Source organism: Pinus tabuliformis, chromosome 7 (genome assembly GCF_031772625.1).
Source record: "Pinus tabuliformis cultivar Carrire ecotype Pingquan chromosome 7, CPIR1, whole genome shotgun sequence".
Classification (NCBI taxonomy): Eukaryota; Viridiplantae; Streptophyta; class Pinopsida; order Pinales; family Pinaceae; genus Pinus; species Pinus tabuliformis.
In genome coordinates, this window is record NC_142293.1 from 1,493,487,882 (window position 1) to 1,493,632,060 (window position 144,179).

The following is a 144,179-nucleotide window of genomic DNA, read 5'->3' on the forward strand; positions in this document are numbered from 1 at the left end:
GGATGATATCAGTTTCCTACAAGGAAAGCTTTATTTATATTGTTGACATTTAAGGTTACATGTTCTATTTGGAGTTAGGTGAATATAATTGATGCTTTAAAATATTAATGTTGAGGAAAGGATAAGATGTGGAAGATGGAAGTAACTTAGGGAGGAGGGGTGATTTAGGGTAGTTATGGATGTTATTGGAAATTGGAAATGGCAACTTAGTTCCATATTTGTTCCTTTTATGTCTTAAATGCTTGCTTAATTCGTTTATGATAATCTTGGTGTAATGTTCAATTCATATTGGATTATTTGATTTAGTTAGTAAGACTGCTAAATGTAGTGTTTAAATGATTATTATCTTGCATGTTTGTATGGAAACAGACAAGAACTATGCATTATAAGTGATGATGTTATCATTAGTATATGAACAAGCTAGGTAAGCGCCAACTATGTTTGCATTCTTTGCAACGTATATTAGTATCATTCTGAAATAAATTAGCTATTAAAATAATATAAATAATGGTTGATGCATGAAGGCTGTAGTAAAATGTAAAACTCTGTGCTTGTGATTGAACTTACATTTTGATTAATTTACCTTTATTTTAGAATCTTTTTGCTAACATGTTTGTGACTTGTGGCACTAGCCTATGGTCTAAGAAACAATGACTTGGGGCATCTAAATTGTTAAAATCACCTAGGGGTTGCACTCATCGCCTAAGCTTGTGGTGTCTTCTCCTGACTATAATGAGTTTTGAACTGGGTCGCCTTATAAAATGTACCCTTAAAATATAATCACGCTTGGAGGATTTGACTATTTTAGAATTTTGTTATATTTTATGAACAAAGGAAACTGCACTTCATTAATATTTAATTTCCTTCAATATAAAAAGCTAATTAAACATTTTTTACTATAAGTAAATGAGAAAAATAATATTAATAAATACAATGCATTTTTTATTTTAATTATTTCACATGCACTCATCTCATTTAATCAAAACTTAAGATTTGACTAAATACTCTTTTATTTTTATTTTTTTTATTTTCATATTTATATGAACAAACACTCTTTTTTTTTGTATGTATATAATCAAACACTCTTCCCTTAAATAGGGATAAGATATTCTTCAAGGCTTAAAGCAAGACAAATAACATAGTTATCACTCAAAATAAATCCAATTTACTAATTGATTAAACGGAAAAAATAATATTAATAATACAATGCATTTTGTATCTTAATTATTTCACATGATTTAATGTCATTTAACTTAAGATTTAGATACTCTTCTTTTTTCTATATAATTAAGCACTCCACCCTTAAATAAGGACAAAATATCGTTGACTACGCGATCAACATATGACAAAGAAACAAAAGAACAGCTAGAGACACAATCCACAACTTAGTAGGCCAAAAGCACCAAAAAACACATAAAATAAGTAAAACACATGTAACCATGGTCAATCATCGGAAGTAATAGAAGCATGATTCTCTGGAGCAGACCTTGGAGGAGGAGGAGGACAGAAGGAACAGTGTACATGCTCTTCGAAGTGATTCATCCATGACTCCAGCTTCTCCACCTTCTCGGATAAAAGATTCTAACCACGTCATACCGCCATGACCCACTCTCGAACATGACACTGAAAGTAATGCATCTTGTTTAGCGTAGTAATGAGCTTTGCATGTTCTTCCTACCACGTCCTCTTTTAAGTTTCTAGATGGTCCAGTACAGACTGGATCAAATCTTGACAATTGTCCAAACAACAATGGCGCTCCATTGTTTCGCCACTCCCAGGTCATCTTGCCTCCCCCCCTCTACGTGTGCCACCTCGATGCGTCTCTCCACCCCTCTTCAAAGTCCATGAGGCTCTCCCCCCACAACCATCCAGCGAGCCACCACAACCACCACGAGCCCCACAAGCCGCCCGAACCAGGCTACCGATGGTTCGACCACCTCAACCAGAAACTTGGAGGCTCCTCTGTCATCATTGCCACCTGTAGGGTGATCTCCAACTCCCTTGACTAGTCAAAATTTGCTTAGACGGGGGAAGGGAACGAGCATTGTGTGGATCAAGGCACATTATATCAATGTAATGTTACAAAAAGGAAGTAACAGTGCTAAACAAGCAAAATACACATACGACACAAAAAAAATAAAAATTAGACAACAATTAAACACCATAAAATTGCACCAAAATTGCGCCAAACTAAGCCATTTTATTATCAAAGGAGAGTACAATGCATGTAACATGTCCACTTGGCTTGCCAAAGCAAGTTAGACAATCCCAAGTGGGAAAAATGTTGCCTGGATGCAAAGGAAATACTTCTCCTCAATGTTCTACATTGGCCCAAGAAATTTTGCAAATGCTAGATAGAAGAAACCCCTATTTGAGCTTACAAAAGTGCTCAGAAAATTCTCCCAAATTAATCTTAAGCTCTCCACCAAAAACCCAGAAAGGGTTTGGCCTATCTCCAAGTCAAAGTCGAACCCACAAAATGGTGCAAATTCCCTAGCTAACTAGCATCCTTGTTATAAGAATTAGGATTTCAGGCCTGAATATCGCCCAGTTTTTTTTTGTAAAATTAGGCAAAGACTCCTCTCAATAAACCCACAAAAACCCATAAATGGTTTGGCCAGATTTTGACCTTACAAAATCGACCCTAAAAAAGCCCCACGCCCTCCAGAAGTGTCGAAACACACTAACTGTTAATACTCCAACAAAATCATCCCCAAACACTCTGGAAAGGGAGAAATCACCTCCACAAATGCTTCCCTTATTTCTCCCCACAAGGAACAACTCCGAAGGTTGAGTTCCCATTACCAACATGTGCCCAATCTCTCTCTATTGCGCTGACCAAGGAAGTGCGAAATTCCCAATGAATGAAAGCTCTCTCCTTCAACCCACAGACTCACCCAAAAGGCAGCAAAACACCAGAGCTTCTCTCTCATAATTTCTCCTGACAAAATCTCCCCGGAAGAATGCAAATATCTCAACTCGATTTCTCCTACTGTGTCCTGCAGAAATATGCACCACTTGGAGATGCTGAATACAATGTTGGAAACCACACTAAGAATCACCTCTGAGAGATTGTGGATGAACCGCTCTAGGGTGGCACTCGAAGTCCCCCGAATAAAGGGTGAGTTCTCTACTTCAAAAACTCTTTCTAAATAACAAGTGACCTGACTAAGTAGCTCAAGCAACTGAGAAGACATTTGATATCCCAAAGATGTCAAATGAAGAGTGCTACCTCCTTTTTATAGATTTCATGGAGCCCTTTTTCCCTCCTTTTTCCTAGGAAACAAACTCACAAAAAGATAGAAAAGATAGATCAATGATGAGCCCCAAATTTTGGTAACATTTTGGGCTCATTTGGCCTACTTACCTCGCTCAACCCTTCATTTTTTATCACTTATGCATCATTTCTTAGTATATTCGTGTTATTTGTAGGAAGAAGGGCAGTCATTATGCCTATGTGGCTAATACATGATGATTTCAGGTTTTTTGACATTAAATGGAGCAAAGACCACGCAAATGAAGACAAGGAGACAGCCAAGGTGGCATTGCGGGTTTATAGGGAGGTTGTCCACAGCCTTGAATGACCTTCCTCGTGATCTCCACCCCAACTCCGAGCTCCAACAGCTATCACCACCGAGCTAGAAGGCAGCCAACGGATTCTACAGGAACAACAGTTTACTTTTAGTTGGACAGCCAAGCCCCACTAATTGAGGAGGCCAGCTTGGCCCTCATCATGTATAAATATTGAGGCTGTAGCCTTCGATAAAGACTCTTGAACTTTTGTTGTAGATTTTGAATCACGAGCTGTAGCTCTGTTTTTTGCTCTTTGTAAGCCAATTTTGGCATGTTGTTAGACTCATGATTATGATCTTTTAATAAAAGGCAGGCAGATTTGGATTCAATTCTGAGTTCTTAGAGGAGCTATAGCTCTCAGGTTAGGGCCCAACCTGAGAGCAATAGACCTCCTTTTCTTTGTATTGTTACTTTTCTTTCTTTTATCATTGCATTTCTTTCCTTTACATGCACTTGAAAAATACAGTTTGTTGAGTTGACTGTTTCGGTTTGGTTATGTAGGTTAGTTTCCTGAATGCAGTTGTTTCAGTAGTTCAGAATTAGCGTAGGGAGATTGAAGTTACGTTGAAGTTCAAAAAAGGTTGAATGCATGCTCAATTTCACCTCTGTTGGGGGACCGGAAGTGTAGACCGTGCCAACTGCCAAAAACACTGTTTCCACATATGCATGCAAGTATTGATGTAATGTTTTCAGTTGAAGAATTGTCCATACGATTATATCTTGAGTAATGACTCTTTGGTTCAGCATCATGCACGGTTTTCCTTCAGCTTACATTGCTGTTCTTTGATTCCTAATAAAACAGTTAGAATAGGTTGGTGAACTTTCGTTTACATGCAAGATAAGGGTGATTTGTTTCATTTACACTGCGCAGCACCACTTCATCATGTTCTTATCCTTCTGAACCGTGCCTAAGCCACCTACTCATCCTCTGTTCAGCTCATTTGCCTTCCAACCCTTCTACTGTCCACGTTGCTCAATCTTTTTGACCTTCCACTACTCTACCCTTCTATCGACCAACCAGCTTTACACACACCTTCCCCATCTCATCTCTCTGTCCATAGGCCATCACAAGTTCCTCTGTCATCTTACCCATCCACCCATACAGCTCCTTCACTCCTCCATCACCCAAAACTTCGACTGCAGAACATCCTGTAGAAGTTAGCAGACTTCCTATAGAAATCCCGAGCTTCCTATAGGATCCCCTGCAGACATCCTGTAGAAGCCTGCAAACACGGTTGCCAAGCACCCGAACGTTGTGAGCTTCTGTGGAATGATGTTAGGGATCCCCCGGAACCTCTCAGAGTCCTCCTGACCTTTCCCAAGCCTTCCTCCCATTGAACTACCCCTGCACAGTTAAGACCCAGTAAGAAGCACAATGATAATAACTCCACCCATTTGAGCAAAAATACAAAAACGTGTTCTCTTCAATGGAAGTAGTTTAAATTCATGCATCTCATCTCACTAGAAGCAATGGCATCATTTCTAGAAGTTGCATTCCCACCATTGCATCATAAAGATTAAGCTAGTCAGATTAGGGTTTACTAGGGTTTCCATGTTTGGTTGGCTTTCAGTTCATTCTTGCAAAGTAGGTTAATTTCCTTTGAGATAGCCTTCGTTCATCATTTAGAAAGCTTCTTCTGAGAACATATAGAAGTTGGCTTGAGCCCTAGCGGACTTGTGCCAGCTGACCAAGTGACAGCTGCGACAAGAGCTAGTACTTGTGCATACAGCACCGTCGCTTCCAAGTTTGTTACGAACTACCGGGTTGATAAAATTAGAGAAGGAATCTCCAGGAGTTGTAGCATTATTGCTACAATACTGGAGCCCACCATCTTTTTGGCGCCGTTGCTGGGGGAGCGTCAGAGTATTAGTAATTGTTGCTTTTCTTCTATTTTCTTACTCTCGCCTTCTGCCAAGTAGTTTATTTCATTTCCATTCTGCAAAAGTAGCATAGACATTTCCTGCTTTCATAGATTAGCATTTCCATTCCGCAATTTCAATTTTGCAAGCATAGATTAGCATTTCAATTCTGCAAGCGTAGACTAGCATTTCCATTCCCGCAATTCCATTTGAGCAAAGTAGATTAGTCCTTTCCTGCTTTCATTTCAATTCTGCATTTTTATTTCAGCAAGATAGTTAGTTGTAGATCAATCTGTTTCAGTTTTGCAGGTACCAAAGAGAAAAAAAAAAAAAAAGCAAAAGCAATCAAAAAGTCTTTCCATTTCATGCCTCGTAGGAATCAAGATAAAACAGGCAAATTCCTACCCAACACCCCCACCACATCACTGAGTCACCCTTCTCTCTTCTTCGGTGACAGTGATCCAGAAGAACCTATAGGTGAACCTCCTGAGATATACGAAGATCCTATAGCAGAAGAAGAATTAGAGACCATCCCATCTGAAGCTATGGCTGACAATAGAGGAGAAGATGAGAGAATAGAAGGTGCCTTCCCCATCCGAGAAACCAATGGAGACATGAAAATGAAAAACATTAGTCCCTCCGCTCTACCTCACTTCCATGGACTGACTACTGAAGATCCTGATACCTTCCTGTTTGAGTTTGCTGTCCTTTGTAGAACCTATGACTATACTGAAGATGAGCAGAAGCTGAAACTCTTCCCTTCCACTCTTAAGGATGCAGCATTACGCTGTTTCATGGGCTTACCTGGGAATAGTATCACCACTTGGGCTCAGATGCAGCAAGCTTTCAATACCAAGTACCGGGACTACTGTAGGTCCAAGGAAACCAAGGGAGAAATCTTTCGGATGACCATGGGAAATGATGAGTCCTTAGAGGATTATGAGGAGAGGTTCCAACTTAGCTATAAGCGGGCCAGGTGCACACTTGACCCTGAATCCCTCAAGTTGGTCCTGCTTCGAGGAGTCCCTGAAGACCTTTTAGATACCCTTCACATGTTAACTGGGGGAGATATTTACCAATTGCCTTATGAGGACATCAAGACTGTGTTCAGAAACCACTCTAGGGCAGCCCGGAAACGAGGTAGAGGAAACCTTCTCTCAGCTGGTATTCCTTTCTCCAAGCATGAGTTTGCAAATCAATTAGAAGATCTTAAGAGTGAGGTGAGACAGACCATCGCCATGCAACTGGACACATTCAAGATCCAGCAGAAGAAGGAAGAAGCTGAGAGGGCCTTGGCTATCTTCTGCCCTAGATGTACAAGGAGACACCCTAAGAACGAATGCCCATTGCATTCGGTCGAAGTGTGCTTCGTTTGTGAGGAGGACCATCCCACAAATCAATGCCCAAACTTACCTGGACTTAAAGCTATGTACCAAGGGACAGAAGCTCCCACTGAACCTCTCTATTTCCTCAACCAAAGGAGGCCACAAGGACCTAGACCTTACCAGCAGGGGATGCAAGGGGCACCTCAAGCTTATTACAGCCCCAACCAATCGACTCCTATGCCTTCCTGGGGTCCCCCTGCTCATCCTTCCTGGTCTATGCCTCCTCCATGGTCTTATCCACCTCAGTACCCTACTCAACCCACTACTCATTCATATCATTCACATGCCCAGCCACAGCCTCAGTGGAATGCACCTCAGTCGGGGTGGAGGCCCCAGTACAACACTCCACCCGCCATTTTGCCTCCACCACCAGTTCAACCTCAACCATTACCTCCTACTCCTCCAAGGCAACCTCAAATGCCTGCTCAACCGAACCCGAACCCCAACAATAGACAGGCCCAGCAGGTATACACTGGGGAAACATCATGTCCTACCTATGCTGTGGAGATCCAGGAGATCAATCTTCGATCTGGAAAGACTCTTCCGGATCGCCAACCTCCTCCCCCAGAGGACGAGGAGGACAAACAGGAAAGTGAACCAAAGGCTATTCCACCCTTTCCTGAGAGACTAACGGCCACCACACAACCCAACCAAGAGGAGGATGAGCTTCTGGGAGAGCTCAAGCAGTTGTGTGTGAAAATACCACTTCTCCAAGCCATCAAGGATGTGCCAATATACAACAAACTGGTTAAGGAAAAGTGTTTTAAACACCCAGGCAGGCGAAAGGGAGATGCTTCAACCATCAATGTCTTAGGACAACTGTCTGACCTTATGTTAGGACAAGTCATCTGCCCAAAGTACCTAGATCCTTGGAGTCCTGTAGTAGATGTCCACATCAATGGCACCATCATACCTCACACCTTGATTGATTTGGGGGCTGCCATTAATGTGATGACCAGGGATACCATGCTCAACCTCAATCTTCAGGGTTCCTTGAGGAAGACCTCGACAGTACTGCAACTAGCAGATCGCTCCACTGTGACTCCCGAAGGGATTGTGGAGGATGTCTTGGTCTCTATCGACTCTTGGGAATACCCTGCAGATTTCTTGGTTCTGCAACCCAAGGCAAAGCTTACTGGATATCCTCTCATTTTGGGAAGGCCTTGGTTAGCCACTGCAGATGCTTACATAAGTTGTCGTGCAGGAAACATGACCATCAAAAATGGTCCTATGTCCAAGCAGTTAGTCCTATATCCTCCTGCCCAACCCTCCTTAGAGCATGACTTACCACTGTGGTTGGAGGAAGGAGAAGAGGATGAGGTGTACTCAGCACCTTTGTGCACCCTAGATACCACTAGAAGAGACCCCCCAACCGAGGATGACTTGATTGAGACTTTGATCCAGAATCCACCTTCCAGTGCACTATCCTTAGAGAAATTGCTGGAGGACGCCCAAGCCAGCACCTTAGTGGACCTTTGTGCCACCAACCCTGTCACTCCCAGAGTCAAGAATGTGGAGTTCGGCCCTGAGAGAACGTTAAAGATCAGCTCCTCCCTATCTCCTTCCCAGGAAAAGGAGCTGTGTAGCCTATTGGCCAGTCACCCAGATGCTTTTGCTTGGAGTTATAAGGAGATGAAAGGAGTCCATCCCTCGGTCTGTACCCATCACATATACATCAAAGAGGGTTGTAAACCGGTTAGGCAACCTCAGAGGAGAATGAATCCAGCCCTTAAGGACATTGTCAAGGAAGAATAGCAAAAATTGTTGGATGCCGGATTCATTTACCCCATCTCAGATAGTGAATGGGTGTCCCCTCTAGTGTTGGTTCCAAAGAAAAATGGGAAGTGGAGAATCTGTGTGGACTACCGAGAACTGAACAAAGCTACCAAGAAAGACCATTTCCCTCTACCTTTCATAGATCAAGTGTTGGATGGACTGGCAGGAAAGAAGTTCTTCTCTTTCCTGGATGGGTTTAGCGGGTACAACCAAATCCAAATCAGCCCGGAAGACCAAGATAAGACCACCTTCACTTGTCCTTGGGGTACCTTTTCCTACCGAGTTCTTCCCTTTGGGCTATGCAATGCTCCTGCTACCTTCCAGAGAGCTGTCTTGAGCATCTTCTCGGAGCTGGTCCATGATGCGGTGGAAATCTATATGGATGACTTCACTCCTTATGGGTCCAACTTCCAGGAAGCATTGTCCAATCTGAGAAAGGTCCTAACCAAGTGCATTGAGATGAACCTATCCCTTAGTCCTGAAAAATGTGAATTCCTGATGACTGAAGGGACCGTGCTAGGCCATACCATTTCTTGCCAAGGGTTACAAGTGGATCCTAACAAAATTGCTCTCATCAAGAAGGTTCCACCTCCCCAAAAGGTAAGGGATGTCCGGAGTTTCTTAGGATTAGCAGGGTATTACCGGAGATTCATTAAAGACTTCAGCAAGCTGGCCTCGCCATTGTTTGGCCTGTTGGCAAAAGATGTGGAGTTTAAATGGACTGACGATTGTCAGAGGGCTTTGAATGAATTAAAGGACAAGTTGGTGTCAGCCCCAATCTTGAGAGGTCCCAACTGGGCCCTACCTTTCCACATCCACACTGATGCCTCGAACAACGCCATAGGGGCAGCTTTAGGACAAGTTGAACAAAAACTTCCATATGCCATTTACTTTGTTAGCAAAAACTTGTCCAAAGTTGCGCTGAATTACACTGTAATGGAGAAAGAATTCTTGGCTATGGTCCATGCATTGAACAAGTTCTGACATTATATTACTGGCTATCAAACCTTTGTACATACGGATCATGCTGCAATCAGATATTTAATGAATAAACCAGATGTGAATGCTCGTATTATTAGATGGTTACTTTTGTTGCAGCAGTTTGATTTGACCATTGTTGACAAACCAGGTAAAGAAAATGTTGTTGCTGACTTTTTATCTAGATTGGATTTGTCTGCAGATGAGGATGGAACAATGGATGACCAGATGCCCGATGAACATCTGTTTGCTATCTCAGTACTCTCTCCATGGTTTGCTGATATAGCAAACTACCTTGTTTCAGCACAGTTCCCTCCGCACCTATCTTCAAGAGAGAAGAGCATAATCATCAGAAAAAGTGCCTCATTTACTTGGATCGGGGGCAATCTGTTCAAGCTTGGCCCTGATCAGATCTTAAGGCGTTGTGTAAGGGAGGAGGAAGTCTTTGATATCCTCCTCACCTATCATGATGGGCCTTGTGGAGGACATTTTGCAGCAAAGAGGACTGCCTTCAAAATCCTGTAGGCAGGCTACTATTGGCCCACACTTCATCAAGATGTCAGAAGATATATCAGCCAATGTGACCGATGCCAAAGAATGGGGAAACCGACTCCAAGGGATGAGATGCCTCTCCAACCTCAAGTGACTCTTGAGCCATTTGAGAAGTGGGGTATGGATTTTGTGGGTCCAATCAACCCTCCTTCGAGGCAAAGGTCTTACATCATTGTGTGCACTGACTACCTGACAAAGTGGGCAGAGACTAAAGCAATCAAGGCAGCAACAAAAGAGAAGGTGGCCGAGTTCTTAAGAGAAACATCTTCTACAAATTTGGCTACCCAAGAGAGCTGGTCACCGATCAAGGGAGCCAGTTCACATCCAACTTGATTGAAGACCTGCTAGCTCACCACAAAATCAAGCATAGGACTTCCACCCCCTATCATCCACAATCAAATGGGCAAGTGGAAGTCACCAACAGAGCATTGGAAGGGATTTTGACTAAGGTGGTGAGCAGCAATAGGAAAGATTGGGCAGATCGCCTAGTTGAGGCCACATGGGCTTACAACACCACCTGGAAGACCACCACCGGCTTCACACCTTATGAGCTGGTCTATGGGAAGAAAGCTTTGTTGTCCATTGAGTTTGAATACAACACTTTGAGGATGGCAGCTCAGCTAGATCTAGATCTTAGCCATGCACAACAAGAAAGGTTATTGCAGCTGAACGGACTGGACGAGCACCAGATGCAGGCCCTCCTTCACTCAGAAGTGGTTCAACTTCAGAGAAAGGTGTGGCATGACCAACACCTCCATGACAAGCAATTCCAGCCAGGAGATTGGGCCTTGTTGTATGACTCCAGGTACAAAGATTTCAAGGGGAAGCTGAGAACCAGATGGCTAGGACCATATGCAGTGGAAAAATGCCATGACAATGGATCTGTTCTTATTTGAACCATTGATGAAGAAGCCATCCCCATGCTTGTCAATGGGCATCGATTGAAGATCTACAAGAAACCTCTCTCAAGACAAGAGTTCATCAAAACTATGGAGAAATCAGTGTTGGTCATAGAGAAGGGTTATGCCTCTGCTTTGGGCATACCCTGAAAGATCTAAAAAAATAATAATAATAATAATAAAGATCCTTGGGTGAAAACCTTTCTGAGGCTCCCAAGGCAGGTGGTAGGGGTGAAAACCTCATTGAGGCGCCCCTATTGTCTTTCAAAAAAAAAAAAAAGAGAGATTTGAAAAAGATCCTTGAGTGAAAACTTCTCTGAGGCGCTTAAGGCAGATGGCAAGGGTGAAAACCTCATTGAGGCACCCCTGCTATTTTTCTAAAAAAAAAAAAAAAGAGAGAAAAGAGAAAAGAAGACAATAAGCAAAAAGATAGGGACAGCAAGTTTATAATGTGAAAATGCATGCAGGTTGCAGGTGTTCTATGAAGGTGAGGAGGACTCTTAATGCAAAGCCAAAGATCCTTATCATGCTGCCAGGAGACCTCACCAGCACCTCGTCCAAGAATACTCATTTTCTCCAAGGTATGTGCACAATTTCATCATGGCTTGAGTCTTCTACAGGAAAATGCAGACTTTCTACAGGAAGGTGCAGACTTTCCACAGGAAACGCAAACTTTCTACAGGAAGTTCTGTATTTCTACAGGAAACTTCCTGTAGAAGTTCGGGACGGCCCAGAATTCATTTTATGAGGAGATCTAACGACCAAGAGTCGGTTTGGATGCATGCAAGCTACTGTTGGCACCCTTATACACTGTTGTCACCTCTTTCTACCATCCCTGTCGACATGCAATGAAGTTACCTGCACCATCAAAGCAGATTATTGAGTTATCAAGAGAAAAGCAATTTCTGAGATGGAAAAACGCTGAGATGTCATACCATATCCATCCCAGCCATCCATGAGCCTGTGAGCGTGATCGTGGGGCCATTGCCTTTGTCGTGCAGCATGCACCCGAGGAGGAAAAAAACTGTTACAGGACATCCTACAGAAGTCCCGTAACAGTTAAGCCCGCTAGAATGCACACCATTCACAGCGCTTGCCATATACAATGAAAACGCGGGCGCATGCAGCCGAAGCATCAAATCCATCGTCAGCGGCCTGTGAATATGAACCTCCGGGCCTGTGCAAATCCACCAGCAGCAAATAAATTCACTCATCATCGTCCAAGGACCGAAAAATCGCGTTGCGGCCGCACAGGTAAGTGTCTCGACCCTTTCTTCCGACGAATTGCATGAATTTTACTTTGAAAATGTTTGCAAGTGTGAAGTGAATGGGTTGAGCGGTTGTATGGCCATTCGACTGGCCACGTCGATCAGTTAATGGTCTAGTCGTATGTTTGGGTGGCGGTCGTGGCAAAAGAAACGGGCAGTACACACGTGAGAGCAATCCCGTCGAAAAAAACGAGTTTAACAGAAGAGACGGCGGCGGATCTGCGGGGAATGATGCGGCAGTAAGGGAACTCGCAGGCAAATGATGGGATGACGTCGTCCAACGGTCCGGCAGGGACAGCTCACCCCCGCGCCACGGATTCCGCCGATTCAAATCTAATCGGCTAGATTGCCACCCCATGCATTTATCATTCACCGTTTGAGACTCGAGTGATCATCCGGATCCCTCTGCAGCCCGATACTCCGAGTCTTTGGCCATCAGAACGCCTGTGAAGCAACACCAAGAGCGCAGACCCACTGCAGTATCCCCCGGAAATCGCGCGCTGCTCCTACAGGAAAGCTGTTTCTACAGGAAGTCGGGTTCCTCACGTCAAAAGGTGGCGGATTAAAAAGGTAAGCCTGAACTCTCCATGCAATTGGTTTTTGAAGGTGGCAGAATCATCGTCTACAGTCTGGTCGTCGAAAATTGTTGCAAATATTGTCTGCCGTGCATGAACTGTCGTCCTACAGGATGTCAGTGTAATTAGCTGTGTTAAAGGTTCTCAGGGGATAAGCTTTGTGAATTATGTGCATGACAGAGGCGTAATCCTACGCTCTGTCCCAGTAGACCAAATTTCTTCCGCATTTGCCACCTCCAGCTAACGCAGCAGTTTTTCACCATGCCGGGTGGGTTCATCAGAAGGGAACCCACTGATTCAGCGAAGTTAAGAGAAAATCCTGAGGTGGTGGAGCTCTTCACACAAGCACAATGGATATCCTTCTGTGACAAATTGCAGGGCTATGACGATGAAGTGGCAGAAGAGTTTTTGCAAGCTCTGAGGCCGAAATCTAAAACGTTGGCCACCGTTAACTTCAGGGGTTTAAGCCTCAAACTCACCCCACAATTCATCAGCCGAGTTACGGAGCTCCCAATGGGATTACCATGGGATAAAGAAGAAAGGAAATTGGGCCAACAAGCTAAGAAAGAATTCTTTCCACCAGAGGAGGAATTCTCAGAAGACAAAAATGGGGTTCGTAGAACCAGTTTACTGCCACCGTGGAATGAAGTTAGCCTGCAAATTATGAAGTACATCACCTGCGAAGGCCGTTTTAGCATTGTATACGGGTATCATTTTCGGTTACTCACTGAATTACGGCACCAGATGGATCTACCTGTAGAAAACAAACTCAGTCTCCCTTACTTTCTACTACAGTCTCTGATTGAGTGTGCAACCAAGTTAAAAGAAGGCATACCAGACCAGGTAGCCCACCATGGACTCATCAAACCCCTTGTGGAGGATGCGCTCCACACATACAAGGTTCCGCTCTCATGGGAAGCCTTCAGGAATTTGACAAAGGATGGGGATATAAAGATGCTAACTGAAGAACTCGGTTCTTCTAGCAGTGAGGAGAAAGAGTCAGTGCCCGCAGTAAAGAAGGAAAAAGGCCAAAAGACCCCGACCACAGAGCAGAAGAAAAAGCAAGAGAAGAAACAAGAGAAAAAGGGTGCCAAGGAGAAAGAGGACACACCCATCTTGACAGCAAGAGAGAAAAGGTTGCAAGGCAGAGTGGACAAGGCTGAGAAGGTCCACATCAGCAAAAGTGCCTCGACAGCGACCGCAACCAAGTCAAAAAGAAAAACTCATGCAGCAAAGCAAACCAAGGCGGTGACACCTGTTTCTACAGGAAAGCCGAAACCGGCTTCTACAGGAAGCCCGAAATTAACTGAAAAAGGGTCTTCTACAGGAAGCCCGAAATTGACTAAAACAGGGTCTTCTACAGGAAGCCCCGAAAAACTGAAACCCAAGGAGAAGAAAGCTGACATTCGTGAAAGGGAGGCAGCAGCTATGCTGGCCGCCCTCAGCACACCTCCTAAGCCAAAGGAGAAGAGAAAGAGGGAGACCCCTCTATACTTTAAAGCTCGAAGAAGTGTGAGAATAAAGACAGGCAAGCCACAGCCTCTGTCCAGCAGTCCGATCATCATTGAAGATGCACCTACTTCGCCCAAGGAAAGGTCCCCCTCGGGGACATCAGTCGCCTATGAGAGGGGGGAGCCCGAAGAAAACTACGTGGCAAGAAAAGTTAGACCAATTGACTGAAAAAGCTCGGCTACAGGATGTTGAAAATGCTCTACAGGAAACCTTAGCCAGGCTTCAAGAAACTGAGAGAATGGAAGGAGAGGCGCCCTTATCACCACCAAGGGAGGGTGAAGTAGAGCCACCAAAGGAAGTGGAGAAAGAGCATATACCAGAGCTCAGCCCTCAGCCAAGTCTGAGTTCATATTACAACTTTTTAGAGGCTGGCAAGATTATACCTCAGAAATTTACTGTGCCACTGTTTTTTGCCTTAGAGGAAGAAAGAGTCCGTACACACACGTGGATGAAAATAGCCAAGTCAAAGGGTGTGGTAGACATAGGTCCCTTACAGGAGCAGCTCAAGGAGGCCAGAAGTGAATTGTCCATGGCCAAACACGTGGAAAATTGCCAACACGTGTTCCTACAGGAAGAAAACCAGAAGCTGAGATTGCAGCTACAGGAGCTAAGGGCAGGGACAGGTACATCCTCCAAGGACACCACAGAGGAACAGCAAGGCAAAAAGGAACTGAACACCAGTCTTGGGGAGCCAACCACACTTCTACAGGACGCAGAACAGCAAGCACAAATTGAGGTGCAAGCTCTCAGAGAACAGCTGCAGCAGAAAGATGCACAATTGGCCTTCATGGCCAGCTGGGCCATGGATGCTATCCAATGCAGACAGCCAGCCAAATCCTATGGCTTGTACTTGAAAGACCAATGGCTGCAATTCCAAATCAATACCTTGGCGCAAAGAGGTATCTCTCAGCTCCAAGACCCGCAGCAATTCACTGAAGTTTGCAGTACTAGCTCATCAGAGGATAGGGCCAAATTAGCGGAGTTCTACCTCCATAATCTGGCCCTGCCTAATGTAGTTTCATGGGATCCCAATACGGCCTTGGGAGATATGCAATTATTGGCATTTGCCTCATGGCTGAACCATGAGGACAAAAGAGCAGCAGAAGCCAAAGCAATCATGAACCGAGAGCTGAACGAGCCATTGCTCATCAGACCAAAACCAGGTGATCCAGTTGCACTAATCTCGGCACACCAACATTTGTCCACTGACCCTCAAGCTTCATTAAGATATATGGATCAACAGGCCCAAGCCATAGCTCATTTTGAGGACAGGGAGAGACTGTTAAGAGACAACGCTGTCCAAGCATGCACACGCAGATGGAATACATTGGCACACAGTCTGAAAATCCGGGAGTACCATACCCCAACTCGGATGAGGGAAGCTCTGGTACGAGTAGCCCTCTTTAAGAAATCCATGCAAAACCTCCAGGCCAGCTGGATTGGCCTTAAACTCAGCCCACCACTGCTGCTAGGATTGATGGAAGGCAGCACAGAGACAGATGATAATGAACAGTGGAAAGAGGTAAACAGAAGGGCTGGGTTTCATATCAGCAAGGAGGACACTACTACAGAGGCTTGGGATGTAAGGGTAGCAGTAAAGGCAATGAAGGATGAAGAGTTGGACTAGTTGCTCAAGGATGAGCAAATATTTTAGCTGGGGGGTGATGATGAGCCCCAAATTTTGGTAACATTTTGGGCTCATTTGGCCTACTTACCTCACTCAACCCTTCATTTTTTATCACTTATGCATCATTTCTTAGTATATTCGTGTTATTTGTAGGAAGAAGGGCAGTCATTACGCCTGTGTGGCTAATACATGATGATTTCAGGTTTTTTGACATTAAATGGAGCAAAGACCACACAAATGAAGACAAGGAGACAGCCAAGGTGGCATTGCGGGTTTATAGGGAGGTTGTCCACAGCCTTGAATGACCTTCCTCGTGATCTCCACCCCAACTCCGAGCTCCAACAGTTATCACCACCGAGCTAGAAGGCAGCCAACGGATTCTACAGGAACAACAGTTTACTTTTAGTTGGACAGCCAAGCCCCACTAATTGAGGAGGCCAGCTTGGCCCTCATCATGTATAAATATTGAGGCTGTAGCCTTCGATAAAGACTCTTGAACTTTTGTTGTAGATTTTGAATCACGAGCTGTAGCTCTGTTTTTTGCTCTTTGTAAGCCAATTTTGGCATGTTGTTAGACTCATGATTATGATCTTTTAATAAAAGGCAGGCAGATTTGGATTCAATTCTGAGTTCTTAGAGGAGCTATAGCTCTCAGGTTAGGGCCCAACCTGAGAGCAATAGACCTCCTTTTCTTTGTATTGTTACTTGTCTTTCTTTTATCATTGCATTTCTTTCCTTTACATGCACTTGAAAAATACAGTTTGCTGAGTTGACTGTTTCGGTTTGGTTATGTAGGTTAGTTTCCTGAATGCAGTTGTTTCAGTAGTTCAGAATTAGCGTAGGGAGATTGAAGTTACGGTGAAGTTCAAAAAAGGTTGAATGCATGCTCACTTTCACCTCTGTTTGGGGACCGGAAGTGTAGAGCGTGCCAACTGCCAAAAACATTGTTTCCACATATGCATGCAAGTATTGATGTAATGTTTTCAGTTGAAGAATTGTCCATACGATTATATCTTGAGTAATGACTCTTTGGTTCAGCATCATGCACGGTTTTCCTTCAGCTTACATTGCTGTTCTTTGATTCCTAATAAAACAGTTAGAATAGGTTGGTGAACTTTCGTTTACATGCAAGATAAGGGTGATTTGTTTCATTTACACTGCGCAGCACCACTTCATCGTGTTCTTATCCTTCTGAACCGTGCCTTAGCCACCTACTCATCCTCTGATCAGCTCATTTGCCTTCCAACCCTTCTATTGTCCACGTTGCTCAATCTTTTTGACCTTCCACTACTCTACCCTTCTATCGACCAACCAGCTTTACACACACCTTCCCCATCTCATCCCTCTGTCCATAGGCCATCACAAGTTCCTCTGTCATCTTACCCATCCACCCATACAGCTCCTTCACTCCTCCATCAACCAAAACTCCGACTGCAGAACATCCTGTAGAAGTTAGCAGACTTCCTGTAGAAATCCCGAGCTTCCTGTAGGATCCCCTGCAGACATTTGGTAGAAGCCTGCAAACACGGTTGCCAAGCACCCGAACGTTGTGAGATTCTGTGGAATGATGTTAGGGATCCCCTGGAACCTCTCAGAGTCCTCCTGACCTTTCCCAAGCCTTCCTCCCATTGAACTACCCCTGCACAGTCAAGACCCAGTAAGCAGCACAATCATAATAACTCCACCCATTTGAGCAAAAATACAAAAATGTGTTGTCTTCAATGGAAGTAGTTTAAATTCATGCATCTCATCTCACTAGAAGCAATGGCATCATTTCTAGAAGTTGCATTCCCACCATTGCATCATAAAGATTAAGCTAGTCAGATTAGGGTTTACTAGGGTTTCCATGTTTGGTTGGCTTTCAGTTCATTCTTGCAAAGTAGGTTAATTTCCTTTGAGATAGCCTTCGTTCATCATTTAGAAAGCTTCTTCTGAGAACATATAGAAGTTGGCTTGAGCCCTAGCGGACTTGTGCCAACTGACCAAGTGACAGCTGCGACAAGAGCTAGTACTTGTGCATACAGCACCGTCACTTCCAAGTTTGTTACGAACTACCGGGTTGATAAAATTAGAAAATGAAGCTCCAGGAGTTGTAGCATTATTGCTACAATACTGGAGCCCACCCATCAACGCCTTAAAATTCAGCCTCTTCGAGAGGGAAACCTCCTTTACATTACACAAATGAACAATTCTTGGATGATTCAAATGACAAAACCTCATTTCTATATATAGGAGTCTAAGGGGTCACAATATAACCAAGCCGACCTAACAATAATAATATAAAGGCACAAAAATAACAATAGAGGGATTCTATGGGGCACAGTAATAACAATATGGGGACAATAGGGGCACAACAATATTAATAAGGGATACAACTACAATAGTAATGGGGAATCACTAGTATTATAGGGACCTAATATGCCTCTCTCCTTCAAAAAAGTGTTGTCCTCAACACTTGAGTAGTTTTGGATGCTTCTATATAAAATTCTCATCCTCCCATGTGGAATCTTCAGCGGATAAGTTCTTCCGCTTGATGAGATACTCCGAAATTGATTGATTTCATAGCTGTTGAGTTCTTGTTTCTGTGACTACTTCTGGTTTCAATATAATTTTTCCTTCATCGTCAAGTTCTAGCAATATTGTTTGAATTGGGAGCTTGTCGCCTATAACCTTCTTTAAACATGAAACATGGAAAACTAGGTGCACTCAAGAAGCTACAGGAAGCTCCAATTTGTATGCCATAGTACCAATCTTTTGCAACACCTTATACGAACCATAATACTTTGGTGATAATTTATTATCCTTCTTAGCTTGCTTGAGGGACATTTGTTTATATGGTTGTAGCCGTAGGAATACCTAGTCACCTACATCAAAACTTCTTTCGCTGCAATGTTGATCTGTCTGTTGTTTCATATTATTCTGCGCCAACACGAGGTTATCCTTTAAGAGTTGGAGAGCTTGTTGTTGATGCTCGATGTGATGTTCCACTGCTTGAACCTTAGAATTTTCTCTTAAATATGATGTGATGGATGGTGGCTGATATCCATAAAGTGCCATAAATGGGGTCATTTTTGTGACAGTATGGAACGAAGTGTTATACCACCATTCAGCCAGAGGCAACCATTTGACCCATTATGTCTGTTTATCAGATACAAAGCAACAAAGATATCCTTTGATTTTACCTCTCATGCATTTCGAACCATTGGCTTAGGGAGGGTGTATTTCCTTGTATGGGTGGCGCCACATGCTACTAACAAAATCCCAAGATGTAGAAATTAATCATGTTCCAAAATAATTTAGAAGGGGATATTACAATAAAAAAAAAGTGACACTAAGTAAAGGCGGAACGAGCCAACAATTATTAACACACACCAGAACTATGACTGCAGAGAGACTCCCCAACCACACCAGAACTACGACTGCAGAGAGACTCCCCAACCACACCAGAACTATGACTGCAGAGAGACTCCCCAACCACACCAGAAAGTCGCTTACCAGCTTGACCAGGAGAAATACAGGAAGTCGAGAGACCAATCTAGTGGCAAGACATTAAACCATCGACTCACAAACCCCAACCCCTCACAGAAAGAGCACTGACTGAAAGACTTGAGGACAGGCACACCTCTACCATGGAAGTCGCTTAAGAATGCATAACCCTGAAGGAAATCCACTTGGAAGGGTAGACCGGCTGCCCCATAGACACAAAAGAAAACCAAGAGTGAAGATACCTAACCAACCACAATAGGGCTTACGAGTTGACCCAATAACTAGATGTTGAACCCTTATCTCGCTCAAAAAATCCAGAGACCACACACGAGAAAAGAAATCGTCTAATTCATTGACCCTAATGCTTGGGACGGGGCACCAATTGTGGAAACACCACCATTCCCATACAGGGTGCCAACTGCGGAGTTTAACACTGCTACTAGAGCTCAACCAATGCTCTTCAGACCACCATAAAACCCAAACTACATGACAAAATAGAAGAGCACCACCCTTCATATACCAGCAATGTTCGCCCACTCCCGCTCCCAATGAGGATGATGAGAAGTTCACATGCATTTCATTAACACCTCTCGTACTTGGAATGGCGTGAGAAGACAGGGAGGCCAACCCCCGCACCAATGGCCAAATGTTTAACATCATCAACCACATGTAGGGTTGCTTTCCGTGTTTATCACCCCCATCAAGGAAGGACAAAATATCCTTTAAGGGTTAAAGTAAAGCAATATAACAATAATAATAATAATCCAATTTTAAGGTCATGGCTAAGTAGACACCAAATTAGTGTATAAGAACCCATTGTTTGTGGGACTAAGGGCCTCATTTGATTAGATACTCTCTATTTTTCTATATAATCAAGCATTCCACTCTTAAATAAGGGTGAGATATTATTCATGTCTTAAAGAAAGACAACGACAACGACAACAACAACATAATAATAATAATAATCCAATTTCAAGGCCAGTAAGTTAGACACTAAATTGGTGTATAACACCTCTTTTTTTGTGGGACAAGGGACCCTCCTCCGTGCAGTGATAAGGTTTAATTAGATACTTCTTTTTTACCTATATAATCAAGCACTTCACCCTTAAATAAGGATAAGGTATTCATCATGGCTTAAAGTAAGATAACAACAACATAATAGTAATCACCCAATTTTAAGTTCATATCCAATCTAGATACCAAATTGGTGTGAGACAAGCACTACACCCTTGAACAAGGATAATATATTCTCTTTTTTGGGGCAACAGACCTACATTTGTGAAAGGTTTGATTATATAATCTTTTTTGTTTTCTATATGGGACATGGAGATTGTTGTTGCTGAAGGACCAAATCTCTGTCGGTTCATCCTTCGTCTCCCGTAGTGGCACACCCACGAACATAAACTTTGAGATTATATTCTCAACACCGATTTGGTGTAGGGCTTTCAGGAGAAATAATCTTTGGATAAAAGGTCTTTAAGCAGGTTATTTCACGATTTCAACCAACGACTTTCAATTTTCATTTCCACGACATAGTTGTAGAAATGGATTATATGATGGATTCTCTACAGATGACACCAATAAAGGCGACATTGGAAACAACAAAGAACATCTACAATTTTTGAGTTCAGGTTTTTTTCTTGAGACTCAACAAGACAATTTCCTACTACAAAAGAATGACTTGCCTGAAACCCAATATAGTAAGTCTGTTATTACAGAGAGTCGGAAGCAGAAAAATCTACGGGAAGGAGAGGGTGCATATAGCATTGTCTGCCTGCCTAAAATCGAGGGTCTTCTCTCGCATCCAATGTTCTCGAACATAATTAAATCATCTTGGATTATTTTTGCACGACCGAGAAGCAGGGAAAGGCCAATGTATGCGGGATTCTACATCGCCCAACAGGGGAGCAGTGGGGGTCGAGTTCTAGGCATTGACTGCAGACAACAACAACAGAGGTGCAAACCAAGAAAGGAAGAGAGGATGCATGCTAAGTGTTTGATGAATCAACTGTATAACAACTAAAGTAACAATCCTTGTTTGTGTAGTATTTTTATAGGAACTCTGATGAACTTAGACATGGACATCAACCAATTCCTTGAAATATTGTCAGAGCCTCCAGCTTCGCCTGAACCCGCAATAATAGTGGCTGAGGGTCAAGGGGTACAACTTGAAATTGGGGTCCATTTAAAAACCATGGAGTCGAATTTCTCATTTTGGACAACCCAAGTAAAACAAATGCTACAGAAAATGGAATTTATCTGGAAATTGAAAACAACAAGCTCCGTTCAGAAATGCACACCCTCTCTACTAGAGTTTTGGAGGTGGAAGGGGATAATTTATCCCTTAAGAAGATATTACATGAAAGCAAAGAGTAGGAAAATCTCCACCCTCCAAATGATACATTACATGCATAAATTCTCAACCTTAAAAGCAAGAAGGAATAAATTTGATCCCAATAGGCCACCTTCAAATAAGAAACTGAGACACAAATCAATTCTTAGGCACAAGTGGTTTGGGCAAAGGATAAAATTCCTACCCCTCTTGCAGTAGTTGAGGAGATGGTGCAAGAAAAACTTGAGTAAGAACACACCAGACGAGTGAGAGAATTTAATCTCAAGGTGAGAGGTCTCCCCTTACCTCACTCCTCTTTGAATCCTAAGGAAGTGGGGGCTAAGTTCCTTCACGGTACCCTTAGCCTCCCTGATATAGCTCTGGACAGAGCCTGCTTGGGCTATGACTCCACTCTCTTCCTTAGGTTTTAGACTGAATCCAATCGACTCCGCACCCTCAAGGCTAAGTAGAAGTTGTTTTCTCCCCCCAACAGGATTTTCTTGGATGGGGACCTCACTTGAGCACAGGTTGTGGAACTTAAACAATCTAGAGAACAAGTTATGGCAACATGGCACGCAAGGAAATGGGCAGTTATTCAGGACTCCGTCCCACCTAGGTGGGAACCCTAAACTAGAGGTTCCAAATGACGGACCCACTTGGGGAGACGACAGGGTACATGAATCTCTATCCGTTATTGGAATGGCAATGGATCTTTCTCGTCATCATTGAGACTTTTGTATGACACTCTTGAATCAGCGAACATCCTTTTCATGACCAAGACTCATGCAAGCCATGTTCAACCTCTCCTAGATATCGCATGTTACCATTGATTCTCAGTTTGTAGGCAGGAAACAAGGAGCTCAAGATGGGTCAAAGGATCAAGTGGGGTTGCTTGTTTGGCTAGTGACTCACTACGGAACAAGGTATCTTTGGTAGCTGAAGATGATTTTTCCAGGTTTATGTGGATTCAGATTAGTGTCAGAGTCTCTCCTCTGAGGGACGTCTACGTTGCAGTCTATTACTTTCCCCCAACCTCTTCACCATTTTCCATACATAATGGCTCAAATGGGGACCCCTTTATAAACTTGTACACCAGCATCACCCAATACTCTGTTGTTGGGGAAGTCATCCTCCTAGGTGACTTCAATGCTTGTATTAGAGATCTCCATATCCCTCTTCACGATCGAGGAGAGGATGTGTTTTGTACCCAGGGGATAGATCCATATTTAGTTGGGCTTCACGGGATGTCAGATGATGCTTTGGGGCACACTATAGTGAATGGTAAGCATCTATTGCAGTTGGGGGAATCACAAGAGTTGATAATTTTAAATGGTCTCCCCTATTTCCCAGACTCCCACTTTTTCACGTGTCGGCCATATGGAGGGGGTGTGATTGTATTTGATTATGTCCTTGCTAGCCATAACTTGCTCCCTTTTATTTGCCATCTATCAGTCTCCCCCATCCCCCTTGTTGATCATGAACTTATTTCCTTCTCTCTTCAGTTTGACCCTCCCCTTCCACCCCATCCTTCCCCTCGGGGCCCACCTCGAACACCTTTCGATTTGACGAAGGTGACCCTGACATCTGCTCCTCTACCCTATGCAAGACTCTCCCATCAAAGACCCGGTTCTCCTTGCTTGATTCCACTTCCACTAAATACACCTGTCTGTCATCTGCCATTTGGGAAGTAATACTCGAATCCTTCCCTCACTCCACTCGTTCCACTTCCATTTCCATAAAAGTTGGACCTTGCCCCATGAACAAATGGTACGATGACGAATGCAATACTTTACATTGAGAACTTCAATATGCTTTCACCCACTCTCAACCCTTCTACCCTAACCTCAAATCCTATTACCATCGTCTCCTTCGTTGCAAGAAACGACTCTTTGTCTCTCATACAAGGCGAGAACGTTCTGCAACAATTATGGCATACCATCCTTCCCTGACGCTCCCCTCTTTCATCTGACCTCGAACCTACATCATGTTCTCTCACACTTCCAACCTTTATGATATTCCGAGGTAGGGCCAAATTCATGTTACTTCCCCACCCCCTTCATGTTACCTATTCTCAGACAAAGATATTAGAGAGGTCATTTGGGTGATGACAAGCAGCAAAGAAGCTAGTGAGGAAGGATACCAAGTAGAGTTCTTTAAACATAATTTCTATGCTTTGGTTAGCTACTTGGTTGATCTCTTCAACCATGTAGTACGTGAAGGTTTTCCACTGCCATGGTCACACCACATCATCCATCTGATCCACAAATTAGGCTCCAACTCAAATCCCAATAACTACAGAATGATCATGGTGGTCCACACATTATCGAATTTGTACGCTACTGTTCTACATAGTAAGCTCGCTAGTGACCTTGAGCAGAGACAACTCAAAGCTAGGGGACAAGCAAGTTTTTGACTAGCTCATTAGACCACTGACCACATCTTCACCCTTTGCGTTGTGACTGAGGAGGCATGACATCGCTCTTCAAAAGTCTACTATTGTTTCGTGGATTTTCGGAAAGCTTTTGACTTTGTTCCAAGGGAAGCCTTACTCCAGAGACTCGGAGATATTAGCATCTTGACGACCCTATTGACAACTATTACGCGCCTATATGAGTCTATCCATGGCCATCTTCGCTTGGCTCATGGGATGTCTGATTTCATTTGAAGAAATATTGGGGTTAAATAGGGTTGTCCATTATCCCCTACCCTATTTGGGATATATATTGATGAGTTGGAGGATTTTCTACATGATGATATCCAAGACATTGATGGTTGCCTTCTTCACTAGCTTTTGATATCTATTCTACTCTTTGCTGACAATGTGGTCCTCCTCTCCCCATCTCCAAAAGTATTATAAAGGCAGATGGACGCCTTAGCTTTGTTTTGCGATCTTCGACAGTTGATGATCAACCTGGGTAAAACGAAGGTTATGATCTTCAATGTGGTGAAGAAAACCTCAGAACTTCACTTCCTATTCAAAGGGGAGGAGGTTGATGTTAAAAAAATGCAACTATGACCAAATTACACTTTGTACTACTAATTTTTTGGTGACGATGATGGCATCAAATTCCTCTTTCCGAGAGGACCAAAATTGACCTAAAGATCACCTCATTTGGACAAGCGGAAGTTGAGTTATGGGCCCTATGCACATGTACCAATGGAAGGGTCAAGTGGAACCTCATGAAAACCTATAAATAGAAGATACCTCAAGCTCATTTGGACACACACATCAAGCTCTCAACTCCTCTTCTATATTGTCTTGGCTCGCACAAGTCTAACGAAGGAAGCTCGCTAAAGGGTCTAAAACTTCAGGCTGAAGCTCACAATGAACTAGTGTTTTCTGATTCAAAGTCGCTGGCATAGAGCGGTCATGAGAGTGACTTTGGATCCTTGGTCGCTAGCACGGGGTCTACATGAGAGTGACCAGGAGTTTGGGTTAGTTTGGTCCCCAATCGCTCACACATAATGATATGGGAGCGACCAAGCTTCCACAACCATTATCTTGCAGTTCATAGCGAGTGACCTTGTCTGTCATAGTCACTTACACAACTCCTCATCCCTGCGACTGTGACTCCAATATGAGATTTCATTGTTTCGAAGATTTCACTTAGTAACAGAAGTGTTCGGCAGCAGGCTACAAGCAACGAGAGTACATTACAATTATCTGAATCAAAGTTCTGATGTTTTAGATGCATTTCATGGATAGTCTAGTTGTTGTGAAGATATGGATAATTGTACTCTCTTTTGCTAAATTATTTGATGACAATCTATTAGAAGAAGATTTGCAAGGGTTTTCTTCATAGTTGGTTTTTCCCTGGTCTCCAACCAGTCCTAGTGTCTCTATGTGTACATGCTTTTCTTCTCTTGTTCCTTTATGTTTCGTTGCATTGATGATGATGTTATTGTTCTTTCTACATATTTGCATATGTTGATGAATACTGATGTAAATATAATGATGTTATAGGGTAAACTTAATGTATTTATGAAGAAATGCAATTATCAAAGAAAAGAACAATATAGCCCTATGAAAAATTGACATGGTATCAGAGTTGGGCTGAAGAAAAGCCATGAAGATCACCCTCATGGAGACACTTTAGATGGAAGTAAGAAGATGATGGTGGAGACCTAAAAGAATGATAGGGTATGAAGGAAACCCTAGGTATTTAGTGCATAAGGATTTGATGGTTAGGGTTTGAGAGAAACCCTGGTTTGATGTATGAAACTATAACATGATCTATGTGAAGATGCTCAAGCACTTGGGACAAATATGATGAAGCCCTAGACGGTCGGTTGTTGACAAAGTTGATTGAAGGCAACATTATTATGTGAACTATGGATAGTGATGGCTCTTGAAGGCTGGTTCAAGAGGGAGATGATCACCTCTCAGTGAAGATAAGTACTGCTTGACTTATGATGTTTCTTTGTGTCTTTACTCTTGTTTAGACTTATGAATCTGATTATTATGATTATTGCTTATACTTCCTGCATGTATATTTGAGTATATGGATGTATCTAACCTCCTTGATGAGATGTGATAAGTGGATCCCTCTTAAGGATCATTTGAGATGCAGGAAAGAAAAGTTAGATCTGGAAAGAGGTATAAAGGCACATGATTGAAAGAAAAGTTAGATCTGGAAAGAGATAAAGAGGCACTTGATGAAAATGTGATAAGCACTACAAGCTGCCTATGAGAAGGTGCACAGGTATTTGAACACCACAAAGTATGAAAGATATATTGTTTCAATGATATGTTTCAACTATAACATTGGATGACTAGGTAAGCCTTATGATATGTTGAGAATGTCCCCGTTGCAAATGGTTCATGCTTGCATATGAAAGAGATTTGGATTTATGTTTCCTATGATGAAATAGTGCACCCAATATTGAATATTTTGATCATGTTGATCTTCTTGATTCTATGGGGTTACTCATTGTTGATCTTGGATATAGTGGCATGATTTGACATTTTCCTAACATATGTTATTCGTAGAGATCCTAGTTTTGTAAGGAAGGCTAGTACCTTGACTCTAGTAAATGATACTCTTGACACTTGACATACATAAGACATGATGGATCTCTTATAGAAGGCTACCTCATTGATACCGATAATGCTTGTGATAAATATGACGAAAGTGTGTTGACACTCTTGTTGTTTTTGGTAAAGTTTTATTGAATGACCTGACTTGGTCCTATGATAAACTTGATGATAGAACTATGAGATTGATACTCTAGATCTCTTATTAACCATGGTCATGTATTTGATAATAATTATGGCATATGGTAAAACTGAATGCCCTAACCTAATGGATTGAATTGATAAAAGTGATATTGTGTTCATGATCTTTGAAGTATGTTAAACATGTCTGTTGTTTCTATCATGTGAATCTAACCTTTGATGAATGGTTGATGTCAAGATGTAATGGTGTAGTAGATGACATGAGCATGTTATGACCATGATGGGTATATTTTTGATTCTATGATCTAATATATACGCTGTTTCATAACTCTAGTAAATACATGTTGATGACATGAAAGAAGTCGAATGAAGTAGATTCCTAGTTAGAGGGAGAATCTCTTGTCAATATTCTTACTCTTATTACCATTTGCATTCTGCATCGCTGAAATATGATTTATGTGTATCTAACATTATTTGATCTACAATAGAGGTCAGAGCCTCACTCGCACAAAGGAAGGCCAATAGGTGCGACTATGCCTGATGGACACAAAATTGAAGTTCTGTGTATGAAATCAAGATGTTCAGTTGGAGGATGTTAGTTCCATAGATAAGTAGCAGATATCTGTAAGATTTGAAAGCAAGGAAGTTTGAATGTTTGCAGGTGACCATGATATACATATAGATATGTCATTATCTTTAAAGTTTGCACCACAAGAGCTTGACATGATTTTGTCGATTGATATGTATAAGTTGTATGATGTCTAAAGATGACCTAGATCTCTTTAATGATTGAGATATGTTTTATGATAGGAGATTTGGATATTGTCATGTTGTCTAATGTTTTGACTTGAAGATTGATGATTTTCCTTGATGACAATGATATATGAGCATAGTGACTTCTAATGACTTATATTATGGGAATGACTTGATTTATATTGTGTGGTTGATGACAACATGTTGGCTTGATAATAGATGATGTCACGACTTGATGAAAGCCCTACTTGTCATCTGGTTCAAAGAATTGACTCTGAGATATTGATAACTTTTGATATTAGTATTGATCTGGTTTCTAAACTTTGATAAGCTTATTGAGCTGATTTAGTTGATTTGATTGTGCAATAAGGATTTATGAAGGATTGATGGTTTGGTAAAGTGTTATGGTTGCATTGAGCATTTCATGAAGCAAGCTCCCCCAATCCTGACATGTCTACATTGACAATTATATGGTGAAGCCGAAAGATGTGTTGATTCAAGCCTTTACCTCAGAAGTGTTCCAAGGTATGACTTTGATTTTGATTTTGCTTTTTATATACTGACGATCTACTTTTGTCAAGTAAAACACCTATGATGATATAAGTAAGAGGGAAATGGCTTATGAAGCTCGTAATAGTGTATCATGGCATGATGAATCGATTTCTGAAGTAGGGAAAATATAATCTATATTGTGAAGCTATTGGAGAAGCATTGAGAAGTGGAAATGCAAATCCTTGGACACTCTGATTTGAAGTTAAAGATGTTGTTGAACTTGACATGGCATTCGATAGTTGATTGAAGCATTGATGTTCCATTTTGAACATCCATCTGTATATATATGATGTGCACAGAAATTGAATAAGTTCATGATTGAGCTGTTTCATACACACTGAGTTGGCGATAAGTATCCTTCGAGATGTTTGCATGATATGATCTATTCCTGGTCTAAGATATTCTTCATATGATATATGACTGTATGGAGATGCCGATGTTGATTTTTGATGAGAACATATGAGTGTTGCCTTAGTATGAAATATGACATGATGAAATGTTTGTGACACAATTGAGGTTGAGTATGATATTGCTAACATGACTAGCTATGAGTAGGTTGAAGAATATCCTTAGGGAGTTGTATGAGCATAATCTGGCTATTACATGGATACATTGCGATAATAAAGAGTGGGATCCAATTGGTAGAGAATCCCATATACATATATATTTGGGACCGCGATACTCTCATATATTGAGACAATGCAACTATGCAAGACAAGCTTAGGCTTGTGGTTGGCACCTCCTTGAGAGGGAGGACGATTATGGTATCCTTTTGTGATTTATATGTATGCTTTAACATGATATTTGATTTGATGTTATGTATAAACATGAGACAACTAGCTACTAACAGATGATGATTACTTGATACAAGTACGATGATATGAGAATGATGAGAGCAACGTTGATCAAGGACACTGAGCTAACTCTTCCTACCTTGTTTGAGCTCATAGGGTGAGGAATCGAAATGGAGGTCTCCTAGGGTTGAGGGAACTCTGGAAAATAGGGTGTTATCCCTATTTGTTGCCCATAGGGTTGGAGTAGTAGCTCACCCTATATTGGACTTTACATAGTATACCCCAGTTGGCATCATACCCACAAGTTGGGCTTGTTGGGAGTATTGCTCCTCGTCTAGCCAACGAGAGAGTGTACTTGTGGGTGTACAACCCAAGGTGATTATGATGCAAGTGTTTTACCACATGATTATTCTGGTCATCGATGGGAAGATTAGTAGGCAATAGGATGGGTTGAGATGACCTGTGGGTTGAGATGACCTGGTATGATTCCAAGTTGAGGGTATAGCTCCCCGTTGAAATTCCAAGGTCAAGTGTTTACTCCCCTGTGTGATGAGGTATCCTATTGATTGATATGGTTTTAGTTGTAGCTCCCCCATGATATTCTAGGTTGTAGCCCAATGGTGTTTCCGGGTAGTATCCCGATGACATTTCCAGGTAGTAGCCTGATGAATTTTTGGGTTGTAGCCCGATGAATAGAGGGTGGTAGCTTAAGCTCCCCTCCGGTGGCAAATTCTTCTTCTTCTAGATTCGAGAATATTCAACATATGAGAAGGAACAATTGATAGATAAGCAAGAATAAGCAAGATATGTACATTGATGATCTGAGATAATGAGATACCTGAGATGGGACATATGTCATATTGATCGATGGTATGATATTGGTCGGTGGAATTCTCCTTAGTTGAGAGGGATTGTTAAAAACATGCAACGGTGGTAAAATTCCACTTTCGATTACTCATTTGATGTATATGATGATGACATCAGATTCCTCTTTCCGAGAGGACCAAAATCGACCTAAAGATCACCTCATTTGGACAAGTGGAAGTTGAGTTATGAATTATTTTATTCATACATATATTTTGGATCTAGTGAGCCCTATGCACATGTACCAATGGACATGTCAAGTGGACCCTCATGGAAGCCTATAAATAGAAGATACCTCAATCTCATTTGGAAACGCACATCAAACTCTCTTCTCCTATTCTATATTGTCTTGGCTCGCATAGGTCTAATGAAGGAAGCTCACTCAAGGGTCCGAAACTTCAGGATGAAGCTCACACTGAACTAGGGTTTTTAGATTCAAGGTCGTTGGCACAAAATGGTCATGAGAGCGACTTTGGGTCCTTAGTCACTGGCACAAAGTGGTTATGAGAGAGAATTTGGATCCTTGGTCATCGGTACAAGGTCTACATGAGAACGACCAGGAGTTTAGGTTAGTTTGGTCCCTGATCACCTAGACATAATGGTATGGGAGCGACCGAGCTTCCATAGTCGCTATCTTGCAGTTCATAGAGAGTGACCCTATCTGTCATAGTCACTTGCACAACTCCTCCTCCCTGCAACTGTGACTCCAAGATGAGATTTCAATTTTCCGCAGATTTCACTTAGTAACAGAAGTGTTCGGCAGCAAGCTACAAGCAGTGACAATACATTGCAGTTATCTAAATCAGAGTTATGATGTTTGAGATGCATTTCATGGATATTCTAGTTGTTGTGAAGATATGGATCATTGTACTCTCTTTTACTGAATTATTTGATGACAATCTATTAGAAGAAGATTTGCAAGGGTTTTCCCCATAGTGGGTTTTGCCCTGGTCTCCGACCAATCCTGGTGTCTCTATGTGTACATGTTTTTCTTCTCTTGTTCCTTTATGTTCTGTTGCATTGATGATGATGTTATTGTTCTTTCTACACAGTTGCATATGCTAATTAATAATGATGTAAAACTAATGATGCTATGGGGTGAACTTAATGTATTGATGAAGAAATGAAATTATCAAAGCAAAGAACAATATAGCCCTAAGAAAAATTAATAGTTGAGATCACCAACATGTATACGTACTCGGGGGTGCAATTCTCAGGTCCCCGCTTCAATTTGCGACCAACGTCATATCAACAAAGGATATGGATACTTAGCCCTTCTCGAGAGATAATGCTTTCGACATCACTTCCAATACATACCGTTCAAGATGAGCCTCATGGACACCTTGATCTGCCCCTGTTCTATATGGCTAAGAGATTTGGGCACCGTCACTTGAGTCAGATTGGGCTTCAATTGAGAGAGTCCAAATTCTTCTTCTCCACCGCATAATTAGATGTAAATACACAGTATCTCAACACATCATCCTTGCAGAGTTTGGAGTTCAGCCCTTTCGGCTTGAGACAATCTTCAGTTTGGTCTCATTCTTGCATTGTGTTCGGGGATTTGCAGACTCGATAAAGATTAGGGACCATTTACCTTACTTGGCATATTGATCATCTAAGACTATTGCCCGTTCTACTCCCTCGGGGCGGGCTAGATGTTGGTTATAGGAGTTTCAGATCTCTTAGAGTTAGTGGGTATTCAGTTTGATTGTCTCCCTCCTTTTCGATATTCCTTGGATGCTCCTAGTCACCTTCTACCTACTAGACAGGAGTTGGACAAGATCATTAGGGAGGACATCTATAGGCAGTTCGTCTAGGTCACTTGGGTCAATCCTTTTGGGAGGGTTGCACCCAAAGATGGCCTTCTACACTGAGCACTTCTTGGAGTTGAGAAACAGCCTCATTATTCGACCCCAGTGTATGTTTCACCTCTGAATGCATGCTCTTCGCATTCCTCTAGGCCAGTTCAGAGTATGTTCTCATAGACTTCGGGTAGAGACGGACCACCAAATTGATAGACCAAACAAAATCTACTAGGTATGTCATTTACAGGAAGTTGAGACTGAGGTGTGCTTCATTGTTGGATTCCATATTTACTACGAGATCAGAGGAAGGTTCCATTTCTTGTTCAGAGACTCTTAGACCCTCAAAAACTTTTTCAGGTATCCCGATCAGAGATGTTTGGCCCTATCTATGCAAGAGAATCTTAGGTTTCGAGCACATATTCTTCAGCCTCCCATCAGACCAGACCCCACACAGAGGATCACGACATTTTTCAGGGTACTACCTTCAGATAAGGGCACCAAGAGCCTGATTGGTACAATTTCATATCTAGACCCTAGATCAGTGAGGATCCATGGGACCTCACCCTACTGCACAAGATCTCAACAACACATCTGTCTCAGATCCGTCCCTGGGAGATGAACTAGGTCCTCCAAACCTCAACAATGCACGAACTCCCCCATACAATGATTTAGTGGACAGTTCGCACCTCCCACTGGCCCTTCATCAGGCCAACAAACTTTGTGGAGTTTTTTCAGTGCTCTTCAGTCAGCCTCAAATGTTAGGAGAGATGGGTTTGATCCTCAGACTCATTAGCCCCTGGATCTTCTCTGTCAGAGAATTCCATACATTGTATTTTTTATGTCCCTGAATTGTACCTTTTGTATTCATGCATTGTATTTTTTTATTGGAAACCATTTGGTTCTCTCGCACTGTATGGACATCATTATACTCAATAGTTCCTTTGACCTCCTTTGCCGTCATTAGTTGGACACTATTGGGTTGTGTTATATTCTTTCCACGACTAGCTCCCCTAGTTAACCGGTGGGTGAGAGGAGGGGCAGAGCCCCCCTTCGTTGTGTCGATTGTGCAGCAGTGGGGTCACAGGGGGTTTGAGGGGGGTAGGTAGCCTTGCTACCCCGGGGAAATTTTTTTTGGACCTTATATTAGGTGGGCGAACCTACCTATGGTTTTTTGCATGGTTTTCGCACATGGTTTTGGACGCGATGGTTTTCGGTCCATGGTATTGGATGCTTCAACATGTATATATATGTATTGTAACATATGAAATGAATATAATGAAAAATCAAGATAGGAGTCCCGGTTTTGGGATCCAAGGGAAATCTCTGTGTATATGTGTTTCATGTGTTATGATCTCGCATTGTTTATTTTCTATGTTTTAGAATTCGTATGCAGGTAATTTATGTACGGGGTTAAAACCTACATTTGGTATTAGAGATGTTTTGGCTTCAAGGGAATTCCTTTGTTGCTGAGGGGTTTCACTCGGGCCTGTGGTAGACCCTGTTCAGTGGGAGATCTGCGGGATCAATTCTGGTGGTGAAAGAAGATGACGAGCAGTGGAAAGATAGAGATCGAGAAATTTAATGGTTAGAGTTTTGAGTTGTGGAAACTCAACATGGAGGATCTGTTGGTGGACAAAGATCAATGGATCGTGGTAGATCCGGGTACTAAACAAACAAAAGTGTCCGATGAAGAATGGAAGAAGTTGAATTGGAAGGCAAAGAGCATAATATGATTGTGTGTCTTAGATCCAATATTGCTGAATGTATCAAGGGAAGCTACGGTGAAGGCTTTGTGGGACAAGTTAGGAAATTTGTACCAATCTAAGTCTCTTGTGAATAAACTGTTCCTACGGAAAAAGTTGTATAACTTGAGGATGAAAGATGGAGACTAGGTGACAGAGCATTTGAACACATTTAATACTGTGGTAAGTCAATTATTATCTATTGATATTAAAATTTCAGATGAAGATAAGTGCATCAGTTTGTTGTGTTCTCTACCAGATTCGTGGGATAGTTTGGTTATTGCAATAGGTAGCAATGCATCTGCCTTGTAGTTTGATGAAATAGTCTCATCCTTGCTGACGAAGGAGATGAGATGGAAAAATATGGAGAGCCAGAATGGTGATGCCTTGTCTGTACGAGGACAGTCCCAGAAAAGAAACAAAAATAAGTCATCGAGTGGGAGATCTAAATCTCCAGGAAAACCTATAAAGGTGGTGTGCTGGAAATGCAGAAAGGAAGGACATTACAAAAGGGATTGTAAATCTAAAGCTCTTGACAAAGGAAAGAGATTTGATGATGCTCCTTCTGCAAAGGCGAAAACCACCTCAAATTAAGGTGGGGATGTATACTTGGCTTCTTCAAGTACACATGTAGATCATGAGGCATAGTTGATTGAATCAGGTGCATCCTTTCACTTCACTCGCCATAGAGAGTGGTTCTGCGAGTATGAGAAATATGATGGTGGTGATGTCTTCTTAGGGCATGATAGGAAGGCTAGAATCATTGGTCGCGGAAAAGTAAAGTTGAAGTTGCAAGGTGGAAGGGTTATAACACTTCTGGGTGTACTACATATTCCTGCATTGGTTAGAAATCTAATTTCTGTAAGCAAGCTGGATGATGTAGGTGTAAAAACAATGTTCGAGAAAGATACCTGCAAGATGGTTTTGGAAGCACTGGTAATGATGCGAGGAATTTGGATTGGAACTCTGTACAAGGTACAAGGTAGCACTGTTGTTGATGGGTGCAACAGTTCTGTGGTTCCTGAAAGTGGAGCAGAAAATCTAGTGGTCTCTGGAGAAAAGACCATGCTATGGCATCAAAGGCTTGGACATATTGGATAGAAGGGCCTTCAAATACTTCATGGTAAAGGTATGGTAGAAGGTATGACTAATAACTCTCTGGATTTTGGTTTCTGTGAAAATTGTGTATATGGGAAGTAGAATCGGGTGAGTTTCCCCTCTGGTGGTAAGAGGGTGAAACATATATTAGAGCTTGTGCACAATGATGTGTTTGGACCTGTGAAGGTTCCATCACTGGGTAAGTCTATGTACTATGTATCATTTATAGATGACTTCTCAAGGAATACATGGATATATTTCCTCAAGAAGAAATTTGAAGTCTTTGACAAGTTTAAAGAATTTAAGGCTCTGGTGGAAAACTAGATAGAGAAGAAGATATAGGTGTTGAGGACAGATAACGGTGAAGAGTTTTGCAGCAATGAATTTGAAGAATTCTGTAAAAATTATGGTATAGCACGACAAAAAACTATTCCATACACACCTAAGCAAAATGGAGTTGCAGAAAGAATGAACAAGACGTTGATGGAAAGGGCAAGAAGCATGCTCAGTGGTGCCAGGTTAGGACAAGAATTCTGTGCAGAGACGGTGGAGACAACATGTTACCTGGTCAACAGATCACCTTCATCAGCATTGGAGGATAAGACTCCACAAGAGGTATGGACTGGTAAGAAACCCTCTCTTTCACATTTGAAGTTATTTGGGTGTGATGCATATGTACATGTTCCAAAGGAGAAAATAACAAAGTTGGATAGTAAATCTGAAAAGCGCATCTTTATTGGGTATAAGGATGGTTTAAAAGGTTATAAGCTTTGGAAACCAGTAACAAGGAAGGTTGTGTACGACCGAGACGTGGTGTTTAGAGAGGTGAAAAATGTTATTAAACATGAAGTCCCGTCAAAGGAACCTAAGAAGATAGAGTTTGAGCTAAAGGAGGAAGAATCAGACTCTACAACAGAAGAGGAATCAGAAGATGAAGAGCCACAAACTCTGGCTGTGAGAAGATTAGTTCGAGAAAGAAGGCAACCAGAAAGGTATAGTCCATCTGCTTTCTGTTCAAATTTTTCTTTATCTATTATTGATGATGATCCCAGAACTGTGAAGGAAGTAGTAGATTCAGAGGATGGAAAACTCTGGAAAGAGGCCATGGTTGATGAAATGGCATCTTTGCACAAAAATGAGGCTTGGGATCTGGTGGAATTGTCGGCTAGAAGGAAACCCATTAACAACAAATGGGTGTTCAAGAAGAAGACAAATCCAGAAGGAAAGGTGGAGAAATACAAATCTCGGTTGGTAGAAAAAGGTTATTCCCAGGTGCCGGGAATTGATTTTGGTGATATTTTTTCTCCTATTGCCAAGGTAGTTTCTATTAGATTACTTTTATTTGTTGTTGCTGCTCTTGATTTTGAGGTAGAACAGATGGATGTGAAGACAACATTTCTTCACGAGGATTTGGAAGAGGAGATCTACATGAAGCAACCTGAAGGCTTTGCGGTGAAGGGCAAGAAAGAACTGGTATGCAAGTTAAAGAAGTCTCTGTATGGGTTAAAACAATCACCAAGGATGTTATCAGAAATTTGATACATTTATACGGGGACTTGGCTTCACCAGAAGCAAAGCAAATCACTGTGTGTATTCTAAATTAATTGGTGACCGTGTTATTTATCTGGTCTTGTATGTGGATGATATGTTGCTGGTTGGAAATGACAAAGAAACTATCTAGGATTTGGAGACCCAGTTGTCCTCCAAATTCGACATGAAAGACCTTGGTGCTGCAAACTATATTTTGGGCATGGAAATTAAAAGAGATTGAGCAAAGAGGAAGCTCTGGTTAAACTAGAGGAAGTATGTCGAGACAATACTGCAGAGGTTTAATATGTAGGATAATAAACCGATGAAGGTTCCTATTCTTGTAGGTGTGAAGTTATCTGCTGAACAATGTCCCAATACACAAGAAGAGGAAGAGGACATGTCCCGTGTTCCATATGCAAGTGCAGTCAGTAGCCTGATGTATGAAATGGTCTGTACTAGACCAAACATTGCACATGCAGTGGGAGTATTGAGCAGGTTTATGTCAAAACCAGGGAAGGAGCACTGGACAACAATGAAGCGGGTTTTCATGTATTTGCGTGGCACTAATGATTATGGTTTGTGCTACCAAGGAAGACCAGATTGGACAGAGTTTTGGATATTTGTGACTTTGTTGATGCAGACTGGGCTGGAGATCTGGATCAGAGAAGATCCACAAGTGGGTATGTGTTTAACCTATTTGGAGGTGTAGTCAATTGGATGAGTAAGAAACAACCTGTAGTGGCATTATCAACTACAGAGGCAGAATACATGGCAGCCACTCATGTAAGCAAGGAAGCAATTTGGTTGCATAGATTGTGTTCAAGTATGGGGTTAATACAAGGAGCTATAATGATAAACTGTGAAAGCCAAAGTGCACTTTTCTTGGCAAAGAACCCTGCTTATCACTCAAAGACAAAGCAAATTGATGTTTAGTATCACTTTGTGAGGGATATGATAGAAGACAAAAATGTGTTGCTAGTAAAGGTGGACACTCTGAAGAACACTGCAGATGCATTGACAAAATCTGTGAGCTCTGAGAAGTTCTCTTAGTGTAGAGAAACAATGGGCGTTGCAGGGTTGGATAAATGACTAAGCTCTCCTGTGCCCCCCTGTGGAAAGAAAACAACAAGTGGGAGAATGTTGGGTTGTGTTATATTCTTTCCACGACTAGCTACCCTATTTAACCGAGGGGTTAGAGGGGGGGTTGAGCCCCCCCTTCGTTGCATCGATTACATAGCGGGGGGGTCATAGGGGGTTTAAGGGAGGTGGGTAGCCCCCCTCTATAGGGTCCAGGGCAGTGACTCGGGAAATTTTTTTGGTCCCTATATTAGGTGGGTCAACCTACCTATAGTTTTGTGCATGGTTTCGCACATGGTTTTGGACGCGGTGTTTTTCGGTCCATGGTATTGGATGCTTCGGCATGTATATATATATATATATATATATATATATATATATATATATATATATATTGGAACATATGAAACAAATATAATGAAAAATCAAGCTGGCAGTCCCGGTTTTGGGATCCATGGGAAAATGTCTGTGTATATGTGTTTTATGTGTTATGCTCTTGCATTGTTTATTTTTCTGTGTTTTAGAATTCGTATGTAGGTAATTTCTGTACGGGGTTAAAACCTATAGACACAAATATAATTATCTATATAATTAATACTCCACCCTTAAACAAGGATAAGATATTCTTTAAGGCTTAAAGTAGACAACAATATAATAACAATGATCATTCAATTTTAAGGTTACCACTAAGCTAAACATCAAATTAGTGTATGAGGCAAACACTCCATCCTTAAATAAAGATAATATATTATTTTGTTTGCGACAAGAAACTCACCTTTTGAAACTCACCGAAATTCACCAAAATCTGGGATGTTTTTTGTCCAATATAAATAATGATTGTTTGATTTGCTTCAGTTTCTTTGCATTATTGTTATTAAGGCATGGAAAAAACTATAATAATATTGGCATCAATGTGAGATTATGATTTATAGTTTTAAGAGCAACACCATTTTCTATTGGGAAAAGAAAAGTGGGCATTTTGTCCTACAACGTGTGTTCCTCATGGCAATGAATCGAGCATGCATCAACCTAGATGATTCCTTTGTGGGGTGAAATAGAATAAACAAGCCGTACGACGGTAGGGTGTCCTGGAACCTCTTTCTCTGCACGATCGCCTTCACCGTGGGCCACATGCACCGGCAACACTCAAGATATCAAACCGTAAAAGAAGACTCCAGGTCTCCGAACAAATTATTGCAAATAACAAAATATCAATATCAAACCCTGATTCGCATTCAACAAAAACAAAATTGGGTTCGTTAAATAGGGAAAGTAACGCCCTGGGAGGTACTCAAATTATGCAAATTAAACAATTTAAACTCAAGTTTTTAAAAGTCTTAGTCATATTTTGATTAAAATTAACCAGAAAAATGGTCGTGAAAAAAGCCATTTGGTCTATAAGTTAGACTACGACTATGTCTCCTTGTGGGATGATCGAGTGGTTCGCAGAATGGGACGTTACCTTTTTCATTGGAATTCACTAAAATCCGGGAATGCAATTTCAAGATTGGGAATGCAATTTCAAGATTTTTTGTTGTCTAAAATACAATTTTGAATGCTTAAATGTATTCAACACCCAAAAAAACCGGCACTCAAATTATGCAAATTAAACAATTTAAACTCAAGTTTTTAAAAGTCTTAGTCTTATTTTGATTAAAATTAACCAAAAAAATGGTCATGACGTTATCCCCTCCACTCCGTCAAGGAGTAGTCTAACCCACCCTTCTAACCCCAAAGGCGTTAAGGAGAATTGACCCTTTGACCTCTTGATTGGTGAAGTACCTAACAAGGGGGACTCGACCAATTGAGCTAACCCTAGGGGCTATGTTCTCTTGGTGTTATAATAGATATATTATTGATATTTCACTATGGTAAAAAAACAAAATTTAAAAACATACATACTTTAGGAGTTGTCTTTAGTGCCACTTTTTGGACTTTCTGGTGCTTGAATCCGCCTAAAAAATTTGAGGTGAAATCTTGATTTGTGTTATTTAAATTGGCTTTTGTTTTTTGACTATATATATATGGATTCAACAACTTGGAAAAAAACCCTAAAGCACTTCCATTGTGCAGGGGTTACCCATCAAACTTGTGATTTCAATAAATTCTCAAATTTTAAAGAAATTAGACCTAAAAAACCACCAAAAAAACTTTTAAAAATCACACTAAAGACAACTTACATACTTTACCCTTTAAATTACCATAAAACAAAATTTAAAAACATACATAATTTACCGTCTAGAATCTTAGTAAAAATACCTTTAAAAAATTAATAATATTATTTCCAACTACCTAGATTAAATCCAATTCACAAAAATAATTAAATACTTTAATGAGAAAAATAAATAACAAATTCACATATTGTATTTTAATTATCTCACATGCTCTGATGTCGAAATCTGGCTTTAGGTTGCCTACTTTGACCTTTCCAGCCTGACCACTGTACATATTTTGAAGCATTAATGGCTAAGAACCGGTGAATCTTGTCGTTCAAGGTGCCAATCTGGAGGAACCTAAAACGCGTGAGGCTTTTCTACTCAAATATATTGAAATCTGGAGTGGTCTCAGATTCGAATCACCGAACGAAGCCGGAGCTTTATTCAGGATTTCGTAGGGAATAATGGTGAAGCTGACAATGATAGCCCGGGTCACTGACGGGCTTCCTCTGGCAGAAGGATTGGACGACGGGCGCGAGCAGAGAGATGTGGAGTTTTATAAGCAGCAGGCGAAATCGTTGTTCAAGAAATTATCGCAGGGCCAGAGCGAGCCTTCTAGAATGTCAATTGAATCTGGCCCCTACGTATTTCAGTATCCTTTTATTTTGCTCTGCAGTTCATTTTCAGTCGGTGCTTAATTTTTTCTTTCAAATTCAAATGTATTTCAAGATTTTTGAACGAGAAACATCGTAACTCATTGCATTTTAATATTTAGGATGCCAGATTTGTCGCAAGATTCAATTGATTTAGTGGTTATGTATGCATTTTTAATATAAAGCAGAATCGATCTAGGGTTTAGACTGTGGTAATTGCGAATTGACTAGCGGTTATATATGTATTTTAATATAAGGCAGAATCGATCTAGGGTTTAGATGGTGGTAATTGCGATTGACAGTCAGGAGTTTAATTCCAATGGCTGCAGAAATTTTGGAGGCTTGGTGTATCTGTCATTATCGTTGCAGTCGTTTGCATCTTAAATGTGGTTCCCTAAACACAGGGTTCATTAATTTGCCTCAAACATGCAATGCAAAAGTGGGGTTGCTGGGCAGATCGTTGTTTGCGATATTAATAGCAGTATATCTCAACTTTACAATTTTAAGATTATGCTCCCGACACCCACGTTGCCACTTATGTGCAGAGGTAATAAACATTCTCGTCAATTGAAAGGTAATCATTGAATGCCTTTGAACGGAAATTTGAGTTTACAAGGCTGATTGCTCACTGGGTCACCTTGTTCGCTATGAGCGGAAAAGCCGATGAATTGTGATGTAAAATGTTCATAAGAAGCAGGTTCGGATCTCCTTATCTCCTTAGCCACAGTGAGAACGTGGTTACTTAATCTGCATGAACTTGTGTTTGAGGCTTTGAGCTCTGAGCTTCCCCATCGCAAAATTAAAAAAATCCTTACTATTTTAGGCATGTCGGGGTTTTCTGATAAAATTGCAGAAGATGCTTCTATGATACCTTATTAGTATTTGGCTTCCATTGACTAGCCAAGGGTTGGAAACTCGGAGCAGCTGTACCTTGAGGGTTGTTATCCCTTGCAGGAAATCAGGATTGTTAACGTCTAATGTAGCTTACTGATCGATCTGTAGAAACTAGATTACATTTTTTTACTGAAACATCCTGATATGTTGTTTCAATTTATTTTCAATTTGAGCAGTTATTCTGTCTTGTGAATGAGAATGAAAATGCCTGCTTTTTTATATTCACAGCTTCTCCTGCTGTACCCATTTTTCCCAAATTGCTGTAATAAGTTTTGGTTAGGTTGTCGAATTTATTTAATATATGCTTGTTACCCTCATCATTAGATTAATAACAAAATGTAGTCTGCGTTTTCTCTTACTTGATACATGCCTTTGTTATATCTCTATCCATTATAAGGGCAGGTACACATTGAAATATAACTTTTTTATTTTATTTTTTATCTTCAACTATGTTCATAGAGATCAACAAAGGTCTAATTTATTGCACGCAACTTCCCGTTAGATTTTAAGAGGCTAACTCCGTTCTCTTCCATTTTTTTAGTTTTCTGTGGAATTTAGATATGCTTTACATAAACTTAACTCGTGTCTTTCGATAGTTCATAAACATACAAATACAATCCTTGGAACCCAATTAGCTTGGATTGTTTCGAGTTTGTGAATTTTGTTCCAAATACAGTATTCTGAAACATAGCTTCTTTATTTTCTGTGGAATCCAGGTATGCTTCACATTGCATGTATCATTTGACTTTCTGTAATTTTGTAAGGTCTGTACAATGTCTAAACTTTTGTAGCAACATTTTGGTTGGCAGTGCTATAGTCTTAAGATATAGACAAATTATTAGCACTGCTAAGGCTTGTAGAAACCGTGCATAGACTGCAAGTAAACATTGGCATGTGCCAGGATCATTGTAGAAATCAATATCCATCTATACCACCAGGATCGTTAATTAATTGATGAATTCAAAATAAGCGATTTTTGTTTACTGGGGATTTTTCACAGAATTATTGAGATTTAGCAATTTTTTGCATTTTGCCAAATTTTCACTGAAGTTATTGTCTACCTGATTTTCCCAACATTGATATTCATTACATTTTAGTATGGCTAGTTATCTATCTAGCTATATGCGTGTGTACATACAAACATACATCTCTACACACATACACACAAATATATTTCAAAAAACCACTTGTGGGATTCCACTGTTTTACCAAGTTTCTGGATTGTTGGTTTGGAGTGGGCGGGGTGTCAACTGCCAGCCGCATGAGCAATTGGTAACTCAGTGGGACTTGTCAGCAACTGATCCTGTGATTTCTCGATGACTTTTGTGTGTGTGTAAATACATTGCAAATTAGTTTGTGTGCATTTTAGCTCACAAGTCCAAAGGAGTCACGTGGTGAATATTGAGGTCATGTTAAGGTTAATTGCATTAGGATATGTAACTTGTGCATTCTTACCGCCAACAGCATTTTCAAGCACAGGATTAATGCTCTCTCCAATCTTTGTGCTTATGTGTGAATGTATTTTGTTATTTTATTTTGAATTTCTCACAACATACCTTCAAAATAAGTTCTGAACTTCTGTGTTATTGGTGAAGAGGAAGAATTTGAAGAGCACCATGATCATGTGCCTAATAGAGGAGGAAAAAGGCGTCACATGTTGGTTGAATGTGTGGATGTTCATTGGAAACCATGAAAATAAAATGATGTATGGTGGAGGATGTTGTTGCAATTTGTTGTGGTCAATAGAATAACACATTGATAATTTTGGAAGAATTCAAGCTAGGTTGCAGGAGGAAATCTACAAGTAGATAGATATTCTAAGAGATCAACAACATTAATAATTGCCAACAACATTCTCGATTGACTTAAAAACTTGATCAGGGGAAATGTCATATGAGAAAGGTCATATTCTACAGTTTTTTTTTTTTGAATATTAACTCTCACGACCAATCTTATTCCATCATCAGACCTTGGGACTTCTTTCCATCCCTTTGGCCGCTTAGTTGTTGGTATCATTTTCTTCCTTTGTAAAGGGTTTTGCTGATTGAATGGTTGGGGTTTTGTTGAAGGTTTGAACATATTATAAGTGCTAGAAAGGAGATGAAGAGAAGAACAGTGTACGTTGAGGATAATGCAGAAAATGTCAAGGAATGTAAAGACACATAGTGTGAATGTGAGGAAAGGAGCTAATATGAATGCAACAAAAAATTAGAAAGATATGGATGGTATTTGTAGTAGACATTGAGAACCTTGACAATGAAGAAGGTGAGAATGAGCCTGGGAACATGGAACATAAATGTGAAGAATGTTGGAAGACAAAACGTGAATAACAAACATGAATAAATAAAAACAAAATACAACAAAAATGTTGAACTAGAGATGGGGACTGTTAGTGAATGATGCTAGTAACGAAGACAAGATTACTAAACATTAGAAACAAGAAGAAGATAAATAAATAAAGGGCATGCGACATAGGTTGGCAAGAAAGGTGGAATGCATAAGCAACCTTGATGCTAATGCAAGAAAAGTGGTGAATGCAACTTGCATGCATTTGTTTGTACAAAGTAATGAAGATTGATGAAGGCCCAGTTAATGCAGACATGGAATCCACATAAAAAAATAAATGAAACATAAAAAAATGGATGTATATTTTATCTACATTAAAAAAAATTCAATTGTTTTGTAACTAAAATTGAAGGCCATCTTGTTTGTATATAGAGGGCATGGTAGAATGTGTTTGGAGGTTTTGTAGGGGGCTAAAGGCTATTTTGGGAGCAAATTGGGCGATTTAAAGCCCAAAGAGACATTCACCTTTTGAGTTGTAAAACATTTTTGATGTAGTCTACTTGACTCTCAGATTAGGAGTGGGAGACCTCATTTTGATACAATCATAAACTTTATAGAATTCCTATTACCTTACTAATTACTCATATTGCATGATTAATGCAATAGGGCATGGTAGAATGTGTTTGGAGTTTTTGTAGGGGGCTAAAGGTTATTTTGGGAGTGGGACATCTCATTTTGATACAATCATAAACTTTATAGAATTCCTATTACCTTACTAATTACTCAAATATTGCATGATTAATGCAAAGTACAATTGAGACATATTGAGTAGAGAAGTAAAGTGGATTGGCACACTTATAAAGAGCAACTTTCAAATTGGAATGCATTATCTAAGATCATCATAGCAATCCAACATAACATATATGCACGTGGAACATAGAACACTTAGCTTAACTTGAAAACATAGCATGGAAAGTGGTTGCCAAAGGAGCATTCATCACCTTTGTAGGCATTCCTAATTGAATGCCACCCCTAAGCTAAGTCTATGAGGTGGTAGCAGGCCATGGCTATTTGGAGGCTTACTTTCAAGTTCATCAAAAAGTATTTTGTATAGACATTGTTGTGCCGCTTGATAGAATAAGTTGTCATGGCAATATATCTTTGGATTATTTTGCATGTTAGCCCATATTAAAGTTGTAGTTGTAAGTTGTATGATACTTGGTAAAAGGCCATTAATGGGAAATAAAGTATTCGAAGTAATGTTATATGGGACCCCCATGGCCCATAATGTGGTACATTGTACTTGGTCAGTTAGGAAAAGGACAAAATATGGATAAGATTGACCCATGGTTTTGGCTCAGGGTTTTTGGTACTAGTTTTGAGCCACTTGTTTTGAGTTAATGGTTTTGGTGAGGCAACCTATGTATACATATGTTTATTTTTGTGAGACTTAGTGTAATGAACATGTATTATATTTGTATTTTTCACTTTGTATTTCATCCTTATTTCTTCTAGGTGATGGTGTAAATTCGTCACTCACTCACATTATTTATTTTATTGGAGACTTGGTCCAATTTGATCAATCTCCCCACATTTTCGTACTCTATATCTAGAAATACAAATGAGTTTGTAACATGTGTACAATTCTGACAAACATCTTCTACTTGCATACTTGTCTTTGTTAATTCACTTGTATGCTTGACTCTATTGATTGTTGGTATTGTGCTCATATGATCATATAATTGGTAACATAGGCTTAAGATTATGGTTTCTTAAGAGAATGAGCATTCATTTGCTTTGGGATTTTCTTCGTCCTTGGGTTCTTTTGTTTAGCTCTCTAGGGCATAAGATTATGGTTGTAGCTTTAAATTTGTTATCTTCGAGGGTTAGGGGAGTGAGAGCTCCTAAAATTCCATTGAGTGGTGAACTACAATTTTTTTACCAATTTTTCCACTTGAGTTTTTTTGAATGTATTTCCTTTTTACTTCTTGCGGATCACTATTTTGATTGTAGAACTTAATTTGTTCCAATATCACTTAAGTCACATGGCTCCTTGTGAAAGCTTCGGTGAAATGGGGGACTCCTAGGACTACAACCTTTCCTTAGCCTTGGCTGAACAAATGTAGAGGTAATAATGCCTAGTGTGAGAAACCCTTGTTTACTCGATAATAACAACACAGCCAACAACAATAAGTGTTCCAGGCAAAAATGGTTTGTGATATGATGATCATAGTCAAACAACACATCACCATTTAGCAACAGGCCCAACGTAGCCTCAACCTCAACCAATTATTCAATAGGTGATTCCCATTGTTCAACAAAGCTTCAAGTTGGATACCAAATTGTTGGTGCATAAATTTGATGGGGTTGTCAATGATGACGTGTTCAATTCTTGGATAAGCATCACAAAAGCTTATTTCAGAACCTTCTCGAACCCAGTAAAGGCTAATAGGAGTAGGGTTCTTCAAGTTCACGTGGAGGACTCCACTACTCAAGTAATGGTAGGCCCACACTAAACATTTATAGCTAACAACCAATCCTTAATAAACACTTAAGGGGAATTCAAGGATGTTGCTTGCAAGAGGTTCTACCCTTTAGCATACAAGGATGCTTTGTTGGCAAAGTGGCTACAACTTTGACAAATCTTGGCATATAGTTCATGCAACAATTTATTGATGTCTATAGTAGAATGGTCATCAAGCTTGAGGTAAGAGATTTCAAAGACACTCTCTATTTTGCAATAATTTATTGATGTCTATAGTAGAATGTTCATTAAGCTTGAGGTAAGAGATTTCAAAGGCATTCTCTAAGTTCATTTTTGTGTTATTTCTGCATTCATGAAAGGAATTAGAACTATTCTTTATTACTCTCTTGGAACATGCCTTCAAAATACTTCCAAAATAAAGGCTAAGTTTCCTAAACCAATCTTGTTAGTCAAAAGAAGTTGGTCTCTTCTGCTCAACCTCTTACCACTTCCAAGGCCCAACTTGGTGGCAGTGGACAAATCTTGTGGTGTCCCAAAATAACGCCTATTATTGAGACAAAAAGGAGAGCATGTGTTGCTCCTGTCACAAAAAGTATGGGCATTTTGATAACGAATGCAAAGTTCTCGAGGCCAAGATCACTAATAAGGGTGAGGCTTTTCTTGTTGGGAAACAACTATTGAAAGATACATATGTGGAGGTTATTGGTCCCACCTCTACAACTTTGCATTTAGTGTTGATGGTCACAAATTACAGAGACAATAATGAAGAAACTTTGTTTACTTAAACACCTAGATCAAGGATTAATTATTTTACATTATTATGGATAATGGCAACCAAAAGAATTTGGTATCATCCTAGTTGGTTGCAAACTTGCACCCTTAAGCCATATCGACAACACCTCATCCTAATCCATATCAACTTGGATTGATCAAGAAGGTTGTATAATCTATCCTTATCACTTGGATGTGTTCCATCACCTTTTGCCATTAGATCCTTACATGACATATTGGAGTGTGATGTCATTCCTCTCAACTATTCTAACTTGATTTTTAGTAGGGCATGCCATGTTTCTAAGCATGCATAATATAATGGCTACTTTAACACCTATAGGTTGTGTTACCCACCACTAGTGGGTGACCCCATAGGAGAAATTCTCCTAGATTTGTCTTCAGCCGACAACCAACAACCCCTTGCAGCTACCTGATAACTTTGATGTACTGCTTCTCTTTGCCACTTGAGACAACCGTTATGTTTCCTTGCTCATCTGTCATGATCATATGTTTGAAGGTGGGCCATCCAATCCCGAAGGTATGATTTTTCATTATGTAATTGGGTGTTTATGCTTGTTTTTCTTTGACACACTTGGGCATGGACTACTGGGTGACTTGGAAGAAAGAAGGGCTTTGACTGTACTCTTGTTCCCTTACCTCAACTTGGGGGGGTTAATCTTGTATCCTAGTCCTGTGGGATCTCCTTTATTGGCCATTAGCTTTAGGAGTGACAATACATGGGAAACCTTGATTTTGGTAACGTGGTCCCGCTTCCCGATACCATATATCTCACCTCCCTCCGCTCATTACCAACCCTTTTCACGTTTTCCCCATATGGGTCCACATTTGTACATTGGGTCCACAAGTTGTTAGCCTCCCCTACCCCCTTGTCCACACTTTGGTTCGGGCCTGGAACGATGGCCCGAAGGTTGATGCAGCTAAAAAGAAAGATGAAAGCATAATAGGCCACATACAATAGGATATGTACAACAAAATGCAAAAGATGGTTGGGACAATAAAATTTAGCATGTGTTCAAAAGCCAATCATGAGCCTACCCCCTATCATTATGGCCATCACCCTAGTTCCTAGGGCCCCCATGAGTGCCCCTTACATCATTAAGGAACCCATGAATGTCCCAACCCCTTGTGGGCGATGAAATGCCCCACCTTAAGGGGGTAATCCTCAAGGTGGGGTGATGAAATGCCCCACCTTAAGGGGGTAATCCTCCCAATGGCCGAACATTAGTCTTGAATCCTGGGTGATCAATCAAAACTCAAAGAATATCTCTTTTCACCTCCATTTTACTCCCTTTAAGTATAGGCCTCTGTAGGGCTTGGTGCGAAATTCGTTGCAAAGAGGAAATTTGAATTTCATTTGGATAAGATTCTTCTTTAGTGTCTCCTCTATGGATCCTCAAGTTTTGGAGGAATTCCCATGATGGAATCTCCATAAATTTGATGCCCTATCAATCACATCAAGAGGGAACCCTAGAAGCTATCCTTCAACTTAGGGATTCTTTGAAGGTGTGTTCTTTAGTACTTGTTGAAGTAAATCATTCCTTACCTTTTCTCTCTCTTGCCTTGATCTTGGATGAGCTCATATCTCGTAATTTCCTTCAACCCTAGGTCTTGTGTATCCTCTTTTCCTAGGGGTTTTTCGTGGAAAGTTTTAGTAGCTTCTCCCAAAGCTCGCACTTTTATTCAACCTTTCCATTGAATGAGTTGCTTTGCCTCACTTCAGACCCATTATAGATACATATTTAAGTATTATTGGGACTCCTCTCGTTGGTGAAAATCTGAGAAGAGTAGGGGACTTAGGGTGTGGTGACAATGGGCCTCTGTCCTAAGTTTCGTTGTGCCCTCTAGCCTTTTGCCTATACAAGGCCTGCTAGATTGTGGAATAACAGGTTGTGTAATGACAATATTGTTGGGAATCACGTTCGTCGTTAAACAAAAACGCGCAGGTGTTAGTTAATGGTCACATCACCAAAGATAAGGATCCATGAGAGGCGATTAGTTCATGTTGCGAAACACACGAGAGTGTTGGTTTATCCAATGTCTAACAGGCTCCCTCCAAAGCGAGCTAGGTGTGCATCGCACTCATGACCTACGCTCTGATACCACTTGTTGGGAATCGCGATTGCCGTTAAACCAAAACCCGCAAGTGTTAGTCAATGATCACATCACCAAAGATAAGGATCCATGAGAGACGGTTAGTCCATGTCGCGGAATACATAGGAGCCTTGGCTTATCTAATGTCCAACAGGTATGACATATAAACTCACCTCCACTTCTCCTTCTATTATTCCACCTATACTTGGCAGTCCCACCATTAAACATGTCACTTTGAGCAAAGTCTTGTCATTGTGCCTTGTTCAATAAGTGAAGCAAGATAACAAAGGGAAGTTGTTTCCCTTTGATAGACAATGAATCATTGACTCATACACAAATTTCTTTAAAGAACCCAAGGGGGTTCTCTCCCCTTCATAACATAAAACATTCATTGAGATTGTTCTTGGTTCTTGCGTGCCCATTTTCTCTACGTACAACACCTCACCATAAGATAGTGTAGGGATTGAGTGACATCACACAACTTTTGGTGTACCCAAGAAAAGGAAATAAGAGTGGCCACTTTGAAATTATAGGGTTGTCAAGAAGATTATTGTTGGTAGCTACTACCCGTTGCCCCAGATTGATGACCACCTTCATTGGCTTAGGGGTCCTAAGTATTTTCCCAAGTGGGACCTTCCTTCCAATTGTCGCCAAGTTTGGATGGGAAACTCTAATGCATGCAAGATAACTTTCAACACCATGTTCAATCTTTACGAGTGGTTGGTTATGCTATTTGGCCTAAGGAATGCCTTTGCTACCTTTATGTGAATCATTAATGACATCTTCTACCCACATCTTGGTAAGTTTATCAGTGTCTACATAAATGCCATTTTGGCTTTTTTTTGGTAAATTGATTTGTATTACCTTAAAATATCTAGTTATGTCATTCTTTCCATCATTGATAAGCACAGTACATAGCAATACATTTACTACCTTCATGGTTTTACTACTTAAACCGTGCTTTTACTTCTAGCTAGGGTAATGAATCTGGGAATGATCATGGTTCTCTCCGAGGATCCTTTTTTCTTTTTCTCATGTGGACATCTATCCACCTCGAGGAGTTGTTGGGAACAAGTGAAGAGTACAATCACTGTGATTCCTTGAATCAAATCCAATTCTGGGGGGTCTGCAATTGTAGCTATTTCCTTATCACTATTTGAGTGATCCTATTCATGGAAACGTTGTGTCCGCTCATCGACGAAACTAAAACCATAGTTGTGTCTCTTGCAGCTCCATTCGAGGGGTGGACCCCATGATCCGAATTGGATCCTAAAACACTCTCTAAGTTTTCATAACTCTGCAAAATTCATGCCAAAGTTTCAAAGAATTACAAAGGTTGAGCTTATCAGGAATACCCTTGGAATAGTTGTAAATTGTGAGCAACGCGGAGCAACGAGGACCCTTGGTCAACTGCGTAGACCGTTGGCCCGTGATAACGCGCGCTGTCACGAAACAACGAAATGAGAGGTCTTTTTGAGAAACTCGCCGAGCAAACCCCTTCGAGAAGAAAAAGCCCCGAGCGACCTGGACCCGAAAATTCAAAAACTCGTATGGAATTCACCGATTCCGTCAGAGGCGGGCCCCACAGCAAAACTGACAGGATATCGGAAGGGCTTCGAGCGGTAAGCGGTTTCAATCGAGTCCCGCCTGATGCCACACACTGGGTGACACGCGTTTGGCGGAAGAGAGAGAAAACCGCTCACATCGGACGGGTAAATGTCATGCTACTTACCCGCCCGATATGGACGGAGACCGTAGGATCTGGAAGCTCCAGATTGATGGCGGAAATGCGATCCGACGGATGATCAAATTCAACGGGGTAAACAGGCTGAGTTGTATAAAGTTTGAAGTCCGGCATGAACGATGAGTTGGCAGAGGGATCATGTTCGCGGGCATTCTTGGAGCTAACAGTAAAAATGGTTGTTTCACAAACGTCCAAGAGAACTGACACTCAGTTTGTTACGAAACAGGTGGCCACCTCCCTGTGAGGCGTTACACAGAGATGATGACGCAGAACAGAGAAATTCGAACGGACCGAGGCAGGGAAACCAGAAAGCCGGGAAGCAGAAACGAACAGTCAAAAAGCAGACTGGATTTAAAGCCATAAATTGACAAAAGCAGAAGGAGGAGTTAGTTAGACGCAGAAAGCTAAGAGTAGAGAACAGAGAGAAGAAGCCGAGCTGATGTGAAGGCAACATCGAGCCAGAGAGAGTAAGAGAGTCTGTGTACTCCAGAGAAGGCTTGAGAGGTTCAAGCGAACTCCTCGGCATAGGCCTGTCATGTATGAGTCTCAGGTTGGGTTCATACTACTGTGACCAATAGAGGTTGAGTTTCAGTAAGGAGAGTTTGTGTACTCCAGAGACTTAGGGGATCCAAGTCCAGTCCTACTGATTGATATCTTTTTAGTGAGACTCGAATTGAGCTCACTGTTGTAAAAACTTTGCTTTAAAAACATGATAGAGAGGCCACCACTGAAGGCTGGACCAGGAGATGTAGCCCAAGATCATTGGGTGAACTCCTTATTAAACTTGTTGTGTTTAGATATTTGCTTGTTATGTTTTCTCTGACTGCCTCATTGTCTATGTATTTCGCAATCTTATCGATCCATTGCATAAAGTAACATATGCACATCCATGCACATGAGTCTGTAATATCTTTAATTCTTTGTCCTGGATAAATTCCAGATCAAGTGGTATCAGAGCCAGGTTACTAAGGTTAGACAAGCTTGTGCTGGATTTTGTTGTTGAATGCTAACTAGATCAAAGGTTAAATTAGGAGAAGGAGAGTTGGTTGGAGCTAACCCGGAAATTGGAAGAGTCTACCCTAAGAGGAAAATGTCAGAAGAAAACCCCTTGGAATCAGACTCCCAGTTCATGGATGGTTTCCTGACCATGAAAGCCATGGTGGAGGAAATGTATAGGGAATTTAAGAAAGGTAGAGATGAAGATTCATCAAACTCCAAACAAGACAAAGGAGTAGAAGAATCTCTCCTCCATGACCACTCTAAAGGCAAAGGGAAAGAAGAAAAACTTCCCACACCTCCTAGTAGCCCTGAAAATAAAAAGAAGACATCTTTGATTAAATTAGATGTTAAATTTGATTTGTCGATATATGATGGAGAGTTGAATGCAGAGAAGCTGGATAATTGGATTAGACAGATTGATGTTTATTGCAGAGTGCAGAGCATCGATTCAGACAAGAGTAAGATTCAGCTGGCCAGCCTACGCCTTGGAGGCATTGCCTTGGTATGGTGGGAAGGCAGGACACAAGCTGACATAAAGAAACATGGTAAAATTCTTTCTGTCTGGAGTGAATTTGTTTTTGCAATTAAAAAGCAATTCTATCCACTAGCCTATATGCAGCAAGCCATGATGAGCTGGCAAACTCTTCGCCAATTAAAAGGGCAAAGTGTACAAGGTTACACCCAAGAATTTAGGAAAAGAGCTTTGATTCTAGGAATTTCTTTAGACTCACCTGAAACTCTGCTGAAGTATATAGGTGGTCTACATAGCTACTTAAGGCACACTATTCTCATGTTTAATCCCACTAGCATAGATGAGGTATCTGTTCAGGCTACACATCTAGAGGCTAGAGGTAAGAATGTGAACCCAGAAGTTGGGGGATCATCAAAACCCACTGCAAGCAAGAATAAGGAGAAAAGAAAACAAAATGGAAAGAGAGGAAGACAAATATTGTACAAAAGACCAAATCTTCATGCATTCGTTGTAAGAAGGATGGGCATGATGATGAACACTGCTGGATTCTACATCGGAGCTGAAACCCAAGAAATACGAGGGCAAAAAGAAGAAGACTGCGACCGCTATTCAAAAGGATTTGGGGTCAGACTCACGAGACGAAATAACGATTGCAGCCATAGGTATAAAAGGTAAAAATTCGGAAGCATCTACTAGTAATTTTGCACAATCTACTGATAATGAATGAGAGGAAAAGACATGAGCTTTTTCATATTCGGGTTATTTCCAAACATCAAAAGATTGATACTTTGTTTGATAGTGGCTCACAAGTAAATTTAATTTCTGAAGCAATTGTAAAGAAGTTGGGATTGCTAACCACACCTCACAAGAAACCATATCCATTAGGTTGGTTATGTGATAAAGCAAAGCTACAAGTGACTAGACAATGTAAACTTAAGTTTTCTTTTGGGTCAGCGTTTGTAGATGAGGTTGAGTTAGATATAGTTCCTTTGGATATATGTGGAATTGTTTTAGGAAGTCCTTACTTGTATGATAGAAAAGCTATTTTCTATAGAGCTGAGAACAAGTATCAATTCGTTAAAGATAGAATCGAGTATACTGTAAGAGCTCATAAACTCAAGAATAATTATACTTTCATAAACTCTGGGTAGATGAAAAGAATTGTAAATTCATGCAAACAATTTTTACTGATGGATGTAAAGGAAAAGAAACCTGATAAAACCAATGTATTTGAGGGCTGTGATGCTAAACAACAAGTTGATTTAGAAAAAGTTGTTTCAGAATATGATATATTATTTCAAGAACCTAAATGTCTGCCACCCAAAAAGGAAATAGTATATGATATTAATTTGCAGCAAGATGCTCCATTGCCTAACATTGGAATGTACATGTTGTCTGCTTTAGAGAATGCAGAAATCAAGAAACAGGTACAGGAGCTGCTCGAGAAAGGGTTCATAAGACCTAGCACATCGCCATGTGGGTCTCCAATTGTCTTGGTGAGAAAGAAAGATAGCTCATGGAGAATATGCATTGATTACCAAGCACTGAATAAGATAACGATAAAAAATCGTTATCCCCTTCCTCGCATAGACGATTTATTAGATCAGTTGAAAGAAGCTGTTTATTTTTCCAAATTGGACTTGCATAGTGGCTATCATCAGGTCAAAGTTGCAGAGCAAGATGCATGGAAGACTACTTTCAAAACAAAGCAGGGATTGTATGAGTGGTTGGTTATGCCTTTTGGCTTAACTAATGCTCCTGCTACTTTCATGAGAGTAATGAATGATGTACTTAGACATTTTATTGATGATTTTGTCATTGTATATTTAGATGACATTCTTATATTCAGTAAAACATGGGAAGAACATTTAAAGCATGTTAAACAAACTCTAGATGTTTTGAAAAGAGAAAATCTTTATGTTAAACTCTCAAAACGTGAATTTGACAAAACATCTTTGAATTATTTGGGTCATATTGTAAGGGGTGGTGAGTTGAAGATAGATCCCTTCAAGGTTGCATTCATTGTAAACTAGTCAAAACCCAAATTTGCTACAAAAGTTAGAAGCTTCCTATGAGCAACACAATATTGGAGAAAGCTTATTTCTAACTTTTCCTTAATTGCAGCTCCCTTACATGCTTTAATAGGATTGAACAAGGTGTTTCAGTGGGGAGGCAAACAGTAGAAAGCCTTTGACACCTTGAAAGAAAAAATTAGTACAACACCAGTGCCAACACTGCCCGATCTTCAAAGACCATTTGAGATTGAAACGAATGCCAGTGACTATGCCATGGGAGCAGTGTTGATGCAGCACGGTAAACCCATATGTTATCATTCTGAGACATTTAATTCTACAGTAGTTAACTATCCCACATATGATAAAGAATTGTATGCATTAGTACATAGTGTGAAAAAGTGGAAACATTACCTAATGGGCAAAGAGACAGTTATACATACTAATCGTCAACAACTTCAATATTTACACTCCCAAGCTAAGTTGCAGCAATCAAGACACTATGGGTGGATGGGTTTTCTACAATAGTTTCATTTTGTCATCAGATATAAAATGGGCATACACAATAAAGTTGTAGACATGTTGTCCAGACCAATCATAAATGCATCTATTATACTTAAGCATAATTCAGTATTGCATGAAAGCTACATTGAACAGTATGCTCAAGATATTGATTTTAAAGATGTATATGCAACTTTAAGTCAAGGCAAACAAGTAGAAGAATTGGATTATCATGTTAAGGACCAGTGCTTGTATCATTTTGGGAAGTTATGCATTCCACAAACTGAAAGAGTAAAGATAATTCGAAAAGCACACACTTATCTAATATTAGGTCACTTTGGTGTAAGTAAAACAGTTGCATCGTTGCAAAGATTTTGTTATTGGCCAAAAATGAATGAGACAATTTCTAGATATGTAAGGGAGTGTACTATGTGTGCTAAAAGCAAGTTCAACAATAGAAAACTAGGCTTGTACACTCCACTACTAGTTCCTTCTCATCCTTGGGAAAGTGTTTTCATGGACTTTGTTGGAGAACTGCTTAGATCTAGAAAAGGTCATGACTATTTATATGTTGTTGTGGATAGGTTTAGCAAAATGTGTATTTTAATACCTTGTAACAAATAGATTATCGCTGAACAAACTGCAAAGTTGTTCTTTCAGCATGTATGGGTTCATTTTGGATTACCCATTTCCATTATATCTGATCGAGATACTCGATTTGTTGGGAAATTTTGGTCGAGTTTGTGGGAATTGATGGATACTAGACTGAAAAAGAGCACAACTTTTCATTCGCAAACAGATGGCCAAACAGAAGTGGTCAACAAGACAATGATCCAGTTGCTCAGAGGCTATTGCAGCAAGCATCCCAAGCTTTGGGATGAACATTTATGTTATGTACAACATGCTTACAACCGAGCTAAACATTCTTCTACACAGAGATCTCCTTTTGAGACCTGTTTTGGTTTCACACCAAGGTCTCCCTTGGATTTTGTCTTTGGTAAAGACATAGCAGTTGATGGACATAGTGATGTGGACAAGGCAACCAAGTTCATTGAACAAATCCAAGAGATTCACTAGGCAGTACAGGAACAGCTGGAAAAGAGCCAAGCCAAGTACAAGGCAAGGCATGATAAGCATCGGATGGAGCATAGTTTCCAAGTTGGTGATCAAGTCTGGCTATATATCAGCAAAGACAAAATGTAAGGTGAAGGTAAGAAGCTGAAGCCAATAAGGTATGGACCTTTCAAGATACTTGAGAAAATTGGTGAGAATGCTTTTCGCCTTGATTTACCAGCTTACATGCACATCTACTCAGTTGTTAATGCAGACAGCTTGAGACTATTTGAACCTTCATTAATTGAAGATCCCGAAGAGCAGAGTCAATTGCCTTCTATTGATGATCTGTTGCCTGAATATCTCAATGAGTTGCAGGAAGATACAGTTCTGGACAGGAAGGTGAGAACCACGCGCAGAGGGGATGTTGAGTACCTCAGGATTGGACTCAAAGGTTCAAAACCAAGCAGTGCGAAATGGATAGAAATTGGGCAAGCAAGGAATCTATACCCTCACTTGATTGATGCTTAAAAACCAACTTTTGGTGGTCCAAAAGATTTTTCAGTGGGAAGGCCGTGATCTGAATTGGATCCTAAAAAACTCTCTAAGTTTTCATAACTCTGTAAAATTCATGCCAAAGTTTCAAAGACTTACAAAGGTCGAGCTTATCAGGAATACCCTTGGAACAATTGTAAATTGTGAGCAGCGTGGAGCAACGAGGACCCTCGGTTAAGCACACAGACCCGTTGGCCCATGGTAACACGCGCTGTCACGAAACAACGAAACGGGAGGTCTTTTTGAGAAACAGGGGAGGTTTCTGATATGTGATTAGCGGCAAGTCGCTAATCGCATATCGTCGGACAAACCCCTTCGAGAAGAAAAATCCCCAAGTGACCTAGACCCGAAAAGGAAAAAAACCATATGGAGTTTGCGGATTCTGTCAGAGGTGGGTCCCACACCAAAAGCGGCAGGATATCAGAAGGGCTTCGAGCAGTAAGCAGTTTCAACTGAGTCCTGCATGATGCCACACACTGGGTGACACACGTTTGGCGGAAGAGAGAGAAAACCGCTCACATCGGACATATAAATGTCATGATACTTACCCGCCCGATATGGACGGAGACCGTAGGATCTGGAAGCTCTAGATTGATGGTGGAAATGCGATCCGACGGATGACCGGATTCAATGGGGTAAATAGGCCGAGTTGTATAAAGTTTGAAGTCCAGCATGAAAGATGAGTTGGCAGAGGGATCATGTTCGCGGGCATTCTTGGAGCTAACGATAAAAATGGTCGTTTCATAGACGTCGAAGAGAACTGACACTCAGTTTGTTACGAAACAGGTGGCCACCTCCCTGTGAGGCGTTACATAGTGATGTTGACGTAGAATAGAGGAATTTGAACGGACCGAGGCAGGGAAACCAGAAAGCCGCGAAGCGGAAACAAACAGTCAAAAAGCAGATTGGCTTTAAAGCCATAAACTGACAGAAGCAGGAGGAGGAGTTAGTTAGACGCATAAAGCTAAGAGCAGAGAACAGAGAGAAAAAGTCGAGCTGACCTGAAGGCAACATTGAGCCAGAGAGAGTAAGAGAGTCTGTGTACTCCAGAGAAGGCTTGAGAGGTTCAAGCAAACTCCTCGGCATAGGCCTGTCATGTACGAGTCTCAGATTGGGCTCATAATACTGTGACCAATAGAGGTCGAGTTCCAGGAAGGAGAGTTTGTGTACTCTAGAGACTTGGGGGATCCAAGTCCAGTCCTACTGATTTATATCTGTTTATTGAGACTCGAATTGAGCTCACTATTGTAAAAACTCTGCTTTGAAAACATAATAGAGAGGCCACCACTGGAGGCTGGACCAGGAGACGTAGCCCAGGAGCATTGGGTGAACTCCTTATTAAACTTGTTTTGTTTACATGTTTGCCTGTTATGTTTTCTCTAATTGCCTCAGTGTCTATGTATTTCGCAATCTTATTGATCCATTGCATAAAGTAACATAGGCACATCCAAGCACATGAGTCTGTAATACCTTTAATTCTTTGTCTTGGATAAATTCCAGCCCGAACCTATGAAGGGTGGGTTGGCGTTGCATGTGTCAGAGCTGAGGTTGAAGGACTCAACTTATCTGAAGAGTTTTTTTGGTGTTGAGAGTTATCTGGCTAGTTTGTTGTAGATTTCACAGATTCCATTGAAACTTTTGGGTCTTTCCATCCTTAGGGTCTATTCTTGGCTTCGGGAGGAGTGGATGCCCTTGAGAAGAAGGGAAGACATTTTGAAGATGACCTGGCTATTGACAAATCTTGCAACAGAAAGCCACATTTTTATAGTCCAACGATTGCGAAAAAGTCAAGCCATTCCAATGAAGAAGGATTTATCTGGCAACACTCTAGGGAGATTTATTTCAACACATATGCAGGCGAATGTAACAATACCCTTCTCCAACTTGTCTGTGTGGCAACACTCTAGTGAGATTTATTTCAACACATATGCAGGCGAATGTAACAATACCCTTCTCCAACTTGTCTGTGTTTATCAGACTATCTTAATGAAACGATCGACTGAGTTACCCACTTCATCTAAGATATCTGGATGTAGCAGATGAAGGAGCAAATTTGAGAGCCTAACCCAAACAGGCATGGGCAAAGATGACATAGAAAGATGGTTAAAACAATTAAAACATTGGTTAATGCAAAGCCAGCTCGACCCCAAAACTATTGTCCTTCAAAAGCCCTATCATAATTCTGCAAATCCTTAAATTTCACCACAAAGAAACTCTTTGAGCAAAAAACAAATCTCCATAAATTTGATGTCCTAGCAATCACGTCAAGAGGGAACCCTAGAAGCTATCCTTCAACTTAGGGATTCTTTGAAGGCGTTTGCTTTAGTACTTGTTGAAGTAAATCATTCCTTGCCTTTTCTCTCTCTTGCCTTGATCTTGGATGAGCTCAAATCACGTAATATCCTTCAACCCTAGGTCTCGTGTAGGCTCTTTTCCAAGGGGTTTTTCGTGGAAAGTTTTAATAGCTTCTCCCAAAGCTTGCATGGGCGTGGGCAAAGATGACATAGAAAGAGGATTAAAACAATTAAAACATTGGTTAATGCAAAGCTAGCTCGACCCCAAAACTTGTGTCCTTCAAAAACCCTATCATAATCTTGCAAATCCTTAAATTTCACTAGAAAGAAACTGTTTGAGCAAAAGAATAAATCTACATTTGGTGTCCAGTTCTGATGTATCCAATCTCAAAGTGCATTTGCCGATGGCCAAAACCCATTAAAATGACAAATAACAACATACAACACAAAATTCTTGCTAGATTTGTAGGAGATAGGGTGATCTACTTTAATAGTAGGGATATTCTTCCCCCGATCCACAATGAAAGCAGGCCTTGAGAGCTGTTTATGTGTCAGAGGAATGGGCCCTAGTTTGAGGGCATCCTTAAAGGACTTAGACTTAGAAGCAAAAGGTTCAACCTTTCCTATGGCATCACCATTTAAGCTTGCAATGAGAGAGATTGATGCATCCTTGGTATTGCTGTAATCACTGAGTGGATGATCCTCATGGAGTTGCTATCCTTCGTGAAGAAGTTGCATAAAGACAAAAGGGATTCCTGCCTGATCTTGAATTCTGGCAGCAAGCGCAGATACTAGATTTGTTGCTTTCACTTGAATGCAGAAAATTCCACCAAAGAATGACATGACAAAGACCGAAAATTGCAGGAGCTTTGGAGCTGTAACTTCATCTTGGCTGCATGAAGAACCGTGCGGCAAAAGAAATTCCCCTTATTCCCCATGTTCTGTTTCATGGCATCATCATTTTGGGACCTATTGCGTGCCATGGAGGACATGAGAACAATCCCATGCTCGACAGTGGCCACGATGTTAGGAGTAGGAGCATTAACGACCAAATAGTCATATTCAGTGGCAGCTTGAAGATCCACATTGTTGATTTCGATCTCAATCCTTCTATGCCCGTGATCCGATTGCAGGATGATTCTAAGCCCTGGGGCGTGACTTGGGCGTCGCTCCTCATGATGAGCATGTCACAGAGCTAGATCCTGGTGCACAACTCCTCGTGTGCGAGGTCGCACGAGCCGTCCATGTTGTCCAAGGTTTGAAGCACCTTCAGTCCTGCTTGATGCTGTCGGTGGTGGGGGTTGCCATTCATCATGGGCGCCTACATGTTCTTGAAACCATAAGTTATCAGTTTGAAACCCTCAATTTGTCTTCACATAAGATTGACATTTTGGCTTTTAAAAGAACATGGTGTGATCATTTGCAACATGTTTGCATAATTTGGGCCTCCTCAATCAACACATATTGTAGGATAAAATGAAGAGGTCATTCTTTGGCCAATTGACATTTTGGCTTTTAAAAGAACATGGCGTGATCATTTGCAACATGTTTGAATCATTTGGACCTCCTCAATTAACACATATTGTAGGATAAAATGAAGAGGTCATTCCTTGGCCAAAGTTTTTTCCAATACTTGGGTTTTGTGATATGAGAGTTCATACCGATTTGACCAAACTTTATGTTTTGAAAGACTAGCCCACACGTATAAACATTACATAATTGAAAAGTTTCTTAGGAGGCATGAATTTTTACAGGAAATTCACTTGAAATCAAACCAACCCTCATAAGATTCTCCCTTGGATTCTTGAAGCAAAATGAGCATCTCTTGAAGCAAAATGAGCATCTTAGAAGTTGAAGGATGTTCTTTACTCAACTTTGATGCTTGTTCTTCTAGACTTGCAACAACCTTTTGAGATCAAGGCAAATGTTCCTCAATATGCCATAGGTGTTGCTCTTAAGCAAGAAGCATATTTAATGGCATACCATTCAAAGACCTTGTCCTAGGGAAAACTCAACTACAAGGCTTATGACAAGGAGTTTTATGCACTGATCCAAGTTCTCAAGCAATGGTGACGTTACATCTTTAGTATGGAAACTATTGTACACTAATTTTTAGTCATCGACCTCTTCAAGTTTTGTCTTCACAATCTAAAATTCACGAGCAAAGACATTTAAAATGGGATTTTTACATTCAATAGTTTCATTTATCCATTGAATATAAGAAAGGTAGCTCAATGTGGGGATTTATGTAGTAGACTCCTAACTAAACTCCTTTCCATTTTATGCCGTAGATGTGTAGCCTTTGAGCACTACAAATCCCAACATGTTACAAACTCTTCCTCTAGTCTAGCCATGAAGTGCATCCAACAACCAATTGTTGTTAAGTAGGTACCCTTCCTAGACCACACGGTTTGGGATGGATTTCTTTACAATTTGAAAAATTTGTGTTCTCTAGCTTAATTAGCTTGTTGCCTTATTGTCGAGCAAATCCATTCGTCATCCTACGAAGGGCATGTTGGTGTGCAAAATAATTTCTTGGACATGAAAAGTTATCTCTTAGGGTCTTCCATGATGAAACAAGTAGAAGATTATATATAGAGATGTTCACATTGCAACTAAAGTAAACCTACCAATAGGAGGCTTGAGTTGTACCAACCTTTGCTAGTTCCCTTCAAACCTTGGGATTACGTCTCCATGGATTTCATTAGTGGTTTACCCACCACTTAGTGGAAACATGATTGCTTCTTTGTGGTTATATGCAAATTTTCCAAGAGGGTAGTTTTCATATCGTGCAACAAAATTATTGATACTCCTAAAGTGGGAGCACTTTTCTTTTAGAATGTTTGGATAGATAGCTCTAGTGGATCATGACCTCGGCCTTGGCTCCCTTTTGTGGTCACTCACACTAAGAGTCGAAGGTTTTCCATGTTTTAGCACATAAAGATTGTGTATTTACTTTATCTTTTGTTCTTTATATAGGAGACCGTTTGATACTCTTGCTTGTATCAACATCATTGTAATCAACAATCCTGTTAACCTACTTTTGTTTTCGTTTGTTGGACAACAATATAGTTATGTTATCTTTGTTGGACATTAATATAATTATCTTACTCCAAATTTCTTTGTCACTTATGGAAATCTTTCGGGAAATTTTTAGGCTGTTAGCTTTTTGGTTCTCTAATGCCGCTCATCGACAAATTGATGGTCAAATTGAGGTAGTGAACAAAACATTGGTTAATGCTCTCTGTATCTACTACCCAATACCAACAAGACATACAATGGGATTAGTATTTGCATTTTTGCAATGCATCTACAACATTGTTACCAATGTCTTTGCATGAAATTCTCCATTTGAGATTTGTTTTGGCTTTGAACATCTTGTTCCTAATGAGATCCTTATTGCTTGCCCATATATGTCCACATCCACCAATAGTGGGAGCAAGATAAAGCTTCTTGTTTTGTGCCAAATTTGGCCAAGTTCAACAACATGGTTCACAATATCCCTCAACAAGCATAGGCCAAGTATAAGGCACTTCATTATAGGCGTTAATTTGCTCCAGATTTTTAGGTTTGAGATCGAGTTTGGTTGCAAATGTACAAGCATATTTCAAAAAGATAGCACCCCAAGCTCAAGTCTATTCAGTATGGTCCTTATACCATCATACAATAAATGTGCCCTAATGTCACCAAGTTGGATCTCCCACTTCAACTTGGTATCCATGATGTGGTGAATGCCAGTGGGTTGAAGTTGTCTGAGCCACTAGCTTGGAAGAATATGTTCCAATCATAGATTCAAAGGTCACAATTCTAGATTTTTAGTCTCCTCTTCTTGAAAATACTCTTTTTAATGTTTTCACCATACCCATTAGGTGTCATGACTCGTCACCACTTGGCTGGTCACAAAGGCACTTTGCCCATCCAAGCCAAATGTTTGCCCTAGTGAACATTTGAGAAGTAGTTTCTTCATCGTCAATAGAAATTGGGGGAGATTTCCTCTTAGCTAGGACAAATTGATGAGATTTGTGCCAGTGAATAGTTGTTTTCGAAGGAAAACTTCACGGGGAAACTCAAGGAATGCTTCCCCACAATGGTGGATGGTACCCTTGTAAACTAGTCGATGTAGACTACTCATTCTCACCTAGGGGGCTATAAATTGGGCACCTACAGACACAGAACTAGCAAAATTCCCAACAACAGTGGCAACAACTAGTTGAGTTAACCCCTTGGGTCTAGTGAACATGCATTATATTTGTACTTTTAATTTTTTATTTATACTTATTTTGTTGACTTATTATAAATCGATGATGGAGTTAAAGTTGTATGAGCCACTAACTTGGAGTAATATGTTCTATTCATACACACAGAGGCCACAATTCTAGATTTTCAGTCTCCCCTTATTGAGGATACTCTTTTTTAATATTTGCAACATAGCCATCAAGTGTTGTCAAATCATCACTCACTTGTTTGGTGGCAAAGCCACCTTGCCCACTTAAGCCAAGTGTTTGTCCTAATCAACATTTGAAAAGTAGTTTCTCCATCTTCAATATAAATTTGGGGAAGATTTCCTCTCAGCTAGGATGAATTGATAAGATTTGGTCTAGTGAACACTTTTTTTGCAATGAAAACCTCTTGGGGAAACCCAAGCAATGCTCCCCCGCAATGGTGGATGGTATCCCTAGTAAGCCCATTGGCATATTCTATTGCACCTCACCTAGGGATTCAAATTAGGAATCTGTGGACATGGAACTAACAAAATTCCTAGCAACATTGGTGACAACCAGTTGAACTAATCCTTTGGGCTTAGTTAGAGGACATGTATTATATTTTGGACATTTTTTTACTTTATCCTTCACTTTTGGTTGACTTAGTCTAAACTGATCACTCACCCATTGTATTGTATTTTATTGGAGACTTGGCAACTTTGATTGCTCTTTCCACAATTTTGTACTCCATATATTGTAATACAAATGAGTGTTTGGCATGTGTGGAGTTCTTGCAATAATCCTCTACTTGCATATGTTTTTTGTTTATTCAATTGCTGGTAATATTGTGCTCATCCATTTTCATCAATCAATCATCTTGCTTTCGGATTAGATGGACTGTATAACTCATTGGTAATGAATTATGAATATGATGCTTTGTGAAACATTTCATTTCATGTTTGATATTCTTTGTTATAGTTTGGTAATGGTTCCAAGAACAACTTTAGTGATGACAAATGTTATATATTGAATTTTGAAACTTTGAAACTTTAAGATTGATGAGAATCGAGAATCGAGATGTTGTAACATGTGGAGCTGTGGTTGATGAAGGTTATAACTACTAGATGATTGATGTTATATGGTTTAATGCATGTTTATATGCGTTTTATAACTAATTTGTCATTCTACATGCTTTTGTTGACATATATGCATCAAAATATATAAAAATATATATTATATAAAAAATGCTCCCAAAAACGCTCCTGACCCAGAAGCTTCTGAAAATTGTTCTTCCTGCTTCCAAGTAGGCTTTGGGCTGAGTTTCAAAAGCAGCTTTGTCTTATCTGAGTTATTGACTTTAATTGTCTTATCTGAAGTGATGAGGGCTTTCAAAACATTCCAAGACTCCCAGTCTCTTGTATGATTGTCATACAGACTCCCTGGATATTTGATTCTTTTCTTAAACAACCTCTTACCTGAGACCTTGATGTATCAAAATCTATCAGATGTAGCTGGAACCTGATGCCTCAGCCTAGAGGTGAGAGGGACTGGACAGTCTGGTAGGAAGGCACTATTAAACAGGTTACAGACTGCTTGTGAGGATATGCGAGGCAACTAATGAAGTTCAAAAGAAGAAAGAATAAGGCTTCAATGGAGCAGCTGGAACAGGTCTAGGCATCTGCAATTCAGTCCCTTTAGTGAGCAGATTCAGACCAAGGTGGCCAAGCTAAGATATTTACTTAAAATTGAAGAACTATATAAAAAATGCTCCCAAAAATGTTTCCGACCCGGAAGCTTCTGAAAATTGTTCTTCCCGCTTCCAAGTAGCTTTGGGCTGAGTTTCAAAAGCAGATTTGTCTTATCTGAGTTATTGACTTCAATTGTCTTATCTGAAGTGGTGAGGTTAATATCAGCTTTCAAAACATTCCAGGACTCCCAGTCTCTTGTATGATTGTCATACAGACTCCCTGGATATTTGATTCTTTTCTTAAACAATCTCTTACTTGAGACCTCGATGTATCAAAATCTATCAGATGTAGCTGGAATCTGATGCCTCAGCCTCGAGGTGAGAGGGGCTGGACAGTCTGGTAGGAAGGCACTATTAAACAGGTCACAGACTGCTTGTGAGGATATGTGAGGCAACTAGTGACGTTCAAAAGAAGAAAGAATAAGGCTTCAATGGAGCAGCTGGAGCAGGTCTAGGCATCTGCAATTCAGTCCCTTTAGTGAGCAGATTCAGACCAAGGTGGTCAAGCTAAGATATTCACTCAAAATTGAAGAACTATACACTGTTTCCATCTGTACTGGCTGAATAGGGGAGATAGACCAACCAAGGCCTTCTTAAGCTCTAGCCTAAAAAGAATAAAGCTCTTAAAACTGTTGAAGGGAGTTATAAACCATGTATTTATCAAAAGGAAGTCTGTGAATCATTACAAGATGGCTTTGAGTGCAAGGGATGATAAACAGAGTTTTTCTTTAATCTTTAGTCCTTTATTTAATGTGTGTTTTTTGTTTTTGTTTTGTACTTCTCGGGAAAAGAAAATGTTTTCATCTCCTTTTTACTTTTTTGTTTTTCCAAAAAATATCAAACCCTAGTCCCAAAAGAAAACAATTTCTTAAAACTACTTCATATGTTTTCTATTTAGTTCACAACATCTTCTTTATATTATTGAAATTTTCCCAACTTTTTTTATTGCATATTGAAAGATATTTGCTAGATCCCATATATCTATAGATGTCAACTACAAGCAGTTAGATTTCACTATAAAGTCTAGAATCTTTGAATCAGAATGACTGTAAAACAGTATTAAGGCTCCTTAAATGTCATATTTGCATATTCCACCTTCTAACAAGCCAAAGCACAGGTCATCAGGGTATCTGTTCTCAGAGATGCTTTTACAAATGAGCATGGATTGCTTGATGCTTAAACTTTAACCATATATGGTAGCATGTTCTTCCATTGCATCGTGAGCCCCTGTCATGCATTTAGTTCAATTCAACTGTGGATTATGCAAAATCAGACCGTCATGTGGAATGAGATCATCATATTTATAGCTAGTGGTTTCATCCGTTTTTTGTAACCTCTTGTTTCAATTTGAAGGAAAATTTGAAGGTAACACCTATAATATGTGATGATTTTTTGTTGCCTTTATCCAGGTTTGCTGGCCTGTTGGTGAGATGTGTTTTGCTTAATAGGCTCTAATTACACTCAAATCCTTTCAACAATTTTGAGTTTAGTGGTTGCAAATGAAGTTGTTATGTACTAACCAGATCTTAATCTCAGGATCTTTGGTGTATTTTCTCTTAGCCTTAATTTGTTAGAATAACCTCCTTGTCGTTTATGAGTTCTGGCTTTTTTGCTTGTTAATGTGCAAGACTTTGTTATTCATTTCAAGTTGAATCAATTTATACACCACTTTCAATGTACAGCTTAACTGAAGGTTTCCAGCTACATCATTGAATCTCGTGTCTGTTATTTAACTATGTGTGATCGATCTTATCCCAAAAAGCTCGCGTTTCAGTACCTTGAAGATCTCAAAAATGAGTTTGAGAAGGTGAACCACTCTCAAATTGAAACTGTGGCGAGGCCGTATGCTTTCATCAAATTTGGTATGTTAATCTCAGTTTTTACCTGATTGGGGTTGTATAATTTCCATTTTGAATGAGATTGCTGCTATGTTCTTTCTTTAGTGAGCAATAAGCCTCAGTGGAGTATGTAGTTATTTTACATACTTTTACATTTTCATATCTCTGATACTCTTTTTATCTGATGGCTGTTGGGTATTCAGTTTAGGTGCTAGTGGATGTGGCTGATCTCTATTTCTGGTTTTCCTTTTTGGAAATAATTGATGTTTTTTATTGGTTGCTGTTGTTGGAAAAATAGATACATTTATTCAAAAGACAAGGAAGTTGTACTTAGACACCCATACACAACGGAACCTTGCAAAGTTGAATGATGATCTGTATGAAGTGCAACAGATAATGACACGGAATGTTAAAGAAGTTCTGGGAGTTGGTGAAAAATTGGACCGTAAGTGTACACCATTCTCAAATGATCATGTGCATTTGCATGTTTTTTGGGTGGGGATAGCTATATATGTTCATTTATGTGTATGACAGGTAAATTATATTCTATGAAAAACAGCTGTGCCGCAAATAAATTTCTGAACCCATTTGCACTGATGAACTTGGTTCTTATCTGAGTTGTATCTATTTGATTGTGCTTTTTGTTTGAATGCTTTTCTATGTGAGAGACAAATTAGAAACTGCTCTCTACAGACTTCGAAACAATTTCCAATTTTCTGGTTTTCAATGTGCAATTGGACATTGAAATAAATATATCTTATGAATACATTCAACAAGAATATTTGAATACAATTTTATTGTACTTATTGCAGTCTAGAAGTTCCTTAGAGAGCAAATGTAGATAGCTGGGGCTTTGATTTTGGCTTCAATAGACAGTTTTTCTACCAATCACTTTGGTCAGTAGAATGTCGCAAGTTCAGCGGTGTTTTTTATGTAAAGGTTGACATTGATCTGCTGCTTGGTCCTCCTCCTTTGGGATAGTTAACGTGTATGATTGTATCATGTTCAATGTGTTTCATATCTTCCTGTAGGAAATTTGTCAGCCAGGTTTTGTTAGATCATGTGGCATCTAGTTTTCCGTTTGGGAATTTGATGGTTTCCTGTCACTGAGTAAACATAGTCTGCATCTTGAACTTTTCCTCGAAGTATTTGCGCATCTCATGTCTTTGCAGTTTTATGCTTTTACCTGTTGTTTAATTTATATGCTTTCTTATTTTTGTTTTTTATACTGGTTTTACTTTGAAGTCTTGATAATACTATGTCGGAATGTAACTGTCTGATTTCTTCTTGTAATTAGTTTCATTATTGAATACCCATTTACATGTCAGTCTCTTTTAGGTTAGTGTTTGTTTTTATGCATTTTAAAATGTTTAACTTACATGTCAGTTTTAACCTTTTTGTTCCTTGCAGAGGTCAGTGAGATGTCTAGTCGGTTGTCATCTGAGTCTCGTATATATGCCCATAAAGCAAAGGATCTAAGCAGACAGGTTTGATATTTTCCTCAACGAGTTGATTTACTATGCTACTGTTATACTTACTGTATTTCATTGGGTTATGCTTGATATGAATTAGTTTTCTTGACTCATTCAAGAGTAGAACCTTTACCAGACCAATGTGAACACTCAACTATTTCTTGGTTACTTTTTCTTTTTGAGGAATATTTCTAGGTTTCTTTAATGGATGGCATGAACAGATGTTAGTAGCATGTAGAAACTGGTTATGTTTGTTTCATACATCCCATCCACAGTGTTAATCATAACAGAGTTTATAATGGTACATATACCGTATGTTTAGGTTTTTATATTTTAAATGTAGTTAAAAAAACTACTGATTAGACTAATCTGCGACATAAGATGCCTTGCAAATGCAGGAACTCTGTTTTTCCTTCAGTAGCATATTTCTAGGAAACCATGACATTATGTTTCACTTTTGTCATTCTAAGGTTGTAAGCTTTATCAATTCAAAGATGCTCTATTGCTGTTCTGGCTTTTATTGGAGGTGGATGGGACATTGCATTCCACCATTCGAAGCTTTATATTAACTACATACGTGTATATTTCTAACTTATTGATGTTTGCTATGGCACACAATTCAGAGTCTAATCTAGTGTCATCAGCTTGGTTTTATATCTACTGTCTAATGTTGATACAAGTATTTCTTTTTTCTTTGATGTTTATTGACATAATGATTTAGGAATAATTTTATAACTTTATGGAAATTCTCCAAGTCATAACCCCACAGACAATTGTCTGCAGTAACGAGCCATGGTATCCAGATACTGAAATGCTTCTGAAGTCTTTTAAGGTTTTCGAGTAACTCAGAACTTAGTGTCAACCTCTAATGCTAATATCCCTAGTATAATAAAAATGTCACACCTCTTTCAAGTTGTCAGTGCTAGGAGGAAGGCTATCTTGTACTTTTCTTTGGTTCAAAATGAAAATTGGAAGTGAAATTACTGCATGCTTTTGCATTCAAAATCCATGAGACAATAGCATATGCCTTCAGAAATTTTCAGTTAGGAATGGAAAGGTTATGGAACATGCTAATTATAAAGTAAAATTTATATAAATGTGCATGATTGAATTAAAAAAGCTCAGTGGATTCGTGGGTACATTCATACACAACTCAGAAAAGAAGGAATTCATAAATAACTCATGTCTAAACCTAAAATGGTGTAATGTCCCCAACGGATTAATTGCCCATGGGAGGACGGAATAGCCTATCCAACCCTGTAGACTATAGTCTTGAATCTTGATAAAGGTTGAAAGCCCAAATTATCCAATGTTTGGGGCAACATTGGGTAGAGTTTGGGTCGGCTGGGGCAAGAATCCCAAATTTGGGGGATGTGCTTGCAAGTTTGCAACCCCTCAAATTAGATGAAACCCCATGGAGAAATCTATAAATAAAGGAGAGTTGGAGTCATTTAGGATCGTCAATTTGGATTTGATATCTCTGTTTTCTTGAGCTGAGGCTCTGAGGGTTTAATACCCCTTACTTTTGATTAGCTTTGGTGGAGGTGATCCCACCCTATCTAATCTATTGTCTAGTTTCGGTGGAGCTGATCCCACCCTACCTAGACACCTATTTTTTCTGTTTTGGCACAACACAACAATTGGAGCATCTCTGGCTTGATTTGGAGGATTGGCTGTCTAAGAAGAGTCTGATCTGAGCATAAGCCATTTTCAGTCTGAAGTCAGTTTGGGGTACAACAAACCCTCTTGAAACACTCCGATCTGTCCATCCATCCAGCAAGGTCGAGTTTTCTGTAGGTAATCTTTTGGGTCATCCTGTTCTGTTTCAAGTAGCAGACATCTTTCCTGCAGTGTCTGTGGATAACTGCGGTTCTCACTGAGGCAATGAAGGGTATTCCGGACAGCATAGTAATATTAAGCAGCCAAAACCCTTCCAGGGTCTGTACAACCAGAGTGAAGTCCTGATTGACACTGTGACCGAGTATCTTGGGCTCCGCGAGTGATGGTTACCACAGCAGTGACTATTGATGCGCAAGTGAGGGTAGAAACACCCGTGCCAAGGGTGCCCATTTGGGAGCCCGGTCCATGAGGAATCACACTGTTTCCAACAGTCTTTTGAAAGTGTGAAAGGTGATTGGATTGCAGTGTTTTTTCCAGTGAATCCCTGTCCCAGTTGTAGTGACTAAAGAGTTGTAACGGTAATTACATGATTGACGGTGGCTGCAGTCTGTTTTAGCGGAAATTGTGACAACAGCCTCTGAGCCTACGTCAGATTAGAAGTGTGATTTACAGCTGAGTGGAAAGCATACAATACGGTGCCCTAACACGTTCTCACAGCCATAATGGTGAATGCTGTCATACCACAAGTACTCACAGGCGTGAAATTGGGTTAGTGCGAGGGAATTCCTATGCAGAAATTCAGAGCAATGGTAACAGAACAGTTAACCTGTAGTTGGACATTAGTATGGTAAATAGTTACAATTAGAACATTGGATTACTGAATTTTGGCATTGCATTCAAAGTATACTGGTGGATTTGAGGAGAATTGATGAACTGTTTGTAGATTTACTGTAGAATTATATTATTGTTAACAGTGTGGTACAGTATCATTTGTTGGATCTACTGTTCAGTGGATGCACTAGTTTATTGATGATTGTAATATTGTTGAAGATCTTTATAATTGTGCATTACATAGACGGCTGCCCACTATTATATGAATACATAAACCCTAGCCTGAATACAAACCCTAAGGGCTAGAAATCTCCTTGGGATATTAAAAATGGAAAGAATTGTATTCTTTTTTAGATTTTGCTTGAGAGCAAATTAATAGAAGTGATGACTTGTGAGGGTGCTGTCCCTTGAGATGTATTTGGCTCAAAACTGCAGAAACAATAAATTTCTGATCTCTGTGTCTGTGGATTGTACCAGCATAAATCCATGTTAACCTGAATCTATTAAGCACTGAGAGGGATAAGAAAGATACCAATTGTCAACTTCTTGGTCCCCAAACGTGGGGATTAAGATGGATATATGCTGGTTTATTTTACTATAATAATTATTATCATTATGAATGTTTTTATATTCTTTATTATTATTATGGTTTTTTTCATGTCTACATTATGAACTTCAATTTTTCTTTCACTTTAGGGTATCAACATAATGTTCTGTTACACATCTCATCCATACGGAGCTGTAGACTGCATCCCTCTTTTCACGGTGCATGAAGGGTTAATGATTTAATGAAAAATTCGAGAAGAAAATTGCTGCTTAATAAATTGGAGTCAAGTTACTTCACCAAATTAAAGGGTATCGGAATGATAATAAATCACTGAATGTTAATAAATCACAATACTTATCTGAATGTTAATAAATCACAATACTTATTTTTGTCACTATTATTGGATTGGTGAAAGCATTCAAGCGCTTTCATATGTATAGACAAGGGTTGTTGCTAGGATACCACTTGTAGAAGATGGATAGTAGTATTTTTCTATTATTAATGATGACATTTGTGATATTATTTATTCCATGAAACAAAATTGACAAGAAATAGTTCACGTTATAGTATGAACATTTTGTACGCATATATATGTTGTGAATACAATAAACACATCAATCATTGTGTGATGTCGTTGGGCACTTTTGAATATTATTTCCTCTTGAATACAACACTATTGAAGAATCAAAGCGTAAGATGCCTTGAAAGGCTAAATCTAGTGATTCAGCCAATCTAGGACAATGTTTTCAAGTGGGTTTTCTAGTTCCAATGGAAGCAGGATGTTATTACTCTTGCTAGGATTCGATTTCCCCATGTTATATGTGCACCCAGGCAAGGGTGCCGTATGTTACCCTAACTCACCATAGCCATCAAGTGGGGTTGGGAGGTCACACGTCATTGACTGTGACTGGACATCCCACTTCTTGATAGGTGGCAGCTGCTTGATGTCCCATTTCTTCATATGTGGCAGGTGCTCAATGATCAAATGATAAAAAGAAGTTTGCCTTCAAGTCCAGTATAGTACAAATGACTATCGGGGTAGGTGTTAGTATCAAAATTATTCGAATTGGAACTAGAATAACCCAAAATTACAAACCAAACTGAACCAACTAAAAAATATTGTAAAAGCCAATAAAAAAATACATAAAATATTCAAATATTAATAAAAATGATATATTAATTTAAATCAATATAAATCCAACCGTTAGACACCAAATATGCAAATTTTTCTTATGTATATACGATGTGATGGTTAAAATAACATAATGGCATCTGTTTATTTAAGTTTTGATACATAAAATTGAAGTTCTAAAAGGAAATACATAAATATTTTCTCTCTATGGTCTTTAGAGACCAAAGTAATCATACAAACTGTGAAAAAAAATCACTACACAGCCTCATAATCACGCGGATTAAGCTTGTCATCGACACCCTCTAGCATATCATCAAACTCTCGCTTTCATGCTGTAGGTATATCACTACTGCCTAGAAACTCTAGTGGCGGAAGTGGCTCCAAGTGCAGTAAGTTGAAGTGAACCTTTATAAATATTGTTGGTTGACTCTCTAGGATCCAATATGAGGGATTAGGTGTGGTGTTTAACAACTCATTGCATCTCAACTGAAGGTTGTATTGCATGAAGACTAAATCATTCAACATTTTTATTCCAAACAATCTTGTTTCTTTGTGTGTATGTGCTCAAACATACTCTAGTGGTGCTCACACTAGAAAGATTACACATCTCTCTCAAGCTCTGAATTGCAAACTAATGCAATTTAGGGCATTGGGAATTGACCTTCACCAGTAAGTTGCGATAAGAGTTAGAGAAAGTTAGAAATTTCAAGAAATGAGTTAGAAACTTTTACTAAATTTTTCAATGTCTAGAATAATGAATATTGTAACTTAAGCGTTTAAAATTGCTTACATGATTGTTCTTTGGTTTTGCTTCAAATAGCCAAGGCCTTGGTGAAGGTACCTTTACTTTCATTGTAATCCAGGAGCTTATTGTGTATATCATACTAGCCTCTTGGATTGGGGACCATGTGCTCTATGCAAATGTACAATCCATCTTTTGCATTCCCATTTGCTTCAAAATATTTTGTGTGATTGTATCTGGGGCTTAGGAAATACCTAGCTACATGCGTAGGTTGATGGAGTTGCTTCTTCCATTTCCCATTAATGATCCATCAAATAGGCACATGCATTTGTTTATCAATGTTTTTATGTTGCCTTTATTTTCCCTTTGGCCTGATCTATGTCCTCATAAATATAATCCATGGTGGTTTTATCCCTATCCACCATTTGCAACACTTTATCAAGGGTTCAATGATTTTGACAATCTCTTCTTCTTTATTCTAAAAAGAAGTCCCATAAACTTAAACTAGAATGTTTTTCCCTTTAGGTTTGTTAACCCTTAGGTTTGCCTCTTACAAATTGGAGGGTAAAGAGCCAGCCATATTTCATCAAGCTGGTGTTTAGAGTCAGCTCTTAGAGTTTGCTTTCAGATTTAGCTTCATCCATACAAAGCAGAGATGGTTCTCATAGAAATCAAATGCAAGATTTTTTAGTGATTTGCGCCCAATTCAAAGTCATACACATTTCACATCCACTTTCATTAGTTTTGGAGGACACCACTATTTTTAGCAGTTAGAGTTTAGAGGCTTGCATGTCAGAGGTGATTGCATATTTGAGATCCTTGTGAGCTCATGATTCCATTTAGTTATTTCCAGGCAACATGTGAGACATCTGCTATTTATAGCATTTGAGGTTTCAGAGCTTGCATGGTGATTCTGAACACATTTTTGGATTCCTTGGAGAAAATTGAATTCAATGAGTCTCGTTTCATTGACATGTGAGGAATTTCTATTTTTAGCAATGTCTACTTTTAGGTGTTATATATAACAGGGTTCCCTTGATAGTTCTTGACATTTTTCGTCTTTCATCTTTCCCTATTTTTGGCATGTCTATTTATAGGTGGTTTCCATGTAGGTTGATAAAGTGAGGTTGAATAGCCGTTGTTTAGACTTTTCTTGAGAGAAGTCAACGAAGATGTTTTTCCATCATTTTTTACTTCCTTTCTCTCTATCTATCTTGTATCTTGTCTCTACGATGTAACCAATCTTTTCTCAAATACAATGGTAGAGTTTGACCATGCTTTTCTTCTAGCTTCCCAGCTTGTGGACATGATATTTCATGTTCTATACGGTGATATAGATAGTTTTGCATCTACTTTGATTTTATTAGTCACTTAGAGCACATTCTCTTCTTTCTTTCTTTTGCTGATTACTAATTAAAATTCTCACATTTATTTCTAATTAACCAACCATTTTTATCCTTGGGTGTCTGGGTACATGCCAAGGACCCATATTATGTGCTGATTTCTTGTGTTAGTTTCACATATTTTTCGATGATTTTCAGCAAATGACAAGCTAGGGACACCCCTTGAGATTGGCAAGCACCAATTTGAACGGAGAGGTGATCAACCAGTGACCCTTGGGTATATTTCCTATTAGTTATCACTTCATTTTCATGCTATAGGTCTTGGAGACAGCATTTCTTGTGATGCAGATTTGTGTGCTAACAACGTTTATGGCTCCATTTAGATGAAGTTTATTCATCAAGAATAAGGAAGTTTACTACAAATTGAGTGACACTTGGCCTAACAAAATTTCTGCCCCTTGTTTGTTTTTTCATCAGGTTTAAGACCCATGTGTGGTTGTAGATGTGTTGTCTATGCTTTTTGCTTGCTCTGCAACCCTTGTCACCTAATCAAGTTTGCCCCTATCTACAAATACAAGGTTTAGGCAATGTGAATTGGGTCAAGGAAATGGTGGGGTGTTTCACCAAAAACATATTGGCAAGATCATGGTTATAGACATAATCAATGATGACCTGTGCAAAATTTGACACTTCCACCTCCCAAACTACTTCAGCCAAAAGCTGAAAGAATAGTTGTGCATCCTTCACATGACTAGATGCATCCATTGATTTAAGAAACATAGTTTTATGTGGACAAGAAATGGGAAAATTCATTGTTGTCTAGGAATCAGTCAATGCACCCATCATGCATGATTCTACATCTCATTTTTGTTCTTGAATTTTTAAACTCTATGAAGTCATCTCTTAATTTTTTGACTTCATTTTGTAAAATGCCCCCTTCAATTTGTAAAATGAGGTCCCTTGAAACCCAAACCACATGCAATTGTGGCATCTAACATAGGTGGATAAGTGGGGGAGTTGGAAACATTAAAAGGATATCTACATCCTATCATCATCTAGCAATGTATCAGAAAACAATGCTTAACTATGACTTCTTCAATTGGTTTTGGATGGTATGTTGAGGACTTGGGGTAGTGTAGGGCAACTCTCTTTGAACCAGGTTTGTCATCATGCTAAGTTGGTTTGATGAATCTAAATGGATCCCTAAAAGGGTAAGTGGTGTAGGTCTCATAGGTAGGGTTGCCACTTCCACAATCATGTTCTAGGCTCTCTCCACTTCTCTCAATCAAATCTTGGATTACTTTTGCCTTGGGATTTTGTAAGGCTCAAACAACAAATTGCTTTTGGGATTTTCTATCGTTTGAGACAATTAGAGAGGGTTTAACTCAATGTTGCACAAAGTGGGGACATTTTTTGGAAGCGGGGATGCAGAAGTGTCATTTCCTAGAAATCTAGGAAGCGAAGCATCTACTATATATATGTTTTTATATTTTTTTTGCATTTATATTAAAAAACATCCAAAATACCAAATTAGTTGTAGAAGACATGAAAACATGCATACTTTTACATAAATCAAGATAGGTATGGCATCCATTCTACATCAATGATTAATTATACCAGCGTCAACCATCTAGAATCTAGATTCCTCTTTTGTTGTCTAGCCATTGCCTCTACTTCAATTCTATAGGGATATTAGTCAACATTGCGTAATTTTGATCAAACAGCCTAATCCAAGCCTTATCATATGGTACAAATGTCTTAACATGCTTGATCAATGATTTTGACTTGAGTGAAGGGCTAAGTCACTGCGTTCATGTTCGTGTTTGAGTTCGGCAACCTTGAAATTTGAATAAAGTTTGGCACCTAAAATTTTGCTGATAAAATTCGACATATAAAATTTGAAATATTATATAAAATTTAAGTTTAAGTAGGCTGAAAAACACATTTAGCCACAGTTCTTCACAAATAAATCATGTAGATTACCCCATAAAAAGCAAAAAATCACCATTAACTTTCACTAAATCCATACAAACAATTACAAATTATTCTGCCGACAATACATCACAATGGAATTATATGCTGATTAACAAAACTATAAATTGACAAAAATATAATTGTTGTTTTAGTTAGTGAATTCTATTAACTGAACTAGACAAAAATTCATTATTCATCTCGATGATTCAACCCTCTCAATGGGTTGGTTGACAGAAACATTACTTGAAGAAGATTTATTATTGTTCCCATTAGAAAAGTTTGTCAATCGGATAAAAAACCTTTCTCGTTTTTCAATGATTCCAAATGCCCCAGTGGCCTAGTGGCTAGTTATCCAACTCCCAAAGGCCCGATTATCTCACTGGTTCGGTGAACATAAACGAATTTGTTTGCATTGTTTTGAGGTTCGACGAATTTCGAATTCGAAGGATTAAATTCGCCAAACCCGATGACTTAGGTGAAGGGTACATAATTGCTAAGGCCATGAGAAAGGAGTTCAACAATCAACAACACCAACACTGGGGTACATATAGGGCTTGGTGCTCTTGATTAAATGCCAATCACATGCCCTCATACTTGATATAATCCAATGAAACGCCACAATCCCATTGATCCTGAACATTGTTAAGTTTGTTGAATTTTGAATGGGATATGAAATTCTATTTTCTCCATATGAAGTCTGATGAGGTTGGAACCACTCTCAAACATCCCAAGTCATTTCATGGATCCTTCCGGGGGGGGGGCAGTTCTTGCAACTGTGGTTTAACTTGCTTTTGAATTTGTGTTGAGTGGTTGTGTGCAAAGTGATATTTCAACGTGTATGCCCTCAACCTATATCCTTCTTCCAATGGTTGCATACTATATTTCCTTCAACAATTGGTAGTGGTTCCATGTAGGATCTTTAGTGTGTCTAGGAGCCATGAGAATGTCTTTAACAATAGAAACGAATGAGAAGAATGTGATGCAAATAGAGGAATGTAGGCGTTTTTGAATAACATGTTAGAGTTTGGGAGCTTCTTGGACAATAAAGCTCGAAGCAAACATGTCACATGCGGGAATTAAACCCAGGGGGGTAGGAAAACAACTTTTCTCCCAACAACTCTTGAGCTTGTAGGTTTGCTAATATGGCTATAACGTTGTTGATTTCGTTATCAATGGCATATAGTGTCAAGTTTTTCTCATTCTCTTCTTTTTCATTTGTTCAACTTTAACTTGAAATTGGAATTGGCATCATGGTTATTGTTAAAATCTGAAAGTTCTATGCAGAAATTTAAAAAATTCTTTGCAAAAACTTGAAAGTTCTATGCAGAAAACTGAATGTACTTGCAAAATATTGAATGTACTTCACTGAAAACTGAATGGAACTGAATGCACTTAGCAGAAAGTTGAATGTACTTTGCAGAAAACTGAATGGAACCGAATGCACTTAGCAGAAAGTTGAATGTACTTCATAGAAAATTGAATGTACTTTGTAGAAAGTTGAATATACTTAGCAGAAAACTAAATGTACTTTGTAGAAAACTGAATGTACTTTGCAGAAAAATGAATGTTCTATGTTGTTACAATTATGTAGAATGCAGATTTTTTCTTGACAACTTTTTAGATCAGCAACTATAAATAGAACATAAACTTAAGGATCATATGAAGATAACCAAGCACAAATATGAGACACTGAGAGTTAGGTCCAATGACCAGGTAAAAACCCACAAGGGGAAACCCAAATGATTCTTCTTCTATTAGATTTCTTCAATTGTTCAACAGAGTACACAGAGAGAGAATGCGAATGAATAAAGTCACCAATGTCTGATCAACTTGCAACTGAAGTACTCTTGTTCTTTGGTTGAAGATCTCCTTTTTTTGATGAGATCTTGTCCTTCACACTTGCTCCAACTCTTCCCTTTCTTCTTACTCTTGACTTGCTCTTGCACTTCTCTTGCACACACACAACACTAGCTCTCTTTCTTCACAATGAACATGCTACATCAACACTCGCTCTTGCTTAAATAGATGAGAAAGGAGAGGAGTTACAAAATGAATTCATGCCTTGAGCCAATAATAAGAGAATTGAATTCCATGAGGGAGGAGTTACTTGAGGAGAAGTGTAACTCATCCTAAGAATAGAGAGAGAGGTACACATGTCTTGAGGAGTTACAATTCAAATTATGGAGAGAGAGAGTTACACTTAGACATGAGAGAATATTTGGTGAGAGTTACAAATCGAATTGAATGAGGGAGTTACAAGTGCATTTAATGAGGAGTTACACTTTTGTCATACATTGAATTAGTGAGGGAGAGTTACATTCTCTTAGGTGTGGAGTTACTATTTTATTCCAAGAGAGAGGTTCAATTTGGGAAGTAAGGGATTCTCAATTTAATCTACTTATTTCATGAGACAATTTGTTTTTATTAATCCATTAAAGGTGAATGACTTTAGACTATTTTATAAATAATAGCATCATAAAAATAATAATACTAATAAGGATAAAAATATTAATTCTTGACTTGTATAATCATGATTGATTTGATTTTAAAATGGATTTCATATGTCGAGATCATTTTTGATCATTTAGACATGGATTTCTATTTTTGGAAAGTCACTTCCAAATTGATATGTGACTTACTATTTTTGGAAAGTCATATTAGAATTCTTAGAATTGAAATTTTATTATAGGTCGTTCAAACAAAACTGAAAGATATGATTTCTTATAAGAGAAATTCATCCCTGAGCTGTCAAATTTTAACACTTCCTCAGCTAGGGAGGAATTTCTTTTTGCATCAAAGATCTTTGCTTTCTCTAATCTCTTTCATTTATCTCAGTTCAACTTTGCTCTGTAACATCTGTAACAATGAAGTCGCGATCTAAAGAAAAATCATCCACTTGACACAAATTTGGAAAGGAAATGATCATCACATGTCACATAGACAAATATTACACTCAACCAATTTTCATCTCAAAAAATTAGGTGATAGAAATTTAGAACACAAAGATCACATAGACAAGACTCAAGCAACAAGTCACACAGACAAGAATCAAACAGAACCAAGTGTCAAGTGGTGGAACACCTGCATCCTAAACAAGTCACACAGACAAGTCTCAGTACACCTATTGGCCATATAGGTGGCTCTTCCCACGTCCCAGACTGTGTTTCAGATGCATAATAAGGCCTACTCTTGTGGCACACACTGAACAAGAGGTCCCTCATCCTCAAGAGCTTTCCGACATAATTCCCTAATCCTGTGAGCTCTGATAGGGGGGAAGACAATTCAATGTTCTCAATCCGCTGTGACCGCTTCCCGGAAGTGTCATGTCCATAAGTCCAAGTTGCCCTTTAAAATCCAAGAACTTTCTTTTCGGTAAAGGCTTGGTAAGAATGTCATCTATCTAATCATCAGTGGAGATGTGATGGAGCTTCACTACTCCTCTCTGCACCATATCTCGGATATAGTGATACTTGATCTCAATATGCTTAGACTTGTCATGAAACACAAGATTTTCTGCAAGACGAATCCGACTCTTATTGTCACGATATATAATTGTTGTGTCTGGAACTTGCTCAAATAGTTCCCCAAAAAGATTTCTCAGCCAAACTGCCTCACAGCTAGCCATGCTAGTAACAATGTACTAAACTTCAACTGTACTCAATGCAACAAACTTTTGCTTTCTACTCATCCAAGAGATCATGGCAGATTCCAAGATAAAGCAACACCTAGAAGTGCTCTTTCTATTAGCAGAGTTACCTGCCCAATGAACATCAGTATATCCATGAAGTCTTACATTTTTAACAGTATATTTCAATCCTAGATTTATAGTTCCATGCAAGTAGTTGAGTTATGTTTTGCAGCAATCTAGTGGGCATGAAATGGATCAATCATATGCTAACTTAAAGTGTTTACAACAAAAGATATATCAGGCCTAGTGTTTACCAAAAACATCAAAGCACCAATGAGCTGTTTATACTTTGTGGGATTTGCTAGATTAGGTCCTGCAACTTTGCCACATAATTTCTTAAAGTTCATTTCCATAGGAGTATGCATGGACTTACATTCTACCATAACAAATCTTTCAAGAAGTTTAACAACATATTTTCCTTGAGAAAGATAAATTTCAACAAGTCTTTGCCATACCTCTAGACCCAGAAAGTAATGCATCAAACCAAAGTCTTTCATCTCAAGTTCAGAAGCTAACTCCCTCGTATACTGGAGGATAAGAGGTTCTCCTCCTGTCAAGAATAAATCATCAACATACAATACCAAAATCAAAGGTATACCTTGGATTGCCTTGAAGTAGAGGTTTGGGTCTGCACTGCTTCTTGTGAAACTAAGCTTTATCAGGTTGCTATCAATGCGAGCATACCAAGCTCTTGGAGCTTGCTTCAACCCGTATAAGGTTTTCTTCAGTTTTCATGCATGAGTTTCCCTGTCATGCTGTTCAAAGCCTTGTGGTTGTTCCACAAATACCTCTTCTTTGAGGAAGCCATGCAAGAAAGCAATTTTCATATCCATTTGGTGAAGAGTCCATCCCTGGCTAGCAGTTAAGACAACAACAGATCAAATAGTAGTATATCGAGCTACAGGTGCAAAAGTCTCATCATAATCTATTCGTTCTTTTTGAGAGAAACCTCTAGTTACAAATTTAGCCTTGTATTTTTCAATACTACCATCTGCACCATGTTAAATCTTAAACAACCATTTGGAAGTGACAACAAATTTACCTTGAGGTCTAGGAACCACTTCCCAGACATCATTCTGGATGATGGACTCGTATTCTTCAGTCATGGCATCTTTCTAGACTTGTTCTTTTGCAGCTTCTTCAAAGGTGCATGGTTATGCCTGAATGATGTTTCTCATGGAAACAACATACCCTTGAAACTGACTTGGCTTCTTACGCTCTCTGAACGTTTCTATTGGGGCAGCGTGTTGTTCAACATTTTGCAAGGTATCTTGTAGCCATAATGGTCTCTTTCTAGTAGGAGGATCATGTGGTGGAGGATCTAGAGGATCCATGAAACCCATTGGATTATCAACAAGCTCATTCTCAGGTTTCGGTTCAGACTCAGAAACAATATGATGCACTGCTTCTTGTGAAACTAAGCTTTATCAGGTTGCTATCAATGCGAGCATACCAAGCTCTTGGAGCTTGCTTCAACCCGTATAAGGTTTTCTTCAGTTTTCATGCATGAGTTTCCCTGTCATGCTGTTCAAAGCCTTGTGGTTGGTCCCATTATCTGCATGCTTAGAAATAATCACTGATTCTACAATAGATTTTGGAACTGTCTCCCAAACATCAGTCACGGCATCTTTCCATCCTTGCTATTCAATTACGAGTCCTCACAACTGGAAGGTTTTGTCACAACTTACAATAATGGAAGTCATTAATGTAAACACGGATCTAAGACTTCTTAGGGGGATTGCTCATCCAAAATGTAGATTAAAGTACTGCAATTTATTCTGGTGCATCTTGCAATGTTTGTGTAAGCCAGCTTGGCTTTCTTACTAGTCTGGAAGGTACTAAAGATGTTTCCCTTGGCTTTCAGATCTGACTCTTACTTCTCTTTTAACTTCATATCAATTCTAGTACAAGCTTTTCAGCTTCTTCAATCACCAAAGGAGGCTTCTGTGATCTTGAGTACCATCCCACCTCATCAAACTTCACATGTTTGCTTACCAAAATCTTCCCTTAGAGTGGGTTATAGATCTGGCAAGCCTGCCATTTTATCCAACAAAAATACAGTCGATACTAGAGGATTGAAGCTTAGTTCTTTTCTCATCAATTTCATGAATGTAAACTGGACAACCAAAAACACAATAAAGCAATACCTTAGTTTTCTGACCAGTAAACACCTCCTTTGGTATTTTTCCTTCAAGGTCCCATGAAAACATTGGTTCAAGATTGCTGTATTACATGCCTTTGCCCAAAGAAACATGGCAAATCCATGTTTGGATCATGGCCTTAGCAGTCTCAATGATGTATCTATTCTTTCTCTATGCAATCCCATTATGTTGTGGGTCGTAAGGCACATGCCTCTGCCCAAAGAAACATGGCAAATCCATGTTTGGATCATGGCCTTAGCAGTCTCAATGATGTATCTATTCTTTCTCTATGTAATCCTATTATGTTGTTGGTTGTAAGGCACTGTTGGTGCTCTCTTGGTCTTGCTTCCATCTAGAATGTATTATAGTCCTGGGGTGTACTCTCCTCCATAGTCAACGCGAGGCACCTTGATTCTTATCCTCATTTGATTTTCAAATAAGGCCTTGAATTTTGTGATCTTACTGAGTGCTTCATCTTTAGTCTGCTTAAAATATGCCCATGTTTTGTGAGAGAAGCCATCAACGAATAAAAGATAATACAAATTACATGTCAATAATGAAGAAGACACAGGCACACACATATATGAATGCATCAACTCTAGAATACCTTTCTTATTCTACTTGCTGCTTGGAAAAAAAAACCTCTGAATTTTTGTAGCTTTGTTGTGGACTATGCTCCAGAGATCCATCTTGTCCATAAACATTTGTAATTGTAACTTGTACTTCCAAGGGATGAAGTTGGTAGCTCCTCCTAGTGGTCACAGTCTATGAGACCAAACATCCCAATGTTAGCCATTCATGCAGTCCCCTTGAACACATAAATCAATGAAAGCAACAACCTATCATGGGTTCAGATCACTCCTGGGCTTTTAAAATACCCTCCTGGGAGCCTGTAGGGCATCACACCCACTCAGAGATCCCGGTGCCTCTCATGTGCATAGGTTAACTCCAGTTGCTGGAGTTTTCTGGGGATCCCACTAGCTGAATTCTTTTGTTCTTAGCACTCTCTCACAGATAGACGAATTGTCCATGCGGTGGATGGAAAAATTCAGCATCATACCTTGTAAGAATTTCACCTCATAAGGCCATCAATCTGCACCATATATGTTTCAGCCCGAGTGTTGAATATGATTTTTTTTGAAAACTCCAGTTAAAACTTCAATCTGCACCAACAAAACCACTGTAGGCAACCTCAAACAGTGTAGACAATGCACATGAAATGTTAAAATCAACAACAGCTGGGGTTAGATCTTAAGATATGTAAATCACATTTGCTCTGTACTAACCTAACATAAATCAAATTTAAAAATAGAAATTAAAGCATACTAACTCAACTCAGCATCAACCTCACTATTCATTACATCAACATAATAAAGCAACAACTAAAACACCTAGAAATCAGATATTTAAAACCAGAGATGAGTGCAAATTTAGGACATCAAACATCTCTCTTTCAATTACACATAAAGATAGAACAAATCACCTTCATAAACATATCATTACTAATAAAACTCCTCATCCTCATCAGCAAAGATAGAACAAGATGCTTGTTCAACAGAAGAGGCAATTCTACTAGTGCTTCCAGTTGCACTTGCATCACCATTGGTACAGATATCAAGAGCAAAAAGAGAGAGCTCTAAATCTGGACATTCTGCATCCACATCCCATTCTTTATGAGGTCCACTTGTGTATTCTTCACCTCTACGAGACATAAGGCGTAGATTTGAATGCACATAATCCCAACCTATTGCGCTTCACACTTTGAATGAAACTGTAGGTGCTCTAATTCCCTTTTACTGATGAAGAGCTTGCCACTTGTGATAGAATATGAGAGGCAAGACTTTGCAAATGAACACCACTTGCCCCATGATAAGTCCACCACTTAATTGGGTCCATGGTCCTCCTCTCATCCAAAGCTGATATGTCTGCAAAATCCTTTAATCCAGCGACAAAACAGGCAAATTATTGCCATACATCAGCTTGTAAAGAAGCTGGAAATATCCTCTGAAAGGATGGAGATAAACAAATAGGAATCAAAGCTTGTACAAGTGTGTCAGCAATAGAAAGAGCCAAATACATAAGGGAAGAGGAGGAAGCCCAATACAAATCTAAAAAATCAAAGGGTTTCTTTGAATATAGCTCACAGTCACATGCACAAAGAATTCTATCAGCATCCTCCCATGGCAGTGGACATGGAGGCACAGGAATAAACATTTCATTAAGGTATAGAACCATATCATATTTCCTTGATGAAGGGTGTAGGAATGATGTGGATTAAAAAATTTACTGGTTTCTCTATGCATGTGGGATACCATTCAATGCTCTTCGCTCACCTTATTGGCATGAAATGGTTTCTGCCATAAATGATGCTCCCAAAGGATACAAGAGCCCTGGGTATGACAAGGCTAGAAATGGACTTGATCATGAAAAAGCAAAAATATCACATTCTTTTAGCAAAATGACAAATTCTTGGACTGAGCATGGGGTGTCCATTGTATCTGATGGATGGACAAATGTTAAAGGCAAGTCATTGATAAGTGTTCTTGTTGTGTCTATTAGTGGTGCCATCTTCCTTTCAACATATGATTACTCGGAGAAGTTCAAGAATGACATCAACATTACAGAACCATTACTTGAAACAATTGAATGTATTGGGCCATATAGTGTCATCCAAGTCATAACTGATAATGCTGCTAATTGTAAGGCATCGAGAGCAATTATTGAGGATAAATACCCCAACATATTTTGGTCCGGGTGTTTGGTTCACACAATGAAACTTTTGATGCATGATATTATTAAGAACAAAAACCAACAATACAAATGGATTGGTGATTTGTACAAGAGAGGCAAACAAATGATAAAATTTATTACAAATCATAGCAATACCCATGGGCTTTTCCGTAGTCACTCAAGATTGGAGCTTTTGGAGATTGCAAAGACTAGATTTGCTAACTATTACCTCACCTTCGGGCGGCTTTTGAAGGTAAGAGAATCATTGGCTAGCATGGTATCAAGTCAACACTGGCAGATATTAAAGGACAGGGCTACAAATGCATTTGACAAGCAAGGTTTTGGACATGTGGAGGAGATCGTTCTTGATGGTCTGTTTGGGCACGTGTGAGGAATGTATTACAATTCACCAAGCCCATTTTTAGCATGATTCGTTTTGCAGATACAAATAAACCAATGATTGGGGAGGTGTATGAGCAGATGGATAGCATGTTGGGGCAAATAAAAGATATTGTTTAAGAAAATGATCCCAACTTGTATACAATGATTCACAATTGTGTGTGTGCATGGTGGAATAAACTTAATGTTCCACTACATGCATTGGTGTATATCATTATGCCAAAATACAACTCTCCATATTGGTTGGGCCAGCCTGCACCTGGGGGTGAGGTTACGATCAAACCCCATACAAATCCAAAGGTATCTAAAGGATATATGGAAGCATTAGACAAGTTGGTACTTGATAAGGAGGAGTGTGCTAATTTGCATTTTGAATTAGGCAGATACTTCAGTTGCACTGGTTTGTTTGGTTCTTTGCATGCAGTGGAAGATAGAGACAGATTTGATGCTCTCACATTGTGGGAAGCATATGGGGGCATGGGACTTTTGCCAAAATTGGTAAAAAAAGTTCTCTCACAGGTTGTAAATACTTCTTTTGCAGAGAGGTGTTGGAGCACCTACAGTTTCATACATAATGTGAGAAGAAACAGACTCGATGAAAACCAGATAGAAAGCTTGGTTTATATGCACTACAACTTTAGGTTGTTGAGTCATTATTGTGATTGGGCTTATGAGGATCCAACATATAAAATTTGCGACAATGACCAGAGGACGATAATTTGGAGGATGGCACTATATTGACATCCTCATAAATTAGACATTTCTCGTGGCAAGAGGAAGCTGTAGATAATAGATTCACTTGTCTTTTCTAGTTTCTAGTAGTTTTAATAGTTGTTGACTCTTTCATATTTATTATGATATTTTTTGTAAACAATATATGACAATTTAAGTTTGAAGTTTGAAGTTTGAAGTTGGCAATTTTAACTCATTGGTAATGAATTATGAATATGATGCTTTGTGAAAGTTGAAAGTTGTTTCATTTCATGTTAATTATACTTTGTTGTAATGGTTACACTTAGTTTACAAGTACAACTGTGCTGATCAATGATGATAAGTGTTTTATATTGAATTTTGAAAGCTTGAAACTTTAAGATTGATGAATCGTGATACTCAATATGTTGTATGTTACTAACTTGTGGACATGGTTGATGAAGATTATAACATCCAGATGATTCATGTTATATGGTTCAATCGATGTTATTAAGCTTTTTATATCTAATTCATCATTCTACATGCTTTTGTTGACATATATGCATCAAAATATAAAAAATTATCTATTATATAAAAATTCGCTCCCAAACTGGGAGCTTTTGAAAATGTCGCTCCCCCCTCTTGCTTCCGCTCCCGCTCCCGCTCCCTGTTTTCGCTCCCGTTCCCAAGTAACCTTGCTCATGTCTTCATTTGTCATCAATCTTGATAGTACAAGGGAACTTTATTCAGCTTCAATTCCTAAGCTCCAATACATCGACAATTTTTTAATTCCCAACTCACATATCACAAAGGAAGTGGAGAGAAACTCCTCTTTATATAGAATAAGTGTCTATTACAATAAAATGCATTATTTGCCTAACTATCTCCATGACAAGTCCAACAATAATAAAATATTAGGAGTGAGTTAGATCCTCACCCATCAAACTTGACCTGTCAACTTTTATCATGAGTTTCGGGAAACTTGGCCTCAGAGGTTGATGCAACTAAAAGAAAGTTAAAAGCATATAAAGCCAATGAAAGAAAAATGTAAAATGCAAAAGATGGCTGGGACATTATTTAGTACATGGGAAAAAGCCTAGCATGAGTTCTATCCCCTTCATTAGCCATCAGCTAGTTCCTCAAGTATTTAATGCTCCATCTAAAGAAAGGAAGTCTTGAAAGTTCCAACGTTGATGAGCGAGAAACCGCTACATCTCAAAAGGGATGTTGGAAAATACAAAAGCAAGCTTCGACTCCTAAGTTATGCGCCAAATATAGACAAATCATTCAAAGTAAAAGGTGCACTAGAGGGGTGGAAAAAGTAGGCCAAGGAAAGGGGTAACTCATGCCTCTAAAATTGTGCCCTCCTTGCATCTACACACATGATTTTGGACCCCCATTAATTGGTCACATGGCTGTGACACCTGACTTGAAGTCTTTCGCACTCTGTAACCATCATTACCACTCACAACCATGGATTAATGGGCTAACTTGGGACATGTCACTCCCCTTGGGCGTTGGAAACACTTAATAGGGTTGTTGATCTAATCATCCCTAATATAAGTGAGGTAACTTTAGAGGTTATGATCTAGATATAAATTTGAAGCTGAGTTTTGTGTGAAGTATTATTGTGCCCTTAGCATTAGATATGGCCCACTATAATGCTTTAATGGTTATTGTCCCAAATGATTATTGAGCTCACTTGATCTTGAGAGGTTTTTATTACGTGGTGTTGTCACAACAACAATGAACCCTTGAAAGATGGGTTTGATCCATTTTAGCAACACTCCAGTGGTCGTTGTACCCCATTCATAGAGTAGTTTTGACCTTCATGACACAATGTTGCCCCTTCAAAGACGAGCATTGAGCTATGAAAGGATTCCACATGGTACTTGACCCCCATATGTGTTGGAGAATATAGTAGGGAAACTATTCAAACAATTCTCCTTATCCTTAATAATTACATGTTAACTTTAATTAGCTTCTTCGTGTTCTTTATTAAATTCTATTTATCAAAATTATCAAGATCATAAACCATAAAGACCATAAAAGACAAATGACACAAAATATAGGCTCCAAGCTAGGGAAAAACCCCTCCAATGGGAAAACCCAAAATAATCTCTTCTCTTCTTATAGAATCTAATCAAATGAGAAAACCAAGACACAAAGACCAAAGTCAAACCTCCTCCAACCACCAAGTCAACCCTCTAAAGATTACTTTTGAACAAGTAAAATATTGACCAAATTAACAAAGGTCAAATCTCTTCCAATCTGCTCTACTTCAGAATTTCATCCTTCTACTTGAAATATGCAACTTTGGCCCTAGAAACAACATAAACCCTAACCTTGTTACACGTGTCAGCCTTCCAAGAGATCTTCCTTCAACCAAGTCAAGGTCTTCAAGGTTAATGAGAATCAAACTTGGTCAAATTAGAGTCTCGACCTTCTATCCAAGTTTGCAACTTCGATTTGCAACTTTTGTGTTCTGTAACACTTGCAAAAATCCTAATTCCTTTGCAAGTGTGGGCATAAATGTGCACACAAATCAGAATTTCATTTCTTCCTTGAGATACTTCTCTTTTCTAGACCTTTGCCCTTGCTTCCTTCTTGTTCCTTGCTTTAGATCAAACTTGTCTTCTGCAGATCAAATGTATATCCAAATGAGGTTGAGCGACTTCTGTATACATGCTTCCGTGGAGGTCGAATAGCCTCAAACTGGGCTAACTTCTCTTGGTAAGGGCAACTTGTAAGAGTGAGTTCTCCTTTACAAAATCTGCCACCTAGGCTAGATTCGATCAACAACTAAGAGACCTAATCTATTTGACTTACAAAACATTGAGCCTTTGTAGGGATTTTTTTCTGTTTTACACAATTTCAATACAAATAAGGTTCTTCCATCATTTATGAGCTCAACAAAATTTTGTTGATGAACCTTATCGATTCCAACCAACTGTTGAATGTGATGGATTGCTATTGTGCTCTTGCCTTGAGGATGTGCTAACCTGGTTGACTTTGCTGACCTGGACCTCCACCAAGTTGAATTTCAAAATTTCTGTAACAAATCTAGATAGGAAAAATTTGTAAAATAGGCCTCAAATATAACACTAATGTCTGTGTAAAAATTGAGAAAGGCTTTTGTAGATCAGCTCGTGCTGAACAAAAACCTCCTTCAGTTTTGCAAAATTCCTTTTCATTTGATCAGAAAGTTAGCTCGAAGTTGACTACTAAAATAGTCATTTCCAGAATTTCCGTAGCAAATTTTGGTAGCAAATTTCAAAAAACACCTTTCTGCTAGCTATTTGACCTTTCTGACAGTGCTAATGTCTTCATTGATGTTTATTAGCTAAACACATGCCATTTACACTCCCTTATCCGAGGTTTAAACTTGCTTTTTCATCCATGAAAAGCTACAACAATTTCGTAGCAAATATTCACCTTCAATATGGGGATTTGCTACGAAATTGTCAACTTTCTGAGATTTTGCCTTTTCATGATTTCTTCCACCTCCATGTCATTTCTAATAGCCTGTACAACCCTGTATACTACTAAAATTATTGGTTAAACATAGCATAGGCAAAAATTAAGAATGTTACCATTTTCAAGGGGTGGCTTCTATTTCAGCAAGAATCTCGAGACCTTTCTCTAAAAGCTCAGCTTTGATTATTTCAATTTGAGTCTCTAAGGCTTTGACTTGTCCCTGAGAAATTGATAGCAAAGTCTTTGGCAATTTGACCATGGTAACCCTGCAACTTCTGACATAAATGAAGGCAACCCACGTTGGCAAATGCTTGAGTGAAGGCAGGGTCCTCCTCCAGTAGTTTCATATCCATTGGTTCATATCTCACAACTGAGCCTCCTTTATATTGTTTTTTATGTGCTACCATAGCTTCAACACGTTGAGAGCTGCTTCTCACCTGCAAATTACCCTAAAGACAACTAGACTAGCTATTGACACCAACAGACCTATCCTAAGGACAACAAGACCAACTCACATGAAAGTAAAACCGAGCTTTTGATAGCAAAAGCAGTTCGAATGGCAATAAGACCAAGTTTATGACAACAAGAGAAATTTAAAGTGGAAAGAAAACGATATAGGAATGAAGTTATATGGTGTACGCGTTTTGGGAATGATGGATAAAGACAAATAGCATGTAATCATAACCCATCGTGACTCTGACCATAATCCCTTTCAAAAATTATACCGTTACCACAACAACAGACTTTCGTAGTGGGACAAGTGTTTGAAGAGACGGATCTGCTACGGAAGTAGCGGGACAAGTGTTTGAAGAGACGGATCTGCTACAGAAGTGTCAGGAACTTCCATAGCAAAACCTCGGTTTCCATAACTGGAGTTGCTGCGAAAATCTGCTAAACTATAAAAAAATAATAATCATGACCAGATAAGCCCGAGACATATGTAAGTGGATTTTAACCTTTATGATGATGTCCCACTTAAACTCAAAATGAACCTACAAATTGCCTATATGACCAAATGGACTTTTTGTACATGAATTTTATTTTAAGAAAACTCAAAACCTAACTAACTTGATCAATTGACTCAAACACTAACTCCAAGGGTTATGATGGATAACACATGGGTTAGAGGGAGCTGCTACAATGAACAATGTTATGAACTTGAAGTCAGATCTCAGAGGTGGTGGACATCCCAAAAGTACCTCCCACATTAAGAGTGAGTGTTAGAAATTGTAGCTTGAGGGTACTTCTGCAGTGGTGATACCTAGCTTGCAGAAGTGACTGAGAAAATGCCACTTCGTAGACACTTTATTTATAAAGTGGATTTTTATATTTAATGAATAAAAGTGACTTAATTAATTTATAAAGTTAGAAAGTGGCTTTTTCTAAAAGCGACTTAAGTCATCTCAATGAGAGATTAAGTCGCAATTGTTGATCTTGAAATGGCAAGATTTAATCTTGGCCATTGACATCAAAGGTGAGGGTTCTAGTAATTAATGAGTTTATAAAAGGAGATGGGGCAACATTGACTCATTAATGAGCATTTTAATGAGGAGAGGGGAAAAAGGAGAGCTGAAGAAAATTGTGGAGGAGAGATTGGGTGAAAGAGCACAAATCCCAAGGCACCTTACCAGCATTTATTGCAGTTAAAAGACAGATCAAATTCTAGGGATTTGGCATGCATTTCGAGGAGGAAGTACAACATTAGAAATGTTGTACAATGTAGATCCATACAAAATTGTTACAGGTCCGTACAACATTTAATAAACACAAAAATCAAGGCATGAGGTACAAATTTTGAGGTGTTGGTTTTTGTTGTGTGAATGTTGTACAATATTGTAAAACTGGTACTTATAAATCTACCTAGAATTCTAGAAAAGAAGTTGCATGTAATACAACTGTTTGGCACTTCTTTCGAGGATGAAAAAGTGCACAAAGTTTGAGGCAGATTTGTGAGATAAGTACAAGGAATTTATTGCTAGAAATTTCTGCTGTAAAATTCATTGTAATTTTCTGTGAGCTCATTAATAAGATTTCCCTCTTGTGACTGGTTTTCCCTTCAGGGTTTTTCCAAGGGCATTGCCCAAAAATATTGTGTCAAATGGTGTGATTGTTTGTTGTTCATTTCCGCTGCAAATAATTTTCAGACTTAGTTATTTGTATTTCTGCTTATAAATAGTTGTTGAATGTGTTGGAATTTAATACATTACTGCTGAATATTTATTGGAGTCAGAAATCAGAGTTTAGCTAAGTGTTTGATGAATTGCCTACAAGGGGTTATTAGCTTGTAGGTGTTTTTTTCTACAAGAACTCGACCCTCAAATCAAAACTGCAACTGGGCCTTAAGACATGCTTGGAACTCGGCCTCAAGACATGCTTGGAACTTGGCCTCTACAGGGACAAAATTCGTTCTACTTGGCCTCCAAAGTCACATGTACTCAACCTTCAAAAATAAACCTCAAACAAACTAGAAACCCTAACAAGAACAATGCCAAAAGCTCTTCAAAGAATGTGCCAAAATCCTTCCACAGAAAGTTGCTTCAACTCGGCTTCACTTCAGATCTTCTCGATTCATGAGGTATGTACTATGAACTTCAAACTTGCTCCTTCACTTTCCTAAAACATAACCAAATGCTTGAGTCAAGTGGTTAGAAATGCCTTTCTCATGCCTATTTATAGTGTGTTTGGATGTTGGGTTAGGGTCAAGTGGTGCAACTGGCAGAATGTATAGTGAATATTCAAAAAATCATTTCTCCTCAACCGTGAGGAGTTAGAAGACATGCCATAAATCGTTGGAAAGGTCTCAGAATAAGGCTATAAGCTTTTAACCATGTATCCTATGCTCCCATTTGGGCTAGGTAATTGGAGTAAAAGTGCCTTCAAAGATAGGGTATCCAAATGGGGTCTGCTTGTACTTTGGTTGGGTCATCTTGACAAAATATTTGATATCTCCTCATTCCTATGGAATTAGTTTGAAATTCTGAAGTTCTATGCTGCAACAATTACTTATACCAAAACTTCTTTCTTCTGCACTATCAGTGAAGCAATTGTAGATAGAACATACACCATATAAACCATATGCAAAATAGGAGACAACCAAGAATAGAAGGAGACACAGAGAATTTAGGTCCAATGACTAGGGCAAAACCCACAAGGGGAAAACCCAACCAAATTCTTCTATTAGAAAACAATTGTTCAACATAGATACAAAATACTATGTGAGAAAGAAGTTCACTCAAAACTGAAGAAGATCTCTGATAGTAATAGCAAATGCATATGCTGAATCACTTTGGCTCACCAAGATATGCTTATACTCTTCAAGATTCTCTCTCTCTCTCTCTCACACACACACACACACAATTTTTCTGTGGTCTTTCTAAGTCTCTCTTTCTCAAGTTCGTACTCTCCTTTCATAATGCACAAGTGTGTGAAGAGAGGATGAGAGGCACACACATTTATGGGAGGAGGAAGGAGGTATGCATGACTTGAGGAGGAGCAATTTGAGGAGTTACATTGCATGCTTTGAGGAGTAAATCACATTTTCCATTTAGGGAGGAATCTTGCATCTCTAACTCATGCCATAAGGAGTACACATGCCTTAGTAACTCATGCTATTAAGAGGAGGAGTTACATGTGCATTGAAGGGTGTTTAAGAGAATATTTTTATGATGAGACTTTAATGTGTGTAAGAGGGTGTAAAAGGAGTTACAATAAATCCATTAAGAGAGAGAATAACACATCATTGAGTGAGAGAGAGAGGTACGAGTGCCGTCAAGGAGAGAGAGAGAGGAGGTGGCATGATTGAGTGCCAAGTAGGAGAGGTTACATGTAATTTCACTTTAATAATAATAATATTATAGTATCATAAAGATAATAATAATAATATTAAATATATTGATGATTAAAAATAAACAATTGAGATTGATTAAGGATAAGTTAAGTGATTTTCCATCATATATATATGATTGCCAATTGAAACAAGGTGACTTACTAACTTTGGAAAGTCATGGTTGCAATGATAGACATGACTTTCTATTTATAGAATGTCACTCTAGAATATTCAGAAATGAAATTTCATTCAAGGAAATTCATCCCTCTGCGACCAATTTTCAACACTCCCTCTCCGTTAGGGAGAAATTTATTTCTGACACATGGATCTCTGTAATCTCTGCTTTGGAATAATGATGTTACAATCTAATGAAGAAGAATCATCATAAGGGTGATTCATCCGTCACCCTATATTCACTTGGGGGGATTGCCACTTGCTAACATATGACAAGGATCTCGCACAACCAAGTCTCATCACTGCTTGGGGGAGTAACCCACTTGTCAAGGATCTTGCACAACCAAGTCATATCTCTGCGTGGGGGTATAACTCACTTAACAAGGATCTCACATAGCCAAGTCACATCTTTGCTTGGGGGGGATCCACTTGTCAACACATGACAAGGATCTCACTCAACCAAGTCTCATCTTTGCTTGTGGGGATCTACTTGTCAACACATGACAAGGATCTTGCATAACCAAGTCTCATCTCTATTTGGGGGAATCCACTTGTCAACACATGATAAGGATCTTGCTCAACCAAGTCTCATCTTTGCTTGGGAGGATCTACTTGTCAACACATGACAAGGATCTCACACAGCCAAGTCACATCATCCATGACCACCCTCTCTAGGAAGGGTCACATCCGTCAGTCCAAGTTGCTCTTTGAAAACCAAGAACATCCCTTTCGGCAAAGGCTTGGTAAGAATGTTGATGATCTAGCCATCAATTACTATATGATGGAGTCTTACTGCACCTCTCTACACCATAACTCGGATATAGTGATATTTGATCTCAATATGCACGGACTTGTCATGGAACACGAGATTTCTGCAAGTTGAATCCCACTCTTATTGTCACAGTAAATTACTGTCGTATCTAGCACATGCTCAAACTACTCTGTAAAGAGCTTCCTCAGCCATACTGGCTCACAACTAGCCATGCTAGCAACAATGTACTCAACATCAGTTGTGTCGAGGGCTACAGACTTTTGCTTCCTACTCATCCAAGATATCATGGCAGATCCTAAGCTGAAGAAACACCTAGATGTTCTTTTTCTATCAGTAGAGTTACCAATCCAATCAACATCCGAGTATCCATGTAGTCTTATATCACCGAAAATATATTTCAATACCAGATTGATGGTCCCATGCAGGTATCTCACCACATGCTTTGTAGCAAGCCAATGTGTATGAAATGGTTTAATCATATATTGGATCAGAGTATTGACCGCAAAACATATGTCTGGTCTAGTGTTCACTAAGAACGTTAGTGCCCCATTCAGTTGTCGATACTTAGAAGGATTTTTCAAATTAGGACCTGCAACTTCACCACACAACTTCTTGAAGTTCATCTCCATTGGATTATTCATGGATTTACATTCTATCATATCAAATCTTTCTAGTAGCTTGACAACATATTTTCCTTGAGAAAGGAAAATTTCACCAATTTTTGCCAGACCCAGAAAGTAGTGCATTAAATGTAGATCTTTCATTTAAAATTCGAAAGCTAACTCCCTCTTACACTAGAGAATAAGAGGTTCACTACCGGGCATAAATAAATCATCAACATACAATACCAAATTCAAAGGCATACCTTGGACTGTCTTGAAAAAAGATTTGGATCTGCATTACTTCTAGTAAAACCGAGCTTCATCAAGAAGCTGTCAATGCAGGCATATTAAGCTCTTGGAGCTTGTTTTAAACCGTAGAGGGCTTTCTTTAGTCTACACACATGAATTTTTCTGGTCATGTACTTCAAAGCGTTGTGGTTGTTCCACAAATACTTCTTCCTTGAGGTAGCCATCCAAAAAAGCAGTCTTCAAATCCATTTGGTGAAGAGACCATCCTTGGCTCACAGCTAGAGCCACAATGGAACAAATGGTTGTATAACGGGCAACCGGTGCAAAGATCTCATCATAGTCTATTATCTCTTTTTGAGAGAAACCTATGGTCAAATATCTAGCTTTATATTTTTCAATACTGCCATCTGCACCATGTTTAATTTTATACAACCATTTAGAAGACACAATAGATTTACCTTGGGGTCTTGGAATTGCTTCCAATACATTATGAATGATGGACTCATATTCTTTAGCCATTACATCTTTCCACACTTGATCTTTCACAACTTCTTCAAAAGTGCATGGTTCAGCTTGAATAATGTTGCTCATGGCTACAACATATCCTTGGAACCGACATGGTTTCTTGCTTTCTTTGAAGGTTCCTTCGGGGGAAGCATGTTTGCATCTTAAAGAGTGTCCTGAAGCCATAATGGCCTCTTTCTAGCAAGGGGATCACATGGAGGAGGATCCAAGGGGTCCATGGGCTCCTTAGGTTCATTCGCAAGATCAGTTTCAGTGTCAAGATCTTCTTGTATTTCAAATACATCATCTTGTCCATCAACATTAGCAGGAAGAAGAGGAGTGTCTCTTGCCTTTCCAAGCGTTGCATCTTCATCAAATGTTACATCTCTGCTAAATTATATATTTCTTTGACTAGGTATGTATATTCTGTAACCTTTACAATTCTCACAATAACCAACAAACGTACCTTTCTTAGCTGAAGCTTCCAGCATGTTCCTCTTTTCTTGTTGTTTAGGGCACGGTGAAGAGATCTATTTTGTACATAAATGACTGTGTTCGTAGCTTCTCCCCATAGAAACTTTGGCAGTTTCTGATCATGCAACATAGATTTGACTACTTCCATGATAGTTCTATTCTTTCTCTTGGCCAAACCATTTTGTTCTGGGTTATATGGAACAATGGTCTCTTTTCTGATTCTAGCTTCTTTGTAGAAGTCATTGAAATCATTGGAAGTGAACTCTTCTCCATTGTCAGATCTGAAGATTTTAATTTTCTTTCTAGTTTGTTTTTCTACTAGAGCTTTGTAATCTTTGAACATGTTAAATGCTTGACTTTTATTTTTCAGAAAATAAATCCATGTCTTGCGAGAAAAATCATCCACAAAGATTATATAATACAAGTAACCACCAAGAGAAGTTATAGGCATTGGTCCACATAATTAGAATGTACAAGATGCAGTACCTGACGAGGTTTGCTTTTGCTTGAAGAGAATGGTCCCTTCACTTGCTTTCCACTAGCGCACCCTTGACAAACACCATCATGATCAAATTTGATCTCTGACATTCTGGATACCATCTTTCTCACATGAGGTAATGCTTTATAGTGCAAATGAGTGAACCATCGGTGCCGAAGTTTACTTTGATGATTGTTGTCATGGATCAACACATGAATTAGTCTTCCATTGACTTCGTACAAACCTTCACATCTTGATCCTAGAGTGAAGGCATCTCTCATGCTATATATCATTGACCAAGTGAGAACTTTACCATTTATAAAAGTAACTTTCATTCCTTTATCTTCTAAAGCATATATGAATACAATATTCTTTTTCAAACCAGGTACATACAAAACTTGTTGAAGTGAAATAGTTTTACCTTGATCCAGATGGAAGGAAACAAAACTAGATTCTTTTATAGGATATGTAGAGTTATCTCCAAGAATGCTTTTCAAATTTGTCTCCCTCTCAACTAGATTTGAGAGCACTTCTTTATAACTAGTAAAGTGCCTTCAGGCACCACTATCAACCAACCATCACGGGAATCTGCAAGAGAGGAACTAGAAAGAGAAGAAACAAGAAAGTATTCTGATTGTGTTTCAACGACATTGTTATCACACCTTGGGTTCTTTGAAGGACAAAATCTCTCTTTACGAGAAGAAAGAGCTTCTCTTCTTCTTCTATAATCAAATTTTTTGGATCGATTGTTGAAGTTGGATCTTGGTGCTCTTCTCCTTTCTGGACAATCACGAACATAATGGCCACTCTTATGGCAGTTGTAACATTGGACGTTTGATAATTCTCTGCTTGATTTAGAGGACCCGTTGGGAGTAGGTTTCTTTGAATAATTATGGCCTCTTCATCCTTTCTTCTTCTTGCCTTGGACAACAAAGACAGTCGGTTCTCTCTCCTCATGCTTGGGAATTCTTCCTCTGGAAATCATTTTGGTCTCTTGTTGATTGCACTTTCCCAGAAGCTCATCAAATGTAGGAAACTTGTCATTATTACTGATGGTAGTAATAAAAGTTTCCTAAGAAGAAGGAAGTCCTCCAAGCGTAATCAACACCAACTCTTTATCAGAAAAAACTTCACCAGAAGTTGACAACTGATCTTTGATCTTTGATATCCTCATGAATTCCACTTGAATGATCTCTCCTTTGTTCATCGTAATATCCTTGAGCTGATTATTCAGAGCAAGAATTGAACTCAAGTTGTTCACTTGATACATTCCAATCAACTTGTCATACCTTTCCTTGACTTTTTTCAAATTGGAGACATAAGTGATGAGGTGGTCTCCAAGAGAATCAAGGATAATCTTTTTAGCCTTGACTTCTCCTTTCTTGTATCTGACCTTGATAGCAACATTAGAGTTTTCTGCTGGTTCTACTACCTCTCCTCCAACATACACCAAAACATCATGTTCCTCAAGAGTAATATCCAATATGGCCTTCCAAGGGAAGAAGTTTGATGCATCAACCAACTTCTCTTCATTCTTAAAGTAAGAGGAAGACATCTTGATTTGCTCAAAATTTCAGCAGCTAATAGGAAGAGACAACAAGAAATATTTCAACAGTAAATGAGATATTTCAGCAACAAAAGAGAGGAGATATATCAGCAGAAAATGAGCAACAAGTAGAAGGAAGAACAAGTGATATTTTAGCAGAAAAGTGGCTGCAAATAGAATGGACAACACTTGATATTTCAATAGAAAATGGGTTGTAAATAGAGTGGACAACAAGTGTTTTTTCAGCAAAAAATGAGTTGCAAATAGAAGAGACAATAAGTGATTTTTTTAGTAGAAATGGGACTACAAATAGAAGGGACAAGATAAATTTCAGTAGAAAACGAGTTAGGGTAACAACTGATATTTCTGCAGAAAATGAAAAGGGAGAAGCTCTTGATTTCTTGGACTTGTCTTCACCAAAGCTCTGATACTATGTTGAAATTCTAAAGTTCTATGCTGCAACAATTATTTATACCAATACTTCTTTATTCTGCACTATTAGTTAAGCAATTGTAGATAGAACATACACCATATAAACCATATGCAAAACAAAAGACAACCAAGAACACAAGGAGACACAAAGAATTCAGGTCCAATGACTAGGGCAAAACCCAACTAGATTCTTCTTTTATTAGAAATCAATTGTTCAACAAAGATACAAAATACAATGAGAGAATGAAGATGTTCACCCAAATCTGAAGAAGACCTCTGATAGCATTAGCTGATGCATACACTAAATCACTTTGGCTCACCAAGATTTGCTCTTACTCTTCAAGATCCTTTCTCTCTCTTTCACAATTCTTCATTAGTCTTCGTACTCTCCATTCACAATGCACAAGTGAGTGCGAAGAGAGGATGAGAAGCACACACATATATAGGAGGAGGAAGGAGGTATGCATGACGTGAGGAGGAGCAATTTGAGGAGTAACATCGCGTGCCTTGAGGAGTAACTCACATTTTCCATTTGGGGAGGAGTCTTGCATATGTAAATCATGCCATAAGGAGGAGTACGTATGCCTTAATAAATCATGCTATTAAGAGGAGTTACATGTGCATTGAAGAGTGTGTAAGAGAATCTTTTTATAACGTTACTTTAATGTGTGTAAGAGGGTGTAAGAGGAGTTACATTGAATCCATTAAGAGAGAGAATAACACATCATTGAGTGAGAGAGAGAGAGGTACGAGTGCCATCAAGGAGAGAGAGAGAGGAGGTGGCATAATTGAGTGCCAAGTAGGAGAGGTTTATGCCGAAAATTCACGCTTCTTAGACTTTTGGAACCGTGACGGTTCCAAACTACAATTGTGTATGCTCGAACCAGAATTCTGGCACGGTCCCGCAGGCCCAAATTGTGGTTTCATCATGGTTTGCAGAAATCTCTCGCATGGTTCGAAGGGGCATTGTTTTTTTTTTGTTGGAATTTTCAAACTACTATGTGAAAAACTGTGCTTCCTGGACACTCCCAAGGTGCTCCTTTGATGCTCTGTAGAATCTTCCTAGATCCTCCCTAATGATAATGCTAAATTTTTAAAGTAAATCTTCTTCTTTCATTTTCATCCATTTACTTAAATTTTTGACATTACCATGAAATGACTCAAGATGTTTGAGAGTGTTTCCAATCTCATCGGACTTCAAATGGCGAAAATATAATTTCATATCCCATTCAAAATTCAACAGACTTAACAATTTTCAGGATTTCAGGATCAATGGGATTGTAGCATTTGATTAAATTATATCATGTATGAGTGTATGTGATTGGCATTTAATCAAGAGCACCAAGCCCTATATGTACCCCAGTGTTGGTGGTGTTGATTTTTGAATTCCTTTGTCATGGCCTTAGCAAAAATGTACCCTTCACTCAAGTCAAAATCATTGATTAGGCATGTTAAGCTTTTTCTACCATATTATAACGCTTGGATTAGGCAGTTTGATCAAAATTGGGCAATGTTGACTGATATCCCTAAATAATTGATGTAGAGGCAAAGGTAGACGAGAGGAGAATAATCTAGATTCTAGATGGTTGATGCTCGAATAATTAATCATTAATGTATTGTGGATGCCATTTCTATCTTGATTTGTCTACAGTATGCATGCTTTGATATATTCTACAACTATTTTGGTAGTTTGGATTTTTTTTTGAATATAAATGCAATGAGATATATAATAGATGCTTTCGGGATGCTTTTCTTTGGAGGATTTTTGGAAAATGATGCTTCTGATGCTTCGCTTCCAAAAAACGCACCCACTTCGTCCCCGCTTTGTCCAACATTGGTTTGGACAACCTTTGACATCAATAACAAGCATTTTCAACATTGCGCTTGGTACTGTTTTGATATATCCACCCTTACATGGTATATACATGAGGAGACTTTGCATATTTTGTCTATTGTGGTTTGGAGTCTTTAAAATATATATCTTGATTAAAATTTAAATATTTAGTGTAAACCAAAACGTTGACGTCATTTTTAGTTTGAGTTTGAGTTGACCCTTAGACTGATTCAGATTTTGAGTAGGAGTTTAAATCTGAGCTATTGTGGTATACTTGGACCTGTATGGCGGACAAATACCTCCCCACCTTGTTGTTTGCGATCTTTGAGCTCCATATTAATGGATATGGCCCTATTGCACCCATTGATGTGATTCTTTGATTATGGGTTGCAGGGAGGCCTTGGATGATCATGATTAGCTTCCTTTAGTGATTGTTGGTAACCTTGTAGGATTCAACAAGACTCGAACCTTGATCAGAGTAGAACCACACACACACACACTTGTGAACTTGATGGAAAATTTTATCAAATGCTTTTGGCTTATTTTATTTTTGCAAATTCATTGATGTTGATTTCTAACTGGAAATTGAACTCGGTGACTTAGAGTGTGGCAATAGATGGCATCATTATTAATGACCTTAATCAAGATAGCTTTAAGTTCATTTCTCTCAAAGCTTTGGTTCATTTTCATTTTTTTTTGTATTTTAGGATAATAGTTCAACAAAGCTATTCTCTTCAATTCTCTCACTCTAACACGTTGATTCTTTCAAAGTAAGCTAATTTTGGAGCAAATAAACCCTCTTTTTGGTAAAAAATTTGATAAGAATCCAAAGAAATTTTAGGCATGATCGAAGTTCTATCATCTTCCAAGATTCGTGCATGGTGGAGCAATACCCTTAGGAGTTTTTCCAAATTCTAAATCAATCCAAATCCTCAAAAAACCTATACAAATTTTGGATCCTTAGGAACTTAGACTTTCTATATTGTTCAATTTTCCAACTAGAGGGAAGCTTGCTATAGATTAGGGGGCTCCATTTTCATCCTGTATGTTGGGTGACCCTTACCTTTTAGCCATTGTGATTTTTGAGATGAAAGTTGAAGGGTGCAATCCATGTAGATCAATTCTCTAGATTATTCAATATTATTTAGTTTCCCATCATTAAGCAAATAATATATTAATTCTTGTTCTTCATGTCCTTCAACCTCTTACCTTTCTCTTCATTGGCATCCCAATGCCTTCATTAATGGCACTACACATCATACTTCCAACGATAATAATCTTTTCTTTTCTCGTGAAATTGATATCCTTTTAAAGAAGTCCATATCATGGAAGACCTACCAACTAAGACAAAGATGCTTTTGAGCATGAATTTAAGTTTTAGCCATATGTTATAATAGAAATTCTGTCTGTGGTCAATGAAGATTTTATTAGTGCTAAAATTCTATTATATGTGTTCTATGAAAATGCATCATATTTTACATTTAATCAATTTGTGTGTGCTTATGTCAAGCACTTGAAGTATCGTGTTGACAAAAGCTAGATGTGTTAATTTTCTCATTGTCTCACGTTAGGAACATGTACAAAGCTCCTTAGAAACAAGTTGCTTGTACCTTACTAATTTATTTTTGATTGCATACAACTTAATCCAAAATGTAGGTGAGTACTTATGTTGAAGGGAAACTTTCATTTAATTAAAATCTATGTTATAGCAAGGTTAGCTCATTCTCCATGTTCAATTGCATTAGTGTTGAGATTTTAAAGGATCAATAAAAGAATTGATGGGGCCAAATACCACTAAAATTTTGCTAGATAGGGATAGGTCTCTTGTGCAAGTGAGAGATTCCAAAAGCCAAGCACAACCATTAAAAAGAAAAATACACAACCGTGCCCAAGAGAAAAATGCCAATCACAAGAAAGAAAATGGCAAAGTTAAGCGTCCTTAGGCTTATAACACATGGTACTGTAGATCAACAAGATCATAAGATGAGACGAGTGAGGTCTCTTGTCATGAGGGGGTTGTGGCTCCATAAAACAAGGGCACATGTCACAATAGGTTTATGGAGCCTACATATGAAGTTTGGCTAGGTCAACCTTAATTATAACTAGTAATACATTAAATGAATAAATAATATGACCTTAACCATAATTACAAGTAATAATGATACATGAGTTGTGGCCATCTATACAAATTAGCACCAATAGTTCCAACAACCCCCCTTAAGCTTGATTGGGGCTGTAAAGAGATGCCATTATGTTGTAACATCTCCCCTAAATTGAAAGCTTCCCCACTAGTATGATGCCTCAAAATAGAAAAGATGGATCTTGACAAGATATTGGTGAAGATATCAGCGTGCTAAATGACTGAAGGAACAAACATGAGTCTAATATGGCCCAAAGCATAGAGATGACAAATATAGTGCGTTCAAAGCTAAACATGTTTATATTTTTGATGTTCCTCATCTAGATATGATGCTTTTTGGTCGATAGAGCATTGACATACTTAGCTTTTGTAGATGGTAGAATCACAATTTGTTGTGTCTTAGAACATCGGTAAATTGGTCCAGAACCAAGACTAAACAAGTATGTAAAGGTGAAGTGATGCCCATCAACATCATTGGCCCAATTTATAGTAGAGAATCCTTGAAGATGAATAGGGTCTCTTATTGCATAATGGATTCCCATATGAGTGGTTCCCTTCAAATAACACAAAGTATTGTTGACCACTTATCAATTACTCTCATGACGTTCTTGCAAATACTAGGGACACATTAACAACAAATACAATAGTTGGTTGAGTATGAGTAAGGTACAATTTGTAGAAACTTCATCCCAGTGGCAACTAGGTTGTTAATTTATCTATAGTCCTCCACCTTGAAGCTTCATTGAAAATCACATTGAGGTTAAGAGAGAGAGATCTTTGAGATCAATCACCTATAAAGTAGTGAAGTAGTCCAAGATCAATTAATTCAAATGACTGTTGAAGCCATCATTTTAGTTCTTTAATATGAGACATTGAGTTATTGTGTAGAATGAAATCATCCACATAGAGCAGAATAATAATGATTACCCCGATGACAAATGTAGAGACTAAGGTCACACTTCCATCGAGAAAATTCACAACCAATAAAAATGTGTGTTTCTTTTCATACAATGTTCGAAAAAGTTTTCTCTAGTCCATATAAAGTTTTCTTATGTTAGTAGGCCAATGGTGTTGAACCTTCTTGAAAAATCCTTGGTGGTTGCTACATATAAATTTCCTTTTGAAGATCACCATGAAGGAAAGCACTTTTGACATCCCTCTAATGAACTTCCCATATTCGTGAAGCATCTATAGATAAAATCACACAAGATAGAGGCCATCTTGTCAACCAAAGCAAAGGTTTCAATACCTTTTTGTGAGGAACATTTCACAACAAGCCCGCCCTTACGCTTGTCAATTTATGCATCAACACAATTCTTAACTTCATGTGAAAGAATCAATACACATCTTTGATTTTTGATTAGAGTCTCATACTCAACAACCATAGTTGTTTCCCATTCAAGAGAGCTTTTGGCTTGATTATAAGTAGAAGAGTCTTTGTTGGTGTTGATCTTGGTGAGAGGAGCTTGTGTATGCCAACGAGGACCAAGTTCACCTTTAGGTATGAAATTGGCAATCTGAAATAGTAGAGAAAGCCCATTTGAGCACAAGCCTTGGTATTTCTAGTGTAGATGGAGGAATATCTTTAACACTATTGTGTGGCATAGTGGTAGGAGCATTAGGAGGTTGATTCATTATAGAAGAGACTTTAGGTGATTTAGTAAGAGTTTTATTGTCAATGTCCATCTAACATATCGTTGTAGAAAGAATGTTTGACGAAATATCATGTTGAAAATAATAGCTAGAAAGCGATCCTGAATTAATTCCTTAATCAAAGGGACCAAAATGAGTTTCTCCTTAGCATGCTCAAGTTCCCTATAAGTTAAGACGGATTCCTATAATTTAGGATTCGTTCCTAAAAGTTAGGACAAGTTATGAAACAGTTAACTAATGCGCTGAAGTGGAAGGCGAGTTTCTTGTCTTCTAGTGCGAGTTAATTTAGGAAAAGGACAAGTGACTAAATCTCAAATTCTAGAATTGAGATGAACGAAGGCACAATTTGATCATTGTCTTGTGATCATGAATTGGTGAGACAAGAGAATAGAGCTCACGGGTTTGTGGGAAGGTTGCACAGGGTTGTGTGTGAAGCTTGTGAGAGATAAAACATGCAAGAGGAGCTTGTGCAAGTATTGAAGAAGGAAGAGGGTAGCGTGATCAACATTTCTTGCAGGAGTTTCAAGCTTAGATCAAGCAGGAAAGATAAGTGAGTTTTTTCAGATTGAAACAGTTGTATTTGTAAGAGATCAATTGCTCAGTTTCTATCAATAAAATTCTCAAGCAAGCAGAGGATTTTCCAAGTTGGGTTCCCTAGAAAAACTGTGTTTTGAATTGTGTCTGTGATTTATTTCTAAATTCTGTTCTTATTCCACTGCAAAGTTTAGTAGAGAAATTCTTTGTCTATATGAAAAGAAAGTGTTTTTCAGATTATTCATATTAGCAGATCAAAATTTTGTGGATTTTCTACATACCCTAGGAGGAGAATCATCATGAAAGTGTTAAGGAGAGAGATCCACTAAAATTATGTGCAAGATATTTATGAAACGTAGTTTAGAAGGACTTGGTAGACCATGAGAAAAGGCTTCATCAAATACCACATTCCTTTGTTCTATCACAATATAACTTGATGAATGGAGGGACCATATAGATAATAGCCTTTGAAATTTCATTGTAACTTACCATTGTACAACAATAATTTTTAGGTTCCAATTTATTTTGCTCTGCCTTGGGAATATTGGCACATGCACTTAATCCAAAAATTCTGAAATGCGGTATTAAGGGTTTGAACTTTGAAGCCATACCATTTCTCATATGGGGTCATACCTTGAGGCATGAATGAAACTAGTGGGAATACAGTTGATGATATGTGTTGCATAGAGAATTGCCTTTCCCTAGAATTTAGGTTCCTGTCTCGCATTTAAGCGGGTGAGATGCATGTCTCGCTTTTAGAGGACTCCTAATGATGTTTCCCTAGTGTACATACTTCATAAGCACCACCTAGGTGGTTCAATTTGTGGAAGGTGTTCAAACATTTGTAAATGACTCATTTGTCGCAGGGACCAAAAGTTTGTATGACCCAAATTTTGAAGCCACGCGCTGCGAGTATCATTAGCACTAGACACTATAGCAACACATCCTTTTTGTTTTGAAGGAGAAATTGGTTTCCCCAACTTGTATTTATGGTTGGATTCATTAAAGTATATGGAAGTGACCACATTAAAATCATCGTCAATGTCTTTTATTTACCCATTGATTTAGCCACCTTTTCAGTGGTGCAAGTGATGTAATAAGAAGTGAGAATATTGTACCTTGTTCCTAGAACGTGGACTTCCCCAATTTTTTTTTAGTGTCAATAAGAGCATCATCACATCTTGAAATGGGCAGAGTTGAGTTTTACCAATGATCACTCTCACATGTGATAATGTTGATAATCAGAGAGGTGTTAGTTTTTCATGATATCCGTTGTTGCTCCAGATTCAACAATCCATTTCTATGAAGTGAAGGACCAATATGTGGAGTGCACATCTAATTGCGTTGTAAGATGGATCCATCATTTACTCTATGACCTCTATAATGTCTAAAGATAAATTAGGCTTTATACTTCTAGAACCCATTGAAAAAATCCTAGAAAGTATGAGGTAATCCTAGTTCAGCATTCTAAGATATGATGCCACTAGCCAATAGTTTTTGGATCAGCCTTGAAGTGAATTGAGAAAGGTTTACACCTTTGATGCCATTTTGAGATTTACAAGGGTCAATAAAAAATTGATGGAACAAAATCTCACACAAATTCTGAAATAACCTCGTTACAACTTACAAGTGTGCTTGAGAGAGATACATCTAATTCATTGGAGAGAATGCAAAAGCGAATCCAAGTGTGCCTAAGAGAAAAATGCCAAAAAAAAGAGAGAAAAATGCCAAAATTAAGTGCCTTTAGGCTGATAAGACTTGGTATTTCAAATCAAGAAGATCACAAAATGAGATGATATGAGTATTTGAGTTGTCCTTTCATGGTGGGGAGGCCTCCCTTTAAAAGGGGGTTATGGGCTCACAAAACAAGGGCAGACACTCCAAGAGCTTTATTAATCCTATGTATCAAGTTTGACTAGGTCGGACTTAAACATACCTAGTTATACAATAAAAAAATTAAGGAATATGCTTAGACATAATTACATATAATGATTCCGTATGTAGAGATTATAGTAACAATTCCAACAATTATATCATTATATCAAGCACACTTGTTCATGGCCTCTTGCTATGAGTAGTCTTGATATTGATACCACTGAAAATAAAGCCACCTTCAACTTGTTCTCTTGAACCTTTAGCTTTGTTAGAATGGGCTCTATGGGGTATCTGGCTCTTAGCTTGAAATCATTCTGTGATCAATTCATCTCTATCCCTCAATATTAATTAATTGTGCAAGGACCCACTCTTGTCATGTGCTAAATTGTCCTTCTGCTCCTGAGTGGCTTAGGAATATTTGTGATAAAAGTTTGCATTTATTTTGATCAACCCTATGGACCCCTTGTTTGACTTCTTAGTTTAATAATTGACCACTGATTATTTTGTTCTTCTTTCAGAAGCAGTGTCCTCCGGGTTCTCACTAAAAGCAAGTTTGAAGATAAAGAAATATGAGATTAGGAATAAACAACGTAAAGTTCTCGATCTGAAAATATCATGGCACCTAGAATTGCACATTATTTGACTTGTAGAATAATCATGAAACTCTTTGCTATTACCAATCTTTACTGCTCCTCTGCTTCTCCTCAGCGTCATGTTTCTTTTCTGCTGTCCTGGTTCCTCTTCTGACTCTTTCCGGTTTTTGATGTTATTTTGTTCGCCACTTTCACAAATTCTCACTATTTTTTCCCTTTTTACAAGTTAAATTGTTATTTGATTAATGCTAGTTAAGTTTACACGTTATTTTAAAACTGTTGTGAATTTTTGCCTCATTTTTTAAGTCTTGTCTGACTCATGTTGGGTTCTCATAGGGTTACCAACAGGGCTTGATGAACGTTCAGTGAGATCATTACAGGTTTTACAGGCTTCTTTGGGTCAAAATGCAGGGATTATAGCTGGAACATTAGTCTAGGTCTCTCAAAATATCTTGGTTGTATGTCTAGGATTGTTCGATACTCCTAACCTAAAAATACCTGGAGGAGTGAGAAAAATCTAGAAAGATGCACGCTGTTTTCTATTCTATTTGTCTACAGTGTGCATTTCTTGGTTGCACCTAAGATAGCGTCTATATTTGTAATGCAGTAGCTTATATCTGATTTGTGGGGTACTTTCTTATTAAAACATCCTTTGTTATTAAGTACAATACAAGTATAAGATTACAAAAAAAAGATGTGGGTGGCAGGATGGTCATTGCCAGAGTCATTAAAAGGGTAAACAATGACTGTTTTTACATTTCTGTGAATTAAAATTTCCAGTTGTTTAATTATTGTTGTTCCTATGTTGCTACCTTATTGCAGGCTTTAATTAAGAAGTGGGCACCTGTGGCAATTGTTCTAGGAGTTGTCTCGGTGTTGCTGTTTATGCGAGGCTACATTTGGCAATGAATGTACCAAAAGTATGTGAATTTTTTCTTTGGGGCGAGAAAGAAAGTCTCAAAGCCATTTTTGGTTGACAAAATTGAAGGGCAGTTATCGATTGAATTTATTTTTTTGCTGGGTTGCTACTAACTTAAATGTGAAATGTATTATCTTGCGTTTGCAAGAACCTGTCATTCAAGGAAAGAGAGCATCTTAGCCAGTGAGCCAAAGTTCACAGCTTTGTATAGTATTTGGAATGATTATAGTCTTAGAATCGAATTTCATTTCCAATTGGAGATTGGATTTTTATGTCGAATCAAGTTAGCATTGAATGCTTATTGATTGTGATTTTCCCCATAGTATTATGTAAACAGTTAATGATGCGCAACACTAATTTATTTTCTGTTATCTACAAATACGAAAAATGATTCAGGAAGTGTATTTAAAATCTGAAAGGAGAAATTTAAAATGTCCTGAAGTTGTGTCTGCTCCATACTTTAGAATCAGACCATTCACGCCGTAGGGAGAACGATTTTAGGGTCTTATGATGAGACCAACAGTGGTTTCAGTTGACTTTCTGCTATTGGTTGTTGCATCAGAGCCTATACACTTGGGTAAGACATTCACATTTTGTTGTGGGTTGGATATGGTAATTGAATGAAGTCTATTCCATTTGTCAGATTCTGGAAGGTGATTTAAACGCTATAAGCAAACTGGAAGTAGACAATTTCCTGTGGGATGGTCAAGGATATTTACTTTACGTAAACTCTGATATGCAGAGAATATTGGAGAATTAAAAGTTCCATCACTAGTTGAGCCCTTGACAATAAATAAAAGAAAGTGAACTTTTGGGAAGATGGTGTTATTAGGATAAAAAATTTGAAGGATAATACCTGACGAGGGTATGAAGTGGTAGGTGGCTTAAGTTTCTATTTAAGCTACGATGAAATAAGACCATGAATTTATAAAATTTGTACGCAGTAGAGGTGCAAAAGAAAGACAACTGTAACTGTTCATATATAGACTGTCTATAGTAGAGCCAATTTCAGCTTTTATTTACTCTATTGTTGAGAGGAAAATAACGGTACAAAAGAAGAGACAAGTAAATGTAGATTAATTGGAGGATGGTGGAATCAATGCAGCACAGCAGAGAACTAGTGTTATAGATGTGTTACGAATGGTAATTGTTTTTTGGTTTTCATCTGATTTAAATTTTATGTATTGTTTGGTAAATAAGATGTGATATTTAGTACCTAAGAATAAAGTGATGGAAACTGTCCAAGCACTAGAATTATAATGGCAGCTCTGGGTAATCACTTCCACTCTTCAAACATAAGATCCAAATGATAGTCAGTCAGGTTAATTGATATTGCATGAATGCCATTGTTGTTTCTGATGATGGGATTTTAGATGTGTTTTGCAAATTCTTTGCTTTATCATGCCATTAGATTGCAAGTTAATGCCCTTTATTGACATTTAATCGAAATAAAATATTTAGTGATGTCTTTGATATGATTTATAATCTTAGGGGAGTATCTTTTAAATGTGCTTCCTATTTTAGAACGAATCTTACAATTTCAACGAATTGTTCAAAGGAAGACCATTGGAATTAAATGATAGACACATTTTTACTTGGGATTTCTAATGGTGTTTCTTGAAAAGTTTTTCAAAAACTGTTGGAATTAAATGGTACTTCTTAACCATTACAATAACTATTAGATTGTGTGCGGAAATTCCAATTGGGGGAAAATTTTGTGGTGTTTTCAAGGATAAGGTATAGATATCATTTTATTAATTACTTATCTAAAAACGGAGTTTTATAGCATTTTCTCCGAAGGACAAATTGTAATTTCCATTCAAACTTGAATTAAATTACATTCCTTAGGTGTCGACGGGTGACACATAAATCAATGATGGTATTTGAGCAATAAGCACAGCTAATTCTATGGCAGCAGCTGTAGTAAGACAATCCTGACTCACCCTCTCGATGGATGAACCTTGCGGAGGAACCCTTAGGTTTTCGGGGTATTGGACTCTCATCATTGTGAGTTGAAAAGTAAAATGAAATATTTTACCAACCTCAGCAACATTCCATGACTGCTAAAACACTTTATATAAGAAGATATAGCTTCTGTTACTACGTAAGTCTCTGCGCCACACCTTGAGGCTTGTTTCATAAGCATTAATAAAAGATAAATATAAAATGTCGAAATACCATCTAAATTGAGCTAGGACCCAGAAAAGGCATATGACAAGGGCTCCATACCTTACTTCCTCCCTATGGATCTATATAAAGTAAATTTCATCTTTATCATAATATAGGTATTTCTTCTCTGAATTCTTGTTGTGAAATAGGACGAAATTTGCTTATCTAAATTGAGCAAGGACCCAAAAAAGGGCACAGGACTGAGGTTCTATCCTTTACTTTCTCTCAGTAGATTTCTATAAAGTAAATTTCATCTTTATCATAATATTAGTCTTTCATATATGAATTCTTCCTATGAAATAGGACGAAATTCTGTTGCACATTCAAACAATGTAACGAAACACACATTGAAATCTCATTTTTAAAACACAAATTTTAATAGAGCTTGATCTTTGTGTATTGTTAGATTACATTAACTAGGAATGGCGTAATTTCAAATGATCATGCATGTTTATTAAAATGTCCATCAATGTAATATTCTACTTCAAATTGAGAAGATTTTTAAATAAAAGTGTTAAAGATTTACAATTTTCATTTATGTGGAGAAAGTTTGCTTTATCCTTAAAGTTTTCAAAATAGAATTTAAATGTGTAGCAATATCAAATCCAAAATTATATATATATAAATTAGGTTTCTTAAAAAAGAAATTATCATCCTGATAAGTGGGTAAATATTAATTTAATTAATAAAATTATTTTTGGGAAAATTTTAGAAAATTAATTGAGATTGTAACTTAACATTTAGGAGTAAGGAAAATTTTAGAGGTTCAATTTCATAGATGAGCTGGTTTTCCTCTTTCCAAAATAATATTCAAAATTTTAGGGGTTAAATTTCATAGATGAGTTGGTTTTTCTCTTTCCAAAACAATATTCATTCATTTCAATTTTTCTTAAAAATCATTCTCCCAAATTTTATAGGATAAAACTATTTTATCTTAAATATCACTAAATTTTTTATAGATATATAAAATCATTAGAAATTTGAATGAGTTTACAAAAATATCATTAAACAATTTAAATTTTTTCATGTTAAACACTGGTAAAATTAGCAAATGTTTTTATGATAAATTTCTATCCTTAAAAATTTCCCTAATTAAATATTGTTATTATATGTTTTTCCCAAGGAAAAATCATAATTTTCATTAATAGAGGAGAAAATTACATTTTACAGATGCACTGTTGTGCATTAAAAAAAACATGACTGTCCAACACATAAGACAACCACCCATCAAAAGTAAAGCCATCCACAATAAAAAAGCATAGACCTGAAGGCCGACATAGCTAACATTTCCATAGAATCCAACAAGATATATACATGTCATCATTTACAATCAACATAAATAAAAACATATCTGCCCCTGACGGGGCTAAATGAACCATCACAAGGCACTGCCATGAGATATATGAAATCAGAGACAAAAAAATATGTTATGCTTGAATCTGTCCGAGGCCTTCTATAAAAGGCCTATGGTAGAACTCAGAAATCTGCGCCACTTTGCTATGAAATCTTCCACGTGCCCTGACCCATTGAAATCTCATTTTTAAAACACAAATGCCCTGACCCATTGAAATCTCATTTTTAAAAATATGTTATGCTTGAATCTGTCCCAGGTCTTCTATAAAAGGCCTATGGTAGAACTCAGAAATGTGCGCCACTCTGCTCTGAAATCTTCCACGTGCCCTGACCCTGTTGTGCTTCCTCTTTGAAAAGGCTATTGACTATGGTATTTCTTTCCCTGAAAATATGATTATATGAAACATAGTAAAAACTGCCTTTTAATTGTAAAACTTCCTCCAACAAAGGAATAAGAGTATCTAGCAGATTCATTAAACCAATTCACAACAATAAAGGAGTCACCAAAGATTTGAAGTTGCCTGCATTCTTTTTCAATTGCAAAATGAAGTTTTAAGCTATAAAGTTTTGCAAAATTGTTTGAAACACGACCCAAACCACTTTGAAGTTCGAAAAAATGGGATTCCTGTAGATACAAGACTACACCTCCCCCACAATCACCATTTGGCTGGGTTGCACCCTCGAAATATGCCCATGAGCGCAATTTGCCCACTAATTCAGGGGTCACAATCCTCTGTCTTTGTGATTCAGGGGTGTTCGAGATCAACTCATATATAACCATTGAGTTTGCAACAACTCTGCCCTAAGGAATTGAACGATTATGAAAAATGGCTTGATTTCAAGCTAACCATATCCCCCAATTTATAATAGGCGGAAGATTTCTCATTTTCTTCGGGGAGGCATTTTCCCACCAAGAATGCCAAGCATCCAAACACGATAAGCCCTGCCAAATCAGATTCAATGATAAAGAGGTGCATACTATATTTGATGTAGCTTGGGAAAAAGGACAACCTAAGAATGGATGACCAAGAGTCTCATTGGCTGCTTTACATAAATAACACCAACTTGGCTTATGAAAACTTCTCTTTTTAAAATTTTCCCCTTTCGAGAATACACCATTGGAATCTACGTGATTTTTTCAGGCATTTGAGATTTCCTCACATCTGAGAAATGCGCGGACTATCGCGACCCTTTCGCTTCTCCAACGCGCCTTACAATCTCATTCCATGCGATGATCTTGGAACAGAACAGTCCTCAGACTGGCGGCCCAGCAGGCTTCAATATTAATTCAAAATAAGATTACACACCATAGATAGCCTCAAGTATGAGAGCTCTGATTACACACACACACACTCACTCGCCAAACATACGATTTGATAATAGCAAATTTATCAGACATACAGAATCTTCTGTCCAGCTCCCTGAGGAAACACTGATAGATATTAATGCTTTTTGATTAATGATTAACCTTAATACTCCTCTTTTTCCTTGCATAGGCTCCAATGTTTTAATCATCGAGATCTTTTCTGGTAATTTTAATGAATGGAATTCTTGAAGCCACAAAGAAACCTTTTTTATTTGCTCTGGATTTTCAGCCAATGTAGATTCTAGAATGCTATCCATGCCATACACTTGTGCGAACGGATTAGGTTCTATTGGATTGCGGAATTCCATACTTTGATAATCCCAAGGTTCTGTAAAAGTTCTAAGATATTGAAGGGTTCGCATTACACACTGGGAAGCTTTGATCTGAGCTTTCTTTTGACATCCGCCATTTTTTATTTCCCAATCAGCAAAAGGCTGAAACAATTCATATTGTGGAAAAGAATCTGTCGATACAAAATTTTCATCTACTTGTTGCAAAAAGGCTGTCTCTAATTCTTCAAACATATCAGGAATCTTGAGGGATTTTAAAAATCGTTCAACTAATCCATTCATGTTAACTTCCTCAAGATCTAACATCTTTGCAGAGACATAAACAGCAACAGAGAAATCAACTCCACCGATTAGTTGATAATAATTCAAAGTCTTTAAGACTTTAATCATTTCTGGAGTGTAATGGCTGTCCCATGTGTCATCAAGCAATCTGAAATAAACTTTTACCTGTAAATTTGGTAGAGGATAAACCTTCACCAACTCTTCATTGAGATTAAGAAAAATACCAACATTTTTATGCTGCCAAGCCTGGCATTTTTGAATCCACTGATTTCTTCTTAATCGTAAACCAATGACCTTCTTTATCTGTTCAACAAGGTCAGGTAAGAGGAATTCTAATATCTTAAACCGCTGTACAAAAGTTTCAAAATTATCATCAAAAGCAGATTTATCTGAAATATCAAACATACTCTGTTTATGTACATGAACCTTATTCATTTCTCTTGTCAAAGCATCAGCTAAAAAATTAGAATTTCCTGGGATCCATTCGACATCAAACTCATACATCTGAAACCACATTTGCCATGCTAACAATCTTCCTCGAGCTAATTGTTTTGAAATCTTTGCATTCAAGAAGTATTTAAAATTCATGGAATCTGTTCGAATTAAAAATTTTGCAGGAGCCAAATAGATTTCAAACTTCTGGATTCCATTAAAAATAGCAAGGGTTTCTTTTTCAGCAGAGAAATAACATTTTTGATGTTTCTGAAATTCTCCCGAGGCATATGCGCAAAGAACTTCTTCAATTTCTTCTCCTTCTCCTTTTCTTTCAAGAAGAGTGGCCGCCCAAAAGTTATCTGATGCATCTGTTTGTAAAATCAAAAATCCATTACCTGGTGGCTTCAATGCTGGCAGATTTTGACATTCCTGCTTAAGCAGCTGAACTGCTCTGGTAGCTTCATCGGACCATCCACCATTAATGTATTGACGAATTGGAGAAGTTTTTTCAGAGAGATTCGGAATATATTTATGTACATAATTTAAAATTCCTATAAATCTCTGAATCATATGTTTATCTGCTAGCTGATCAGGAAATTCGGAAAGTTTTGTTAACACATGAGGCTGCATCTGAATTTTCCCATTGCTGACATGTATTCCAAGAAAATCAATACTTTCTTGAAACAGGATCATTTTCTTTTCTGACAAAACAAGACCATGTGCCTTGGCCTCATCAAGAAATATCTGTAAATGTTTCAAATGAGATTCTAAATCTGAACTATGTACAAGAATATCATCAATATATACAACGATGAAATCATATTTGCTGAATATGTGATCCATTCTTCTTTGGAAGAAGGCAGGAGCATTCTTCAGCCCGAAAGGAACAACTTTCCATTGAAAGAAACCTGCAGGACATGTGAAAGCAGTCTTGTGTCGATCTTCTTCTGCAATCTGAATCTGATAATAACCTGATTTCATATCAAATTTGCTAAAAATTTTACTTGAATTTTTTGCAGAATGGTTTCCTGTCTAGGCATAGGATAATTAAAGCTTTTTGTTGTTGCATTCAATGGCTTATAGTTAATAACCATCCTATCCTTTCCACGCACAATTTCTGAATGATTTCTGACAAGGAATGCAGAACAGGAGTAATGAGATTCGCTTCTTTCAATCAACTGAAGGTCTAACAATTCTTGAATCTGGTTTCTCATTTCTTTCTCTTCAGCAGGGGTGCATGGTATTAGTTTACCAGTTACCCCATTATCATGTAATGTTATAATTTCCTGCTGTGGACTTTTTGTAGTCCAGAATGCCTGAGGGTTGTTTGAACAGCACTTTAACAATTCCTCATATAAACTGATTTGTTCAGATGACCAATTGGGATCTCTATTGGCTTTCTGGGTAGGTTGTGATTTAGCCTCATACATCATCAACACTTCTCTCCAATCATGAGACTCATTCTTTGTTTTCTTGGAACCTACCTTTTTTTGACTCTGCTCTTTTCTAGCTTCTGAGTTTGCCATTGTCAATCTTGGAACTGCTACTGCTTTCTTTTTGACATTGCAAATGATTTTGTCTTCACTTATTGTTACAGGCAGTACTGAATTAATAAATGGCATTCCTAAAAATAGACTTGCAGAAGCATCATAATGCTGAATAGCAGAAATTTTTATAGTAACCCCCCCAAGTTTCAAAGAAATGTTATCGACATAATGGGTAAGGTTTACAGATCCGCCAATAGTTTCTGAAACAATTATATGCTGCAAAGGCTTCCATAATCCTTTGAAAAGAGATGGTCTAGCAAGATTATTGGAACCCCCAGTATCAATGAAAGCATCAACACTAACCCATTCACCACGAACTTGGACTTCAATTGGAATGTACAAAAGATTATTTGATTTGACCATCTTTTTAAGAAAAGCATTTTCTGCAGAATTATTTACAGGGAGTGATGAGGAAGAAGACGCGACTGTTTTAGGATAAGGACATAAAGAACTCACAGGTGGCTGTGGAGGCAAGGAATTTAAACTGGGAAATGAGTCCTTTAAGTCTGCTATAGTAACAGTTTCAATAGAAGAATGATCTGACTCTTCTTCTGTAAAGTCTTTTGTATCTGTCTCATCACTATAATGATGTTCTTCTTCTTCAAATTCACTTGGTTCACTTTCAAAACCAGAATAACAAATATTCATTTTTTGGCTGACTTCATGCATAGGTTCAGTGTCAGATAGAGAAGCATCAGTCAAAATATATACATCAGATACTTCATCATTTGAATCAACCACTGACCAATCATCTGCAAATTCTTCAATTTCAAAACAGGGTTTCAATTTACTAGAGGAACTCTTGGGACATTTGCGAGCAAAATGTCCTTCTTGCTTACAAATGAAGCAAGCATTATCTCGTTTTGGTTGTTTCCTCTTTTTAACATATCTAAATTTTCTGAATGGTCTTCTAGGATTAGCAACCCTCTTTGGTCTGTATTTACCATATTTCTTAGTTCTTCTTTTTCTGAAAGGAGTCTAGGGTAATACAGAACGACAAACATTCAGACTTGGGGAAACATTATGAACCTATTTTTGCCAGCACAAATACTTAACCTTTTCTTGACACCGGAATAGGAGATCATCCAATAGATTTGTTCAATCTTTTTGCCTTGAAATTCAATATCTTTCATAATCATGTCTCCTAAATTTCTAGGTAACTTTGATAAGAAAGCAACCTTCTGGGTAGGATCATTATTTAAATTTGCTTTAAACACCTTAGCCATGTACTCAGACCCAAACTGATCTAGATCTTTTAAATCTTTCAACTCCATTCTTGTTAGATCAGTAATTATTTGCTTTCTTTCATCTGTAGGTTCTGGAACAAATTGAGTAAGCAACAAAACTTCTAAAGTAGCTAATCCCAACGCTGCAACATTATGTCTTTCTTCATTAGAAGCAGACATCCACCAGTCCCACACAATTCCTGCCATACGTTTTTCTGCTAGCAAGAAAATTGAGAAATTGTCTAATTTAGACACAACTTGCATTTGGTACAAAGCACCAATCCATATTCGAATCGATTCAGCTGGATTTTTAGATTTATCCAAATCTAGAACATATCCAGATGAATTAGTAGCAAATAAATCCTCTTCAACTCGTGGATATTTTGGTTCTTTATACCTATTAGCTTTTTGCAAGGAGGGCATTATGAATGATGGAAATAGAGTAGCAGCATTTTCAAAGGTAGCCAATTCACTTTTATTTCTATGAATTGTAGTTGATTTGGGCTTCTCTATTTTGAAACCAATTTGGCTGTTGCTAGATTCAGCTACTTCTTCTTGGGAATCACTAGTCTCCCATTTTTGTGGAATTTCCATAGTTTTAGAAAACTTTGGAGGCTGCGATTCTTTCTTTTTCTTTTCTCTTCTTCTTCTTTCTCTTTCTTCTCTATGCTGTCTATCGGCTGTCTGTTCATCATGTAGAAGTTTAAGATTTGCCAGAATTAATTCACTTTGGCAACCTAAATCATCTAAAACTTCTTCTGCATGTGCACACCATGTAGTTATATAATTGCCGATCTGATATGTCTCATCGAGATCATTTGTATTCTGTGCATTATGTTCAATCAGGGGAGCACAATCTGCACGAGTGATTGGTTGTCGAGAAGAGGAAGAAGTAGTGCAGAACTTTGTGCGAGGAGGCCATTTGCCACCCTTGAAAAATCTGCGATTGGCATATTGCCATTCTTCAACAGGAGGAAAACGACCTATGCGATGCATTTTATTTACAGTGGGTAAAAAAGGCTTAGAATCTGGTATGTACAATGTAGTAGATGACATTACAGGCTCAGTCTGACTCTGACTGGCTTCTTGGATAGTAGACAAATTATGACTACTTGAAGGAACTTCAGTTGGAGCAATAGGAAACACATATCTTTTCTGCTTGGTAATAGGACGAGGTATCTTTGGCCTTGGAGGAATCAGTTTGACTTGGCCATTATCAATAGCAACTCGTTTTACTTTCAGTTCAGGCTTCTTTTCATCAGCTATAGATTTATATTGGAAATACCAATTTTGGGGTAATTCAGTAGGGTCATATAGTACTCCCTCAACTTGGGCATTAGATAGACCAACAGTAACACAATCTTTAAGTACAGGCTGTTTCAGCTTTGGATGTGCAGTATTCGTAAGCTGAAAGGAAGCTTGTCCTATCACAGAGAGATATTCACTTTCTTTTGCCATAGTTAGCCCTTGAACCCCAGTTAATAATTTCCAACAGTCTTTCAAATGTACATCATTCAGGCTGATGGCATAGTCAGGATATATTGTTCCATATTGACAACCAGTAGCAAGGTTTCCCATAATAGTACCAATCCTAGCATGATCATAATTTTGATGACGGGTATCAAACAGTTCAGCAATGCAAGGAGTATTTATTCCATGACGGAATAGTGGTGCAAGTCCTATCCTTATTCCTCCAAAATGAAGGTAAAAATATTTTCCTTCTTTAGCATACTGACAGAACTTTTTAATTTCATCATCAGAAAATAAGTTCATGGCTTACATCTTCATGGAAGAATCCATAGGAAACGCTTTCAAATTTCCATAACTGCTGCCACCACCTAGTTGCATCACTCGACTCCTTTTTTCTATAACACCAAGGTATTCATTCTTTGGGGTGTATTCCCATATGGGGAATGGAACCTGTTGAAACCTAATCATTGGGATTGGGTGAATACATGTAAAATAGTGTAAATAGTAAATAAGAAGAATAGGAATATGAAGAGTCATTGGGAGGTGAAGCCCAAGAGTCTCTCCCTCCATGTATATATCCGTGAGCAATCTTAATGCAAAATCACAATTAACATTGTGGAGTTACCTCTTGGTCTGACATGGTATTAGTGCTAGCTTCATTTTAGCCTCTCTCGGCCCTTGTAACTCCCTCCTGTTCTGCTTATTTTGCAGAAATGACACCTTTGCTTGTAGCACTAATCTGTAGCCTTACTGTGGATTCTGTGGATTCTCCTCTTAGTTGACTAGTCAATACTAAGTCCTTTGACATTCTAGTTATTCCGACCTTGACATTCTGGTTATTCCAACCTCGACATTTTGGTTATATTGTGGTGTTTTTACGCTGTGGTATCACTTGAATTTGCAGTATGCGCCATACCACAACACTCCGACGATATTCCTGGTGATTGGTACCCCTTGACAGTTCCTTCGGCCCATACTCTAGTCTCTGCGGTAAAGGTCCTCGCTCCCATACCACTGTTGACTCCGGTCCTCGAATTGTCGACACCCCTCACGAGTCGGTTGCATCCCTCCTATACACTTGCATAGTCCCTTGCAGTTCAACACCTTACCACCGGGCTTCGACTGTGTTCCTCACACCTGGTGAGTTCGACTGTGCTCCTCACATTTCCTCAACTCTTGGTCTCTCCGGTACCTCCACTGTGCTCCCACAACACCTTCAACACCCTTTCTCGACACCCTCGTGGTCAACATCTTGCCACCCATTTCGATTTCACTATCATACAATACCGCTCAGACACCCTAAACTTGTAGTTGTCCAATCGATAATTAAATTGTTCTGTCTTGAATTGAAAAATGATGACCCTCTTGCTTTAGCATCAAAAGTAAGATCTATTATGCATGATATTAAAACCACTGGTATTGAAATAGACATTCCTCTTATAGCTTATGTCAAAGCAGTATAACCCACTTATTCAAATTATCTTGAGTCATTGCAAGCAAGTGGAAACCTCAAGGAGATTACCTTTGACTCCCTTGAGAATAAGTTTGCTGAGAGAGAGAAGGCTTTTGGGAAGAAGACAACTCCTTAGTGTTCTGAAGAAGTTGCGTGTCTTGCACATAGAGGAAAAAATCATGCACAAGATTCTTCTAGAAGAAGAGGTGGCCGAAGAGAAAGAGGAGAATAAATTTTAGAGGTGGGGGGGCAGACATTCCCAAGGAGAAACGTCTGATCTTCATTGCATACGTTGCAATAGAGATGGACATGATGCATCCACATGTAATTTCCTTGGGACAAAATTGAGCAAGAAAGAAATGAAGCCAAAGGTAAAACCCATGACAAAGAAAAAGGTAAAGCACCTGAATCCACTCACTATGTTGTGGTACATTGTAATATTGGAGTAACTGAAGACTTGTTTGATGCTTCACTTGCTTCTTGGAAAAATGATTGGTTGCTTGATTTAGGGGCAACTTGCCACATGATTTTTAGAAGAGATTTTTTTGAAGAATTTACTAACAATGTTGATAGAGCAGTATACTTTGCAGAGAAATAAAAACTCAGGCCATCAGGGCTTTGCACCATCATGCTCAAATTGCCCGGTCTTTTAGATTTTATTCTGCATGATGTTTTATATCTCCCACCACTGAGGAGAAACTTGCCATCTTTGGTCCTCATCCGCTAACAAGGATACTCCATTCATATGTTTGATGACAAGGTTGAGGTCAGAAAAGCAATAGATCGCTCACATGACGGGGATAAAAGAAGAAATAATTTTCAAGCTGTAAGGTACCTTTGCTTGTGCACAAAACTTCTAATGCAATTCTCATTATGATGAAGGTACATTTCCATCAAGTCTTTTATGGCATGCTTGATTTGGATAGTTGGATTATGACAACCTTCGTACTTTGAAGAAAAATGGTGTCACTGGTTTGCCTACAATTAATGGAATCTACTTCTAAAGCACTCTGTACCCCACATGAAGCTCCATCCACCGTGTTAGTGTCAGTCTTTGCAGCCTTCCTCCAGTGATCAAATATGCTCTTACAAAGTGATTTTAAGGTGTCAAGGTCAAATTTTGTCATTTCAGTGAGTCTTCAAGGAAAATTTGGTCACTAGGCATTAGGTCTAGGGTTAATCAATTTGGTCTTCAATAATGTCTAATAATGCCAGTAGACTCATGAAGGAGATTCTTAATAAGTTGTTATTTCAAAGATTTTCATCATCATATGGATGGATTATGACTTTTCTTCAAAACTCTGTTCTGAAGAAAATTCAACATTTCGTTTTTGTAATACTTTTCAAAAGTTTTTCAGTTGATTTCTTCAGGCGCAACCCTGGTCTCCTTTGCCAAATTCCATGTCAGCTATCCCTGCAAAAAATTGCCAAGAATTTCATCATTTCAGTCAAAAAATCAAAAAGGAAATTTAAAAACAGAGTTGTATTAAAATGGAAAAAGTGCCAATGCCAAAACATTACAAAGATGGGTCTTGGAGAGTCAAAAATAAAATCCATGTCTTTATAAAGATATTTTTATGAAGATCAATATCATTTGAATGCCAAGACCAAAGAGAAACTACTCTAAGCAAATTGGTTGTGTTAGTGTGTGATTTGGGTGAAGTTGGAGGAAACTTGGCCGGCGCGGCGCATAGAGCAGGTGGCGCGGCACACTGGGAGAAACCACACAGTGTAAATTAACACAGGCGCGACGCACTGGGACGGCGCGGCGCACTGGGACGACGCGACGCACTGGGACGGCGCGACGCATTGGGTATGCGGCGCGACGCATACACCTGAAAGCCCGAATTTGCTTGAAATTTCTCCAAATTTCCCATAACTTGCATGGATTTGCCAAGTAGGGTCGTTATCTTGGTATTTCATCCAATTTTGTGATAAGTTATTGTGGTTTATGGATGATAATGATTGAAACAAAAATCTTAAACCCTACCTCCAAAGTACCTCAAAAGGAAAATTGCTGTGGGTTTCAAAATCAGTGTTTTGCTACCAAAGTCACTCCTCCTTCCCATTCCTCCCTTGTTTTTATCATTCCCTAATTTCCTACCCCCCAAGATCATTAATTCCTTCTCCTAAATGCTTTGTCCCAAATTCTCCAATCTCACACCTCAAACCCTACACAACAATTCCTAACCCTATACATCAAATCCTACATCAAATCCCTCAAAACCCTCCTACATTTCCCTAATCCCTATAGTCCCAATAGTCCCTAATCCCTTACTACTTTCCCTCTTCCTAACAGTCCTTTGTTTCATTTGTTTCCCCTAGGTGGCAGAATTTGAACACATCACTAAAAGAGCAGTTTAGCACAGTTTTCCTACACCAGCGTTTTTTTTTTCTCCAAGGCAGTTTGAAAAACAACAGTCATGGCATCTGAGCATTCATCAGATTATGAAATGGAAACCCAAAGTGACTCCCCCATGGAGGAACAGGCACCCCGAAGGCCTCATAGAGGAGGTAGACATATCAGAGAAGAACCAGTCACCCTCACTGAATTACAGGCCTGCCCTCTTGCCATGTTTTGTTTCCAGCATCAATCATGCTATGAGTTTTGTCAAAAGGTGGCTAATGTTCAATTTCATCACGAGTTGGCTCGTCTATTTGTGATGCATTTACATGGAGATCAAGCTACCTTAGCCGGTGTCACCTTCACACTTACACCAAAATCTGTCTCACTAGCAACCGGCATACCAAACATTGGTGAACCATGGACCAAGAGGAAGAAGATTGACCGACAACATTATGAGCCATACATTAAAACCGGTTTCTTGAGGCAGCTCAAGACAATGTTTCCATTCTGATATCTGAAAGATGAATATGCTCCACTAATGAAATTGATCATGAAGTATTTCAACTGTGAGGGACGTTTTTCTCGTTTATATGCTTATCACATCAGGTTGCTCATGAATTTAACCAGGGTACGGATGATGAACATTCTGTATTTGTTTGCCGAAACATAGAGAGGATGACCACCCTTGTGCAACACAAAACTCCTCAGCATCAACTTAACAGTGTTTACCATTTTTCTCTCGTCAAGATTTTGGTGGTTCATCAGCTTGGATTGCAGGGAATCACTTGGGATGATTTCATCTCTCGTGACTTCTTCAGAGCTTCACAGGGATTATCAGAGGTTAAGCATGAGACAGGTGGACCTTCTCATCAGTATGAGCACCATGAGATTGCTAGTGTGCCGATATTCATCACATATCAGAGGGGAACTAAACATTTATTTGCAGCAGCGAAGCGAGTGTTATCTCCACCTGGTGTGGAAGGGGCCTCGATTTCAACATCAGCACCACAGGTACACGACAAAGGCAAGAGGCCAATGCAGGATGAGGGGCCTTCAGGTGAACAAGAGACCGACTTCATTATCATTCATGATGATGATACAGATACGGGCCCACAAAGTGCACATCTTAGAGAGATCATTCAGGAGCAGCAAACAGAGATCAAAGCCTTATCCCTTGACTTTGAAAGGGCTAAGTGGACTATGAAATACTTGGAGTAGAGGAACAAACAACGTGAAGATCAACAAGCTATCATGAAGTTACAAAACATCCACGAGAATCGCCAAGCTGCACAAAGGAGAAGGGTTGAGCTCACTTCATTGGAGCAAGAGATTAATGATGATCGAGACTCTAATCTCGAGAGAGTTAACATCCACTTAGAGAGATTTTTGGACAAGGCCGATAAGGACCATGCATTTCTGAGACACATGGCTTTCCACTACATGGCACGGAACAAGGTCTGCAAGGCACGAATCAGAAATTTAAAGGCAAAGTTAAAGAAGGCAATAAGGAAGCAAAAGAGGCAAAGGGAGCTTGATCATCTTCAGATATTGACCGAAGCCTCTTTAGCCCAGCATGAAACTTAATGAAGAAGCTCCAGCCCAAATTTCAAGAAATTTGGGGCATTTTTGGCATTTTGACAAATTTTGGCACAAAAACAAGGTTTTTCTCCCTATGCGTCGCGCCACGTGGCGCGCACTTTCCTAGGGAGCTCCAGGTTGCAAAAAGTTTTCATTTTTGGATTTGTCATGAAAAATCATAGTTTTTGGTGCAAGGCCAAGAAATTTGGGCAAGTTTTGAGTCCCCAGGAGGTCAAAAACACTCAAAAAATGACTTCACTGCCCCTATTTTGACACACTGGAAGCAGTCTTGGGAGATTGAAGTTTTGGAGGGGCAAATGACATCCAAATCCAGAAATTCCACTTGGGTTGGAAAGTAGACAGGCAGGGCTTTCCAGAAAGCACACTTGGTCTCAATTTGGACTTCAGGAAGTGCCTCAAAATAGGCTCCAAAGTTGCGCGACGCATACAATTTTGGTGCGGTGCATAGGGGATTTTTACCTATTTTTCACTGTTCAGCTCAGCAATTCACCCAGTTTTGACTAGTTTTGCTTCTTGGTGTTACTTTTGACCTTTCATGATGTAATTTGATAACCATGATGTAATATTGACACATTTTAACTTTTTCTAGAGGATTCATTCACTAAAAGGTGAAAATTGAATGAATGAATCAGTTTCCTAGCATATAGGGGTAAGTTGTTTGACTACCTAGATTTTAGTTCCTTGTTTAGAATTAGTTCAAACAACTCCTAGAATGATGAGCTCGACCCCTAGAGGCAAGGGAATAGGTTTGGCTTGTCTATATTATGTAATTTCTAAGTCATTTTCAGGGTTGGACATTTGGGATTGCTTGGCACTCTATTGTACATTTTATTTCTGCAATTTTGGCAAAGGAAGGACCAGGGTTTTGCAGCACTTGTTGGGATCCATGTGGCTCTATGTTTTGATGGTGTGTTTCTCTATGTACTTGTAAGTTCACTGATGTTTATGTGTATCATTTCCCCTTCTCTTGTCTTTTGCAATTAAACAAATGAGTGATTAAGGTAGAATTCATTGGCCTGCTATGCTATGCCTGGATATTTTGTTTAATTATTCATGTTTTCATCTGTTTGAGGAGGACTCTTGAGACACTCTTGCCCTCCTTAGCTTCTCACCGGTCTGATCCATCCATTCATTCGATCCAAAGCATCAAAACTATTGCCTTTCTTGCCCAAATAAGAACTCTGCAAAAACTAGGCCTCATCCCCGGACCCAAAATTTGCCTGTCCCTTTTTCCAACAAAAACCTCCAAAATCTCAAATCATAACTTTGCACTTCATACCTAGCCTAAAATTAGCTTTTATTACAGTCATCTCGAGCCCCATCGATTATCTTTGCCGAGATTGACCCGGAGAGAGCCCTCTCCTGTCCTCGTAGGGCTAGCTACGAGGCTGAGTGTGGTTTGATGTGGACCTAGAACCTTGTCTTTTCAGCCTGAGACAAATCTAGGCCCTAACATAGTGGCGACCATACTGGGGAAGAAAATGGTTTGCTTGTTGATGTTATTTGTTTTATAGCTACAGACGGAGCCTGAAGTTATGCCAGGTAGCCTTCGAAACACTTTTGCTTTGCATTAGCGGAAGTAGATAAACGCTGCTTCAGTCAATCTCCAGTCTAGCTTGTAAACATGACATCTAACTTGTTAATTGCCCCAGTACATGTATCAAGTTCAGATCTGATTGTTGATGGTGGACAACGATTAGACATAAGAAGGCTGAAATCATTCACCTGGCGACTCCATTCACTGAAAAATCCAGAAATCAATGCTTCATGGTGACTCCACTGCAGGAAGATCAGTAGCTTTAAGATTTTCAAGATGGAACGGGTTGCAAGAAGATACGCTCCCATGAGCCGAGATCACATTCCAGGTTTTCCAAATAAAATTCCGAAGGTAGATTGGCAAAAGAATTTGCCTATGTTTAAAGATGATGATAGGAAGGATGCTACCTTACATCTGGTTAGATTTCACATACATATTCGCAAGTTGAAGGTTGATTTTCCTAAAGATTGCTTGATGAAGATATTCATGGCCACTCTGGAAGGTGAAGCCCGATCTTGGTATGAAAGTTTGCCGCCTGCTTGTATTTACTGTTTGAAGGATTTTCATGCCATGTTCTTTGAAAGGTATAAAGAATATTATCCATCATTAAATTTAGTTCAGAACTGTTGCAAACATGCTTATAGTTTTATTGAAAGCCTTGAGAAATATTATGAAGATGATGACTTCATGGATGATGAGATCATGGAAGCCTTGTACGAGAATCCATTTCAGAAACATGAAGAGAACCTAGAGGATTCCCATCAAGATGCTCAGGAAGCTTCACAACAGGATCAAGATCTTGGTACAATGGAAAATGATGAAAGAGAAGGTTTTGTTTCAGATCTGTCCATAGAGGAAGACGATATGCAGGAAAGTCAAGTTTCGATTTCAAAAGGTGATAAATTCAAGTTAGCGATTTCAGATCTAGATTCAGATAGTGACGATCGAGAATACCTTGTGCTGAATCCCATGAAGGAGAGCTCTGCTGTTGAGATCGTTCTCAGTTCATTAGAACACAACTTTCATGAGGAGGTAATCTAGTCAGTCCATGAAAAACACAATGAGATCTTTGTTCGAGTAAGTGATAAATCTTCTTTCAATAATTCAGTGATAAATGATAATCTGATTGCCATGTCATATGAAAATAATTACTGTTTGAGCAAAAGAAAACAAAAAGCATTATCTCCTTTGTCTAAAAATGAGATGGATCAACTCTTGAAAGGTCATGTTACAACGCAAGCTAAAGCAGATTTGCAGTGCACACATGGTCAAGAAAGTGTTGGTGAAACTTCTTCCTCTTTTGGAAACGATGACGATCTTGTAATCAGTTTTATAGATCAGCAAACAGATAATATTTTCTTTCACAAAGATGATAAGGCTGTCATGTTTGATAATCTTGAAGATTGTTTTTGTTTAAGAATGACCTAGACCATGAAGTTTAGGAATATGAGCTTGAGAGAGACAATATGCCAGGATTTCTCAGGTCAAGGAACCTACAGCTAACACTCAGATGGCAGAAGCACATACCTCTCTGTGCCTTCCTATCACTTAACGACCAGTGGTTCTTTTAGATCAGAATGAAGGGAGTACTTGTATTTTTGCTGCTAGATCTCAAGATAAGCCAGTGTTTCAGGATTTTCAAGATCCCTTCGACATTCTTCTGCAAGCATTAGAAAAGATAAATATTGCCTGGTTCATTATCATAAGCTTTGGTTTCAGTGGTTATTTTGAGTTGCCTACAGGTTCATCGTTCTACCTGCTCGAGAAAAGAGAGAGCAGAATTTCATTGAGTAACCATTTGTTGGATTGGTTACATTAGAAGGCCCACTTCACATGATTGTACATATTTCATCAATAAGCAGGTAGTCGTCGTCATGATTTGAGGCCCTCAAATCTCAATGGACTGCCGCCCTTTGAAAGATTTGTAAGTACTTGTTTCAGTTAAGTCAGTCTTGAGTCATTTTTTGTTTCAGTCAGTTTAAAGATAGTTTCAGTTGAGTGTCCAGTTTCAGCGTTTGAGAGTCTTGTTTCAGTTTTACATTAGTCAGTTCAAGTATGAGTCTTGAGTCAAAGTTATTGGTTTTTGGGTGCTTTGAAGTTATTGACTCCATTTCCCAATGGATAAGGCACTGGTCTGCTCTCCCAAAGCTCTGCGGTTCTTGGCACCTCCAAGGAGCTACCATCCCCATTGGAGCCAATGTCAGTGTCAGTCTTTGCAGCCTTCCTCTAGTGATCAAATATGCTCTTACAAAGTGATTTTAAGTTGTCAAGGTCAAATTTTGTCATTTCAGTGAGTCTTCAAGCAAAATTGGTCACTAGGCATTAGGTCTAGGGTTAGTCAATTTGGTCTTCAATAATGTCTAATAATGCCAGCAGACTCATGAGGGAGGTTCTTAATAAGTTTTTATTTCAAAGATTTTCATCATCATATGGATGGATTATGACTTTTCTTCAAAACTCTGTTTTGAAGAAAATTCAACATTTCGTTTTTGTAATAATTTTCAAAAGTTTTTCAGTTGATTTCTTCAAGCGCAGCCCTGGTCTCCCTTGCCAAATTCCATGTCAGCTATCCCTGCAAAAAATTACCAAGAATTTCATCATTTCAGGCAAAAAATCAAAAAGGAAATTTAAAAACGGAGTTGTATTAAAATGGAAAAAGTGCCAATGCCAAAACATTACAAAGATGGGTCTTGGAGAGTCAAAAATCAAATCCATGTCTTTATAAAGATATTTTCATGAAGATCAATGTCATTTTCATGCAAAGACCAAAGAGAAGCCACTCTAAGTAAATTGGTTGAGTTAATGTGCGATTTGGGTGAAGTTGGAGGAAACTTGGCCGGCGCGGCGCATAGAGCAGGTGGCGTGGCGCACTGGGACGACGCGATGCATTGGCTATGCGGCGCAACACATACACTTGAAAGCCCGAATTTGCTTGAAATTTCTCCAAATTGCCATAACTTGCATGGATTTTCCAGGTAGGGTCGTTATCTTGGTATCATCCAATTTTGTGATAAGTTATGGTGATTTATGGATGATAACGATTGAAACAAAAATCTTAAGCCCTACCTCCAAAGTACCTCAAAAGGAAAATTGCTGTGGGTTTCAAAATCAGTGTTTTGCTACCAAAGTCACTCCTCCTTCCCATTCCTCCCTTGCTTTTATCATTCCCTAATTTCCTACCCCCCCAAGCTCATTAATTCCTTCTCCTAAATGCTCTGTCCCAAATTCTCCAATCTCACACCTCAAACCCTACACAACAATTCCTAACCCTATACATCAAATCCTACATCAAATCCCTCAAAACCCTCCTACATTTCCCTAATCCCTATAGTCCCAATAGTCCCTAATCCCTTACTACTTTCCCTCTTCCTAACAGTCCTTTGTTTCATTTGTTTCCCCTTGGTGGTAGAATTTGAACACATCACTAAAAGAGCAGTTCAACACAATTTTCCTACACCATCATTTTTTTTTCTCCAAGGCAGTTTGAAAAAAAACAGTCATGACATCTGAGCATTCATCAGATTATGAAATGGAAACCCAAAGTGACTCCCCCATGGAGGAACATGCACCCCGGAGGCCTCATAGAGGAGGTAGACATATCAGAGAAGAACCAATCACCCTCATTGAATTACAAGCCTGCCCTCTTGCCATGTTTTGTTTCCAGCATTAGTCATGCTATGAGTTTTGTCAAAAGGTGGCTAATGTTCAATTTCATCATGAGTTGGCTCGTCTATTTGTGCTGCATTTACATGGAGATCAAGCTACCTTAGCCGGTGTCACCTTCACACTTACACCAGAATTTGTCTCAGTAGCAACCGACATACCAAACATTGGGGAACCATGGACCAAGAGGAAGAAGATTGACTGGAAGCATTATGAGCCATACATTAAAACCGGTTTCTTGAGGCAGCTTAAGAGAGTGTTTCCATTCCGATATCTGAAAGATGAATATGCTCCACTAATGAAATTGATCATGAAGTATTTCAGCTGTGAGGGACGGTTCTCTCGTTTATATGCTTATCACATCAGGTTGCTCATGCATTTCACCAGGGTACGGATGATGAACATTTTGTATTTCGTTTGCTGGAACATAGAGAGGATGACCACCCTTGTGCAACACAAAAGCCCTCAGCAGCAACTTAACAGTGTTTACCATTTTTCTCTCATCAAGATTTTGGTGGTTCATCAGCTTGTATTGCAGGGCATCACTTGGGATGATTTCATCTCTCGTGACTTCTTCAGAGCTTCACAGGGATTATCGGAGGTTAAGCATGAGACTGGTGGACCTTCTCATCAGTATGAGCGCCATGAGACTGCTAGTGTGCCGGTATTCATCACATATCAGAGGGGCACTAGACATTTATTTGCAGCAGCGAAGCGAGTGTTATCTCCACCCGGTGTGGAAGGGGCCTCACTTCTGACATCAGCACCACAGGTACAAGACAAAGGCAAGAGGCCAATGCAGGATGAAGGGCCTTCAGGTGAACAAGAGACCGACTTCATTCTCATTCATGATGATGATATAGATACGGGCCCACAGAGTGCACATCTTAGAGAGATCATTCAGGAGCAACAAACAGAGATCAAAGCCTTATCCCTTGACTTTGAAAGGGCTAAGTGGACTATGAAATACTTGGAGCAGAGGACAAAAAACTTGAAGATCATCAAGCTGTCATGGAGTTACAAAACATCCGCGAGAATCACCAAGCTGCACAAAGGAGAAGGGTTGAGCTCACTTCATTGGAGCAAGAGATTAATGATGATCGAGAGTCTAATCGCGAGAGAGTTAACATCCACTTAGAGAGATTTTTGGACAAGGCTGATAAGGACCATGCATTGCTGAGACACATGGCTTTCCACTACATGGCACGGAACAAGGTCTGCAAGACACGAATAAAAAATTTAAAGGCAAAGTTAAAGAAGGCAATAAGGAAGCAAAAGAGGCAAAGGGAGCTTGATCGTCTTCAGATATTGTCTGAAGCCTCTTTAGCCCAACATGACACTTAATGAAGAAGCACCAACCCAAATTTCAAGAGATTTGGGGCATTTTTGGCATTTTGACAAATTTTGGCACAAAAAACAAGGTTTTTCTCCCTATGCGCCACGCCACGTGGCGTGTGCTTTTGCTAGGGAGTTCCAAATTGCAAAAAGTTTGAATTTTTGGATTTTTCATGAAAAATCATGGTTTCTGGTGCATGGCCAAGAAATTTGGACAAGTTTTGAGTCCCCAGGAGGTCAAAAACACTCAAAAAATGACCTCACTGCCCCTATTTTGACACATAGGAAGCAGTCTTCGGAGATTGAATTTTTGGAGGGGCAAATGACATCCAAATCCAAAAATTCTACTTGGGTTAGAAAGTAGATAGGTAGGGCTTTCCAACAAGCATACTTGGGCTCAATTTGGACTTCAGGAAGTGCCTCAAAATCAGCTCCAAAGTGGCGCGATGCATACAGATTTTGGTGCGACGCATAGGGGATTTTTGCCTACTTTTCAATGTTCAGCTCACTAATTCGCCCAGTTTTGACCAGTTTTGCTTCTTGGTGTTACTTTTGACCTTTCATGATGTAATTTGATAACCATGATGTAATATTGGCACATTTTAACTTGTTCTAGAGGATTCATTCACTAAAAGGTGAAAATTGAATGAATGAATCAGTTTCCTAGCATATAGGGGTAAGTTGTTTCACTACCTAGATTTTAGTTCCTTGTTTAGAATTAGTTCAAACAGCTCCTAGAATGATGAGCTCGACCCTTAGAGGCAAGGGAATAGGTTTGGATTGTCTATATTATGTAATTTCTAAGTCATTTTCAGGGTTGGACACTTGGGATTGCTTGGCACTCTATTGTACATTTTATTTCTGCAATTTTGGCAAAGGAAGGACTAGGGTTTTGCAACACCTGTTGGGATCCATGTGGCTCTATGTTTTGATGGTGTGTTTCTCTATGTACTTTTAAGTTCACTCATGTTTATGTGTATCATTTCCCCTTCTCTTGTCTTCTGCAATCAAACAAATGAGTTATTAAGGTAGAATTCATTGGACTGCTATGCTCTGCCTCGATATTTTGTTTAATTCTTCATGTTTTCATCTGTTTGAGGAGGACTCTTGAGACCCTCTTTCCCTCCTTAGCTTCTCACCAGTATGATCCATCCATTCATTCGATCCAAAGCATCAAAACGATTTCCTTTCTTGCCCTAATCAGAACTCTGCAAGAACTAGGCCTCATCCCCAGACCCAAAATTTGCCTGTCCCCTTTTCCAACAAAAACCTCCAAAAACTCAAATCATAACTTTGCACTTCATACCTAGCCTAAAAGTAGCTTTTATTATAGTCATCTCGAGCCCCATCGATTATCTTTGCCGAGATTGACCCGGAGAGAGCCCTCTCCTGTCCTCATAGGGCTAGCTACGAGGCTGAGCATGGTTTGATGTGGACCTAGAACCTTGTCTTTTCAGCTTGAGACAAATCTAGGCCCTAACACACTAATGATACTTTGTGTGATGATTGACAGAATTGGGAGACTAAATCTTGACTCAGCGCCAACTCTGTCAATTGAGCAGCTCAGAAAGGTCCTCCAAAATGGCTGACAAAGACACTTGAAAGTGTTCATCCTGATGAGGTTGGAAAGAGAGGAACACAAAGTACAACTAGGCAAAATGGAGGTGATGTAGATGATTCTGATTCACTTGTTGATATGGATATTTCATATGATTGTGAATTGAATTTGTCTACATATTTTGAACCAACGTCCTTCAAAGAAGCTGCTTCTCATGATGAATGGATAGAAATGATGCAAAAGGAATATGATGCTTTGATAAAGAATGACACTTGGAAGTTAGTTGATCCTCCTTTAGGAACCAAACCAATTGGCTGCAAGTGGGTCTACAGGAACACATATAAAGCTGATGGATCACTTGACAACCACAAATCCAGGCTTGTGGCAAAGGGTTTTGCACAGATAGAAAGGGTTGATTATGAGAAGCCTTTTGCCCCCACAACAAAATGGGCTACCATCTAGACACTCTTTGCCTTGGCAGCGCAAAACGGTTGGAAAGTCCATCAAATGGATGTAAAAATTTCTTTCATGAATGGAGATCTGAAAGAGAATGTTTTTATGTCCCATCCAGAAGGATTTGTTGTGAAGGGACAAGAACACAAGGTATGAAAGCTAGTGAAATCCTTGTATGGCCTCAAGCAAGCACCGCGAACTTGGTATGAAAAGCTAACAGAGCATATTTTGAAACTCAACTTCAAACATTATGATATTGATGATGCAACTTTGTTTGTCAAGAAAGTTGGAAAAACAATTGTATATCTTGTGGTGTATGTAGATGACCTTTTGATGACAGGGAACAATGAGAGCTACATTGCATCCATAAAGAAGGAATTGAGGAAAGGTTTTGAAATGACTTAATTAGGCTATGTTTACTACTATCTTGGTTGAAGTAAATCAACATCTGAAGTTTATATTCCTCTCTCAGAAGAAGTACATTGGAGATTTGTTGAACAAGTTTGGCATGGATGAGTGCAATCCTTTGACTACACTAATGGAACAAAACTTGAAGATCACATCCATTGAAGGAAAAGAATTTGAGGATGAAACAAAGTATCGACAACTTGTAGGACGTCTCAACTACGTGACTACTACTAGACTGAACATTTCGTTTGCTGTTGGAATCCACTCCAAGTTTATGCAAAAGCCTTGTGAGGGACATTGGTCTGCTGCAAAAAGAGTTCTAAAGTACTTAAATGGAACTCAAGACTTTGGACTCAGGTATACACAGGTGGGTGACTTTAGCTTGATTAAATACTCTGGTTCATACTTCGATGGAGACAAATAAATTGGGGTATCTACTTCATGTTATGCTATGAGTCTTGGATTAGGAGCTATCTCTTGGAGGTCACACAAACAATCAATTCTAGCAGATTCCACAACAGAGGTAGAACATGTGGCAACAATTGAAGAAACAAAGGAATTTGTGTGGCTCAGGAAAATTCTGGAAGATTTGCAGGTGAAACAAGTGCATTCAACTCCACTCATGATTAACAACACTTTTGCAATAAAGATGGCCAAGAACCCAAATTTCCATGATCAAATGAAGCACATCAATACAAAATACCATCTGATTCGAAAACATGTTGAGGCCATGACAATCCATCTATGCCATTGTTCCACAAATGACTAGATTGCAGACATCTTTACCAAAGCGCTTGGAAGAGAAAAGTTCAAAAGATTCATAACGATGCTTGGACTCACCAACATCCCTTCAGATTAAGGTTGGGGGGGGGATGTTGACACCTAATCATTGGGATTGGGTGAATATATGTAAAATAGTGTAAATAGTAAATAAGGAGAATAGGAATATGAGGAGATATTGGGAGGTGAAGCCCAAAAGTCTCTCCCTCCATTCATATATCCATGAGAAATCTTAATGAAAAATCACAATTCACATTGTGGATTTACCTCTTGGCCTGACAGATCCATTGTAATAGATCTTCCCTATTGTAGAGCCTGACATGGGAAGCATTTAGTGAAATGGCATAGTTCTGCCATAATTCCATCCATTTTGCTGGCAAATTCAATTGATTCGCCACCAACCAACCTTAAGCCCATATTGACGACCTGATCGGATTTGCCATGTGATTTAAAGTAGAAAAATCTGTCATTTAGATTAGACCATTATTATATGTGACTTACAAATTCTAGAGTAAATGCTATCATTGTATGCACATTTTGAGCTAAAAACTATTTTAAATCATGTTTCTTTTTAAACCCTCTTCAATGACCTTAACATAGTTGTACATATGATTTGGTGTGTGTTGGGAAAGCATTTCTTAACCTCAAGTAAGGGACCAATATAATTTTAAAGTGCTTAACTTCCAAGGATCCATGTTCTTATACTAAAGATGCTTGTTCATAATAAATCAACTTAATCTTTTTATCTCTTCCTACACAAATTGTAAAACTATTTGCATAAGATTTCTATTATAACAAAACTCCTCTCAACTTCCTTTACTATATTTCAACATATACTAAAGAAAATGACTAGTCCAAGTTCACAACATTTTTATTGAATTTTCATTTTATATTAAGAAGGATTATGGTTGAATTGTATAGCAATGAGTTACAAGCATAGATATGGGATTAGTGATTTGGATGAGTCTTATAACACTATCTAGGTTGGGGAACCGAGAAGCATTGATATTTGTTTTTTTTTTTCCAAAAAATATTCTAAACCTAGTTTATATTAGTAAACACAAATAAATTGAGAGTATAAAAGAGGGCATAAATAGTACATAATTAAATCATAGTACATAATTAAATCATATTTTTATGGAGATTTAGTTTCATATAAGTTTCCTTTGTAGATGTGGGTGATGGATTTTTTTCTTGACCATTATTGTCCATTCATCCCATGAGTCTTGGATTAGTGTGATAGGTTTTTGTTGTTACCTTTTTACCTAATTCAAAGCACTATTATTTTCCATTTTGGAGGTAGTTTGTGGGAGATCCAAGCTCCTATTTGGATTCTTCATCTTCCCTTTGATTGACCCAACTCAATTGGGTTTAACAGGTGATTAGGGTAGCCTTTTTGGTCGTTTTTGGAAGGGTAGGCTAGTTGGGCACCCTATTATGGGGGGTGTGTGTGCACCATGTGGAATCCCTAGGTAGAAGCGGAAGGGGAGGATTCCCTCCTTGGACTGGATCCATGCCTGAAGATGAGGGAACTTTTTAGGATTATTGTTAAGTGTAGGTTGGATGGGTGATGGGGGATCTTTACTAATAAGGTGATGCATATCCATAACACTATCCCACAAGGTGGGTTTTCATTGAGATTTTCTAGTTTGATTATCCTTTGAGAGCTTTGGTGTAATGGATCACATTGTGCTATGTTTCGAAGCATGCCCTATAGTGGGAGGAGACCTCCTTAGAATTTTGTTGTGGGGACTAGATACAGTCCTTTCCCATCGATTTGATTAAAAGGCATTTGGTAAAGTCCATATCAACAAATATAACGTATAATTTATGATGTAGCATTAATTTGCGTCTTCACTCCTAAAATGGAAATTTCCTAAAGCATTTTCAATAAACTTAAGTGACACATAACTGAAAAAATGTAGTGGGAGATTAGGTAATCTTACCCAGATGGGAGTTATGGAGAGGGAGTTTGATTGTGGATTGAAGGTTGGGATCTATGGAGTTATGAAAATTCCCAATTTACCCCATAACCAAGGGCGATATTCAAGAATATGATATCTATTCTTAGGTTAGTTTCCACTATAAAGAATCCTTTTACACAAGGGTAAATCTCCTTGATTTTTGGTTCCTAGGTACATGATATCTCCATTGATGAAGGTTTGCAAGTTTTGGCTAGAGGATAATACATTTGCAAATGAGCATGTAATATTTGTAAAAAGTATATTATTTGATTGCATTGTCTGCAAAATCAATGGAAAATACTCGTACTTCAATAGCTGTGAATATTTAGGGATATTGGAGGGGTTTTCCTCTTGGGTCCTCCTTTAGCATTGCATTTGAAGCTTAATTTAAGAGCAATTATGTTTGTAGATGAAATCTTTCCGACTCCACTCAAAGGGGAAATCAGAATGATGACTTGGGTGAGTGATTGGAAGCTTCCATAGTCTTCACATTATTTATGGACAACATGTCTAAGGCATATTTCCATATGTACTAATTTCCTTCACAAGGAAATAGTATATAACTAGAAGATTAAATACAAAAACCATTTACTCATCTCATTATTACGCCATACCCAATACATCAACATGCATTCCTCTTTTTGAATTGGAGTGCCACAAGGTATTTTTTTTTTGAAGTTAGGCTCTTTGCATTATATCAAATGAGGATTACAAAGACCAAAAATTTTCTATTACTAGTTTGCTTGAAGGTAAAATAAAACAATAACATAAGTTCTGAGTCTTGAGGTTGTTAATACCTCGTATAACTAGAGCATCTTGTAAATAGAATCTAACAAAAATAAGTTAGCTATGCTATACCTTGACATACATTGACACAAGAAGACAAAAACAATACTACTAGTGCTCCAAGCAAAAAACAAGTGATTCATAACAACTATTGGGCATAATCTCTAGGCTTTCGTGCTGGCTGGTCACTACCCTCATCCGAGGAGGAGATATTGGATTATTTCCTTTCTAGAATGGTTAGCTTGTGGTCTATACTGTCAAAATTTTCCTCTAGCTCCACCAATCTGATATAATTCTCCCGTTGAGTCCTTTTTTAGCTCCTTATGTCATCCATAATATTCAAATGATGTTTAACCTTGTGCCAACTTCATGCCATGCTCAACGAAGTGATAGAAGCAATGTTGTGAACATCGGCATCGAAATAAAATCGGCAAGGGTCCGGAAAACCAAAAAAGCGTAAAAATCAGGAAAATATCGATAAAAATTGGCAAACATCAATAAAATTAAGATACCATAAAAATATCTTTAAAAATCGGCAAACATCGGCTACGCCAAAAAATAGTGATTTCGAAATAAAATCCAGATGTTATCGAGATGTTTGCAACACTGGATAAAAGTGTACACAATATACAAATTATAGTGAGGACTGCAACCCCTTTCATGTGAGCTAGCATCATATTATCAAAGTAGGAAAAATACCCTCTCTTAAACACCCTCACGAAAGAGTACCACAAAATAAATATATAAATAAAGATATATTTATATTATTTATTTATTTTATAAATTTAAATTTGAAAGATAAATATAATACAAAATTCAAATTATATGAATCATGCTTTTATATAATTACAATAAAATATTATCATTTCGTTATACAATTTGTGAAAATAGATATTAGAAAGCTTTTGTCTTTTTTATCTTTATATCATATAAGTAACGGTGTAAATAATATTATTTTATAAGTAGTTAAAAATTCCTAAAATTATGAAATTATTTTGTGCTTTATTTAAATAAATTAGTCAATATAATAATAGAAAATAAATTTTAATAAAACAACGATAATATTTGATAATTTATATGCTTATTTAAAAATATGAAATAATCGCTATTAATAAATAAAAAATAATAATAAAATAAAAAAATGTTGATAAAAATATAAAAAATAAAATTTATTTAAAATAGATTTTTTATAAATTTTCTTAATAGTACTTAATACAAATTTAAAATTATTACTATTTTTGTATTTTTAATAAACAAATTTTTATTTGATTGAATTTATTTTATATATATATATATATATATATATATATATATATATATATATATATATATTTTAAAATTATTATTATTTTAATATTTTTAATAAATTATCTGTAATGCATATTATAGAAATAATGTTTTATCATGTCAATAAGAATTATTCTTGGCATGATTACTTTATTTTAAAATTGGTAAGGCATAAGGTAAGTTTTCAGTTTTTTTTTTTAATAATTAGTTTAGGATATGTTTTAAAATTTTAAAGTTTAATGTTATATTTAATTATAATTAAAGTGTTTATAGTTAAAATTTATATGATTTTTTTATTTGTTAAAATGAAACGAAATTGATAAATATTAGATAATTAAATTACGTTGATGTAGAGTGGATAATTATTTTATGACACCCCATGAGTATTGTTAGAAATATGAACTTTTTTCACATATTCTCTCAACATGTACATTTTTTGCTGTAAACAATGTCTACTTTACCTTGCTAGGCAACATTAATGTTGGGATGAATTGTATGTGATATATAAGTCATTAGATTCACATTACTTTAAAATCTAACCTGCCACCACATTAAATGTAGGATAGTAGCCTGAATATTGATAGCTAATTTCCACACTTTGTCAAGGCACATGATTTTTTCCATACCTTCTACCAACACACCTTCCACACATTTTCATTGCCTTGTCCCAATATGAGTAATCATGTCTTGTCCCAACCCCTGCATGCAGTGGCTCCACCATGAGCTTTTTCCACACCTTTTTAATGCCTTGTCTCAAGACATATGCATAGTCTCAACACTAGCATAAGTTATCCCCAGCACACACTTTTTCCTCACTTTGACTCTGAATGACTTACCATGACTTACCAATACAAAGGATAACATATTCCATAATAAGATTAGTTCAACACCACTCTACAATTATTATTATTATATTTTTAATAAATAAACATTTTAATAAATTACCTATAATACATATAGAAAAAATAATTATATAAAGGCCTCGAGGGTTAGCTTAATTGGTTGAGGTCATGTTGCTATAGTGCCTCACCATTGGGAGGTCATGTGTTTAATTTTCCTTGATGCCTTTGTGGTTAGGTTTTGATTAGTTTGTTTGGTGGGATGTGATAAAAAATGTTTCTCAAGTTAATAAGCATTCCTTTTTAGAATTGGAGTTTTCATGCGTTAAAATCAAATTAAAATTATAAATATTGGATAGTAATGTTTTATCAAGTTAATAAGCATTCCTTTTTAGAATTGGAGTTTCATTTGTTAAAATCAAATTAAAATGATAATTATTGGATAGTCAAATTGCATTAATTTATGGCACCCCATGAGCATTGGTAGAAACATGAACTTTTTTCACACCTCCCAACATGTATATTTTCAATTGCCAACAATATCCACCATGCTAAGCAACATTAATGTTGGGATGAGTTGTAATTAGATTCTAATTACTTTAAAATATAACCCACCACTATATTAAATGTCTTTAAAATCTAACCCACCACTACATTAAATGTTGCGTAACAACCTAAATATTGATAGCTAATTTCCACACTTTGACAAGATACATGTTTTTTTCCATATCTTCTCCCAACATGCACTTCTTCCACACATTTTCAATGCCTTGTCCCAACACTAACGATCATTCCTTGTCCCAACACCTATATGTATTGACTCCACCATGGGCTTTGTCCAACACCTTTTTAATGCCTCGTCTCAACATGGACATGCATTATCTCCAACACTGGATTTTTCCATACTTTTTTAATGCTTTGTCTTAACACAAGCATAAGTTGTTCCAACAAACACACTTTTTCTAGACTTTGTCATTGAATGACTTTTTCCATACTTATTTAATGCTCTGTCTTAACACAAGCATAAGTTGTCCTAACAAACACACTTTTTCTAGACTTTGTCATTGAATAACTTACATATACATATACAAATGAGAACATGTTCCATAATAAGATTAGTTCAAACTAATCAAAATAAAATTTATTCATAAAATCACAATTATTAAATAAAAAATTATAAATATTTATTTTAATTAATAAATAATTAAAATAAATAAATTATCAATTAAAATAAATTATAACAATTTTTTTTTAGAATACATAATAATAAAAATAATATGAATGGATTCAACTACTAAGAATAACCAAAGAAGAGAAAAGAAATTGATTTCACAATGTATGTCTATCAATGGCTATGTTTGACAATTGTTATTTATCTAGATAGGTAGTAGCATCTATTTCCAAGCAAGGTTTGAATAGCAATACCGTCTGACCATTCAAAAAATAATTATATAAATAATGTTTTATCAAGTTAATAAGCATTCCTTTTTAGAATTAGAGTTTTCAAATTTTACTTTTTTAATGACCAATTTAGAATATTTTCTTAAAATTTAAATGTTGTATTTATAATAATTAGCTAACATTTATATGATTTTTTTATTCGTTAAAATCAAATTAAAATGATAAATATTGGATAGTCAAATTACATGGATGGATAGTTAGTTTAAGACATCCCATGAGCATTGATAGGAACATGAACTTGTTTAACACCTCCCAACTTGTACATTTTCTATTGCCAAAAATATCTAGTGACCTTGGTAAGCAACATTAATGTTGGGATGAGTTGTATGTGATATATAAGTCATTATATTCTCATTACTTTTATTAGGAGAGGAGGTAACTCCTCAAATGAACTGTGTTTATTCATTTAGATTGTTCATAGTTATTGTTGGCATTATGACACAGATTTGGCACTATGACACAGGTGTTGTCCTTGATGGCAACTCACTCAGATGACAGATCACAATTCAACAGGTTAATAGCACAGAGTTACAGATCAGACTTCACAGAATGAGGAAGGAGAGGTATACGCAGGTTCACCTTGACAAAGTAGCGTGTACACGCGGGTTAACAAACCAAAAGAAGTGTATATGTACACACGCACTTTCACAGAATGAAAGGCGCGTATATCATGGAAAACTAAGTTTTGGTCCAAGGTATTTGGTCCATGGTATTTTGGTCCATGGTATTTTGATCCATGGTATTGGTCCAAGATATATAGTCCAAGGTATTTGGTCCAAGGTATTGGTCCTAAGTTGTTTTGGTCCATGTTATTGAGTAAGGCCTAAGACTATAAAAGGAGGAGAAGATCATTAGGCAAAGGCACTCAAGTATTGAATATCTGATGAAGAGCAAGATCTAGTATATAGGTTATTGGGTTATGGTGCATAGCTGGATCTGAACCAAGGATGAACCTTAGCACTTGATGAAGGATAAGATCTAATGATGGGTCAAGATCTTAAGGCTTGAAGTGAAGTATCTTTATGTGGTTTGATCATTTTATTGAATAACTGGCGCATGTTGTAATTTGTAAATATGATGATCTAGGTATAACGGAAATTTGGAATTATTGTAATGTTTAAATCATCATTTATAGATCTGTACGCAGGTTCACTTTAGAAAAGGCGCGTATACACATTGGTTTTGCATATCAAAACAACGTATACATCTTAAATTTGATTTGCAGATCTATACGCAGGTTCACCTTGAGAAAAGAGTGTATGCACGCAGGTTCGACACATGGAAGTAGCGTATACCTCATAAAATATGTTTTAGTTGCTTCTGTTTGCTGTTGCAATGTTCTGGGTTCTAGCTTGTGTTCTGGTTACTGTATTTTGGTTACAACATTCTGAAAGATCAGATTGAAGGGTTGTCAAAGTGATTGATTGATTCAGTTGTGGTTGGTGCAAAGGAGATTGGTTGATGCAGATATATTTGATGATTGAATGATGTTATTGATGGATCCAGTCTGAAAATTTATGAAACGTGGTCCCTGGAAGAAAAGAGAAGGTTGTTGCCTTCTGTAAGCCGACAACTACGTACTAGTAAACATATCAACTAGTACAAGAGCTAGGGGGTTGTAGCTCCCTTCCAGGAGAAGCTGGAGAATGAGAGAAGGTTGTAGCCTTCTGCAGGTAGAAGCCTTTGTACTGGTATAAGACTGCACCAGTACAAAAATTGTAAAAAGAAGTTTCTTATTAAAAAGAAGATAGAGATGATTGTAGTAGGCGGTTTTCACCCACATTGGGTTTCCACCTTATATCTTGTGTTCATGTGTGATTGCTTGTTCTGTTTTTTTTGCACTTGGTTATTGTTTATATGGTTTTGATGTACTGATTAAAGATCAACATATGATGAATTAACTGAATCATAAGTTTGTAGGATATACGCTAGTTGCCTTAAACACATTTGCATATATACGCGAGTTCCATTAACTGAAGTAGCATATATAAATCTGATCATGGAAATGAAAAATTATTGACTTGCTAATATTGATTCACCCCCCCTCTCAGTATTATTTCCATCAATTGGAATCAGAGCAGGTCCTTCAGAAGAAGCTTGATCACTTGAAGGAAGATCCATCATCATGAGTAATCAAGAAAGAGAGGGATCCATCAGACCACCAATCTTTGATGGAAGCAACTTTGTTTATTGGAAGGTAAGAACCACAACCTATCTTCAATCTCTTGGAACAAATGTCTGGGAAATCGTGGAAGGAGGATATACATTTCCATCAGCAATTCCTTCAGATGCGGCAGGTAAAAAGCAATATGAAACCAATGCTAAGGTTGTCACTACATTATTGGGAAGTCTGTCACAATCAGAATTTGTCAAAGTTATGCAGCTCAAATCCCCCAAAGAAATATGGGACAAAATCGTTCTAAGCTATGAAGGAGACCCTCAGGTAAAACATGCAAAACTGCAAACTCTCATAATTCAATATGAAACTCTCAAAATGCACAATGATGAAAGTATAGCTAGTTACTTATTACGTATAGATGATATTGTTAATTGCATGAATAATTTGGGTGAAGAGATAAAAGAAGTCACTTTAGTTGAAAAGGTTTTAAGATCCCTGTCTGCTAAGTTTGAATCAAAAGTATCTGCCATAAAAGAAAAGCAGGATCTTCAGACTATTACTATGACACAGCTGCACGGAATCTTAACTGCTTTCGAGATGAGAAAATGAGGTCCATCAGATATGAGAGAAGCCACATTTAAAGCTTCAAGAAGAGAAGAACTCAATGAATCAGGACATATTTTAGAAGGAGAGGAAGAAGCAAACTTTGTCAAGAACCTTCAACGGGGTTCCAAAGATTTACAGGTAAACTACCTTTCAAATGTTTTGCTTGTGGAAGAGTTGGTCATTATGATGCCAAATGTCCTCATAAAGATAAGCTTGATAAAGATAAGGAATCAACAAAATGGAATAGAAAACAAAGTGTAAGTAAGAAGAGCTACTATATGCATGAAGATAGCGATGGTTTATCAATTAGTGATGAAGATGGAAATAGTAATGACTATAGACTTCTGATGGCTTTTGAAGATGATGATTTCTTGGATGCTTTAGATGAAGATGACCTTTATGAAGAAATCTCTAAACTCAAAATCTATTTAGATGAAAAGAATATGATTATAGATACTTTGACATTCCAACTTGCTGAAAGAGAAAAACACAATGAAAAACTAGAATGTGAAATTGTGGGTCTAAGAAAGGATATTGAGAAAACAAAAGCTCTCAATCTTAGATTTGCTAAAGGATTAGAAACCTTAAATGAAATTATCAAAGTTCAGCTTTCTCCTCTGATAAAGACAGGTCTTGGATATACTGAAGAAGCATCTCAAGCACAAAATCCGTCAACCTCCACTAAAAGCTATCTTGATGTAACAAAGAGCAGTGAACAATTTGACAATCGTGAGCAAAGGCATAAGGTAGATCATCAGGTAAATCAGGCTCAATTTACTTCAAGGATGAACAGAAGCTACAACCAACCTCAGGTAAATCATACTCAGTCTGTTTCAAGAATGAATCTCAATAGAAACTACAATCACCAGGTCAGTAGATTCGATAATCGCAGGAACTTCTTTAATGGCCAATGTTTTTCATGTCATAGCTTTGGACACAAAGCTGCTCAATGTGTTGCTTACAAGACCATCATGACTAGAGAAGCACATAATCAAAGGAATGTGACAGGGATCATGAAACAGACCTACAATAACTTTTATCTTCTTGAAAATGAAATAGAATGCTCTATTTGCAACAAATTCGGTCATGAAGAATCTGAATGCAGGAGTAAATTTCGGCAAACATCTCAGAAGGAACAAACTCCATTAAGTCCCAAAATATGGAGAAAGAAAGAACCGCAAATAGAAATATGTGGTATAGCCATGTATGCAAAAGGACAAGAAAATTAGTGGTACATCGACAATGGATGCTCAAAACACATGACAGGTGACAAAGAAAAACTTTAGTCATATAATGCCTTAGAAAAGGAAAAGAAGGTCTCATTTGGAAATGACACTCCTGTTGTTATAAAAGGTAAAGGCTCTGTTCTCTTAAAAGAAAAAGTTAAAGCTAGGAATGTTATGTATGTTGATGGTCTAAAGCATAACCTATTGAGTGTCAGCTAAATGTGTGATCAAGGAAATGAAGTAGTATTTTGATCAAATGGATGTGTTTCTCGTGAGCTTGATACAAGAGAAACCGTGATCAAAGGTATAAGAACTCCAAATAACTTATACATACTCAAGGGAGGACAACAACAGTGCTATCTAAGTAAAAATGATGAACACTGGCTATGGCACAGAAGATTGGGACATCTAAGATTCTCTCAAATAAGAAAAACATGCAGATTCTAGGCTGTTTGTGATCTTCCTGATATCAACATTCTAGAAAATACAATATGCAAATCATGTCAATTTGGTAAGCAAACCAGATCGCACTTCCTTGAAAAGGAAGGATCAGCTAGTAAGCCACTTGAACTTGTTCATACTGATTTATGTGGACCATCAAGGAAAAAGTCACCTCATGGAGAAGAATACTTTATATTGTTCATTGATGATTTTTCCAGAATGTGCTGGATAGGACTTCTAAAGCATAAAGATGAAACATTTGAAAAATTCAAAGCCTTCAAAGATTTGGTTGAAAAAGAATCAGATCGCAATATCAAATGCCTCAGATCTAATCGAGGAGGGGAATAACCTCAGATGAATTCTTTGAATTTTGTGAAGAACATGGAATAAAAAGGCAATTCTCCACTGCAAGGACTCCTCAGCAAAATGGAGTGGTAGAAAGGATGTACATAACTGTTCAACAAATGGCTTGTGCTATGCTAGATGAGTCTGGAACTCCGACAACCTTTTGGGGTGAAGTTGCATTCACTCTCGTCACTATTCTCAACCAAGCAAATGTTCAGGTAAACAACACTCAAACTCCACATGAACTTTGGTATGGTAAGACTCCTACTGTAAAATACTTCAAAGTTTTTGGAAGCAAATGTTACATCAAAAGGACTGATGAAAAAATTGGTAAGTTTGAACCCAAAGCAGATGAAGGTATTCTCCTTGGTTACTCTTCCCAAGTAAAGGATATAAATGTTATAATAAAAGACTTGGGAAAATTATTGAAAGTATTGATGTTGTGGTTGATGAAG

At 38.3% G+C, this 144,179-nt stretch overlaps 1 protein-coding gene across 1 annotated transcript; it reads left to right on the forward strand.

The window, feature by feature from the left end:
- The first annotated feature begins 39,616 nt into the window (after positions 1-39,616).
- Positions 39,617-107,701, forward strand: LOC149253487 (25.3 kDa vesicle transport protein SEC22-1-like). Its single transcript, XM_089459925.1, has 5 exons — positions 39,617-40,022; positions 65,852-66,012; positions 66,287-66,433; positions 67,399-67,475; positions 107,283-107,701. Exons 1-5 carry the CDS (start codon positions 39,835-39,837, stop codon positions 107,367-107,369), a joined length of 660 nt encoding a protein of 219 aa, XP_089316051.1. The 5' UTR covers positions 39,617-39,834; the 3' UTR covers positions 107,370-107,701.
- The last annotated feature ends 36,478 nt before the right edge of the window (positions 107,702-144,179 follow it).

What these genes read in the sequence shown, in the direction of transcription:
- LOC149253487 (XM_089459925.1), top strand. Translation starts at nt 39,835, where the DNA reads ATGGTGAAGCTGACAATGATAGCCCGGGTCACTGACGGGCTTCCTCTG. An exon ending in AGTTGGTGAAAAATTGGACC is followed by an intron (nt 66,434 to 67,398) that starts GTAAGTGTACAC and finishes TGTTCCTTGCAG; the next exon opens with AGGTCAGTGAGATGTCTAGT. An exon ending in CAAAGGATCTAAGCAGACAG is followed by an intron (nt 67,476 to 107,282) that starts GTTTGATATTTT and finishes ACCTTATTGCAG; the next exon opens with GCTTTAATTAAGAAGTGGGC.